General features: G+C 44.9%; 7 protein-coding genes, 1 long non-coding RNA gene and 1 pseudogene across 10 annotated transcripts; 5 read left to right on the forward strand and 4 right to left on the reverse strand.

Annotated features, from left to right (window-relative positions):
* The first annotated feature begins 42,112 nt into the window (after positions 1-42,112).
* Positions 42,113-46,304, forward strand: LOC127311695 (sucrose:sucrose 1-fructosyltransferase). Its single transcript, XM_051342152.2, has 4 exons — positions 42,113-42,570; positions 42,774-42,782; positions 43,192-44,030; positions 45,219-46,304. The coding sequence occupies exons 1-4, from the start codon at positions 42,159-42,161 to the stop codon at positions 45,903-45,905; spliced, it is 1,947 nt and encodes a 648-aa protein (XP_051198112.1). The 5' UTR covers positions 42,113-42,158; the 3' UTR covers positions 45,906-46,304.
* A 2,534-nt stretch (positions 46,305-48,838) lies between these two features.
* On the reverse strand, positions 48,839-53,015 carry LOC127311694 (uncharacterized). Of its 2 annotated transcripts, none has more exons than XR_011749302.1 (4): positions 52,737-53,015; positions 51,132-52,373; positions 50,210-50,268; positions 48,839-49,134 (listed from the first exon to the last, which is right to left on the reverse strand). It is a non-coding gene; the product is annotated as an uncharacterized lncRNA (long non-coding RNA). The 2 variants fall into 2 exon arrangements; XR_011749303.1 differs by having other exon boundaries at positions 49,182-50,268.
* A 4,416-nt stretch (positions 53,016-57,431) lies between these two features.
* LOC127311693 (glutathione S-transferase T2) lies at positions 57,432-59,775 on the forward strand. The gene is made up of 3 exons (XM_051342151.2): positions 57,432-57,664; positions 58,286-58,763; positions 59,043-59,775. Exons 2-3 carry the CDS (start codon positions 58,290-58,292, stop codon positions 59,613-59,615), a joined length of 1,047 nt encoding a protein of 348 aa, XP_051198111.1. The 5' UTR covers positions 57,432-57,664; positions 58,286-58,289; the 3' UTR covers positions 59,616-59,775.
* Positions 59,699-61,372, reverse strand: LOC127311692 (uncharacterized). Its single transcript, XM_051342150.1, has 2 exons — positions 60,814-61,372; positions 59,699-60,740 (listed from the first exon to the last, which is right to left on the reverse strand). The coding sequence occupies exons 1-2, from the start codon at positions 61,062-61,064 to the stop codon at positions 59,699-59,701; spliced, it is 1,293 nt and encodes a 430-aa protein (XP_051198110.1). The 5' UTR covers positions 61,065-61,372.
* An 18,023-nt stretch (positions 61,373-79,395) lies between these two features.
* Positions 79,396-82,590, reverse strand: LOC127311691 (uncharacterized). Its single transcript, XM_051342149.1, has 3 exons — positions 81,742-82,590; positions 81,049-81,324; positions 79,396-79,872 (listed from the first exon to the last, which is right to left on the reverse strand). The coding sequence occupies exons 1-3, from the start codon at positions 82,471-82,473 to the stop codon at positions 79,663-79,665; spliced, it is 1,218 nt and encodes a 405-aa protein (XP_051198109.1). The 5' UTR covers positions 82,474-82,590; the 3' UTR covers positions 79,396-79,662.
* Positions 82,591-87,747: 5,157 nt separating this feature from the next.
* LOC127311690 (DExH-box ATP-dependent RNA helicase DExH9) lies at positions 87,748-95,861 on the forward strand. Its single transcript, XM_051342147.1, has 13 exons — positions 87,748-88,119; positions 88,285-88,485; positions 88,578-88,796; positions 89,017-89,355; positions 89,454-89,669; positions 90,228-90,478; positions 90,853-90,976; positions 92,766-93,042; positions 93,648-93,793; positions 93,901-94,050; positions 94,123-94,358; positions 94,824-95,088; positions 95,187-95,861. Exons 1-13 carry the CDS (start codon positions 87,823-87,825, stop codon positions 95,463-95,465), a joined length of 3,000 nt encoding a protein of 999 aa, XP_051198107.1. The 5' UTR covers positions 87,748-87,822; the 3' UTR covers positions 95,466-95,861.
* A 5,132-nt stretch (positions 95,862-100,993) lies between these two features.
* LOC127311688 (uncharacterized) lies at positions 100,994-106,161 on the reverse strand. 2 transcript variants are annotated; one of them, XM_051342145.2, is made up of 12 exons: positions 105,912-106,161; positions 104,290-104,439; positions 104,126-104,207; positions 103,951-104,027; positions 103,695-103,798; positions 103,475-103,586; positions 103,255-103,371; positions 103,001-103,159; positions 102,789-102,867; positions 102,593-102,684; positions 101,330-101,473; positions 100,994-101,200 (listed from the first exon to the last, which is right to left on the reverse strand). In XM_051342145.2, the coding sequence occupies exons 1-12, from the start codon at positions 106,080-106,082 to the stop codon at positions 101,186-101,188; spliced, it is 1,302 nt and encodes a 433-aa protein (XP_051198105.1). In that variant the 5' UTR covers positions 106,083-106,161; the 3' UTR covers positions 100,994-101,185. The 2 variants fall into 2 exon arrangements, with proteins under 2 accessions (XP_051198105.1, XP_051198106.1); XM_051342146.2 differs by having other exon boundaries at positions 104,302-104,439; positions 105,912-106,159.
* A 13,627-nt stretch (positions 106,162-119,788) lies between these two features.
* Positions 119,789-121,521, forward strand: LOC127311687 (F-box protein At5g18160). Its single transcript, XM_051342144.2, has 2 exons — positions 119,789-119,889; positions 120,088-121,521. Exon 2 carries the CDS (start codon positions 120,117-120,119, stop codon positions 121,272-121,274), a length of 1,158 nt encoding a protein of 385 aa, XP_051198104.1. The 5' UTR covers positions 119,789-119,889; positions 120,088-120,116; the 3' UTR covers positions 121,275-121,521.
* Positions 121,522-126,317: 4,796 nt separating this feature from the next.
* On the forward strand, positions 126,318-127,435 carry LOC127316316 (NADPH HC-toxin reductase 1-like; annotated as a pseudogene).
* Positions 127,436-144,179: the final 16,744 nt, after the last annotated feature.

Consider the following 144,179-nt stretch of genomic DNA (forward strand, 5'->3'; position numbering starts at 1 on the left):
GATTCATCTGATGTAATCGGTGTTGTGTTTGTTGGGATCCGATGGATGATACATTATGATTAGTCTATCTATAAAGTTTGTGAAGTTATTGTTGCTGCAATCTTGTTATGCTTAATGCTTGTCACTAGGGCCCGAGTGGCATGATCTTAGATTTAAGCTCTATACTTATTGCTTAGATTGTATCTACAAGTTGTATGCACATGTCTATGTCCGGAACCAAAGGCCCCAAAGTGACAGAAATTGGGACAACTGGAGGGGAAGGCGTAGGTATGAGGATCACATGTTTTCACGGAGTGTTAATGCTTTGCTCCGGTACTCTATTAAAAGGAGTACCTTAATATCCAGTAGATTCCCTTGAGGCCCGGCTGCCACCGGCTGGTAGGACAAAAGATGTTGTACAAGTTTCTCATTGCGAGCACGTATGATTATATATGGAAAACATGCCTACATAATTAATAATCTTGATGTTCTGTCTTAATGCTTTGAATCCTATCAATTGCCCAACTGTAATTTGTTCACCCAACACTTGTCACTTATTGGAGAGTTACCACTAGTGTAGATCGCTAGGAACCCCGGTCCATCTCTCATCATCATATACTTGTTCTATATGTCATTGGAAGTAGTATCAACTATTTTCCGGTGCCATTGCCTATGTGTTACTGTTACCGCTGATGTGTTACTTTTACTATTGCTCTCATATTACTGTTGCTTTCACATCACCCCTGTTACTAGTGCTTTTCCAGGTGCAGCTGAATTGACAACTCAGTTGTTAAGGCTTATAAGTATTCTTTACCTCCCCTTGGGTCGAATCAATAAATTTGGGTTTTACTTCCCTCGAAGACTGCTGCGATCCCCTATACTTGTGGGTTATCACTCCAAGAGGGAGTATTTATGCTCGATAGTGGGTTCATGCCTCCATTAAATCTGGGACAGTGACAGAAAGTTCTAAGGTTGTGGATGTGATGTTGCCACTAGGGATAAAACATCAATGCTATGTCTAAGGATGTATTTGTTGATTACATTACGCACCATACTTAATGCAATTGTTTGTTGTTTGCAACTTAATACTGGAGGGGGTTCGGATGATAACCTGAAGGTGGACTTTTTAGGCATAGATGCATGCTGGATAGCGGTCTATGTACTTTGTCGTAATGCCCAATTGAATCTCACACTACTCATCATAACATGTATGTGCATTGTCATGCTATCTTTATTTGTCAATTGCCCATCTGTAATTTGTTCACCCAACATGCTATTTCTTATGGGAGAGACACCACTAGTGAACTGTGGACTCCGGTCCATTCTTTTACATCGAATACAATCTACTGCAATACTCGTTCTACTGTTTTCTGCAAACATCATCATCTACACTATACATCTAATCCTTTGTAACAGCAAGCCGGTGAGATTGACAACCTCACTGTTAAGTTGGGGCAAAGTATCTTGGTTGTGTTGTGAAGGTTCCACGTTGGCGCCTGATACGTCTCCAACGTATCGATAATTTCTTATGTTCCATGTTTGTTTTATGACAATACCTACATGTTTTATACATACTTTACGTCATATTTATGCATTTTCTGGCACTAACCTATTAACAAGATGCCGAAGAGCCAGTTGCTGTTTTCTGCTGTTTTTGGTTTCAGAAATCCTAGTAAGGAAATATTCTCGGAATTGGACGAAATCAACGCCCAGGATCTTATTTTTCCACGAAGCTTCCAGAAGTCCGGAGGAGATACGAAGTGGGGCGACGAGGCGCCCACACAACAGGGCGGCGCGGCCCAGGTGCTGGCCGCGCGGCCCTGGCATGTGGGGCCCTCGTGGCGCCCCCTGACCTACCCTTCCGCCTACTTAAGCCTTCGTCAATAATAGTTCCAGTACCGAGAGCCACGATACGGAAAACCTTCCAGAGACGCCGCCGCCAATCCCACCTCGGGGGATTCAGGAGATCGCCTCCGGCACCCTACCGGAGAGGGGAATCATCTCCCGGAGGACTCTTCACCGCCATGGTCGCCTCCGGAGTGATGTGTGAGTAGTTCACCCCTGGACTATTGGTCCATAGCAGTAGCTAGATGGTTGTCTTCTCCTAATTGTGCTATCATTGTTGGATCTTGTGAGCTGCCTAACATGATCAAGATCATCTATTTGTAATGCTACATGTTGCATTTGTTGGGATCCGATAAATATGGAATGCTATGTTATGTTGATTATCAATCTATCATCTATGTGTTGTTTATGATCTTGCATGCTCTCCGTTATTAGTAGAGGCTCTGGCCAAGTCGTTACTTGTAACTCCAAGAGGGAGTATTTATGCTCGATAGTGGGTTCATGCCTCCATTAAATCTGGGATAGTGACAGAAAGTTCTAAGGTTGTGGATGTGCTGTTGCCACTAGGGATAAAACATCAATGCTATGTCTAAGGATGTATTTGTTGATTACATTACGCACCATACTTAATGCAATTGTTTGTTGTTTGCAACTTAATACTGGAGGGGGTTCGGATGATAACCTGAAGGTGGACTTTTTAGGCATAGATGCATGCTGGATAGCGGTCTATGTACTTTGTCGTAATGCCCAATTGAATTTCACAGTACTCATCATAACATGTATGTGCATGGTCATGCCCTCTTTATTTGTCAATTGCCCAACTGTAATTTGTTCACCCAACATGCTATTTATCTTATGGGAGAGACACCACTAGTGAACTGTGGACCCCGGTCCATTCTTTTACATCGAATACAATCTACTGCAATACTTGTTCTACTGTTTTCTGCAAACATCATCATCCACACTATACATATAATCCTTTGTTACAGCAAGCCGGTGAGATTGACAACCTCACTGTCACGTTGGGGCAAAGTAATTTGGTTGTGTTGTGCAGGTTCCACGTTGGCACCGGAATCCCTGGTGTTGCGACGCACTACACTCCGCCGCCATCAACTTTCAACGTGCTTCTTAGCTCCTACTGGTTCGATAAACCTTGGTTTCTTACTGAGGGAAAACTTGCTGCTGTACGCATCACACCTTCCTCTTGGGGTTCCCAACGGACGCGTGTTGTACGCGTATCAAGCACTTTTTCTGGCGCCGTTGCCGGGGAACGAAGAAAAGTTACACCACTAAGATTTTCAACTCCCACGTCAACAGCTCTTTTTCTGGCGTCGTTGCCGGGGAGATCAAGACACGCTGCAAGGGGAGTCTCCACTTCCAATCTCTTTACTTTGTTTTTGTCTTGCTTTACTTTATTTACTTCTTTGTTTGCTGCATTATATCAAAATACAAAAAAAATAGTTGCTAGCTTTACTTTATTTACTATCTTGTTTGCAATCTCCATATTAAAAACACAAAAAAAATTAGTTACTTGCATTTACTTTACTTATTTCATCATGCTTCCTCCTAAGTTTACTCTTAAAGATATACCGGTAGGACAAGGGTCTATAATTGGAAGAGATAATATAGAAGAATTTTTCACCCATGTTAGCATGAATGAAGATCTTGAAGATATACCCCTGGCAAAAACTGTCCCTACCTATGAAAGTGCCTCTGCCTATTTGGTACACATGATAGAAACTAGATTTATTAGTCTCAACCCCATGATAAAACACATGTTTCTTACACTTTCTGATATGGAGAGGGGAGAAAAGAGAGATTTTGTTTTAAAAGTCCTTGTTCGAGAATTTGAGGATATAGCTAAAGAAGCTAGAAAAGTTTTTATTAAGCATAAGAGGCTTGGTTTGTTCACCGATTGAAAAAGAACACTTGAAAAGATGGACATGGATAGAATAAGGTATACTAATAATGTTAATGATGGTGGGGAGATTAAAGCACCAATACCTTGCAAGCTCCTAGGAATGCATGAAGCTCTAGAAGATAATTATGCTTGGCTTGTTCCCGAAAATTTGTTTGATGAGAATAGCAAGCCCAAGACTAATGAAAAGGGAGCCTCTGAAACTTACATAGATAAGATACAATGCATAGTTGAGAAAACTCTGAACCCCGCTGTTGATGCTTCATCTCTTGATAACACCTGATACACACTTTCTGCGCCTAGCTGAAAGGCGTTAAAGAAAAGCGCTTATGGGAGACAACCCATGATTTTACTACAGTATTTTTGTTTTATATTTGAGTCTTGGAAGTTGTTACTACTGTAGCAACCTCTCCTTATCTTAATTTTGCTGCATTGTTGTGCCAAGTAAAGTCTTTGATAGTAAGGTTCATACTAGATTTGGATTGCTGCGCAGAAACAGATTTCTTGCTGTCACGAATTTGAGCAGTAGTCTCTCAGAAAAATCTGCCAATTTACGTGAGTAATCCTCAGATATGTACGCAACTTTCATTCAATTTGAGCATTTTCATTTGAGCAAGTCTGGTGCACCTAAAAAATCCGTCTTTACGGATTGTTCTGTTTTGACAGATTCTGCCTTTTATTTCGCATTGCCTGTTTTGCTATGCTTGATGGATTTCTTTATTCCATTAACTTTCAGTAGCTTTGTGCAATGCCCAGAAGTGTTAAGAATGATTATGTCACCTCTGAACATGTGAATTTTGATTATGCACTAACCCTCTAATGAGTTGTTTTGAGTTTGGTGTGGAGGAAGTTTTCAAGGATCAAGAGAGGAGGATGATACAATATGATCAAGGAGAGTGAAAGCTCTAAGCTTGGAGATGCCCCCGTGGTTCATCCCTACATATTTCAAGAAGACTCGAGCATCTAAGCTTGGGGATGCCTTGGGCATCCCCTTCTTCATCGACAACATTATCAGGTTCCTCTAGTGAAACTATATTTTTATTCCATCACATCTTATGTGCTTTACTTGGAGCGTCTGTATGTTTTTGTTTTGTTTTGTTTGAATAAAGATGGATCCTAGCATTCATTGTGTGGGAGATACATGCTCCGATGTTGCATATGGACAAATATGTCCTTAGCTTTACTCATAATGTTCATGGCGAAGGTTGAAACTGCTTCGTTAATTGTTATATGGTTGGAAACGGGAAGTGCTACATGTGGTAATTGGTATAATGTCTTGGATAATTTGATACTTGGCAATTGTTGTGCTCATGTTTAAGCTCTTGCATCATATACTTTGCACCTATTAGTGAAGAAATACATAGAGCTTGCTAAAATTTGGTTTGCATGATTGGTCTCTCTAAGGTCTGGATATTTTCTAGTAAGGGTCAAACAACAAGGAAGACGGTGTAGAGTCTTATAATGCTTGCCATATGTTTTTATGTGAGTTTTGCTGTACCGGTTCATACTTGTGTTTGCTTCAAACAACCTTGCTAGCCTAAGCCTTGTATTGAGAGGGATTACTTCTCGTGCATCCAAAATCCTTGAGCCAAAAACTATGCCACTTGTGTCCACCATACCTACCTACTACATGGTATTTCTCTGCCATTCCAAAGTAAATTGCTTGAGTGCTACCTTTAAAATTCCATTCTTTGTCTTTGCAATATATAGCTCATGGGAAAAATAGCTTAAAAACTATTGTGGTATTGAATATGTACTTATGTATCTTATTTCTTATTAAGTTGCTTGTTGTGCGATAACCATGTTCCTGGGGACGCCATCAACTACCCTTTGTTGAATATCATGTGAGTTGCTATGCATGTTCATCTTGTCTGAAGTAAGGGTGATTTATCATCAGTTGAATGGTTTGAGTATGCATATTGTTAGAGAAGAACATTGGGCCGCTAACTAAAGCCATGAACCATGGTGGAAGTTTCAGTTTTGGACAACAATCCTCAATCTCTTATGAGAATATTATCTGTTGTTGAATGCTTATGCATTAAAGAGGAGTCCATTATCTGTTGTCTATGTTGTCCCGGTATGGATGTCTAAGTTGAGAATAATCAAAAGCGAGAAATCCAATGCGAGCTTTCTCCTTAGACCTTTGTACATGCGGCATAGAGGTACCCCTTTGTGATACTTGGTTAAAACATATGTATTGCGATGATAATCCATGTAAATCCGAGCTAATTAGGACAAGGTGCGGGAACTATTGGTAATCTATGCATGAGGCTTGCAACTTGTAGGATATAATTTACATAATGCATATGCTTTATTACTACCATTGACAAAATTGTTTCTTGTTTTCAAAATAAAAGCTCTAGCACAAATATAGCAATCAATGCTTCCCTCTGCGAAGGGCCTTTCTTCTACTTTTATGTTGAGTCAGTTTACCTACTTCCTTCTATCTCAAGAAGCAAACACTTGTGTTAACTGTGCATTGATTCCTACATACTCGCATATTGCACCTATTATATTACTTTATGTTGACAATATCCATGAGATATACTTGTTACAAGTTGAAAGCAACCGCTGAAACTTAATCTTCCTTTGTGTTGCTTCAATGCCTTTACTTTGAATTTATTGCTTTATGAGTTAATTCTTATGAAAGACTTATTGATGCTTGTCTTGAAAGTACTATTCATGAAAAGTCTTTGCTATATGATTCAGTTGTTTAACCATTGTCTTTACCATTGCTTCGAATCGTTGTATTCATTACATGTGCTTACAATAGTATTGATCAAGATTATGATAGCATGTCACTTCAGAAATTATCTTTGTTATCGTTTACCTACTCGGGACGAGCAGGAACTAAGCTTGGGGATGCTGATACGTCTCCAACGTATCAATAATTTCTTATGTTCCATGCTTGTTTTATGACAATACCTACATGTTTTATACATACTTTATGTCATATTTATGTATTTTCCGGCACTAACCTATTAACAAGATGCCGAAGAGCCAGTTGCTGTTTTCTGCTGTTTTTGGTTTCAGAAATCCTAGTAAGGAAATATTCTCGCAATTGGACGAAATCAACGCCCAGGATCTTATTTTTCCACGAAGCTTCCAGAAGTCCGGAGGAGATACGAAGTGGGGCGACGAGGCGCCCACACAACAGGGCGGCGCGGCCCTGGCGTGTGGGGCCCTCGTGGTGCCCCCTGACCTACCCTTCCGCCTACTTAAGCCTTCGTCGATAATAATTCCAGTACCGAGAGCCACGATACGGAAAACCTTCCAGAGACGCCGCCGCCGCCAATCCCATCTCGGGGGATTCAGGAGATCGCCTCCGGCACCCTGCCGGAGAGGGAATCATCTCCCGGAGGACTCTTCACCGCCATGGTCGCCTCCGGAGTGATGTGTGAGTAGTTCACCCCTGGACTATGGGTCCGTATCAGTAGCTGGATGGTCGTCTTCTCCTAATTGTGCTATCATTGTTGGATCTTGTGAGCTGCCTAACATGATCAAGATCATCTATTTGTAATGCTACATGTTGCGTTTGTTGGGATCCGATGAATAATGAATGCTATGTTATGTTGATTATCAATCTATCATCTATGTGTTGTTTATGATCTTGCAAGCTCTCCGTTATTAGTAGAGGCTCTGGCCAAGTCGTTACTTGTAACTCCAAGAGGGAGTATTTATGCTCGATAGTGGGTTCGTGCCTCCATTAAATCTAGGACAGTGACAGAAAGTTCTAAGGTTGTGGATGTGCTATTGCCACTAGGGATAAAACATCAATGCTATGTCTAAGGATGTATTTGTTGATTACATTACGCACCATACTTAATGCAATTGTCTGTTGTTTGCAACTTAATACTGGAGGGGGTTCGGATGATAACCTGAAGGTGGACTTTTTAGGCATAGATGCATGCTGGATAGCGGTCTATGTACTTTGTCGTAATGCCCAATTGAATTTCACACTACTCATCATAACATGTATGTGCATGGTCATGCCCTCTTTATTTGTCAATTGCCCAACTGTAATTTGTTCACCCAACATGCTATTTATCTTATGGGAGAGACACCACTAGTGAACTGTGGACCCCGGTCCATTCTTTTACATCGAATACAATCTACTGCAATACTTGTTCTACTATTTTCTGCAAACATCATCATCCACACTATACATCTAATCCTTTGTTACAGCAAGCCGGTGAGATTGACAACCTCACTGTCATGTTGGGGCAAAGTAATTTGGTTGTGTTGTGCAGGTTCCACGTTGGCGCCGGAATCCCTGGTGTTGCGCCGCACTACACTCCGCCGCCATCAACCTTCAACGTGCTTCTTGGCTCCTACTAGTTCGATAAACCTTGGTTTCTTACTGAGGGAAAACTTGCTGTTGTACGCATCACACCTTCCTCTTGGGGTTCCCAACGGACGCGTGATGTACGCGTATCAGCGCCGGAATCCCTGGTGTTGCGCTGCACTACACTCCGCCGCCATCAACCTTCAACGTGCTTCTTGACTCCTACTAGTTCGATAACCTTGGTTTCTTACTGAGGGAAAAACTTGCCGCTGTACGCATCATACCTTCCTCTTGGGGTTCCCAACGGACGTGTGCTTTACCGTCACAAGCAGCACCCACTTCTTTTCCTTGTCAGAATATACTGGCTTGGGCTCGGGCTCTCTTCTCGCTTGGCATTCGGCCCTCCATTTCTCATGGTGAGCAGCTGTGGCCGCGTCGATTTCCTCGGCACTACGTTCCCAAGGCCTCGTGGGGAGAGGCTTCAGTGATGGCTCCGGTACCTTTGTGGTCTTAGGTACATAAGGATCCGGGTTAATAGTCCAGGACTGCTTCTGCTTCTTCGCTGAAGGTGGATTGGGGGGCGGCGTCTGCTTACCCACCCGGGGCGGACTGGGGGCGGCGGCTGCTTACCCGCCGGAGGTGAATTGGGGGGGAGCGTCGGCTGACGTGAAGGAGGTGTAGGTGAAGCACCACCACCACCACCACCGCCACCGCCACCACCACCACCACCGTAGGGGGTGGACTTGTTGGCCTTGGCGCCTCGCCTGGAAACTTGATAAACTTCTTTTGCCATAGAATGAACTGGCGCTTGACATCTCCAACTCTTCTCTCCCCTTCAGGTGTAGCAATGTCAATCTCCAGGTCCTCAAACCCTTGTACTATGTCCTCCACCGTGACACGAGCATAGCCATCTTGAATAGGCTTGTTGTGGTGGAGTGCTCCAGGTTCACATGGTAAAGCACTGCTGATGGCTACCTTCATGGACATGTTCCCCATTGGATAATACAGATGACATTCTTTCATCTCCTTTACATCGTCAACGGGGTAGCGAGGAGGCTCCGGTGCAGTAATTTTGATCGCCGGAGGCTCCGGTGTAGTAATTTCAATCGTCGGTGCATGTGCATTAGCACCAGCCGGTGGGGGCTCCGTGGAAGCCACGCTGCTTCTCCGCTGCTGGCTTCCGACATCCGGTGGATGATCTTCATGTGTCCGAGCTGCCTCTCTTTCTTGTACTAGACCATCCAGGGTTTTCTTCATCTCATTGAATTCCGATGCCAACCGCGCCACAACATCTTTTTCTCGATCCGCCTTTCCCTTACGGCTTCTGTAACTGTAGGGGTCATTTTCCTGGGAAAACCCGTCTTTCCATGGAATGACGCCTTTGCCTCGTACACGTCCTCCGTGTTCAGGATTCCCAAGGGCTTTTGTCAGCGCGTCATTCTCTCTGTTGAACTTGATCTTCCCCACTTGAGCATCCCTCATTGCTTCAATAAGGGCTTGTGTGGGTTTAAACTTTGTGTCTCGGTGGGTACACTCCCCTGTCACTGGGTCTAGCGTTCCCCCATGCCCGTACCACCAGCTTTTGGCCCTAGGGTCCCATCCCTCTGTACCTAGAGGGATTCCTCGCGCCCTTAGGTCATCCTCCATCTTCTGCCACTTAGGCTCCGAAAGGCGGTATCCTCCTGGCCCCATAATATGATTGTACTGCTTCTTAGCCGCATTTGCCTTATTTTTATCCGATATGGCCTTGAATTCCTCTGATTTCTTTTGCCTCACAAATGCGGCCAATCATCTTTCAGCTTCTCATACTGCCCGCTGAAATCCGAAGTCTTCCCCTTCTCGACATATTGAGCCGCTAAATTTTTCTTGTATGTCCAGAATGATGTGGCCATCTTCTGAAGAGCTAACTCTTTGACCAGCCTCCTCCTCTTACGTCCCTCCGAATCGTCGTTACCGAATTCATCTTTTTTGTTGTATTCCGGAGGTAGAACGAAATGCTCCATAAGCGTTCTCCAGCATTCCTTTTTCTTTCTCTTGCTGACGAAACAGGAACCAACACGTGCCTTCACTGGCTCATGCGATTCCTGGACGGTGATCGGGACGCTGTCTCTAACAACGACTCCGCATTGGTTGATGAACTTGGTGTACGCCTCTTCGGGCTCCAGCGGCTTGCCGGTTGGACTGATAACATCAATGGTATATATTACTCCTTGTTTTAGCTTCTTGGTTTTGCCACGCTTTGTCTTCACCGATTTTTTCGACGATCCGCTGGCCGAGGGCTAAAATAAAGAGAGTCGAGTTAATACACATATTTATTGAAATCGGTAAATTTGTATCACCAGAGGCTCTGTCAACACCCGGATTTTTAAGTCCAGATGCCTGTTATGCCATACATCGCAATCCCAGGAATAGTGTTGTTGCGAGATATAACAGTTGAATATCATAAGTCATCATTCATTACATACCATAGTCGTCTTACAAATAGAGATCACATGATCCAATATTACACAAATAGTTGATCTATTGATCAACGGACACAAAGTTCATAGTTTCATAGCGGAAGCGTAAGTAGAAGGGACTCTCTAGTCCACAGGCCAACGTCTGACGTCAGAAGATGCCCTAGTTGTCGTAGGCGTCCTGCTGGTCGTCCTCTTGATAGTTCTGCTCCTCTTCATAGTCTGGCCATTTGAATAGCCAGGGACACAGCCGTGAGTACTTTAAAGTACTCGCAAACTAATACTAATGTAAGTGCTAACAATTCTAGTAAGGGGTGCTAAGCTCTAGTTTATTTTGCGTAAAACCAATTTTAGTTCACAAACATTTTAGTAAACAACTCTTCATGTGCTAACTAACTCAAGTGGGAACATTGGTGTCATTCCCACAACTCCGTTGTGATTCAAAGTCAAATGTCACCTTTCAAGTTCAAATTCACAAGTCACCATTCACCATTCGTAGTTTTAGAAAAGTTCTGATGACGGAACAGTATGGCCTTCCCAACTGTCCATGACCGCGGACGCGGCTATTCGAATAGGTTTAACTCTGCAGAGGTTGTACACTTGTGCCACAACAATTGCAATAGCTCGTCAGGGGTAACTGGCCCTGATTTATCGTACACAGTACGCGAACTACCAATCCTAACCTTTCATTTACATATTCTAGTATAGGCACCTCTCCCCATGAGCTTGGCCTCCCAGTGAAGACAGACAGTCAGCCTGGGAACTGCACAGGGCTTGGGCCGGACATTCACCTCATTTCACGTCATTTCATATCACTTCACCAGTATGGAGGCAGCCTCGGCATAACCCCTATGACGCTTGTTCAGAGGGAACCCATACTAAAATACATAAGTTTCCAGCTAAGCCTTACCCAGATTCAGGTATTGTGGGGGTACTTATAAAATTGGAATGGTATCGCATCCGAACCCAACCATCAGTGTTTTTGTAAAATTCACCAAGTCATTCACCAGTCATATTCACCTTCAAAATCTCTCAATAGAATGACTCATCATTCCAAGGTTTTCAAAGTCATTTCAATTCACAAGTTCCCAAATGGAGTAGTCACTTTTAATATTGAGCACTAGCATCTAGTTATGCGGGGGCTAAGTATCTTGGAGCTTGCTAGGCTAAGTGTGATGATCTTGTACTACTCTATAACTAAACCAAGTGAATCATAAATCAAAAAGTACTTTGATAAAACAAAAGTAAATAAAGCCTGTAAGGTAAAACTGGGAAATAGGATCATAAGCATAAAGTAAAGGTAATGCCTTGCTCATAGTGAGCTTTGCACTTTGCAAGAGTATTATCTTGCATTGGTGTTTGCTTGCAACATTATAACTTGCAATAGTCTAGCTTGCATTGATAATAGCTTGCCTTGGTTGGTGATGTGATCAAAGTTTTCTTGCTCTTCCTCTTGGTAGAAGACCTCTTCTTCCTGGTATTCTCCGGTACTAGCGTCTATAAACGAATACGAGGATACAATCACCAAACAACACTTAAGTAACCTAAATTAGCCTTAATGGCTCACTCCAAATGACCTAGCATCATTACTTAACATTGCTACTTAGAATCAATCTAGGGTTTCTTACTTAGTGTTAGAGGATAAATTCTTTCGTTATATATGTAAATGATAGTTTCCATATAGTTTTTGAGAAATAATTTCCTCTCATTGAATCTTCTTAAGATTTAATTTCCTCAAACAATTCTACATGAAATCATGTTGACATAAGTCAACCATTCATCATCATCATTTGAGGAATTGATTTAAATGAGGTAGAATACCTCATACCATTTAATAATGCCTATTATGATTTAAATTCACCAAGCATTTCATTTGAGAGTATTGGACCAGGGGTCAATACTTCATATGAAAGTATATGGGACAAGATTTAAATGAAGTGAACACTTCATAGAATTTACATAATAGTTTTGGACAATATTAACTAACTAGAATAGCCATATAGCCCTTTAATTAATCTAGGCCATGATCATGTACAGAACCCATATCATATTTTTACATAGTCAATTAGAGTTTGTTAAATGTGAATTATTGCAATTGGATTCACTTCAAAATTCAAAGTGGTTGATTTTTAAGATTTATTTGAAGTCACAAAACTCCCTGCCTTGTTATTTATGTTACATTAATTCTACACAAGATCTTGAAGTGAGACCAGTGGGAAAATGTAGATAATTTCATAGGCTTTCCAGAGATATGTAGTTTGCTAAATTTGGTGCAGTAGTTTGAAAGTTATTAAATTTTGAAGTGGGCATCAGTATTTGAAATTTGCTGAATCAAATTAATTGAATTTAGCTAAATGGGCTAGGCGGGAAAAGAAGTGGGCCGAAAGATTTAAAATGCCAGGGGGGCCAGCCCAATAACATTTCGGCCAGCTGACAGAAGGGGGCCCGCGCGTCAGTCTCTCTTTAACCCGAAACGGTACCTGTGAACGCGAGCCGCTGGATCAGATGGAGATCGGACGGTGGGGCTTCGTCGTCACCGTCGGGGGAGAAGGGGCTGCTGCTCCGGCGAGGTAGGGGGTCGGCGGTGCGACGGAGGTTCCCGCGGGGCTCTGCTGGGTGCGAGGCGACGTTGTCGAGGACGGGACGTCGACTGGTACCGGTGGCGGAGTCAGAGGTGGTCTAATTTGATGGCGGTGAGGAGCTACTGTGGCGGTGGTCGGCGGTGAAATTGGGGCTACTCCGGCGGAATTGGGAAGGGGGAGGTGGTCGAGGAGATCAAGGAGGAGGAGGGGAGGCGACTGGTGTGAATGAATTGGCCGCGGGTGTCCTCCTTTTATAGGCGCTCGAGGTGGTGCGGGTGCCCGTGGGAGGTCGTCGACGGCGTGGCGTCTCCGGTGCTCGAAGGGGCAATCTAGGGGGCGCGTCATGTAGGCGACGTCTAGGCGAAGCTAACGCCAGTGATGGCGAGGTGGGGGACGGCCAGTTGAGCGCGTGCGACGTCCATGTCTGGTGACATAGTTGTGGGTGAACGGCGAGGTGGTCGACGGCGGCGGTCCTCGCGCGAGCAACGGAGCGTGTCTGGCGGGTTGGCGTTGCGGCGGCGATGCTCAGCAGGCAGGAATGGGGTCTGGGGGAGGCTTCGTTCGTCGTGGCGACAGGTGGCCGTGGCGCGCTCTGGTGCGCGCTCACGCCGTGATCGGCATGGCCTCGGCCGCTCTGGGCGCGCGAATTCCGGCTAGCCTCGGCGTCCTCTCCGACCAGGGTTTGTATAGGCTAAAATAGGGAGGTGAGGTGGAGCTAAATGGCAGCAGGGCCATGGCTTGGAGAGGAAGGAGAGAGTGGAGGAGCATGCATGTGCCCATGGCCGGCATGGCCATGGCTATGCCATGTGTGCCCTCCCTCTTAGGGTCTCTAGGGTTAGTGTTGGAGGAGAGGGGACCGGGGGACAGGGTAGAGTAGTTAGGGACATTAGGGTTGAGGGTAGAGTCACTATTCCAAATAGTGGCAAATACTTACATATTGGTAATTTACAAGTTTGCCCAAATTGGGTTGAGTTCATATGGTTATAAAATTTGAAAGTGATGAATTGTGTTGAGTGGTAAATGATCAGAGACCACTATGTGTGGTGGTGGCATTTTAAAATTCAAAGAATAGCAAAATTTGATAAGGTGAGATTGTTGTTCATATTAAAAAGTCTCAACTTTGCATGAGCATAGTTTTTGATCCAAGATGAATTTGGCATGGTGGTATTTACCAAAGTTGTTCACCTTGATGTGCTCTTGGATGACATGCAAAGAATTGGGAAAGTTTAGTTTGAAAAACTTGAAATAGAGAGGCTCAAAGTAGTGACCAGAATATAAATGGCAGTTTTGACCATTATTGTATGTGAGCCAATTTTGAGTTTGAATTTGATTTGAATTGTGTTTCTTTGATTCCAAAAGTTGTAATAAGTTTTTAGTGACATTATTCAACTAATGGTGAAGATCAAAATGGTCTAGGGTCAAAATTTATAAATATGGCATAAGCCATATGTGAGGGTTTTGTGATTTCCTAACTTTTATTCTTTTATTTCTCTTTGCTTCATTTTGACAAAAGTGAGGTTTATTTGGTGTTAGATTGAGTTAGGTGAAAGGTTAAAACCATTTTGAGGCAATGGAAGTGGCTAGGTCAAGATTTTATAATTTGGCTAAGTGTGTATGTGAGTGAAAAATGGAATTATCTCACTATTTGATTTCTCTCCATTTGGTTTGACTTTTCTTGACTCTAATGTGATTCTTATTAGTTTAGAAACATTTTCAAACCATTGAAACCATTTCAAATGGTCTTGCTCAAAGATTTGTAAAATTGGCCATAACACATGAGAGGTGACATGTCAATTTTTCTTATTCTTGTAATGTGCTCCCCTTGCCTCACTTGGGCAAGGTTGAGGGTCAATTTAGGGTTAGATTAGGTTTAGAGATGGTTTCACACCATTTGGTCAGAGTAGAAGTGCATAGAACAAGAATTGGTGAAAATGGCTATGTGTCACATATGCCTCTATGCATATGTGGCATTTGATTTTTAATTTGACTAGGCTTGACCCAATTGATGTTGTTGAGTGTTGAAATGGTATATAGGAGTGATCCCACCATTCACTACAAGTCTTAGGGTCAAGATCCTCAATTTCACAAATTTGATATTTTGCTCTCATATGCCTCTATGGCATTATTACTTTCTTTTTAAAATCTTTTGTTTCACTTTGGATTGGGTTTGAGAAGTACTAGATAAGGTTTATGAAGGTTTTCCAATCTTCTAAATAGAGTAGAAAGGCCTAGGGTAAAGTTTTACAAAAATAGCCAAAGGCACATATGCCTCTATGCATATGTTTGATTTTATTTTGTTTCACACTTGAATTGGTTGGTAAGTGCTTTGTTGAGTGTGTTGAGGTATTTCAATTCATCTACTCAAGGTAGACAAGGCAAAGCTCATCATTTTCAACAAGTATCCCTAGGCTTGCATATGCCTTTTTCTTAAATAAGATCCTTTCTTTTTATTTTATTTTTCACAAAGATTGATGACAAGAGGGATGAGGTTTAGGGTTTAGTAAGTTTTGCAAGGGTTCACCACCATTTTAGTAAAGTAAGAAAAGTAGAGTTCAAAACCTCCATATTAGGGCTATAGGCCCACATATGTATTTTTCTTCTATTTTGGTTTCTCAAAATAGATCCAAAGGATTTTTGAGAAGGTTAGGGTTTAGGGTTTTTCTTATTTTGATTTCTTTCTCTTTTAATTTCATTTGGTTTGTGATCTTCACTTGATCACTTTAGGGTTTTAGGTTTTATCACATAAGCATAATAACACTCATCATGGCAAAAACACAAGTAATAGGTAGGAGCACTAGGCATAGCACCCTATATAAGAAAAGTTTTTGTTGGTTCTCATTTTTGGAAAAAGGAAATTTATTTTCTCTTTGTTTTGAAATTTGGGGTGTTACAAACCCTTCCCCCTTAAACAAATCTCGTCCCGAGATTTTAAGGAAAGTTAGGTTCCTAAGAGAGATTGGGCGATATGATTTAGCAGGGAACATACTTGGCATGTTCTGAGGTGCTTCTTGAGCTTCGGTGGCCGTCATGTTGTAGTAGCGGCCGTTGTTGTTCGGGTTCTTTCTTGCGGCAAAGCGGCGTTGGTTCTGAGCAGGTGCAGCGGTGTTGCCGGCGAGCTTGGCGAGCCTCTTGGGACACTCGTTGGAGTAGTGCCCCACTACACCACACTCATAACAAGTGATGGTGGCCTTGTCCTTGTTGGCGACGGGGATGGCGTTGTTTCCAGTCCTAGGGCCATTATTGTTGTTGTTGTGGTTGTTCCCGTTGCGGTTGTTGTTGCTGGTGTGATTGGTGTTGTTGTTGTTGCCTACGGGCTTCGGGGGTCCTCCGTGGTTGTTGGTGTAGTTTGGGCGGTAGCTCTGAGCAGAGGGCTTGTTGTACTTTGGAGTATATCCTCCAGATGAGTTGTTGCGGTACTTCTGGGTATTGCTGGACCCATGCTGATTCATCATCCGGCGCTTGCGGTTCTCATTGGCTTGGTGAAGCTTCCCTTCCATCTGGATGGCGGAGTCCACCAGAGCTTCTAGGTCAGCAAAGGGAATGTTGACCAGTACAGTTTGCATCTTGTCGTGGAGTCCGTTCAGAAATCTTTCTTTCCTCTTCTCATTGGTATCGGTCTCGTCCGGGGCGTACCTTGACAGAGTAAGAAATCTGTCGCGGTATTCTACCACGGACATCCTGCCTTGTTTGAGTTCGCGGAACTCGTCTCTCATCATCTTGATCAGTCCTTGGGGCACATGGTACTTGCTAAACTTGAGCTTGAAATCCTCCCAAGTCATGAACTGACCTCCGTTCATGGCACGGGTGCTTGTCCACCATACGTGGGCTGGTTCGGCAAGATAGTGGGTTGCAAACAAGTCCTTCTCATGGGCTTCCACTCCAGCTACTTCCAAGTTATTTTCCATCGTCTGGAGCCAGTCATCGGCATCGAGGGGCTCTTCGGTCTTGTTGAAGATAGGTGGGTAGGTGTTCTGAAAGTTCTTCAGTTTTGACCCAGGGTGGTCGTGGTTTCCATGGCCTTGGTTGGCGATGTTCTGCAAGGCGGTGATGTTGGCTTGGCGTTCAGCTATTTCGTTTTCCCTGTCGGCAAGCAGGGTTTGCAGCAGTTGCATCATTGCGTCGTTGGTGCGACTGGGAGGGGCCATCTGAGGATATAGAGGATCATGAGATAAGAGGGAAATTTCTATGGTTTGTTTGAATTAAAGTTCATGAAGTTCAAAACTTGAAAATTTGAGTAGTGTTGAGGGGGTATAACCAACAACACTTTTTCATTCATACCAAACATCACACATTGCAAATCTAACACACCGTTGGTTTGAAGAACCATTCATTCGCTCTACGATACAAGGGGATCCTGATACAACTCACACCTACTTAAGTGCTGGGGTGATACTACTCTTCCGGGTGGATTCTTCGTCTTCACGGGTGATGTGCTTGGCGAGAGGCGAGGGCGTTGTCCAAATCCCTGCGAGTTTTGTACAGCCTGAAGTCCTGGTGTGCTACATAGGGGTTCATCTCCGTGTGTGGGGGCATGGTCATCGATCGTCCCATGGAGTCATGTATTGGGTAGTAGATGAAGTGAGTGTTCTTGATCTTGTCCTCATTTTGTCCACACAGACGGGAAATTGCTTCTTGCATCGCTCTGACTAGTCCCTCCTTCCAAGTGTTTCCCGTTACAGAAATCCAGATGGTTTCCCATACCGGGGCTCCAAGCTTTCTTCGTAGATCAGTAGAAACTTCCCACCGAGGTGTTTCTCCGGAGTGGTTGTTGAGGGGTATTCCGAAGAACTCGGGATACGGGTGTCCTAGATATTCCACTAGTTGCTTCAAATCCTTCTCGAACCTTAGGTCGCCTCCGTGACCAAACTGATAGAACTCCCATTGGTACTCCATCTATGAACAAAGAGGGGGAGTAAATTAGAGAAGTATTCCAGTGTGCAAAATTTTATGTAGGAATGGCAAGGAAAAGTAGGGCATGAATTCCTCCTTTTGAAAAAGATCTCAAGGATAAGAGTGAGAATAAGTTTTTCGCAAATATTCACTTCTTTGGTTTTGAAACTAAGTTTTGCAGACGTCCATTCTAACTAGGGTCCCCTAAGGTCAAACAATGGCTCTGATACCAACTTGTCAACACCCGGATTTTTAAGTCCAGATGCCTGTTATGCCATACATCGTAATCCCAGGAATAGTGTTGTTGCGAGACATAACAGTTGAATATCATAAGTCATCATTCATTACATACCATAGTCGTCTTACAAATAGAGATCACATGATCCAATATTACACAAATAGTTGATCTATTGATCAACGGACACAAAGTTCATAGTTTCATAGCGGAAGCGTAAGTAGAAGGGACTCTCTAGTCCACAGGACAACGTCTGACGTCAGAAGATGCCCTAGTTGTCGTAGGCGTCCTGCTGGTCGTCCTCTTGATAGTTCTGCTCCTCTTCATAGTCTGGCCATTTGAATAGCCAGGGACACAGCCGTGAGTACTTTAAAGTACTCGCAAACTAATACTAATGTAAGTGCTAACAATTCTAGTAAGGGGTGCTAAGCTCTAGTTTATTTTGTGTAAAGCCAATTTTAGTTCACAAACATTTTAGTAAACAACTCTTCATGTGCTAACTAACTCAAGTGGGAACATTGGTGTCATTCCCACAACTCCGTTGTGATTCAAAGTCAAATGTCACCTTTCAAGTTCAAATTCACAAGTCACCATTCACCATTCGTAGTTTTAGAAAAGTTCTAATGAAGGAACAGTATGGCCTTCCCAACTGTCCATGACCGCGGACGCGGCTATTCGAATAGGTTTAACTCTGCAGAGGTTGTACACTTGTGCCACAACAATTGCAATAGCTCGTCAGGGGTAACTGGCCCTGATTTATCGTACGCAGTACGCGAACTACCAATCCTAACCTTTCATTTACATATTCTAGTATAGGCACCTCTCCCCATGAGCTTGGCCTCCCAGTGAAGACAGACAGTCAGCCTGGGAACTGCACAGGGCTTGGGCCGGACATTCACCTCATTTCACGTCATTTCATATCACTTCACCAGTACGGAGGCAGCCTCGGCATAACCCCTATGACGCTTGTTCAGAGGGAACCCATACTAAAATACATAAGTTTCCACCTAAGCCTTACCCAGATTCAGGTATTGTGGGGGTACTTATAAAATTGGAATGGCATCGCATCCGAACCCAACCATCAGTGTTTTTGTAAAATTCACCAAGTCATTCACCAGTCATATTCACCTTCAAAATCTCTCAATAGAATGACTCATCATTCCAAGGTTTTCAAAGTCATTTCAATTCACAAGTTCCCAAATGGAGTAGTCACTTTTAATATTGAGCACTAGCATCTAGTTATGCGGGGGGCTAAGTATCTTGGAGCTTGCTAGGCTAAGTGTGATGATCTTGTACTACTCTATAACTAAACCAAGTGAATCATAAATCAAAAAGTACTTTGATAAAACAAAAGTAAATAAAGCCTGTAAGGTAAAACTGGGAAATAGGATCATAAGCATAAAGTAAATAGGGTAATGCCTTGCTCATAGTGAGCTTTGCACTTTGCAAGAGTATTATCTTGCATTGGTGTTTGCTTGCAACATTATAATTTGCAATAGTCTAGCTTGCATTGATAATAGCTTGCCTTGGTTGGTGATGTGATCAAAGTTTTCTTGCTCTTCCTCTTGGTAGAAGACCTCTTCTTCCTGGTATTCTCCGGTACTAGCGTCTATAAACGAATACGAGGATACAATCACCAAACAACACTTAAGTAACCTAAATTAGCCTTAATGGCTCACTCCAAATGACCTAGCATCATTACTTAACATTGCTACTTAGAATCAATCTAGGGTTTCTTACTTAGTGTTAGAGGATAAATTCTTTCGTTATATATGTAAATGATAGTTTCCATATAGTTTTTGAGAAATAATTTCCTCTCATTGAATCTTCTTAAGATTTAATTTCCTCAAACAATTCTACATGAAATCATGTTGACATAAGTCAACCATTCATCATCATCATTTGAGGAATTGATTTAAATGAGGTAGAATACCTCATACCATTTAATAATGCCTATTATGATTTAAATTCACCAAGCATTTCATTTGAGAGTATTGGACCAGGGGTCAATACTTCATATGAAAGTATTTGGGACAAGATTTAAATGAAGTGAACACTTCATAGAATTTACATAATAGTTTTGGACAATATTAACTAACTAGAATAGCCATATAGCCCTTTAATTAATCTAGGCCATGATCATGTACAGAACCCATATCATATTTTTACATAGTCAATTAGAGTTTGTTAAATGTGAATTATTGCAATTGGATTCACTACAAAATTCAAAGTGGTTGATTTTTAAGATTTATTTGAAGTCACAAAACTCCCTGCCTTGTTATTTATGTTACATTAATTCTACACAAGATCTTGAAGTGAGACCAGTGGGAAAATGTAGATAATTTCATAGGCTTTCCAAAGATATGTAGTTTGCTAAATTTGGTGCAGTAGTTTCAAAGTTATTAAATTTTGAAGTGGGCATCAGTATTTGAAATTTGCTGAATCAAATTAATTGAATTTAGCTAAATGGGCTAGGCGGGAAAAGAAGTGGGCCGAAAGATTTAAAATGCCAGGGGGGCAGCCCAATAACGTTTCGGCAAGCTGACAGAAGGGGGCCCACGCGTCAGTCTCTCTTTAACCCGAAACGGTACCTGTGAACGCGAGCCGCTGGATCAGATGGAGATCGGACGGTGGGGCTTCGTCGTCACCGTCGGGGGAGAAGGGGCTGCTGCTCCGGCGAGGTAGGTGGTCGGCGGCGCGACGGAGGTTCCCGCGGGGCTCTGCTGGGTGCGAGGCGACGTTGTCGAGGACGGGACATCGACTGGTACCGGTGGCGGAGTCAGAGGTGGTCTAATTTGATGGCGGTGAGGAGCTACTGTGGCGGTGGTCGGCGGTGAAATTGGGGCTACTCCGGTGGAATTGGGAAGGGGGAGGTGGTCGAGGAGATCAAGGAGGAGGAGGGGAGGCGACTGGTGTGAATGAATTGGCCGCGGGTGTCCTCCTTTTATAGGCGCTCGAGGTGGTGTGGGTGCCCGTGGGAGGTCATCGACGGCGTGGCGTCTCCGGTGCTCGAAGGGGCAATCTAGGGGGCGCGTCGTGTAGGCGACGTCTAGGCGAAGCTAACGCGCGTGATGGCGAGGTGGGGGACGGCCAGTTGAGCGCGGGCGACGACCATGTCTGGCGACATAGTTGCGGGTGAACGGCGAGGTGGTCGACGGCGGTGGTCCTCGCGCGAGCAACGGAGCGTGTCTGGCGGGTTGGCGTTGCGGCGGCAATGCTCAGCAGGCAGGAGTGGGGTCTGGGGGAGGCTTCGTTCGTCGTGGCGACAGGTGGCCGTGGCGCGCTCTGGTGCGTGCTCACGCCGTGATCGGCATGGCCTGGGCCGCTCTGGGCGCGCGAATTCCGGCTAGCCTCGGCGTCCTCTCCGACCAGGGTTTGTATAGGCTAAAATAGGGAGGTGAGGTGGAGCTAAATGGCAGTAGGGCCATGGCTTGGAGAGGAAGGAGAGAGTGGAGGAGCATGCATGTGCCCATGGCCGGCATGGCCATGGCTATGCCATGTGTGCCCTCCCTCTTAGGGTCTCTAGGGTTAGTGTTGGAGGAGAGGGGACCGGGGGACAGGGTAGAGTAGTTAGGGACATTAGGGTTGAGGGTAGAGTCACTATTCCAAATAGTGGCAAATAGTTACATATTGGTAATTTACAAGTTTGCCCAAATTGGGTTGAGTTCATATGGTTATAAAATTTGAAAGTGATGAATTGTGTTGAGTGGTAAATGATCAGAGACCACTATGTGTGGTGGTGGCATTTTAAAATTCAAAGAATAGCAAAATTTGATAAGGTGAGATTGTTGTTCATATTAAAAAGTCTCAACTTTGCATGAGCATAGTTTTTGATCCAAGATGAATTTGGCATGGTTGTCTTTACCAAAGTTGTTCACCTTGATGTGCTCTTGGATGACATGCAAAGAATTGGGAAAGTTTAGTTTGAAAAACTTGAAATAGAGAGGCTCAAAGTAGTGACCAGAATATAAATGGCAGTTTTGACCATTATTGTATGTGAGCCAATTTTGAGTTTGAATTTGATTTGAATTGTGTTTCTTTGATTCCAAAAGTTGTAATAAGTGTTTAGTGACATTATTCAACTAATGGTGAAGATCAAAATGGTCTAGGGTCAAAATTTATAAATATGGCATAAGCCATATGTGAGGGTTTTATGATTTTCTAACTTTTATTCTTTTATTTCTCTTTGCTTCATTTTGACAAAAGTGAGGTTTATTTGGTGTTAGATTGAGTTAGGTGAAAGGTTCAAAACATTTTGAGGCAATGGAAGTGGCTAGGTCAAGATTTTATAATTTGGCTAAGTGTGTATGTGAGTGAAAAATGGAATTATCTCACTATTTGATTTCTCTCCATTTGGTTTGACTTTTCTTGACTCTAATGTGATTATTATTAGTTTAGAAACATTTTCAAACCATTGAAACCATTTCAAATGGTCTTGCTCAAAGATTTGTAAAATTGGCCATAACACATGAGAGGTGACATGTCAATTTTTCTTATTCTTGTAATGTGCTCCCCTTGCCTCACTTGGGCAAGGTTGAGGGTCAATTTAGGGTTAGATTAGGTTTAGAGATGGTTTCACACCATTTGGTCAGAGTAGAAGTGCATAGAACAAGAATTGGTGAAAATGGCTATGTGTCACATATGCCTCTATGCATATGTGGCATTTGATTTTTAATTTGACTAGGCTTGACCCAATTGATGTTGTTGAGTGTTGAAATGGTATATAGGAGTGATCCCACCATTCACTACAAGTCTTAGGGTCAAGATCCTCAATTTCGCAAATTTGATATTTTGCTCTCATATGCCTCTATGGCATTATTACTTTCTTTTTAAAATCTTTTGTTTCACTTTGGATTGGGTTTGAGAAGTACTAGATAAGGTTTATGAAGGTTTTCCAATCTTCTAAATAGAGTAGAAAGGCCTAGGGTAAAGTTTTACAAAAATAGCCATAGGCACATATGCCTCTATGCATATGTTTGAATTTATTTTGTTTCACACTTGAATTGGTTGGTAAGTGCTTTGTTGAGTGTGTTGAGGTATTTCAATTCATCTACTCAAGGTAGACAAGGCAAAGCTCATCATTTTCAACAAGTATCCCTAGGCTTGCATATGCCTTTTTCTTAAATAAGATCCTTTCTTTTTATTTTATTTTTCACAAAGATTGATGACAAGAGGGATGAGGTTTAGGGTTTAGTAAGTTTTGCAAGGGTTCACCACCATTTTAGTAAAGTAAGAAAAGTAGAGTTCAAAACCTCCATATTAGGGCTATAGGCCCACATATGTATTTTTCTTCTATTTTGGTTTCTCAAAATAGATCCAAAGGATTTTTGAGAAGGTTAGGGTTTAGGGTTTTTCTTATTTTGATTTCTTTCTCTTTTAATTTCATTTGGTTTGTGATCTTCACTTGATCACTTTAGGGTTTTAGGTTTTATCACAGAAGCATAATAACACTCATCATGGCAAAAACACAAGTAATAGGTAGGAGCACTAAGCATAGCACCCTATATAAGAAAAGTTTTTGTTGGTTCTCATTTTTGGAAAAAGGAAATTTATTTTCTCTTTGTTTTGAAATTTGGGGTGTTACAGGCTCAATGTATATATATACCTCGCCGGAGGTGGTGATTGCTAATTGCTTATCAACATCGCCGGAGGTGTTTGTCGACGGTTGACCTCCATCAACAGTGCCCATTCCTTCGTCATCACCTCGCTGACGACCTTCATCTTCACGGTCGTCAAGGTTCAGATAAGAAGAGATATCCTCTTCTTCATCTTCAACGGCCGGCACTTAAAGAATGTCGCCGTTTATGATGCCGAAAAGATGTGCCTCAGCTTCCGGATTATAGTTATCCCTAATCGGGTTGGCTCTATCGTCTGCCATATGTGTCACTCCTGAAAACATGTAGTAATTAAAAATTGATTATATTAAGTAAAGAAGGTGGCGATGGCGAAAGGGGGGCAGCCTGGTGAAAGGGCGGTGGCGCCGGTGGTGAAAGGGCGCGGTGGCGGTGGCGGTGGCGAAAGGACAACACACATAACCCTCGCCGCCCCCTCTCGATCCCAAAAAAAAACACCGCGCGTATATGGAGGGGGCGACGAGGGGCTCGCTGCCCCCTCCGTATACACGCGGTGGTTAAGTCAAATTTGTTAAGTCAAGCCTCCGTATACGCGCGGCGATTTGTGTTAAGTTAAAACAAAAAAACAAAATAATTCTTGTTAATTAAGATAATTTTTTTGTTAAGTTAAAATTTTGTTAAGTCTAAATTTTGTTAAGTAAAATTTTTGTTAAGTAAATTTTTTGTTAAGTAAATTTTTTGTTAAGTTAAAATTTTGTTAAGTCAAAATTTTGTTAAGTCAAGATTTTGTTAAGTCAAAATTTTGTTAAGTATACAAAATTTTGTTAAGTATACAAAATTTTAGTTACAAATTTTTGTTAAGTATACAAAATTTTGTTAAGTATATATACAAAATTTTAGTTACAAAATTTGTTAAGTATACAAATTTTGTTAAGTATACAAATTTAGTTACAAAATTTTGTTAAGTATACAAAATTTTAGTTTCAAATTTGATTAACTGAAAAAAAGGCCTCCTCTCCCTCGATCTCTCTCTCTTCTCCCCTCTCTCTGTTTCCCTCCCCGGCCGGCCGGCATCCTCTCTCGATCTGCATGCGACGACGGCGCGCGCGGCCGGCGAGGAGACAGCGGCGGCGCGCGCGGCGCGGCGAGGAGCAGGGCGGGGCGGCACGTACTCCGGCCGCGACGGGGCTTCGCGGCGACGGTGTCGATCGAAGCGTGCGTGCGGCGGCGGTCGGCGAGAGGAGGAGGGCGGCGCGCGGTCGGCGAGAGAGCGCGGGGCGACGGCGTCGAGACGCGGCAGCGGTCGGCGAGAGAGGGTACGGCGGCGGTCGGCGAGAGAGGCAGCTGCCGGCGTCGCGCGTCTATGTAACTTGGGCGGATTGGGAAGAATGGCGCGCCCGTTTGCGCTCCCGTGAAATTTATAGCGACGGGCCTTTAGTCGCGGTTGGTGTGGCCAACCGCGACTAAAGGGTACCCTTTAATCGCGGTTGGCCACACCAACCGCGACTAAAGGTTTTTTCGCCCGAATCGAGCGGTTCCCGCGGAAATACCCTTTAGTCGCGGTTGGCGAGGCCAACCGCGACTAAAGGTCATTTTTAAAATTCTTTTCCATTTCAAAATATGAAAAATTCAAATAATATATCAAAAAAAGTCAGAAAAATAAAACTAATTCAATTCAAAATGTTAAAAATACAAATAATATATCAAAAAATTCAGAAAAATAAAACTAATTCATTTAAAATTCTTAAAAATACAAATAATATATCAAAAATTCAGAAAAATAAAACTAATTCATTTCAAAATCTTAAAAATAAAAATAATATATCAAAAAATTCAGAAAAATAAAACTAATTCATTTCAAAATCTTAAAGATACAAATATTATATCAAAAAATTCAGAAAAAATAAAACTAATTCATTCCAAAATCTTAAAAATACAAATAATATATCAAAAAATTCAGAAAAATAAAACTAATTCATTTCAAAATCTTAAAAATACAAATAATATATCAAAAAATTCAGAAAATTCCAATTTCTTCCCTCATCTGTCTTCCCACCCCCGCTTCCCACAAGTTCTTCCCGACCGTCTCTGTCTTCCCTTGCCCCTCTTCCCGCCAGTTCTTTCCCGCCTCTGTCTTTCACGGGCTTGCAGGAAAATTTTCCCGAGGAGCAACTTCCGAAGATGTCGTAGGGCGTGTGCACCGATAACATCTTCGAGAAGTTGCGCCACGAGAGATTTTCTAACCCTTTACCGAACACTGTTAGAGGAGATGGAGTCTTTCACGGGCTTGCAGGAAAATTTTCCCGAGGAGCAACTTCCGAAGATGTCGTAGGGCGTGTGCACCGACGACATCTTCGAGAAGCTGCGCCACGGGATATTTTCCAACCCTTTACCCAACACTGTTAGAGGAGATGGAGTCTTTCACGGGCTTGCAGGAAAATTTTCCCGAGGAGCAACTTCCGAAGAAGCCGTAGGGCGTGTGCATCGACGACATCTTCGAGAAGTTGCGCCACGGGAGATTTTCCAACCCTTTACTCCATCCATGGGGATGAAACTCTCCCTACCTGCTAGGTTGGCTTGCTGGTCTACTTGTCAAGGTGTATTGATGCTCCTTTTATAGGCACGGCGCCGCTGCTGCTTTGTCTTGTTCCTCCGACAGGGCGTCGTGCGCTACATGCTTTATCTCATCGAGCAGTGCGTCCACCCACGCGTCCTTATCCTGCCGACAGCTTTAGTCACGGTTGCACCATCCAGTCGGGACTAAAGCTTACCCAAACGTCCTTATCCCACCAACAATTTTGTTAGATGACACAAAAACCACATTTAGTCCCGGTTGCACCCACCAGCTGGGACTAAAGGTTAGATGACCAGCTCTGGATTCCTCCTCTTCTTCCCGCCATTTCTTCCATGTCTTCCCGCCTCTTTCTTCCCGCCACTTTCTTCCCGCCTCCTGTCTTCCCGCTCCCATTTTCCCGCCATTTCTCACTACATATATGTAGCCCGGCTTGGCCAGCATTATCACATCTCTACAATCTCTCATCACTCTCTCATGGCTTCCACCGCACCCACTCTAACCTACCAGCAGGTGGAGGAGCTTTGCGCCTCGAACTACCCTTGCCCACCGGGCTACCGCATCCCCGCCGGGTGGAGCCTAAGCGCAGGAGGCGTGCCGGTCCCTCCCGTCCCTCAAGGTACTGCGCGCCGGGCGGCCATCACGAACCACTACTACCTCGATCTCACGCCGGAGCAGCGGATGAATCCCCGCTGGCATCCCGATAACCAGCATACTTGGGACGCCTTCTTCATCAATCGGCGTGACAGGGCGCTCGCCAGGTATGAGGAGGACGGTCTGCCTCCTGGGAACTTCCACGAGGCCGGCCGTCAGCTATGGTGGTACGGCCGGACTCTACAGAGCGTCATGGACTACATCACGGCCGGCGATATCCCCCGCCTGTGCTACCCTCAGTTCGAGCCACGAGAGCCGCCCGACGACAGCGACGACGACAGCAGCGACGACAACGAAGGCAACTTAGAAGGCGACGACTACCAGTACAACGGCGGCAACTATGAAGACTACGAGTCTGCATATTATACGCCTAGGCAGGAGTATGACTAAGTCACTCCAAATTTCATGTATCATCAGTGGTATTTATGGCATGGCCAATCAATTTCGGCAATGCTAGATCCACCAAATCCCATGCAATTACGGCTCCTTTAGTCCATTTCCCATTATACGCCTAGGCAGGAGTATGACTTAGTCACTCCAAATTTCATGTATCATCAGTGGTATCTCGAATCAATCGAATCATTCAAAAATGGACACCAAACACATCACAGATAATATAATTCACATGATCCATTCAACAAAGTTTGGTACAATAAATTATTACACATCATTTCTTCCCTTGTGTCCCTACTTGCTTACGATTGGGCCGTATCCATGGAGCATCCTCATCATTTAACTTAATGCTTGGGTCGGTGTTCACTTTGAAGGGCGGAATTTCACCAAACATATTATAATCTTCTGACATGTCTGTCTTTCCCTCCACTCCCACGATATTTCTTTTCCCTGAAAGAACAATGTGGCGCTTTAGATCATGGCATGATGTACTGATCGTTTTCTTATCTTTCCGTTTCCTCGGTTTGCTACTCATGTCCTTCACATAGAAAACCTGAGCAACATCTTTCGCTAGGACGAATGGTTCGTCAAGGTAACCAAGATCGTTGAAATCCACCATTGTCATTCCGTATTGCTGGTCCACCTTTACCCCACCTCCTGTTAGCTTGAACCATTTGCACCGGAACAAAGGGACCTTAAAGGAGGGTCCATAGTCAAGTTCCCATATCTCCTCTATGTAACCATAATATGTGACCTTTTGCCCATTCTCGGTTGCTGCATCAAAGCGGACACCACTGTTTTGGTTGGTGCTCATTTTATCTTGGGCGATCGTGTAAAATGTATTCCCATTTATCTCGTACCCTTGGAAAGTTTTTATAGTCGAAGATGGTGTCTTGGCCAACATGTACAGCTGATCTACCACATCATCGTCATTCATTAAATGTTTTCTCAACCAACTGCCGAAAGTCTCCATGTGGGCCTTCGTAATCCAGGATTCAGGCTTCCCCGGGTTGTCCTCGCGTAAAATATTCTTGTGTTTCTCAAAGTACGGAGCCACCAAGCTGGAATTGGTCAAGCGTGTGGTGTGCTTCAGTCATAGAATGGCCGTCCATACATATCGTTGATTTCCTGCCGATCGTGCCTTTTCCACTTAGTCTCCCTCGTCTTTGCGATCGAGGAAGACCAATCGGCTTAAGGTCAGGAACAAAGTCAACACAAAACTCAATTACCTCCTCATTTCCATAGCCCTTGGCAATGCTTCCTTCTGGCCTAGCACGGTTACGAACATATTTCTTTAATACTCCCATGAACCTCTCAAAGGGGAACATATTGTGTAGAAATAGAGGACCGAGGATGGAAATCTCTTCGACTAGGTGAACCAGGAGGTGCGTCATAATATTGAAGAAGGATGGCGGGAACATCAACTCGAAACTGACAAGACATTGGACCACATCGTTCTGTAGCCGTGGTAGATCTTTTGGATTGATTACCTTCTGAGAGATTGCATTGAGGAATGCACATAGCTTCACCATGGCTACTCGAACATTTTCCGGTAGGAGCCCTGATGGCGTGTATTTCACACGTTCGTTGGGCAACCCCAAGAGGAAGGTATGATGCGCACAGCAGCAAGTTTTCCCTCAGAAAGAAACCAAGGTTTATCGAACCAAGAGGAGCCAAGAAGCACGTTGAAGGTTGATGGCGGCGGGATGTAGTGCGGCGCAACACCAGAGATTCCGGCGCCAACGTGGAACCTGCACAACACAACCAAAGTACTTTGCCCCAACGAAACAGTGAGGTTGTCAATCTCACCGGCTTGCTGTAACAAAGGATTAACCGTATTGTGTGGAAGATGATTGTTTGCAGAAAACAGTAGAACGATGTGCAGATGATTGTATTTCAGTAAAGAGAATTGGACCGGGGTCCACAGTTCACTAGAGGTGTCTCTCCCATAAGACGAACAGCATGTTGGGTGAACAAATTACAGTTGGGCAATTGACAAATAAAGAGAGCATGACCATGCACATACATATCATGATGAGTATAGTGAGATTTAATTGGGCATTACGACAAAGTACATAGACCGTCATCCAACTGCATCTATGCCTAAAAAGTCCACCTTCAGGTTATCATCCGAACCCCCTCCAGTATTAAGTTGCTAACAACAGACAATTGCATTAAGTATTGCGCGTAATGTAACTAGTGACTACATCCTTGAACATAGCACTAATGTTTTATCCCTAGTGGCAACAGCACATCCATAACCTTAGTGGTTCTTGTCACTCCTCCAGATTCACAGAGGCATGAACCCACTATCGAGCATAAATACTCCCTCTTGGAGTTACTAGCATCAACTTGGCCAGAGCATCTACTAATAACGGAGAGCATGCAAGATCATAAACAACACATAAGCATAGCTTTGATAATCAACATAACAAGTATTCTCTATTCATCGGATCCCAACAAACGCAACATATAGGATTACAGATAGATGATCTTGATCATGTTAGGCAGCTCACAAGATCCAACAATGATAGCACAATGGGGAGAAGACAACCATCTAGCTACTGCTATGGACCCATAGTCCAGGGGTAGACTACTCACACATCACACCGGAGGCGACCATGGTGGCGTAGAGTCCTCCGGGAGATGATTCCCCTCTCGGCGGGTGCCGGAGGCGATCTCTGGATCCCCGAGATGGGATCGGTGGCGGCGTCTCTGGAAGGTTTTCCGTATCGTGGTTCTCGATGCGGGGTTTCTTCACGGAGACTTTTTATAGGCGAAAGGGCAGGTCAAGAGGCGGCACGGGGCCCCACACCACAGGGCCGCGCGGCCAAAGGGGGGCCGCGCCGCCCTAGGGTGTGGCCCCTCCGTGGCCCCTCTTCGTCTCTCCTTCGGACTTACGGAAGCTTCGTGAGAAAATAGGCCCCTGGGCTTTGATTTCGTCCAATTCCGAGAATATTTCCTTACTAGGATTTCTGAAACCAAAAACAGCAGAAACAAAGCAATCGGCACTTCGGCATCTTGTTAATAGGTTAGTTCCAGAAAATGCACGAATATGACATAAAGTGTGCATAAAACATGTAGATAACATCAATAATGTGGCATGGAACATAAGAAATTATCGATACGTCGGAGACATATCAGCATCCCCAAGCTTAGTTCTGCTCGTCCCGAGCAGGTAAAACGATAACACAGATAATTTACGGAGTGACATGCCATCATAATCTTGATCATACTATTTGTAAAGCATATGTAGTGAATGCAGCGATCAAAACAATGTATATGACATGAGTAAACAAGTGAATCATAAAGCAAAGACTTTTCATGAATAGCACTTCAAGACAAGCATCAATAAGTCTTGCATAAAAGTTAACTCATAAAGCAATAATTCAAAGTAAAGGTATTGAAGCAACACAAAAGAAGATTAAGTTTCAGCGGTTGCTTTCAACTTGTAACATGTATATCTCATGGATATTGTCAACATAGAGTAATATAATAAGTGCAATAAGCAAGTATGTAGGAATCAATGCATAGTTCACACAAGTGTTTGCTTCTTGAGGTGGAGAGAAATAGGTGAACTGACTCAACATTGAAAGTAAAAGAATGGTCCTCCATAGAGGAAAAGCATCGATTGCTATATTTGTGCTAGAGCTTTGATTTTGAAAACATGAAACAATTTTGTCAACGGTAGTAATAAAGCGTATGTATCATGTAAATTATATCTTACAAGTTGCAAGCCCCATGCATAGTATACTAATAGTGCCCGCACCTTGTCCTAATTAGCTTGGACTACCGGATCATCACAATGCATTGTTTTTACCAAGTGTCACAAAGGGGTACCTCTATGCACTTTGTACAAAGGTCTAAGGAGAAAGCTCGCATTGGATTTCTCGCTATTGATTATTCTTCAACTTAGACATCCATACCGGGACAATATAGACAACAGATAATGGACTCCTCTTTTATGCATAAGCATATAACAACAATTAATAATTTTCTCATTTGAGATTTGAGGATTGTTGTCCAAAACTGAAACTTCCACCATGGAACATGGCTTTAGTTAGCGGCCCAATGTTCTTCTCTAACATATGCATGCTTAACCCTATGGTGGTAGATCTCTCTTACTTCAGACAAGACGAACATGCATAGCAACTCACACGATATTCAACAAAGAGTAGTTGATGGCGTCCCCAGTAAACATGGTTATCGCACAACAAGCAACTTAATAAGAGATAAAGTGCATAATTACATATTCAATACCACAATAGTTTAAAGCTATTTGTCCCATGAGCTATATATTGCAAAGGTGAATGATGGAATTTTAAAGGTAGCACTCAAGCAATTTACTTTGGAATGGCGGAAAATACCATGTAGTAGGTAGGTATGGTGGACACAAATGGCATAGTGGTTGGCTCAAGTATTTTGGATGCATGAGAAGTATTCCCTCTCGATACAAGGTTTAGGCTAGCAAGGCTTATTTGAAACAAACACAAGGATGAACCGGTGCAGCAAAACTCACATAAAAGACATATTGAAAACATTATAAGACTCTACACCGTCTTCCTTGTTGTTCAAACTCAATACTAGAAATTATCTAGACCTTAGAGAAACCAAATATGCAAACCAAATTTTAGCATGCTCTATGTATTTCTTCATTAATGGGTGCAAAGTATATGATGCAAGAGCTTAATCATGAGCACAACAATTGCCAAGTATCACATTACCCAAGACATTTATAGCAATTACTACATGTATCATTTTCCAATTCCAACCATATAACAATTTAACGAAGGAGAAACTTCGCCATGAATACTATGAGTAGAAACCAAGGACATACTTGTCCATATGCTACAGCGGAGCGTGTCTCTCTCCCATAAAGTGAATGCTAGGATCCATTTTATTCAAACAAAACAAAAAACAAAAACAAACCGACGCTCCAAGAAAAAGCACATAAGATGTGATGGAATAAAAATATAGTTTCAGGGGAGGAACCTGATAATGTTGTCGATGAAGAAGGGGATGCCTTGGGCATCCCCAAGCTTAGACGCTTGAGTCTTCTTGATATATGCAGGGGTGAACCACCGGGTGCATCCCCAAGCTTAGAGCTTTCACTCTCCTTGATCATGTTGCATCATACTCCTCTCTTGATCCTTGAAAACTTCCTCCACACCAAACTCGAAACAACTCATTAGAGGGTTAGTGCACATTATAAATTGACATATTCAGAGGTGACACAATCATTCTTAACACTTCTGGACATTGCATAATGCTATTGGACATTAATGGATCAAAGAAATTCATCCAACATAGCGAAAGAGGCAATGCGAAATAAAAGGCAGAATCTGTCAAAACAGAACAGTTCGTATTGACGAATTTTAAAATGGCACCAGACTTGCTCAAATGAAAATGCTCAAATTGAATGAAAGTTGCGTACATATCTGAGGATCATGCACGTAAATTGGCTTAATTTTCTGAGTTACCTACAGGGAGGTGGACCCAGATTCGTGACAGCAAAGAAATCTGGAACTGTGCAGTAATCCAAATCTAGTACTTACTTTTCTATCAACGGCTTAACTTGGCACAACAAAACACAAAACTAAGATAAGGAGAGGTTGCTACAGTAGTAAACAACTTCCAAGACACAAAATAAAAACAAAGTACTGTAGCAAAATAACACATGGGTTATCTCCCAAGAAGTTCTTTCTTTATAGCCATTAAGATGGGCTCAGCAGTTTTAATGATGCACTCGCAAGAAATAGTATTTGAAGCAAAAAGAGAGCATCAAGAAGCAAATCCAAAACACATTTAAGTCTAACATGCTTCCTATGAAAAGGAACCTTGTACACAATTAAATTCATGAAGAGCAAAATGACAAGATCAGGAAGATAAAACAAGTGTAGCTTCAAAAATTTCAGCACATAGAGAGGCATTTTAGTAACATGAAAATTTCTACAACCATATTTTCCTCTCTCATAATAATTTTCAGAGGCATCATGAACAAACTCAACAATATAAGTATCACATAAAGCATTCTTATTCACATGCATAAAAGTATCATTACTCTCCACATAAGCATAATCAATTTTATTAGTTGTAGTGGGAGCAAATTCAACAAAGTAGCTATCATTATTATTCTCATTATCAAATATAGGAGGCATACTGTAATAATAATCAAATTTATCCTCCATAACAGGCGGTACTAAAAGACCAATATCATTATCATAAATAGGAGGCAAAGTATCATCAAAGTAAATTTTCTCCTCAATGCTTGGGGGAATAAAAAGATCATGAAAACCAGCTTCCCCAAGCTTAGAACTTTCCATATTATTATCAACAATGGTGTTCAAAGCGTTCATACTAATATTACTACCAGCATGCAAATAAGATCCCATAGGTTTTTTAATTTTCGCATCAAACAATCCATGTTTTAAATCAGGAAATAGAATAAGAAGATCATTCTTGTCCATTATGCCAAACTAGTGTAATAAAAACATGCATGATATTATAAAGTAAAAAAGTAACTAATTTTTTTGTGTTTTTGATTTAGTGCAGCAAACAAAGTAGTAAATAAAACTAAGCAAGACAAAAACAAAGTAAAGAGATTGAGAAGTGGAGACTCCCCTTGCAGCGTGTCTTGATCTCCCCGGCAACGGCGCCAGAAAATATGCTTGATGGCGTGTATTTCACACGTTCGTTGGGCAACCCCAAGAGGAAGGTATGATGCGCACAGCAGCAAGTTTTCCCTCAGAAAGAAACCAAGGTTTATCGAACCAGGAGGAGCCAAGAAGCACGTTGAAGGTTGATGGCGGCGGGATGTAGTGCGGCGCAACACCAGAGATTCCGGCGCCAACGTGGAACCTGCACAACACAACCAAAGTACTTTGCCCCAACGAAACAGTGAGGTTGTCAATCTCACCGGCTTGCTGTAACAAAGGATTAACCGTATTGTGTGGAAGATGATTGTTTGCAGAAAACAGTAGAAACAGTATTACGATGTAGATTGTATTTCGATGAAGAATTGGACCGGGGTCCACAGTTCACTAGAGGTGTCTCTCCCATAAGACGAACAGCATGTTGGGTGAACAAATTACAGTTGGGCAATTGACAAATAAAGAGAGCATGACCATGCACATACATATCATGATGAGTATAGTGAGATTTAATTGGGCATTACGACAAAGTACATAGACCGTCATCCAACTGCATCTATGCCTAAAAAGTCCACCTTCAGGTTATCATCCGAACCCCCTCCAGTATTAAGTTGCTAACAACAGACAATTGCATTAAGTATTGCGCGTAATGTAACTAGTGACTACATCCTTGAACATAGCACTAATGTTTTATCCCTAGTGGCAACAGCACATCCATAACCTTAGTGGTTCTTGTCACTCCTCCAGTTCACGAGAGGCATGAACCCACTATCGAGCATAAATACTCCCTCTTGGAGTTACTAGCATCAACTTGGCCAGAGCATCTACTAATAACGGAGAGCATGCAAGATCATAAACAACACATAAGCATAGCTTTGATAATCAACATAACAAGTATTCTCTATTCATCGGATCCCAACAAACGCAACATATAGAATTACAGATAGATGATCTTGATCATGTTAGGCAGCTCACAAGATCCGACAATGATAGCACAATGGGGAGAAGACAACCATCTAGCTACTGCTATGGACCCATAGTCCAGGGGTAGACTACTCACACATCACACCGGAGGCGACCATGGCGGCGTAGAGTCCTCCGGGAGATGATTCCCCTCTCCGGCAGGGTGCCGGAGGCGATCTCCTGGATCCCCCAAGATGGGATCGGCGGCGGCGGCGTCTCTGGAAGGTTTTCCGTATCGTGGTTCTCGGTACTGGGGGTTTCGTCACGGAGACTTTTATAGGCGAAAGGGCAGGTCAAGAGGCGGCACGGGGCCCCACACCACGGGCCGCGCGGCCAAGGGGGGGGTCGCGCCGCCCTAGGGTGTGGCCCCTCCGTGGCCCCTCTTCGTCTCTCCTTCGGACTTCTGGAAGCTTCGTGAGAAAATAGGCCCCTGGGCTTTGATTTCGTCCAATTCCGAGAATATTTCCTTACTAGGATTTCTGAAACCAAAAACAGCAGAAAATAGCAACTGGCACTTCGGCATCTTGTTAATAGGTTAGTTCCAGAAAATGCACGAATATGACATAAAGTGTGCATAAAACATGTAGATAACATCAATAATGTGGCATGGAACATAAGAAATTATCGATACGTCGGAGACGTATCAAGCCCCCTCAAAGCAATCGGAAGCAATTGCGTCATAATCACGTGGCAGTCGTGAGACTTCAGGTTTTGGAACTTTTTGTCCGCCATGTTTATTATTCCCTTTATATTCGACGAGAATCCAGACGGGACCTTCGTACTGCTCAGGCATTCAAAAAAGATGACCTTCTCTTCTTTGGTCAGAGCGTAGCTGGCACGACCTTGAAACCATTCCGGATGCCGGTCATTAGGGTCTTTCAAACGTTGTTGGTCCTGCCGTGCTTCCTTTGTATCATTTGTCTTCCCATACACGCCCAAGAAGCTTAGGAGGTTCACGCAAATATTCTTCGTAACATGCATCACGTCGATTGCAGAGCGGACATCTAGGACTTTCCAGTATTCTAGCTCCCAGAATATAGATTTCTTCTTCCACATGGGTGCGTGCCCGTCAACTCCCTACGAAACTGATTGTCCGCTAGGACCCTTTCCAAAGATGACTTTCAAATCCTTGACCATATCAAATACCTCAGCACCAGTACGTTCTGCAGGCTTCGGCCGGTGATCTGCCTTGCCGTTGTAATGCTTGCCTTTCTTTCTTACTGGATGAATTTTCGGAAGAAATCGACGATGCCCAAGGTACATGTTCTTCTTACAATTTGGCAAATATACACTTTCAGTCTCATGTAAGCAGTGCGTGCATGCATTGTATCCCTTATTTGACAGTCCTAAAAGGTTACTAAGAGCAGGCCAATCGTTGATGGTTACGAAAAGCAACGCTCGTAGGTCAAATTCCTCTTCGTTGTGCTCATCCCACACACGTACACCAGGTCTGCCCCACAACTGTAAAAGTTCATCAACTAATGGCCTTAGTTACACATCGATGTGGTTGCCGGGTTGCTTCGGACCTTGGATGAGCACTGGCATCTAATGAACTTCCGCTTCATGCACAACCAAGGAGGAAGGTTGTAGATGCATAGAGTCACGGGCCAGGTGCTATGGCTGGAGCTCTGCTCGCCAAAAAGATTCATGCCATCTGTACTTAGACCAAATCTTATGTTCCTTGCGTCAGCTGCAAAATCTTTGAACTCTCTGTCGATCTTTCTTCATTGCGTTCTATCTGCGGGGTGTCTCAACTCCCCGTCCGACTTACGGTCCTCTTTGTGCCATCGCAACAACTTGGCATGCTCTTTGTTCCTAAACAGATGTTTCAACCGTGGTATTATAGGAGCATACCACATCACCTTGGCGGGAACCCTCTTCCTGGGTTTCTGGCCCTCAACATCGTCACCAGGGTCATCGCCTCTGATCTTATAACGCAATGCAGTGCATACCGGGCATTCATTCAAATTCTCATATTCACCACGGTATAGGATGCAGTCGTTGATGCATGCATGTATCTTCAGAACCTCTAAACCTAGAGGGCAGACAACCTTCTTTGCTTCGTACGTAATGGCGGGCAACTCGTTATTCTTTGGAAACATATTCTTCAACATTTTCAGCAAGTTTTCAAATCCTGAGTCACCTACACCTTCATGTGCCTTCCATTTCAGCAAATCCAGTGTGCAGCCCAGCTTTTTCAGACCATTATCGCATCCAGGGTACAGCGACTTTTTGTGATCCTCTAACATGCGATCCAAATTCTCCCTCTCCTTTTCAGTTCCGCAGCTTCTCCGTGCATCGGCAATGGTCCGACCAAGATCATCAACGGACTCATCACGTGCCTCTTCTTCACCTTCCCCTTCACCTTCCCCTTCACCTTCCCCACCTTCAGCATCCTCCATGAAAGTATCACCGAAATGATCAAGATAGTTGTCATCGATGAAATCATCCCCTTCTTCATCTTCTTCCATTATAACCCCTCTTTCTCCATGCTTGGTCCAACAATTATAGCTTGGCATGAAACCCTGCCGAAGCAGGTGCATGTGAACATCTCTTGAGGAAGAGTAACCCTTCTGATTCTTACAGGCAACACATGGACAGATAACAAAACCCCTCTGCTTGTTCGCATTAGCCACTACGAGGAAATCTTTCAAACCCGTAGTGAACTCGTCGGAGAGTCGGTTACCGTACATCCATTGCCGATTCATCTGCATTATTATAATATAAAATATATAATTAACCATCATGCATTTGTTAAACTAACTAGCTACAAACAATAGAAATTAAACAATGAACTACACACATGCATATTTTATCAGTGACACGTGAAAGGTTCAAGTTGCTAACCGCGATCGAGGAGGAAAAAATAAATGAGGAAGCTCAAGTGTGGCTCCGACACTTCATACCATGTTTGTTTCATGCTCTTGGGGCATTTCATCAAACACCTTGTGTGCATAAGAGGAACCAAAAGCAAACCTACACCCCCTTGTGAAGTTTGTGAAGAGAAGTGGCACCAAATGGCTAAGTGTGGCTGCTGGATGGGTATATATAGGGGAGGGGCTTTAGTCGCGGTTGGCCTGGTAAACCGTGACTAAAGGTGCCCGAAGGCCTTTAGTCGCGGTTGGCCTGGCCAACCGCGACTAAAGCCCCTCACGTGCACCAGCTGGCCACTGAGCGCCCTGGGCCCAGGTCTTTGGTTGCGGTTCGCCTCCCGAACCGCGACTAAATGTCCCATTAATCACGGTTCGAAATATTTAGGGACTAATGGAGCTGGATAGAAGACCCTTTTTCTACCAGTGCTAACATCCAAGTTTCAGAAGCATCGCTCCATGCACGTCCGATCGGTGCACATTATCCAAAGTTTTTTTTTTTTTTGAAAGGAATCACCCAAGTTTCAGAAGCATCCATCCATGCATGTAGCTAGCACATGCGTCCACCCCAACTATACATGTTGGTGTCATCTTCCTCTGTACACACTTATTTATGCAAGTAGTAGCTACCACCGTCATCCATCTACATCTCGTACATGCCAGCTCCTATACAAGCAATCTCCTACTACCTCCTCCCAAGACTTAAGTACTATATTTTTTCAGAAAGTCAAACTATGTTAAATTTGACCAAATTTTTATCAAAAATCATAACATGAAAAGTACAAAATCAATATCATTAGATAGATAATGAAATATATTTTCATATGGTATCTACAATATATCATATTTATTCATAGATTCTTCTAAAAGTTTGATCAAACTTCACTTCGTTTGACTTTTCAAAAAAAAATAGACCTTATACCTTGAAATGGAGGTAGTATTATCTACGGAGTACTCCATAATTGGTCGATCATCCTCATATTAATCCTACATGTCTGATGCATGTCACAATACTATACACCACCGTCATCTCTACGCCGATTCAGCATCTGCCAATTGTTATTTGTTAATCCATCTCATGGGTCGGCCGGAGACATCCATTAATGATCCACATGTGGTCTGATTAGGCTAGTCATAGTGCTAGTATCATAGCTAGTATCATGCATCCTAGCCCACCAAAAATGCTGATGTGACAGGTAATTATAGATGAGAGAGGAGATTAGAGTATCATAGGTAGATACTGTATCATAGCGCACATCACGAGAAAAGTTAGTATCAAATAAATCTTGTACACAAATTTGTATTGGGATTCTACAAATCAATTAATATAGCTAAACTATGATATTAGTCTATGATACTATGCATTATGGATCTAGTATCATAGAAAAGTATCATATACATGATACTACTATATGATACTACCCACTATGGCCAGCCACTTGTGTCTAGAGCATCAAAATCAACGACAACTAATATGAAATCGAGGGAGTAACTATACACACAATGTTGGTGGGCCACACTTACCATTGACCGAAGGAAAGCGACAAAACAACTTGCCTGTTGGAGGAAGGGGATGATGACCAATCCGATGTGGCAACACCTGGCAGCCAGTGTACCCGGCATATGCTGAGCTCGCTGATTGATTGTGTTGCTTCATCTCCTCTCGGCTCTCTTTTCCATCTACTGGCCGTGCTCCTTCTTATCAACTGTAGCTGCATTATTTTATCTGGATCTACCAGCATTATTGGACTACTTAATTGTGGATTGAATCTTGACAGTTTGGTTCCGGTTGGACAGTTGGTGGTCGTCATGTACTATTAGAGGATGGATAACCTGGAAGCAACTGATGGGCTCCACATTCTATCTATTCGTGTACTAATATAAGCCCCCTGTACGAATCCAGATGGTGTAGCAACAACAATTTTTCCCCAAAACAAAAACACGTGATCCACGAGATGGCTGACCTGACAATTTCAATCCCTTGATCGGTTCTTATTATCTTGGTGTTCCATGTTATCGGGCCTATTCAGCATCTGCGACTTCGCTAAAACATGAGATACACGCCTGATTACCCCTATGTAAAACTGTTGGTGCGCCATCGATAATCCACCCGGATAAAAGCAACAAACCAAATTACCTGTCCAACGTGGCACCACCTGGCAGCCAGTATGTCTAGCAGATACTGAGCTCACCGGTTGTGTTGCTTCCTCTTCTTTGCCCTCTATCTAGTTCTTGTGCTGCATTATTTCCTCTACTGTGTAGTTATTTGCATTATTTTTCTGTGGATATGTATGTCAGCATTATTTATTGTGCGTGCGTGTGTTCATAGGGATGAATGTATATGTATATGTATGAACGTCTACGTCTGTACAGTATTTCGCAAAAAAAGTTTTATTCAGGTTAGTGGTCAGCATGGATTAGGTGCTAGATAATCCTGAAGAAACTGGTGGCATGATTTTGTGGGCTCGGATTTTACATTCATTATTATAGTAATTTAAATCCGTTAAATGATCCAAATATAGTGGTAGAAACATTTTTCAAGCTAGGGGAGAACATGTGATACTCGATAATGTACAATAATTATAACCATTTGATTTTTTGGATTTATTTTAACAAGGTCGATTGTAACATATCCGGCGTGCAATATCCAATAGCAGAGAAGGCAACAATATAGATGTTTTATTAGCAATGTCTATAAAATTTAATCTGATGGGTCGATTTTAGTCATCTTAGTGTTATGTGTTATCATGTGGAGTGGGGGGCTTCATATAGGAAATTCCTCGTCGCGCACAAACAGACATATATGTTACACCCATGTGTATATTTCAATTAAAGAAAGTTGTCTCCAAACTTTTTGGGATGCAGCTTCGTAAAGTGAAAAAGGTGATAAAATTGACTCTCTTTCACTTATTCACTTACAGTTACATCCTTTTTCCATCTGTGGGGTTCCGAACCTACAAACCATAGTTTCTAGCTAGAAAGCTAACAAATAAAAAGAGAGTGTTGTTGACATTCTTGGTACTGAGCTACCAACAAATGTGTGATCTTTAATGAATGAAGTTGGACATAAACTCTTTGATAAGAAATCTTATACAAGGCGACAAAAATTCATCGAAATCAATTCACGAATTCCTCGACCAATTCACTCATGGTGGTATCTTCTCTGACATCAAGGGTTCTCTTGACTCTCGAGCCATGACTTCTATACTCTCAAGCGGCAACAGCCGGTGAAATGGCATCGGTCTACAATGGAGGTGTGGCGTGTGGATAGATACCACTAGACCATCATCATTGGCTCAGCAAGAAGGGCTCAAGGTGGGTCATCATTGAAAGGAAAACTTATTTTGTGGGAGGTAAAACCATGTCGGGGTCCAGGAAGAAGGAAATGCAAAGACTAATTCAGCCATAGTAGAATATATATACAAGTATGTGACATGATAGAGGATAAGAAGCCAGCTGTGACTTCTTTTGCAAGCAAATTCCAGGAGCATATAATGATGTAAAAATGGACCACCATCCACTTATTCACGTATGGTTGTCTGTTCTCCGGCCTATATGGTTTCTTCGAACCACTAAGCCTTAGATTTTTAGTTGGCAATCAGACAGACAAAACAAATATTGTTGACATTCTTCTATTTCAAGCGAGATACAAACACATTTGTGCTTTTTATTAAATGTAGTCCTCTATGGTAAACACAAAGACAGAAAAGGCGCCGCAAGAACCCCGTAAAAAAGAGGTCATTGTGGGGTACGTATTCTTCATCTTCTATGTTTTTTTCTCGCAGCACAGATTTTATATTCTCGAACGGTGGCCAACTGGCAAGTTGGAATTGGCCCACAATGATGATGCATGTCAAGAGACTACTAGGTCATCGTCAAGATGATCGTGTGGAGGGGCAATTTTTTTCAAGTCCGGGAAGAGAAGGGAAAAGGAATGGAGTAACAAGGCATATAAAAAAGATTATGTGCACACGGTCACAGGAATAGGGAAGGGAAGGATAGAGAATAGAAAGTGCCTAGAAATGGATAGCAACTATATATCCAAAAAAGAAATCAACCGGGCGAGCGATAAGAGAGGATCCACCGATCTCGTAGGGTCAATGTCCATTTCACCCTCGCTGACCGTCCGGCCCCACACTCCAGCCTCCCACACCTACGCACGCGCTTGCATCCCGCTCCTTGTTTCCATTTTTGCTCCCCGCGCAACTATAAATCCCGCTCGTTCGCTCGCTCGGGAAGCCACATCCATCCACCCATCAGAATCTGCTCCATTTGTTTTGGAATTCGCCGACGATGGAGTCTCGGTCCATTCCCGGCGCGTACGCGTACGAGCCGCTGCCCCACTCCTCCGACGACGCCCATGGCCACGACGACCGCCGGAGCGCCGGCGGCGTGAGGTGGCGCGCGTGCGCGGCCGTTCTTGCGGCGTCTGCCCTGGTTGTGTTCGTGGTCGCCAGCACGCTCGCCGGGTCAAGGGTGGACCGCGTGGCCGTGGACGTGGCTGCCATGCCGCCGCTGTCGGAGACGGCGAGGAGCCGCGGGAGGGACGCGGGCGTGTCGGAGAAGACGTCCGGCGCGGCGGACGAGATGGGGTTCCTCGGCGCCGGCTCCGGCGCCGACGCCGACGGGTTCCCGTGGAGCAACGCCATGCTGCAGTGGCAGCGCACGGGTTTCCATTTCCAGCCCGAGATGAACTGGATGAACGGTACGTACGATCCATCCATTTACTCCTTTCCTTTTCCCGTCCGATTCAGGCTCAGATGTATCTTGCTTTCATATCTATCTATACATCTCTCGCGCGTGGTTGATTTGATCGACATGAGCTGACGCTGTTGCCATTGCTTTCTTTCCTGTTTGCTCGCTGGTGCGGCCGGCGGCGTACCTTCTCCGGCGACGACATGCATGCAGATCCCAACGGTTAGTACCGATTAACCGATCCCTATCCATGGAATATTCTTGTTCAATTGTCGCTTGCCCGATCGCCGCCTGTCTCGCGCCCGCCCGGAAGGGAACCATATCTGTATCTATTTTGACCACGCGCCATTGGTTGCCGGAAAACTGAAACCGGTGTAGATGGATAAAGAGATCGAGATTACCTCGGTCCTGTTTCTCATTGGTACACACGATTAATCACGTCCCCACTGCAATAATGTGCCAGCCTAACCACAAATGATTATTATCCTTTTTATCTTGCCATTAACGTACGCATACATATCCACCTAATCACCGATCCACCTTCCTTAACTGACTCTAGTTTGAGTATAACTAACCCTTCTTTTCTTCCATCCATGGCCTGGATCGATCTAATCTTGAATTGTCCATGCAGGTCCGGTTTATTACCGTGGATGGTACCACCTCTTCTACCAGTACAACCCCGAGGGGGCGGTGTGGGGCAACATCGCGTGGGGCCACGCCGTGTCCCGGGACCTGGTCCACTGGCGCCACCTCCCGCTCGCCATGGTGCCTGACCAATGGTACGACATCAACGGTGTCTGGACGGGCTCCGCCACCGTGTTCCCCGACGGGACCCTCAACATGCTCTACACGGGGTCCACCAACGCCTCCGTGCAGGTCCAGTGCCTCGCCGTGCCTGAGGACCCCAACGACTCCCTCCTCCGCAACTGGACCAAGCACGAAGCCAACCCCGTGCTCCTCCCGCCACCCGGGATCGGTGACAAGGACTTCCGTGACCCGACCACCGCCTGGTTCGATGAGTCCGACCAGACGTGGCGCACCGTCATCGGGTCCAAGGACAACAACGGCCATGCCGGCATCGCCATGGTGTACAAGACCAAGGACTTCCTCAACTACGAGCTCATCCCGGGGTACTTGCATCGCGTTGACGGCACCGGCATGTGGGAGTGCATCGACTTCTACCCTGTCGGTGGCAAGAACGGCAGCGAGGAGCTGTACGTGATCAAGGAGAGCAGCGACGACGACCGACATGACTGGTACACGCTAGGGAAATACGACGCGGCAGCCAACACGTTCACGGCCGTGGACCCAGAGAACGACCTAGGGATTGGGCTGAGGTACGACTGGGGCAAGTTCTACGCATCCAAGACCTTCTACGACCCGGCCAAGAAGCGGCGCGTGCTCTGGGGGTGGATCGGCGAGACTGACTCCGAGCGCGCCGACGTCGCCAAGGGATGGGCATCCCTAATGGTATGCGTCCATCGCTTTTCCCTTTGCTGCTTTGCATCTTAGTTTCATTATGCATATGCTAGTTAGATCTCATACGTCCTGCCATGGATCGGACCTTCAACCTGCTTAATCGAAATCTTAATGCAAGCATGCATATAGATGCTGACGGATCGGCCCGCCGACAAATGCGTAGGCAGAGAACTGTTAATCGCATTGTCAATGGGATGAGAATGGATTTATGTCTGCTAATTGGTCGTGGGGATTGGCGACGTTGTCACGCATCGATTAAGTGGTACACAAGTCGCGGTCATGCCGTTTCACGTTTCTTTCCTGTTTAACCACCTAGCTACCTACCTATAGGTCGCATGTCGCCAGCTATATCGCTGTTGAGAAGATTGACATCTTCAGATTAAGATGACAACTGGGATTGAAAACGTGCATGCATGTTCCGTGTGATCTTTAGTTAATCCCAACTCATGCACCTAAGATGTACCAGTTTTTTTGAACAAGAAGATGTACCAGTTGACCAGACTGCAAACCAATACCCTTCTCAAAGCTATTAGTATAATGCATGTAGCCCTTTTTGATGATCCTCTCCTGTGGTAGGTTGGATACTTTTCAATTGAAAGGCCAGCTGAATTTCAGGAGTACTTTTTCTCTGACCAGTTCCATACTCTCCCTTGCATCTTCCAAACGTTGGTCAACGGGTGTAAGCCAAGTGTCATTTTTCGACGAGTAATACGTAGTAGCAACTAAAACTATATCCAGCCAACTGTCATGCATGTGTCCTAGCTAGACACCACATGTGCACGCCACGTCGATCCCACGTGGAACCATGTGGATGCCTAAATAAATGTATCGATGGCTTCTTGTGCTAACCGTTATGATTGGCAACGGTATCTTAATTTGTCTGCTCCCAGCTAACCACCAAATTTCAACTTTCTCCTCCCTTCCTGTCTGGAATCAAGGATCTGCATCGTACTATATTATGTATTTGCTTGGTCGTACCAACGATGGATCCGACTAATCGCTCTTAATTATCGAGTTTGAACATTCTTAGTTTTGTGAATATGTGACACCAATTTGTTCCGTTCATCTACTTTTCTTTTCCAAGATGTTGATGTGCATGAATGCATGATCGATCATTGGACCTACCTCTGCTTGAATTATTTTTAACTAAGAAAGGGATTGGTTGATGTGTGCTTGCAGTCGATCCCGAGGACGGTGGAGCTCGACGAGAAGACCCGGACCAACCTCATCCAGTGGCCGGTGGAGGAGCTCGAGACCCTCCGCATCAACTCCACCGACCTCAGTGGAGTCACCATCGACCACGGTAGCATCTACCCACTTGCGCTCCACCGTGCCACACAACTCGACATCGAGGCTTCCTTCCGCCTGGACTCCGCCACCATTGCCGCCCTCAACGAGGCTGACGTTGGCTACAACTGCAGCACCAGCGGCGGCTCTGCCAACCGTGGCGCACTCGGCCCCTTTGGCCTCCTCGTCCTTGCCGACGGTAAGGCGGAGCAGACGGCGGTGTACTTCTATGTGGCCAAGGGCCTTGATGGGGGCCTCCAGACCCACTTCTGCCACGACGAGTCACGGTCTACACTGGCCAAGGATGTCGTGAAGCGAGTGGTGGGATACACCGTGCCTATCCTCGATGGTGAGGCATTCTCCGTGAGGGTGCTCGTGGACCACTCAATCGTGGAGAGCTTCGCCATGGGCGGAAGGTCCACAGCGACGTCGAGGGTGTACCCGACGGAGGCTATCTACGGCGCTGCAGGTGCATATCTTTTCAACAATGCCACCAGCGGCACTGTCACCGTCGAGAAGCTCGTGGTGCATGAGATGGACTCTTCCTACAACCAGATCTTCATGGCTGACGACTTGTAGTCATCGTCGTCCATGGATAGCGTGCGCGGATGGTGAGGATGATCACCTACTACATATACATACATACTATTGATCGATCGATCGCCGGATCGGTCGGTGGCGGCTTCCTCTTCTCTTGGATTCAGAAGGAGATGGAGTACTAGCTACTCTATACCATGTTGTTGTTTTGTTGGTTTTTTGGGTTTTGGGTTTTTGACGAGATGGATGAATTAGCTATAGATGGACGATTGTGTCCTATTTCTCTCCTGCCTTCCGAGTGTAACTATACATATATTGGCAGGATCGATGATATCTCTACTGTATGACAGTGATGATTAATTATTTTGATGATATTGATCAATCAATTGTAAATGAAATTATTGGGGAAAGATTTATGAAATTGGATTATGTACGATAAAACTTCTGTGCTAGAGACCTGGAGTCCATTATCATCATTGTAATGGAACAAATTAGTTCAAGCAATCAATCAATCGTAAATGAATCTATCTGTGAAGTGTTTCCGAATCTGTAGTATATATGCATGATTAGATATCTGAATTGTTGATATAGCTCTGTACAATTGCTCTTTTCCTAACGGTCTTTCAGCTGGAGTCCATTACCACCAAGTAACCGAACAAAAAAGTTCAACTGCAAGCATCCTATGAAAGTTGAGAAGAGAATGCATGGAAAAACCAATCATGAATGCGTGGTCGAGCTAACCGGATCATGCATGGGTTTACAATTGTGTAATGCATCCAGCCCACTTTCGACCCGTGCCTCTTTCGAAGAGCCTAAATTGGTTCGCATGGATAACATGCAATGTAATGCTGCATAAATACATGGATCTAGCTGAGCCTAAATATCGATTCCATCCTGGGATCGACAAGCTATCACAGAACTGCAAGCAAGCTCTAGGAGTGAGCACATGACAGTTAGGTCAGCTCGATGGGACTGCGATCAAGTCACTGGCAGCCGTTCCTTCATCGATGTGACAAACACATGTCTCGTGGATCATGGAGGAACGATGTCGCGCCGCGTCTAGATGTCGTAGTTTTGATCCATCCCATTTAGAACACAAATGCAAAGAAAAAAAAAAGACACTTGGGACACTTGAGGAGTATACCAATCAAGGATCCCGAGAGCTGTACGCATTCAGATCAACACTTTGGGAATTCATAGGAGCATAGCGCTAGGTACTCCAAATTTTCATACTAAGTAACTCTTGCCGTGGTTAAATTTAAATTAAAACCATGACAAGAATTATAAAATGCAGAGAGTAGAAGATACATCGTTTGCTGACACATAAAAGAAGATTGTAGACGGTCTCACTTTCTTTTTGGGCTCAGCGAAGGAATGACGAATGCAATCTGAGCTTTGGTATGTATGTACAGTTCGGCCCATTCGAAGAATTAGCAGCGACCAGGCCATTCAGATTCAATCTGTTTCTTTGGAACCCCTCAAAAAAAATCTGTTTCTTTGGCCCGACTCCCACTGCACGGTCATCATCTCTCTGTCAATGCCAGATATTGCAGCCAGCATCTAAAAAAACATTACACCCAGTCTCCCTCAAAAAGGAAGATATTGTAGCCAGTGAAGTCAGGTAACAGCAAAACCTAATCGTAAAGGAAAACAACACAGCTATGCAAAGAAAGAGATGGTAACAAGCTAAATCAGCAAGAACTAATATGGAACGGAGGGGTTACATGTCAATGGCCAATTAAGTTAAAAATAAATTGAACTCGCCTATTTCTCGATTGACCTAAAACAAGCTTTAACTTAATACTCGGTTTCAAAAAAAATCTCGGTCACCATGAAATTCATGTGTAATTAAAAAACAAAAGATATATACCATTGCACACCTTTGTGCAAGTCACACACACATATGCAATTCTCATGGAATCGCGATAGAAATCTAGCAGTTCTAGAGTCGACCTAGAACTAACCTAATTTTTGGTAGACCTAGAACTAGCAAAAGGAAAAAAAATTACCTTCCCTGTTATATATATGTTGATTGCATTGTGGTCAATTGTGGAGCTTTCAGGAATCTTCAAAAGGAAAAAAAAAATCTTAACAAGACTGATAGGTTAGATTTTGTTAGCGTCTTTATCAAAACACTTAGAGTAGTTGTTGACATGTGCTACAACTATAGGAGCACCTACCTGTTTATTTATACTAGCTGAGACTGGCGCTGCGGCACGCCGCGCCTAAATGTACCCATGAGCTGAAGAACACAGAAACGTTGTGTTGCAAGCTACTATGGCGACGTGAAGATGTGCTAGAGACCAGTTGTCAGAGTATAAACAAACAGTTACTTTAGACGTGTATGTGTGTGATCTGGTAATATGAAGATAACACACTGCAGGTGACATCATATCCAACTACCTTGACTGGACTGAAATATGCCTTTTTAGGTGAAAAAGAACTTTATATATCAAAAGACACATGATTACAATCGTTTGTGACAATATCTATGACCGTTGCCAGGACAGACCCCACGATCACCATGTCCTCATGATTTCTAACTTGGCTGAGATATCTGCTGCTTTATTCCTCTCTCACGATCTTGTTAATTTTGCACCTCAGAAAGATGTACATCATAACATCAAGAGATATATGTGATGTCCCTACAGTTGAGATAGAGGACGATCACCAGATTCAGCGGATTTTGGAACTTGGAAGTGGGATGAGAGGAGCAAGGGAACGAGATACAGAGAAACAAGGGGATGAGATTCAGAGTTCTTTTACTTTTCCTTCCACATCCTTACAACTGTTTCCCTCTTGTCTCTTATAGACATACACGTTTACAGGACTCTCAGGTCCACACAATACTAGTCTAACAACACTCCACACCCTCTTCCACCTTAGTCTCTGACAGCTGGGCCACGGATAGCTCACCAGCTCAGCCAACTGGCATCTCATGGTCCACCGACTCTGGAGAAGGTGTGACAATATAGTTCCTTCATGACCTGCAGCACACCAAGGGGCTTGGTTATTTGTGCGACTGAGCCCATTAGCGACAACATCACAATCAGTTTCCAAAATGATCTGTTCATGGAAACTCGGGCAGACTTTTGATGCCCAACAGTATGGCAGTTGCTTCTGTTTCTACAACATCAAACCAGTTATCTATGTTGTAACTGGCAGACAACACTAAGAGCCGTATTCAGTCATGCCAATGACTCCTCGCCCAGTCTTCTCAATGTAGGAGTCGTCCACATTCACCTTCACCCAGCCGTCAGGTGGCAAGGACCTTACCGATCCACATTCACCTTCACCCAGCCGTCAAGTGCCAAGGACCTTACCGATGAGCACACGGACAAAGAGTTAGAGACAATAAGGCGCATAGGTCTTTAACCTTTGTTGTCCATGGTCGAGAGGGGCTGAGCTCCAAACTCCCCTAGATGGCTTTGGATGACAATAACCGAGCTCTTATAATGGTACAACATAGGACTAAAAAAATACTTTGATAGAATTTGAATATGCCATTGAGCTAACATGAAAACAAAGAAAAACAGGAGAAACAAAAGTGATGGAACAATAATCGGTAGCAATTGCAACCGGTGTTACAATAATTTCAACACTGATTCAACATGGTAACTTTTCGGCTGATTCTAAGGAGACTAAAGTTGAAATAAACATGTATCCAAATTATGTTACTAATTCGTACCGAAACATATGCATGGTGAGATTTGGTTGTACCCGAGGACACCAATAGATGACTATGCATCAAGACTAAGCTATCATCAACGATTGTTTAAGGCTCTTTCTTTTGTATGCTTATCATAGATCAGTATATTGTTCTCCTTTATCTAAAAGCTATAGTTAAACTGCATATTTTTTGTGATCGAGAAAATTGGGAAACGGAGGTTAGAAGTACAGTGGATGCAAAGATATATAGAACAACTGGTTATGGCAAGAAGGGCTGCCAGATATCTTCAAGCATAGAAACTTCAAACATTATGTATTTTTCATATGAAAGAAATACTTGGGTAGAACCATCGATTTCTCTGATATGCATGTAGCGACATAAAGTTGTTTATACATGTAGAATTGATCTATCTTATATGTACTACTTCGTTCTTGTTATAAAAAAAACATCTGATGGCCAACTTTAGGACAAAAATGTGGATATGCAATTTAGTGGATGTCAACTGTTTAATTGCCACCATAGTACTGCAATAAGGCGATTTAAACAAAACATTATCAATGATTTTATCTCAAGCCAAGCTATGAATTGGCATAGATAGAATTTGACAATAGTAATACATTTGTCCTATTCTTGTAGGCACCTAGAAGAGCTAAAATTTGTAACATAGAACAAATACCTGAGTGATCTTGATCTAAATTCACCACCCAGAAAAAGAAACACACATTGTGTGATCATCTGAAGCTTGTTTTAGAAATGTAAGTATTAACAACCGACTTATAATCCTAAAAAATTGCAGTGACTACCCATTTCAGGGGACTTGAAAATGAGAATTTGGTAAGCTTATGTGTGCATCCTACTCTTTGAGTGGTGTTCTTCTAGCTTGTCCTGCGCACATTTCAATTGTTCATCTAGCTGAGTAAAATCGTTACTTTATGGTGAAACCAACAAAGTCAGCAGAACACACGGTTACATATTGGTAAAGTCAAACTGACAAATCTAACCCGTTGGAGAGAAAAAACGAGGGAAATAAGAGCTAGCATTATCAGCTGATACGGGGCCTCCAACAACATTCTTATATAATCAGACATATATGAATAATATAATCTAATTGCCCTTTCAAATGCTAATGTGAGCTAAAAGGCAGGTTTCAAATATCATTAAATTTTTTTATTTCTAGCATGGTGCGTCTATGCTCATATGTGCATGATAAAAAATGTATTAAGCCACTGTTTAATTTATTGCTTGTTAGACCAAAACATAAAATTCTTTTTAACTACAGGCTCAGGATATATTGGACTGTATTTCTAGTAAAACAGGTCTAATCAGAGTGGCATGAAACACATCTCTCTCGTTGAGATCATTAACATAATATGAACAAAATACATATGTATCCTTTTCTTGGAAGCTAGCATCAATACTTCCTAGCTGAATTATGTAACTTGCATGCACATCAGTTCTCTGAGTGTATAAAGTTATATACAACACAGTGGTATATAGTGATACAATAACGAATCACATAATAAGGGGTTTCTAAAATAAATAGAGGGTAATTCATTCGGAAGAACATGTATTTAATTTTCTAATGGCCAAACACTGACCATTTAGCACAGATTTCTGTCCAGGTCTTGGAGCTTCCGTAGAGCGGTATGTTGCGGCTGAATGTATTTTATACATTGAACAGTAAAAAAAGCATATGTCCTCTAGTAATTCAAGTAAGGAAGATCTAAGAACACATGCTGATGTTGAAAGAGCCTCTGGGCTGCTTGCAAATTACGTGGCCAGGTGTTTCAAAGTTTTCAGCTTGGTAAGCAAGCACAATGGAACTGGACAAAGGAGTGAAACCAAGATAGTCTATAAGTGAGAAGAATATCTTACATATTAATTAGTTTGTTAATGTACTAACTAAGGAGTGTCTAGAAATTAGAGGATACCTTGAGGAAAAAATAAAGATATGAGACATCTAAACAATGGTCCAATGAATGCCCCTAACTTTGGCTTATATGAACTTCCTGTTTCCATTCACAATCGCCAGGTATCGATTTACATTTCCTTTCAAGCATACGATGCTTAGCTACCTTGTACCCATTGCGCCCAGATGCTTCAACCACTATGCGATTAAATGAACACTTCTTCAGAAAATCGTGATGAAAAAAGGTATCCCAAGTAAATGTATGCGCATAATTAATAAAATGATCATTTGAGTAGTTACTAAAAAGGTTGAATAATATAATTTGGTAAGTTCACTAAAATGTACCTTTTTACTTTGAGGTACACCAAATATATTCCGTTTGATTGCCTTGGTACTAAGAGGGAGTGCGAACTCAACAGGAGATGTCTTCCACCACTTGCAACTTTTCGTCAGTAAATGACTTGCTCTGAAGCTCCTGAACAAACTGTCCACATAATTGTTAAGTTAATGAGCATGTTGCAACAGAAGGGAGAAGATCAAACATAAAAAGAGACAACATAATATGTACTTCAGAGTTCAGAGCTATCAAAAGGTTCAATGGAAGCCCCATATCTATCTGCAGATAAATGTCTGAGTTCACAGTTTCGGTGGGTCAGGATATCAGAAGCGAAGGGGGCATTCAGAGGCAGCAAACAACATACATAACTCAATATGTTGAGTTCATATCTTTTCTTGCAGAAATCTACCCTTCTGGTATGAAACACAAGGTATTATGCTACCAAAAGATCAGACAACCAAGCACATTTTATTAGTTATGGCAAGAAAGTGAGTTAGGGAAGAAGTAAATCTCTGTATTTTTTTTATCATTTATGGCTCTTCTTGGATTATTGCTCCCAGGTCAGCAGCAACTTCGGAGTACAAACACTCACAGCTGAAACCAACATTAAACAAAAGAAAATTTCAGAACAAAACCGTAATCCTCACCTGCTCCCTGTGTTGTTCGATCTAGATCCAGAGGTCCAGAGAGAGAGAGAGAGAGAGAGAGAGAGAGTACGTGGGAGTAAGAAGTACCAGCGGGCGGCCGAGCTCCCACCGTAAACTATGGAGACGAATTCCCCTGTTTTTTCTCTGGCGGGGGTGGATTAGAGTCAGTTTTGCAAGGGGGCGAGGAGGAGGAAAGGAGGTGAGCAGCAGCGGCCGTGGCGGCGCACCGGCCGTTGGTAGTAGAGGAGCAGTGTGCGAGGAAGCACAATGGACAGAAGAGTTAGGCTAGGGCATGGAGAAGAAGACTCACCATAGGGACAACAATGCATCGGGGTGGTAGATGCATCCGGAAAGGAGCACCTGCCGGAGTTCACTCCTCCCATATTCGCGCCGGTGCGTCACCCTCCGTGTTGCCATCCTCCTTCCATGGGAAGAAAAAGGCGCCAAGCTCCTTCTCCGCACCGCCGGCCGCCCGCTAGCTAGGGAAGGGAGGGCGAAGCCTGGGGAAGGGTTGTGGGCGGCGACCGATGAGGGATGGCAGAGGTGGAGGCTCGGAGAGGTAGGGCGAACAAATTAGCAGTTGGCTCCGAACCAGATGCAGTGTTGAGCGGCGGAGCTTTGGATCGTTCGTTTCTGTAAAAGTGGGCACCGCTTTGACCAAACCAACACTACAACCACACATCGAATGCACCAAAGCAGCCCAGAAACGAAGCAGCTCGAAGAAAATGTACTAAGGAGCACCGAAAATCACCACCATGTTAATTCCTAAATCCCCTCAAAATTCTAAGAAAAAAGAGATTGGTTGCACTTTAATATAGTAGTTATTAGACGTGATATATTCCATGACAGCAAATTAACTGACATGGCCTTGCGGCGACATCAAAGAGAAAACAATGTGTGCTCATGCTTGCCATGTAGGGAGGAAAGTGGAGTGGAAAGTTTCCGATTTTTCCGCGGAAAAATGAAAAAAAATGAAAAAATGAAAATGGAAATGGAAATGGAAACATTTTGATGGAAATCGAAACCTGTTTCCGACTAAAATGAAATTTCTGCTTTAGGTTTGATGTGTATGCACAAATCCCATTACATGGCCTTGTCAAGTAATCCCTTCATACATTTGAGGAGGTTTTCCACTGTTCAACCTATTCTAGATCCTGGTAAATTGAGCAACACATTAGAATTAGGAAACAAGTTTGTTGATTCGCTTGAATGCTTGATTTTTTTTGCATGATTCAAGGGTTTTCTTGGTTCCGGCAAATATCTGCATTGCTCCATTTCTGCACCGTATCTGGTATGTATCTGTTTCCGAGAATGTATGCTTCCGTCTTTGTTTCCGGGTGTCTGTATTCATTTTGCCCCCGGAAAAAAAAATATGAAAACAAATATGGAACCACTTAGTTCCGTCTGTATCCGCTCCGTTTTCATCCCTATTGTCATGGCAGAGACTTGCTACTCCAATATGAATGTTTTCCTTTCAGACATTCACACGATCTTAGAAATACATAATGTATATGCTTATTTTTAGGTTTACTTGTACTATTGTTGAGGAATATAAATAAATCCATGGAATTTTCAAAAAAATGTAAATAATTAAAATCTAAACCACATCCTTGTCAGGTTTTACTCCCTCCACGCACCCTCACATAAGGAAATGCCCTGAAATTCCCATAAAATATATAGTAGCAATATATAGTACTCTCTCTGTTCCAAATAAGGCTTATATTTTTTTTAAAGGTCAAGCTAAGTAAAATTTAATCAGACTTTTAGAGAAACCTATCAACAACTATGATATTCTATAGATGCCATATGAAAATATTTCATGGTGTATCTAACTGTATTAGTTTTGTATTTTGCATGTTAATATTTTTTATTAATCACACTTTATCTAGTTTTTTTTTTTTTTTTTTTTTTTGAACTGAACTTTATCTAGTTTGTCATTTTAAAAATAATATTTGCTTTATTCGTTGGAACGGAGGTAGTATGATTTTCATACTAAAAGGCATCGATCCCTTCGAGATAACTTCAATCAAACAACTGCAAATGACAAGGTCGACTATAGCTGGGCACTAGAGCACTACTATGGATCAAGGACATTTGTGGGTGTACAATATTCAATATACTTTTCGCAGATTGAGCTGGTGTTTATGACGTTGGTGTGTGTACACTCTTTCCCTCTCTGTCGGGTGGCATGTATACCGCTCTCTATAAATCTATCATCCCAGCGCTTCATCTGACCAAAGACATTTATAAAGAAGAAGACGAAGAAGAAGTAATGGGGAAGAGCCGCGGCAGCATCGCCTTCTTCACAACCTACCGGCCGACAGTGCCGCTGGACATCTTCTCGTGCGCTGTCACTCTGCCGTCGCCTGCCCAGCACGACGACGATCTGCTCCTCACCGACGGTGTCTCCTACGACGACGATCACCGGCGATTGGTGGCGGAGATACCTGAGTCCTTGATTGCTTCTTCATCTTTTTAGGCAGGGTGTTTTTTGTAAGATTGTAGGTCCTTTCTTCAAATAGTAGGTTCTTTGTGCGAGTGATGCATAAGGGCTTCTATGTAAATTGTACCCGCCACGTGCAGTTCTAATGGAGTTGGTTCGGGGTCGTTCTAGACCCTTTCCTTTGTTCAAAAAAAAGTATATTAGTAACTTATTGGTAGTACAATTTTGTGTTTTGACATTCTTGAAGCCAAAATTTATCAAAAAGGGTTAAGTAACAGGTGAAAGTATGCACAAAGGTTTCAACCAAATGTTCCTACATTTCAAATAATGGAAACCATGATAAAAATAAACCATTGTTGCAAGGAATTCTCCAATGTTGTATATGTGCTAATTCATTTTTATCCATGTAGATGAGGGGTACCAACAGCATATTCTCCACGGCGTGGAGTCAAAACCAAGACGGGGGGAGAAGGTGCACAAGAACCTCTACATCATGGAGGACGCTGAAGTTGGGGAGTTCAGTGAAGGCACGGTGAGTCGGCTGACCAATGGTCCGTGGACCGACACTCACTGCAGCTGGTCGCCCAGGGGTGACTGGATCGTCTTCTCCTCCTCCCGCGACAAGGCCGCCGGTGCGCCGGAGAAGGACATCCTGGACCCCGGCTTCTTCGCCGTGTACCTGGTGAAGGCCAGCGACCCCACGGTGGTGGTGCGGGTGATGCAGAGCTCGGATACCATCGTGGGGCATGTGAACCACCCGATGTTCGAGGGCTGCTCCGGTGCTCCCCCCTAAATGAGTTAAAGGATCATAGTGGGGCTTTTTTCGTGTGTTGGGTCGGCCGAAACCCATATCCAGTCCATGTATACCCGTCTGTATTGATACAGTATGTGTATGTCACGTAAGAAAAAGAAGAGATCACATGAGCAAGATTTGTATATGAAATTTCTATTTTAGCACACACAGGTGACCATATATACGTACAGAAACGAGATACAAGACAACGCGGGCCATACGAGCCTATACAGGATTGTACGGAGGGTGAACCTACACTAAAATTACAATCGTGCCCCCGCTTTTGAATATATATGGAAAGATCTCCACCGTTGTTCTGTTTGACGCGCTCAGAATTTTCTCAGGGGAGGAGCACCGGAGCAGAAGTGCCGATGTTCAGCCCAGACATGAGGAGCATCGTTGTGGCTGCCGACCTCACCGCCGTCTCCACGGAGCCCATCTCGATGCCGCAATTCCTGCACTCGGTGAGGCCCTATGTGTTAGCAAATAAACCGCGATTTATGTTTGTCGCGTGTGTGCGCGAGTTTCTGCTCGTGTAGTTCATGTACGTAGCATGCAATATATACTGACGTTTAGAGCTGATTGACCGAGGCTGTTTAGAGCTGTTAGAGCAGCCGCGTTAGACGCGTATGTGCGCGTCATGCGCACCGGCCGGATCGCAGCGGCAGAGTGGAGGAAGTGGAGTTCGTGCTCCCTAGCGGTAGCCCCTGGTTAGCTATAAAACCCCATGTATGTGTGTGCTTCTAAGTACTGGTTTTGAGCCAGCTGAAAAGAGAAAAGGATTCGGGCGTTGGTGGGCTCACGGCGGCGTTCGTCGCCGGCCGGAAAATCTCTTCTGTCACTGTTGTTCTTCTTCCACCTCTGAGAGAGAGAGAGGGAGAGGGGGTGCAGCCTCGGGCTGCACCAACACTATGGTGATATCTTCTCCATCGACCTTCGGGACCCGGACGACATGAGCAAGAACGAGGGCATCAAGGAATTACATCGCATCACGCACAGTCGCTATGAGTACGCCACACCAGAGTGGACCAGCAGGTTCGCCAGCGATGACCCTAATGGCACCCAGTGGAACAGCATGCTCGCCGGAAGGACCAACCTCGCTTTTGGGGCGGCGTGTCCGCGGTAAGTGGAAGTTGCTTTCAGTGACGAACGAGAGGGCTGTCACAAACACATCTCGGCATGATCCATATATTTCTTTAAGTATATATCTTGTGCTAAAACAATATGCTTCCAAGCATATATTTGTAACATCTTTTCCCCTGCATGTTGATACTTGTCTTTGTAATAATATATTGACCCAGAGTAGAATTTTATTTCATCAAATAACTTATTGGTTTGATGACATCATCCTACTATTTGTAACAATGAATATTTTTTCCTTGCAAAAAATGTTGTACTGGATAAACATTTTTTTTACCTCATGGGCATTTCTTTGTGCTAGATAAAAAAAATAGTACATCATGAATAATATATTTTTGCACTGCGTGAATAATTTAATTTTCTAAGTTGCAACCCAGTTGACCTGCAATCCCATTTTTCTTTCACAAGCTTATTTTTCAAACCGACCTTTAACTGACACTGGAAATTTTGATATACATGACAGTGGCAAATCCAAGTTAGCCTTGATCCATGGAAACTCTGTCGGTTCACGTCCTTCAACTTCACCATCCATGAGCAGGCGAGCAGCCGGTGTTCTTCTTCAGAATAATGGTCCTAGAGACCTTAGAGCATCCCTAGTGGTCTCTCTAAAGGTCCATCCAAACATATTTAGAGGGTCATGAGGCTAAAAAACGTTCCCAGTGGTCTCTCTACCCCATCCTCTAAATTTAGAAGCGCTGCCATATCCTCGCTCCATCCTCCAAATATAGAGGAGGAAGCCACGACCATCGAAAGCAAAATTGCTGCTCGCGCTCTTCTTCCCGCGCGCATCTGGAGAGCAGAAAAGGAGGCGGGAGCGTCTCCCGCGAAATCGCCGTCGCCGTCGCTCCACTCCGCCGGCCAGGTACGACTTTTTTTCCCGGGGGATTGCAGCGGCGCTGGGCGGGGGCTCTGGGCGGCGGCGCTGGCCGCGGCGGTCGAAATCGAGGGAGGGTTGGGGCGCTGGCGGCGGCGGCCGCGGCGGTCGAAATCGAGCTTCGACGGCGGCCGAAATCGAGGGAGGGTTGGGGTGCTGGGCGGGCGGCGGCGCTTGGCGGGCGGCGGCGCTGGCCGGCGGCGGCGCTGGCGGCGGCGGCGGCGCTGGGCGGGCGGCAGCGCTGGACGGGCGGCGGCGCTGGGCTGGGCGGGCGGCGCTGCGGACGCGGTCTGGCTCGTCCTCCATTCGCGCGTGTGGACGAATCGCGCGCTGGGCGGACGCGGCCTGGGGCGTCTCTGGTTTTTGAGGCCTGCTAGTTCTATCGTCTCTGTACCAAAATATGGTCTGCTAGTTCTATACTATGTACTAGTTTTTGTACCAATTTTTTTGGATAAACACACATGATTGAATTGCCTGTACTGAAATATGTTTTGCTAATAGCGTCTGTGCTATTTCCTTTAGAAATTGCTGTTTGCATAAATATTGTTGGCTTTGGAGGCTGTTGTTTGTAGACTAAATTGTTGAATGAATTTTGACATGTTTTGCTAGATAAATGGATAACTCACAGACGGATGACATTGGGTTTTTAGACATGTTGAATGGGGGATCAGGTGAAGTGAATTGGAGTGGCACACAATATTCTAGCCCAATCAGTGAACAAGAGAAGATGCCAACTCCGGATGTTTCTGTTGTTTCTGCATCTGCATTTGCAAAATCAAAACAAAAGAAGGCAAAAGCACCGTCGACGAAAGGGAAAAATTGGTCTAGCGATGAAGACAAGGTGTTGATAGCGGCATGGGGAAACACTAGTTTGGATGCGGTGACCGGGACAGATCAAAACTCAAGTTGTTATTGGAATAGGATTTTAGATTACTACAACTTGCATAAGGACCCGTCATGGCCCGAGCGTAATTATAATGCAGTCAATTGCCGTTTCACTGTTATTTCAGCGGCCACAAGCAAGTTTTGTGGATGTCTTCAGCAGATATTAAACCTGAATGAAAGCGGAAGGACTCTCAACCAGAAGGTAACGCTACATTTCTGTTTGCAACAAGTTCTAATTCGCTTTTAGTTTTATCTATGTGTGGCCAATCTGATGTGTGGCCAATCTGATCTGTGGCTTTCTGTTGAAATGTTTTCTGACATTTTTCGTATATTCTAATAATTCAATTTGTGACGGTAAAGTCTGTGTACTGAATTACTAATGCAACACTGCACTATGCATACTGAATTCAGAGTACACTAGGGCCTGGGTCCTTCTGTGCAATCTGATCTGTGGCTAACACTACAGTTGTTGTTTTTGTAGCAAACAGATGCTGAACTCATGTACATGTCTTTGGATCCTGAAAAGAAGCCATTCAAACTAATGCATTGCTATGTAGAGTTTGAGAAGTACCCAAAGTGGGCGACACGTACAGTTCCTCAGAAAAAACAAAAGAAAACCTCCGATGCAAGTCCAGGTTCAACCTCCAATGATGAAGATTTTGTGGTATGCACAGATGCTTTAGAAAACGAGAAAAGACCTCGTGGTACCAAGTATGCGAAAGAACAAAGAGATAAAGCCTCCGATGGTAGTGCTGTCAAGTTGTCATTGGAAACCGTATGGGCACAGAAGTTAGAGAAAGATGATATCAAAGAGGCGGCAAAGAGTGCTCGCTATGCACTAGCATTTGAGTTGCAAAAAAAGCAGATTGAATTGAAAGAGAGGGAGGATGCAAGGCAAGAGAGGGAGGATGCACGGCAAGAGAGGGAGGATGCACGAAAACAGTTTGAATTGGAAGAGAAAATCATGCTCACGGACACTAGTGGTATGAATGCTGCACAACAGCAATTCTACAAAGGCAAGCAGGATGAGATCATCGCTCGCCGACACCACTAGTTTATGTATGATAGCTTCCTACTACATTAGCTGTGTCAACTACTAGTTTATGTATGATAGCTTCCTACTACATTATTATTACATCACTCGTGTCCAAACTTTTGCCAAAGGTGCTCAACTATATCATCTTGAAGCTGAAAATGATCATGTTGGTTTCTAATCTGTTGATGCATCTGAATGAAAGCACTCAGCTCTTCTGCGTGAGTGCGAGATACTGTGACTCTTTCTCCCATTGCCTCATAACTGTAATTTTGGCGACCAGTGTGCCGCTCCTCTTCAACTATCATATTGTGCATTATGACACAAGCTTTCATGACATCGCCGATTTCTTTACGCTTCCATCCTTTCGCAGGTCCTCGAACAATGGCAAAACGGGCTTGGAGAACTCCAAAGGCGCGTTCCACATCCTTTCTAGCCGCCTCTTGCCTTTTAGCAAATAATTTCTTCTTTCTGGTTGATGGAGCTGGTATGGTTTTCACAAGTGTTGCCCACTTTGGATATATACCATCTGCAAGGTAATACCCCATTGTGTATTGATGACCATTGATGGTATAATTCACTTCTGGAGCTTTACCCTCTGCTAGCTTTGCAAAGACATGAGAACGGTCAAGAACATTTATATCATTGTTTGACCCTGGTAAACCGAAGAATGCATGCCAAATCCAAAGATCCTTTGAAGCAACTGCCTCCAAGATCATTGTGGGCTCTTTTACATGGCCTTTAAACATGCCATGCCATTTTTTTGGGCAATTTTTCCAGCCCCAGTGCATGCAATCTATACTCCCTAACATACCAGGAAATCCTCTTTCCTCCCCTACTGCAAGTAATCTTGCAATATCATCTTCATTTGGAGACCTCAGGTATTCGTCCCCAAAGATTTCACAAATTTTGATCACAAACTTCTTGCAAGCCTCTAGATTAGTAGCTTCTGCCGACCGGATGTACTCATCGGCACCATCAGCTGCTATTCCATAACTTAGCATCCGCATTGCTGCAGTCATCTTTTGCAACGGATGCAACCCAAGAAGTCCACAAGCACTTCTTTTTTGCGTAAAATAACCATCATAATCATGTTCAAGTATACTATCGGATATGCGCTTAAACAAAGTACTGGACATCCTAAACCTGTGCATAAAGAAGTAAATGAGATAGGGAGGTGAAAATAGAAAAAACTGAGAGTAATGGAGTAATTGCGAACCTTCGCCGAAAAAAGTGTTCGGGATAGCGAGGATTTTCTCTGAAGTAGTCATTCCAGAGGAGAACAAATCCGGCATCTCTTGCTCGGTCAATTGTCTGACGCCCATGCTTGGAACCGCCATGGCATCGAGCATTCCTCTTCTCTTCCTCCTCACGCTCTCCAAATGCTGCAAGAATGAGTTCGTCGTCATCAGATGAAGACGACGACGAATTCATGAGCATATCCAATGAGGAAAATTCTCCATTCATCATTTTTCGGTGTTGGACAGAGGAATTCAAAAGAGAGATGAGAGAAGGAAAAGCGAGGAGTGTTGGATGAGAGGTGGGAGGGGTGGTATATATGGACCTGGAAATATAGCCATTGGAAATATAGCCGTTGGAAATATAGCCGTTTGAAATATAGCCGTTTGAAATATTACTAAACTATATGAGAGAGAATTTAGATGTCCTAGATATAGAGGAACCACTGAAAAACTGAGATCATCTAAAAAGGAATCTTTATAGATGACCATCTATATGGAGATATAGAGGACCACATTTAGAGGAACCACTAGAGATGCTCTTACCAAGGTATGGACGTGAGGCGTTAGAAATTGGAAGCAAATCCATCCCTGGTGCCATGATCACCTCAGCATGGGTTGGACCAACATCGTTACGGAAGTTCCCGCCTTGAGAGGTCTTCCCCTTGGCCTCTTGGCATAGCCGCCCTCTGTAGCATCTTTGGAACATCCCTTGCCAAGGTTGTACACGGGTGCAACTATCATCATCAAGCTTGGAGCACTTCAAAGAAGAAGTGAATTAGAGGATGCACAAAGATGTAAAACCTCATATAGAGACACACGAAGCAAAAGATGTGCTTAAGACAATCATCGGTGGAGTTGGGAGCCACGTACATACTGTTATCACCAGAATTTGACCAAGTTGGAGGTGGGCCACGATCAAGATAAGCCTGAAGGTTATTTTTGGAGAGAGCACGAAGATCGGCCTTTTATATCAAGTTGGGCTTAATTGCCCGTGTATCTGTAAAATATTAGATCGCATCTTAGTTTAGAAGTTAGAATCTTACTCGTGCACGGTTTGGTGCACGCCCACATTAGAAAGTCCCCTGGACTATAAATATGTATCTAGGGTTTATGGAATAAACAACTCACGTTCAACCCAAAACAAACCAATCTCGGCGCATCGCCAACTCCTTCATCTCGAGGGTTTCAATCAGGTAAGCGACATGCTGCCTAGATCGCATCTTGCGATCTAGGCAGCACAAGCTCCACGTTGTTCATGCGTTGCTCGTACTGAAGCGTCTTTGATGGCGAGCAACGTAGTTATCATAGATGTGTTAGGGTTAGCATAGCTCTTCGTATAACATGCTTACGTAGTGCAGCCCTTGCATGTCTAGCCGCCCTCACGCCTATCTCAGGCGTGGGGGCGGCACCCTGCTTGTTCATCATCTAGTAGATCTGATCCGTTACGATTGCTCCTTGCTCTGCAAGGATTAGTTTAATATCTGCAATAGTTAGGCCTTACAAAGGGGTGGAGGATCCAGCGGCACGTAGGGTGGCGTTCGCAAGTCCTAAACAGGATGTTCCGAGGATCAACGTCATGTTGGTTTTTAGGCCTTGTTTAGGATCGGCTTATGAGCACCGTGCGTGGCCGCGAGGCCCAACCTGGAGTAGGATGATCCGATTATGCGGTGAAAACCCTAAATCGTCGTAGATCTCATTAGCTATATTTTGATCAAGCAGGATCACCAAGTATTCGTGCACCCCGTACGGATCATGGGTGAATCGGCTCTTTGAGCCGATTCACGAGATAACTTGAGAGCCGATCGAGGCTCGTATTTAATGTTTACGTGTATGCCATGCGGGGAACTAAGCGAGGCATCCCCATCACCTTCCTGACCAGGTATAGGTCAGGTGGCACGCCCTTGCACTTCGCATCGCCGCGTGTGACCAGAAGAGCATTGCGGGCCGTCGCTCGGAGGGGTCTCAGCCAGCCGCAGCTCTAGGCTCTTCCCGGCTCTACCGTGTTGCCAGGCCGCTGCCCGCCGGTGGGTTTTGGCAGGCAACACATTCTGGCACGCCCGGTGGGACAATCGTCTACATCAACCACATCGCCATCTACATCTGAGATGGCGGCGGACGGCACGCCAGTCACCTACGAGGAGCTGCCTGACGAGCTCAAGAAGAGATACGACGAGATCAAGGTCACCCTCGAAGCCGACCTCATCGGCTCTTTCCAGAGAACCCGTTCCCATGGCATCAGATGGAAGGGATTCTCACCGCAAGGTGCACTCGATGGGATAGATCTCTCTGCCCCGTCGGAGGAACGCACCAGGGGCCTACGGCAGGAGATCAACTACTTGGTGGCTCACTCGCTACACCGCCACTCTGAAAACCTGGTCAACGTGTTGGAGCGTCTCGCTCTGCACGTGATCCAGGAGATCATGAGCCACCAGTACTCGCCGTCAGGACCAGCTCTTGGGACGCATCAAGGAGAGTTGCCGCTCCAGTCCGTCCACCGCTGCCATATGCGTTGGCGGCACCACAAAGTGCCGGCTACACCGGCATTCGTCGTCTACAAGATTGGTGGTGACCCTAGTGACTACCAGTTCTTGACTGAGGCGCCTAAGGAGATCCCTCAAGGATACGCGTGCACGTATGTGCCAGATTGTGGCAACTGCGTACTCTCAAACCAGGCCACAACATCAGGGACTCCGGCGAAAACAGGAGAAACGTCAGCGACAGAGCTTGAAAAGCAGACGTGGCTAACTAAGTACGCCACCCCGACGAAACTCCCGAGCCCAGCTCCTGCAGTTGGCTCAGAGCTGGAAAAGCAAGCATGGCTGGCTAAGTACGCCACCCCGGCGAACCTTCGAGTGCAACTTCGGCCGGCACGGCGGATCAGATCGGTACCATCTTGAGAGACCAGTTCGGCATGGTGCCGAAAAGAAGGGCAATCGGCTATTCCAAGCCGTACCCTGACGAGTACGAGATGATCCCGCTGCCACCTAAATATCGGCTCCCTGACTTCTCCAAATTCAGTGGATCAGATGGCTCCAGCTCCATCGAGCACGTCGGCCGATATTTGGCGCAACTAGGACCGGCTTCAGTGTCGGATCAGCTACGTGTGAGGCTCTTTTCACAGTCCCTCACAGGATCGGCTTTCGGATGGTACACCTCTCTGCCAGCAAACTCCATCCAGTCTTGGAAGCAATTGGAAGAACAATTCCATACGCAATACCATTCAGAAGCTTCCGAGTCTAGCATTGCCGATCTAGCACAACTACGTCAGAAGCGCGGAGAAACGGTGACAGAGTACATCCAGCGCTTCAGGAATCTTAGGAACCGATGTTATTCGGTTCGTATAACTGAAAAGGAAGCGATCGAGTTGGCGATAGCTGGCCTTGCAACACAGCTCAAGGACATGGCCTCCCAAGCGTATTATCCCTCGATGGCGCACATGGTTCAGAAATTATCAGCATATGAACAACGCCACCGGACACTGTGCAGGACAAGTTCAAGCGTGCGATAGTCATGGTCGATACAGAGGAGGATGAGGTGCTGCGGGAGACCAAGAAGTAGCGATGGCTGAGTGGACTCGGGGAGGAGCCCCCGTGTCCTGCAAATGGGTAAAGCCACCAGGGCCGCCCAGGGGATTTGATTTTGACGTGACCAAGACTGAACAAATCTTCGACCTCCTGCTCAAGGAGAAACAGTTGACGATTCCTGAAGGTCTCAAGTTCCCCACGGCGCAAGAGCTAAACGGAAAGCCGTACTGCAAATTCCACAACTCGCTCTCCCATGCCACCAACGATCGCGAGGTGTGGCGTCGGCACATCCAAGCGGCGATAGAGAAGGGGCGTTTAATTTTCAACCAAGATGCGCCATGAAGGTCGACACCCAACCCTTCCCCGCCGTTAACATGGTAGAAGTCATCTACCCTGAGGGTTGCCAGCCAGGTCCCACGTTCAGCATCAACATGGTAGGACCTGGGAACCACTCTGGCAAAGATGGAGATGAGGGCAGCTGCTCTCATAGCAAGGATACAGAGGAGGCCGCTCCACGCGATCGGCTCCATCATGATGGCAAGCGCTACGTCACAGAGGGAGAAGTGAAGAACATAAGATATCAACGACCTCTCTCTGATCACCTCCTCAACAAATATGTAAGTCAGTATGACCAACGCCGACGGTCCAACTATGATGATGAAGGAGATCGTCTGGCTAGAGAAGCCAGAAGACATCGTCGGCAGGATCGCGATGAGGAGGAGCACGAGCGCCGTGCCACGGACAAGTCAAGGGAGCAGGATGACAACGCCAGACACTGGGACTGCCCTTTCTTCAGACACTGCTGGGATTCAGGAATGAGCCGATTGCCCACAATCGGCAATTGCCCAGAATGCACCCAGAAGAAGGAGGCAGCCAACGTGTCCGTGTTCAAGCGCTTAGGGCCTCTCCCGCCCACGAGCAAACGTCTTTGAGTCACCTCGTTGGGCAGATCTTGAGGATTCCGAAGACGAGGGACTAGGAAAAGAAGAAGACAGGTACCACCGTCCAAGGTGGTGCCCTGACGGACTCAGCCGTTCACAAAAACGCAGGGTTCAGCGGTTGCGCGGCTTGGAGGAAGCCGAAAGTTTATACTTGCACACGCTAAGGAAGGCACGGCCTGATCTGGCTGCAAAGGTTCAGCGAGCCCTGGATGAAGAGGGTCGTCCACGGAGAATGGAGTGGCGCCCCAAACAAAGGAGAGCCGATGATGAAACATCGGCTGGCACGAACATGGTGTTCATCCTCCCTTCAGAGTTCAGTGCTCCAGGGTTAGATGAGACATCCGTGGCACAACTTGACTGCGGCCCACGGCCGGTTATCTTTGAGAAGCCACGAGAAAGGAGCTACGGACATCTGAAGGCCCCTGTACTTGCGAGGATATATCGATGGGAGGCCTATAAATAAGATGTTGGTGGACACCGGAGCGGCGATTAACATCATGCCGTACTCTATGCTACGTCGGTGGGACGCTCTAGCTCGGATCTAATCAAGACCAACGTAACTTTGAGCGATTTCAACGGCCAAGCGTCTGAGGCACAAGGAGTTCTGAACGTGGATCTGACCGTAGGAAGGAAAACTATCCCTACAACGTTCTTCATCGTCGATAGCACAAGCAGTTATGCTTTGTCTTCTTTGGGAAGAGATTGGATCCACGCCAACTGCTGTATTCCCTCCACGATGCACCAATGCATAATACAATGGGATGGAGATGAGGTAGAGGTCGTCCAGGCCGATGACTCAGCCGAAATTTCAACGGCTGGCATGAACGCATGGGAAGCAAAGAAAGCCAAGAACCCCTTTCAGGCATCAACTTGGACGACTGCGAGCGCATCGATGTGACAAAGGGAAGGGTTAAGTTGGTTTTATCCACTGGCCTGACCATATAGTTGAAGCGAAGCGATGTGCAACTTGGCGAGGCTGATCCTTGTGATCGGCCCCAAAGGTCTATGAAGGGACATTACAGAACCTTCAGTCAGCGCTCCAATCATTGTGGAGGCCGATCCCAGTAATCGGCCAAAATTATCCTCATCACGTGTTCTGCTTGTGTTCACCCTCGACCCTATCAGGAGCCGACGTGCGAGTTACAGAGCCGATATCTGCCATTCTTTGACAGCTTCGGCTCGGGGGGCACCTAAACAGGGGAACCAGATGCAGGGGTACATGTGCAGGGGTACATGTTGTGCAATGAAATACTGGGGGCCGATAGGAAAAAATCGGCCGGTAAAAAAAAAAAAAAACAGCCGATGCAAGGGCATCGACTTTAGAATTGAGAAACAGCCGATGCGCAGCCATCGACTCTAGTGGAATCATGCGATGCTTATCGAGTCTCCACCAAATCCAGGCCAACGGTGGTGCCTTCTGTTGCTTCGAGGGAATAAAACAATGAGAATTTCTTCAGCGATTTCGAGCCGATCCGGGTTTCTGAACCTTTCCTCTGGGGCTAGTTTAGCTAAAACGGAAGGTTATCGGCTGTCTGAGGAAGGAAGAGGATCGGCTTTGGCGCATTCTCTCTGACGTTCTCGCCTCGAGTAAGGCTCGGGGGGCAGCAGGCTCGAGTAAGGCTCGGGGGGCAGCAGGCCTAGTGGATACTTTGTTTAAAGAGCCGATGGGGATACCATCGGCTGGTCCTTCATTACAACCTTCTTCACAATGATGGGTACTGAAAAGGATTATTGGGTTTGGTTGGAAAAGTTTAAAGGTTTTCCTGAAGATCCTGCATTTTCTACCAGATTCAGAAAATCATCGGCTGAAGAAGAGAAGGGTGAATCTCAAAGGACCGATGCGGTGCGATCGGCTCATCACGCATTGGCAAAGAGGGAATCGGCTCAATTAAACTCAGAAGGAATCGGCAAAATCAAAATTGGGGAAAAGTTCTTCATTGATTAGATGAGATTTCTTACATAAAGAGCTGATTGCTCTCAAAAGGGAAATACTTGGGGATCCATTGCCCCATCTACTACTACTGGCCCTATTCTAGAGGCCCTATCTATGGGCCGTCACTGCCCTCGTCGTCGCCGTCGTCGCCACTATCGGCGCTGCTCCCGGCGGGCTCGTCGTCGCTCCAATGGCCGCCGACCGGGCCCTCGTTGTCTTCATCTTCTTCATCAGCGTCGTCCTCGTCGCTGTCGAAGTCGCTGAGATTGCCCGGCCAAGGGCAGAACCGCTTGGCCGGTGGCTCGTCGGAGGGGCTCTCGTCTCCGTCCTCCTCCTCCTCTTCCTGCTCCTCTTCCCCGGAAGAGGTGAAGTCGCAGGAGAAGCTGTCATCGTCACTCTCCTCCTCCGTTTCCCCAACGGCGAGGAAGCGGAGGTCGCTCTCCCCGTCCGTCGAGGATTCGTCGCCCTCGGACCAGATGGAGAAGTCGTGGTCTGACTCCTCCCCGGCCGCAATGGCGCGGCGGGTGTTCGCCGCGTGGACCTCTGCCGGGCTGTACTCCGGCGTCGGCTCACGGGATATGGAAGACTGGCTGGAAAGATCCGATGGGGCAGAGGAGGAGGAAGACATGGTGGCAGGAGGGCTTTTGGAGTGCTAATGCGGAGGAGATGCAGAGGAGAACTGTTCATGGCGGTTAAATAAAAGGGGGATATAGTGGAAATTCAATGCCACAGCAGTTTCCGAGGAAGTGGTGCCTAAAAAAAAAAAAAACAAACTGCCAGATCACGCGGAGAAGTTGAGAAGGCAGGACATCATGATGAAGGATACTGCAGCAGTTCTGCCACGACATGACCCGACGGAGTGATTTTGGAATTACCAATTCCAAAACCAGGGGGGCATGTGTTATCACCAGAATTTGACCAAGTTGGAGGTGGGCCACGATCAAGATAAGCCTGAAGGTTATTTTTGGAGAGAGCACGAAGATCGGCCTTTTATATCAAGTTGGGCTTAATTGCCCGTGTATCTGTAAAATATTAGATCGCATCTTAGTTTAGAAGTTAGAATCTTACTCGTGCACGGTTTGGTGCACGCCCACATTAGAAAGTCCCCTGGACTATAAATATGTATCTAGGGTTTATGGAATAAACAACTCACGTTCAACCCAAAACAAACCAATCTCGGCGCATCGCCAACTCCTTCATCTCGAGGGTTTCAATCAGGTAAGCGACATGCTGCCTAGATCGCATCTTGCGATCTAGGCAGCACAAGCTCCACGTTGTTCATGCGTTGCTCGTACTGAAGCGTCTTTGATGGCGAGCAACGTAGTTATCATAGATGTGTTAGGGTTAGCATAGCTCTTCGTATAACATGCTTACGTAGTGCAGCCCTTGCATGTCTAGCCGCCCTCACGCCTATCTCAGGCGTGGGGGCGGCACCCTGCTTGTTCATCATCTAGTAGATCTGATCCGTTACGATTGCTCCTTGCTCTGCAAGGATTAGTTTAATATCTGCAATAGTTAGGCCTTACAAAGGGGTGGAGGATCCAGCGGCACGTAGGGTGGCGTTCGCAAGTCCTAAACAGGATGTTCCGAAGATCAACGTCATGTTGGTTTTTAGGCCTTGTTTAGGATCGGCTTATGAGCACCGTGCGTGGCCGCGAGGCCCAACCTGGAGTAGGATGATCCGATTATGCGGTGAAAACCCTAAATCGTCGTAGATCTCATTAGCTATATTTTGATCAAGCAGGATCACCAAGTATTCGTGCACCCCGTACGGATCATGGGTGAATCGGCTCTTTGAGACAGTACACGGACAGTCTGATGATGGCTCCATCAATTCCCTCTTCCCTTTTTTTCCCTTCTCTTATTTGGGATCCACATGTCTACATGCAAGGTACCAACAGCTGGTCATCAATCAGCTGTTACGTACAACTGAACCTTAATTTGCATTGAGCGGTGCAGGTAAAAAAAAAGTAGCATGTAATTTTACTGTAAATATGTAGATCAGAATAGTGTAATCATGCTTTCAACATAGTAAATAGTGGTGGGTGTTGCTGCTAGATAGTCAAGACATGCTGCTTTTGCATGTCTAAACTCTGAACAAGCCCCGTCAGTCACCGCACCTGGGGCTGTAGGATCTAAATTAAATTCAAATTCAACTCATTCTCATCATTCATTTCTGCCTGACAGAGAACAATTGGAGATGGTGACTCAACAGTGCCACTGCATATATTTGGCTCCTACAAACCGAATATGATTGCTTAAATAAGGCAGCAGGCTATTTTCTTTATTTTGAAAAAGAATAAGGAAATAGGCTAGGCGGGTTGCGAGATTTGGTTAGCCTAACTTTTTGAACGAGGAAAAATCGGAGGGGCTCTAGTGAAACACACCTCTCTCTGCCTATTTGTCCCTCTTCAACTTTTGAGGATTTGAGCTAACAATTTGCCTCTCTGCCTGCCTCTCTCTCTCTCTCTCTCTCTCTCTCTCTCTCTCTCTCTCTCTCTCTCTCACTCCTTCCCCTTCTCCCTCTCTAATGACTTTCTTGTGTTTTTATATAACTCTTGTTTGTGCCATCTAGAAACAGCTATGTATTCATATGGTTCACATGCAATCAACCTTGTTTATCTTTCCTGTAATTCCCTTGTACATTTGCAGTGATAACCATTAGATTTGGCTTTGCATATGCAGCACCAGCTAGAGCTGTCCTATGCTGCCCTGTTATGTCCTGTGCGGATGCTGCTGGGAACATATCGGTTAGCGGGAGGATGATGGGAAGACATCGGTGTAGAGCAGCGGGAGGATGCTTTGGTCGAACCTGCAATGGCCAGCCAAGCACAATCTGAGGAATCATAGGTACACACTCTAGCTCTTTCTGATTCTTAAGTCATATGCTATTCAGACAACAACATTATTTTTAAAATAATGTACAGTACTATATTCTGCAAAACTATATAATATTTTTCTGTTACATATGAACTTAGTCCTTCTCAACTAAATAACCAAACCTCATGAATAGATATGAGAGCAATGTGCTATAGCTTATTTAGGTCATTCCAGAGAAAAGGTACCCCCTCTGATCCATAATAAGTGTTGCGATTTTAGTTAAAATGTCCTCAACTTTGAACTAAACTTCCAACTCTTATTATGGATTGGAGCAAGTATTACAACAGCAATGAAATAATTAATCTGAGCTTATGTTTGTAAAAATACTGCCATAGCAATCAAAGCAGAACAGAGAAATCCTGGCCCTATATATTCATAAGTTTGCTCAATCTCAGAATACTTCATGTGAACCTCATCTATATCCCTGGTGTGTATCATCGCTCTACTGTTTTCACCGGCTCAGCATTGTAAACTTGGATGGTGAAAAATGTTTGCATCAAATATACAATATAGATATATGTTTAAGTACCTATATTTTTATTTAAGATCATTTTACTGCAGAAACTCCCATTGAGAGTGAAACATACTGCAGAAACAATTTTAAGCAGACCAACTACTAACCTCTTTATTGTCTCTAATAACTGTTGGGGAATTAGATAATCAATTCTGATGATTCTTTGGTTGGATTTACGCCTACTGATGCCTGGTACTCACACGTAAAGACACCCAAAACTATCGTTCATTCCATATATCATGCGCCAAGTGATTGTTTCGGAACCTGTTAGAAGAGCAACAAACATGATTGAGTAAATCACATATTTGGATTATGAAGCAAATTGAAATCTGAGACCCAATGTATAAAAAATGCACTGCTTAATTTCTCTAATCACAAAATATAATTCAAATGGCACCAACGGCTGGAATTTTTGATATTCTAACAACATATATGCACGGAAGTACATGATAACAAACAGAAGTTTCCAACTTTACAGTAGTTTAATCAAACCAGTATGAATACAGGTGCACTTGTAGCTTATAATATGAATACAAAAGGGATCACAAGATGGTTAAGACACATCGCATGCACATAGAAGCAGAAAAATGAGAATTATGATTTGGCAAACAGCATAGACTGATATCAGCAGATGAACTATTACTGAAAAAAGCTCAAATCAGGTGGAGATTTTGAATGGCCGAACTGGACATTACCATTTCCTGCGCTCTATTTTTTTTAGAGGTGACCTAAAATAATTCTTGAGCCAAAAAATGTGTGTCAATTTCTTTTTTGAAATCCATGTAGTGTAACATGTAGCTAACATAAGCCTTATTTTACTAATACTTCATCAACCAAAAGTTTTTATTTGAATGGATAGCAACTCTGAATGAGATGCACAGAAGCAAAGGTAAAGGTTCTGAAGGTAAACAGCTTTGAAACATATTATCAAAGAAAATACCAAAAATGCTAAGAGATACAGTACCATAGCGGCTAGCTATTGTAATACATGGATAGCAAAAACAGAACAATAAAAAAATCCAGTGCCTTCGGACATTTTGTAACTAAAGAGGTGGAAAGGATATTATATTATATATATACTTAAGCTAGAAGCACGATCATCAATTTACGAAATTGGGAGTTCCTGTTTGCACATTTACACATCCTCGATGCAAGTACAACAAAAGATCCATGTTGAATTTTTTTAAGAAATAACGAGAAAAAAATGAGACCGTGATCATTGAAATTACAACTCAATACCCAATAATGTTCAAACATAGCAAACGAGGCCAAATGGAAGGAAAATACCCATTGTGGAAATGAAGATGATCCACTGGAGGTTGGAGTGCCCTTCTCGAGGCCGACGACGGCAGCAACAGTGCTGCAAACACCACAATATCACAATCATTCAAAACTTTATTGATCATGAGCAAAAAAACGGCTCATTTGCTCATAAGCCTCTGAAATTAGAAGATGCTGGTGAAATTTGAATGAAACTATTGGATCCAAAGTTCATATATATAGCATCATGGCATTATGGAACACTTGGTGTAGGTACAAATAAGTGTCATTTGTCAAATAAAAGAGCAAATAATCTAAGGAACATGGATTTTTTTAGGAAGCAGCTGAGTCCAACAACAAGAGAAGAATTATTGCAACACCTATTGAGGGCCGCTCACGAAATAGAACTACAGATAATCGGAAGCAACCAACTTCTATCATATATGACATGGCCGATTCATGCTCCTCCCGGATACCTAGCACTGACCAGAACACACACAGTCCTTTATCCTGCAACGTAGCAACCCAATGATAGAACCACGAACAAAGCTTTCATCAAATCTGTATCTTTTTAACAATGCAAACCTACTTCACAATCACGGACAATTTACACCAAGGAATACCAGCCCGGCCACATCCTACTCCACAATCATCACCAAACTACACCCTGTAAGTGGACATACTACTCAGACAAGAACCAAACGAAAGAAGTAACTGATGACGGATGGATGAAACAGACACCTCTTACCACGAGCAGACTTAGATAGCAAACCAAGACAAGAACCTTCAATCAGCCGCGTCCACTCGACACAGCAATCTCTAGGAAGGCAATGACCTGTGAGTAAGAAACAGGAAACAAGAAGAATTCACGTCACTTATCAGCCCAGAAACGGGAAAATCGATCAAAAGGGCAGCGACAGAACACCAGCAACCCGAAAGAATAATCCAAATCGGAAAAGACTCGAACTTAAAAAAATCCAAAAGGTAAAGGACAAGAGGAGAAGCAGCAAGGGGCCAAATTACAGTCAAAAAGAACACGGGAGCATCCAGAGAAAGAAACGACCCACGAGCAAAAACAATCTCTCGCAGACCCCAAAGAAAAGCGAGCGGATTAGAACAAAATCCCACCGGTCAAACAAATGTTGATGGTAACCGAACCCAAATTCGAGGCAAAATAAAAGGACGGGAGATCCAGCCAAAGGAACGAACGAGAGGGGAAAAATCTCTTGGAAATCCCAAATAAAATAAAGCGGATTACTGGAACGTAGAGAGGGGTTGATTTGGATCACTGGAACTCGGGGAAGATGGCGATGGTGATGGGGATCTCAGCCGCCCGTCGCCGCTCGCCCCCAAGGATGGCGCGGCTACCGGTCGGCCATGGCGCCAGCAGGAGGCGGCGCTCGCCGACGCTGCTCCCAGCCGGACATGGCGACGAATGGACGAGGCGCTCGAGCCGAAGGTCGGTGCTTCTACCAGCCGGCGATGGAGACGACGGGAGGCGGCGCTCGCGCCCAAGGCCGGCTCTGCTCCCGGCCGACCATGGTGGCGATGGGAAGAGAGAGAGGCGGCCCAAGGCCCTCCACCGCGGCCGCCCCGATTGCTCGTTGGTTGTCCACGCGGCTGCCGCTGGCTTGCCGGAGATGGAGTGGAGGGAGATGGGGAGGAGCAGCACGGGAGGAGATTGGAGGCTGGCGGCTAGGGTTTCCTCCCTGGGATCCTCTTTTTGTCTCACGTTAGCATCATGGGCTCTCTTTCTCTAAGCTGTGACTACCCACGGTGACTGATGAGCGGACCCGGACGAAGGTGGGTCCCGAGTGCAGCTGCAGGCGGGTAGACCATGGCCATTGCATGGCTTTACCTAGTGGGTTCTGCCCAGGAATCAACGGCTGAGATTGGCTGATGGATTGATCCAACGACCCAGAAGCTGAAAGCGCTGTGAGGCCCCCTATGGGGGGCATCAATTATACCTTTAGATGTTGGTCCATCCTTCTCAACAACCAAGCCCGTGGAGATCTACGCCATCTCCAATGCGTCAGGGCCATCGGCTAGCCGGAAGGTGCAACAAGTCACCAATGGAGGCTTCAAGGGTACGTTTGGTTTGCAGCCGGAGCTAACCTGACCAAATAATTGGCATGCCCGTGACCCTAGGCTGCTGCTTGGTTTGGCTCCAAAAAATTGGCTAGCCAGCTCCGATCTATGGGTGCTAGTTCACTTTTCCGCCAAATCGTGGGCAAAACGAGGGTGGCCGAATCCAGCGCCAAAAAATTGGCAAGGCCAAAATTGGTAAGGTGAACTGGGGCTAGAACCAAACGCACCCCAACAACGCATTTCTGGTCCAGCAACGCACAGGGAGCCAAGTTCATGTTCCTCCGGTCCATGAGAGACGGCGGCCAGGACAAGTTCCACGAGAACGGAGAACCTGTACGCCATGGAGGGCGGAGAGTTTGGCCACAGCACGGTGATACGGCACACTAGCTAGCTGGCCGTGGACCGACACCCACTGCTAGTTGGTCACCCAAGGGCGACTGGATCGTCCTCTCCATGCGTGCCTTCCAGCTTCTTTGTCGTGTACGTGGTGAGGGCCAGCGACCCCACGGGCCACGGTGTTATTGGTTCGGGTGGTGCAGAGCTCAGCTACCCCTCGCCGGGCACGACGGCACGTGAACCAACCCACGATCAACCAAGGCATGAGGAACATCGTCTTCACCTCCAACCTCGCCAACGTCTCCAACGAGCCTATCTCAATGCTCGCCTTCTTGCACTTTGTCAGACCTTATGGTGATATCTTCTCCGTCGACCTCGCCAAGAACAAGGGCATCTAGGAGTTCCACCACGTCACCCACAGCTACGAGTACTCCACGACATGGACCAAGTTAGCCACCAACACGCCTGGCCATGGGCAGCCTGGCCCAAAAAACTCGGGCCTGGGCCTGGAAAAGTTGGCCCGATGGTCAGGCCGGGCCTGGGTAGCCCGAAAAACGCATTTAACACTATGGCCCGGCCGCCTGACGGGCTTCATGGGTATTTGGTTGGGCCGGACTTGGGCCTGATGTTTTACCGCAGGGCTTTCCTCGGCCGGCCCGACACATGGCCAGGTATAGCCACCAACGACCCTAACAACCTTTGGCATCCACTCTCTGCTTTGAGATTAGTGCGGCTTTTTAAATTTGTATAATATAAAATTAATGTTTGGGCCGGGGCTAGGAACTTGGGATAAGATGCGGTAATCATTTCTTTTTACAAAAGCTGCTATGTAAATGTTTAACGCGATGACGTAAATAGGCGCTGAGCGACGGTTTGCGTCTACCCTGATCGAAAATGGCCCTGTTCCAGCGAAGCGATGCAAAGTGACCGGGCTATCCGTGATGACGCAAACCTTGCCCAAATATGCGTCAGGTTTGCGTCTCCGCGGACGCTCCGCGGTCGCGCCGATTGTACGCCGAAACTTATGTAGGACCCATGCGTTAGTGGCAGGAAAATTTATAGGTAAGTTTTTTGCACAAAGCACTAATCATCCATTGAAAGACCAATTTTTTCCTACTTGTGTACCCAATTTAAATATAAAATATCCATAAAATAGAACCGTTGCCTGCGCCCACGCCCCGCTCTAGACTAGGTGACCTATCGCACCCCGCTCTAAATTCCAGCTATGTCGACGACAGCGAAGTTGATCTCAGCGGTGCGGCGAAAGACGGCCCACCAACTAGGACTACAAATTCAATGTTGGAAACAAGACAAGGAGATCAACTCTAGAAATATATAATCTTCTCTATTCCAACTTATTATACATCAAACCTAGAGGGATGAGAGTCCTACATTATTTATTAGAGAAGCAATGACAAACCTTGAGATAAACCATGGATATACATCCAAGTATTCAAATCATCACCTTTAAGAGGAACCCTAGGATATTATTCAAGACATTCCCTAGAGTGAGATAACCATTTATGTTAAATATAGATATTGATGAGCACATGAATCCCTATGGAGCCTAACCTTAAGTTAGTATTAAAGTCCTTCCCTCTAGGTTTAAATTTGGTCGAATTTCATTCAAAACATTGTAATATATAACAATTATGAATGAATTAGAGTGTTTTTGGTTAAATTTAAATTTCTTCAAGTCTTGTTAGGGTGACGCGACTAGAAACAGGCGCGTTCCAAAAGCAACAACACGCGGCGGCATTCTCCAAACGCTCGATCCGACGCTATTTCTGTGTGGGTTTTGGGGGAGGCTGCTGTAAATGCTCTAAATTAGCATTTCAAAGTGGTGATTTTATGTTATATTACTCTTTGTAGATTGAAGGAACTGGGCACTAGGCTAGCCTTTTTTTGAACAGAAAAGGCCCCAAGGGCCTGGAAGCTTCATTAGTCGGTGGGAACAATTACAAGGAGGACCTTGGCTTTGAGAACAATAGCGCAAGAGTCGAAAGATTTTACAAAAAGGAACCCAGACAGATAAAAAAGAAAGCAATCGGGTCCTTCTTCTCCACCGCGTCGGCTGGATCTTGGGCCATGGTCACTGGTGGCGACGTCGGGGACTACGCCACTTGGTTCGTCACCAGGATGGATTACCACGCCAAGATCGAAGGTCTTCCCCTTCAGCTCTTCGGCCTGGAGGAAGTAGATAATCCCCGGAGCAGGATCCTCCGAGGTGCGGAGAGGCCCCCTTGGCCAAGAATAGCGGCGGCGGACGACGCCGGCGCTTGAGATCTGCCGCCTGAGGAAAGCTTCCAACATGGTGAGCACCGCACGCTCACCCATGTGCCTCTCGTCTCCAGATCGACAAGCACTGGGTCTTCCCCCCTCCTGTCTGTCTCCACGACCACAAGGAGGAGGAAGAACAACCCAAGAACTCAGCATACCTAGAGCCAGAGAGAAGAACCTGGATCTCCGTTCCGCCGGGGAGAGCACCCAGCAAAGCTTCTCCACCTCGCCTCCACGGCCGGCCAGAAGAAGCTCCACCACGTGCCGCAGAAAGCCTCGCCCCTCCCCCTCGCCTCCATGGCCGGCCAGGGGGGGCTCCGCTTCGTAGCTCCTCAACATGAACAGCAGCTCCGCGACAACTACTTTATTATCGGAGACGGTGGCTCTCTCCTCGCTCGTATGCTCCGACCACCGGAGACATAGCTGCAAGAAAAAGAACCCTAATCCCCAGATCTTGCCGCCTAGATCTGAGGCACAGCTCCAAGACGCCACTAGGGGACCAAAACTAGAAGAGGGACCTACATATCTACAGCCGGCGCTAACTCCTCTCCATCTCCAGCCGGCTAATCCGGCGGAGAGGAGGAAGGAGCAGCCCGGGGAAGAGGAGAGAAGGGGCAGCTACTGTAGCGGCTTGAGAGCCGGATGAGGGGGAAATACTAGGCCAGCCTCGTCTCAGACTTGGGCACATGGTACTGGGCTGGGGATTAATTAGCGTGGTGGGTCTAAAGGAAAGTTAGCAGTATGGAGAGCATGAGCATGTACAGAGTTTGTACGTCAATCGTCGTTTGTGGAGCAATTCCGGGAGCCAAATAGGATCCATGAACACAGCTCTACCTGGGCTGTAATCACAGCCAAGTATTTCTGTAAGTGAGACAAGAGGCTGCACAGAATAATTTGGCCCTTAATTTCCTATAGTTTAATAAAGTGTGTTATGTGTTCAATATTATTCACACATTCCATCACTTGTCTGTAAGATGTAATACAGTAATTTATTTTAAAACAAAACATAATAGGCACATCCATTACTGAACTTCCATGTAACTCAAACATGAGGGCAGCAGCCAGCAGAAAACCTGATAAAGCACCACAAATTCATCTACTTGCAGTTCAAACAACAGCATACAAGAAGTCCAAAGCAAAGGACACAGATCATACATGCTACAAGTGCGACGACAACAACCACAACAATGGTTCACAACAAGTCCAATACTTCTCAGAGATACTAGAAAATAACAAGGAGATCGTACTTCTCACGAGGCACGGCACTACAAGCTCCATCGATCGGCTGTGGTACCCAGCGACAACGATGTGCATGGTGGACCGAATGGTCCACATTACTTGCCCTTGCCCGTATTGATGACTTTGACTGTGTTGTTCACAGCAGCTGACTTCTCATTCGGGATGGCTCCACCCTGCGGAAGATCAAACTTTCGGCGGCTAAACGACCTCTCCTTACCGGGTGGCTGTGGGTCCACAATCTCCAGCATCCCCTCGAGTTCCTCCAGCATAGATTTCTTTGCCGTCCTCACCATGAAGTCAGGTCCCTGGATGGAAAGAGGTTAAGAGAGTAAGAGATCAATGGACAAGTAATAAGATTACTGAAAAGTAACAGGAGGATAGGAAGCAGCCGATAAAGGACAATTATGCCAAGCAACATTAATTTTGCTGGTTATTTTGAGTTCAGAAAAGAACAGATACAAAGAAAACAGTTGGCCAATAGGTATGCACATGAGAGAAACTGAGTGAGCATAATTTCAGTTCACAATCTATCATAAGCTGACATAAATGGTTCAATTCCTGAGATCTTTGTAAAAGACCGCCCCTGCACTTGACACACCATTACGAGGGAAACCAATCAATAGGAAAAATAACATGGACACAAGATTGAATCCGAGCCGTTTTTATCAATTAAAGACTCGTTGAACCATAAACCTCTCTCAAGTCCTACTGGAGACATGCAACATTGCAGAATGTAAGAATACCATCAACCTTGGACCTAATGAATCACTCAAACATTACTGAAGTCAGATAAAATTTATCTACATACCTAAGGAGTGTTCTGTAGCCATTTTAACATATTTATAGAAAATAATTGATCGACATGTGCTAACAGGAAATAACTAGTTGGTCTACTGAAGAGAGCACACACAAATGCAGATTCATAAAAGAACAGATGCTCAATCGCATTTTAATCATTCTAGTGTACAACTTCAAGCCGGCCTGAAGGTGGCTACTACCGGTGGATCGTCGACGTGATCTACAACGCGCGCGGTAAGATGTACCGAGTATTCCAGTCCGACATGGACCAAATTCCCTGCTCACCGCCAAGGGCAGTGCCACCTTCAGGCCGGCGTGCCCCTACATGTACCCCGACGGAGGAGAGGGGTGGCACATGGCCGGACACCACACCATCCCACGGCCAATGAGATGCTGCTAGTTCTTCAATGAGTACTCTTCTTCAATTCTAGTTGGGCTAGATGCCAATCGGATCCATGACCAGCTAGTTCTTCAATGAGTACTCTTCTTCAATTCTACTTGGGCTAGATGCCAATCGGATCCATGACCACGGTTCTATCTGGGCTGTAATCACACCCAAGTATTTCTCTAGGTCAGGCATGAGGCTGCACAGAACAATTGGCCCATTAATTTCACAGATGGATAAATTGTGTTTTATGTTTAGTATTATACATGCATTCCAACTTGTCAGTAAGATGTACTGTAATACAATAATATATTTTAAAACAAAACATAATAGGCACATCCATTATTGAACTTCCATGGAACTCAAACATGAGGCCAGCAGCTAGCAGAAAACCTGATAAAGCACCACAAACTCATCTACTTGCAGTTCAAACAACATCATACAACAAGTCCAAAGCAAAGGACACGGATCATACATGCTACAAGTGCGACGACAACAACCACAACAATGGTTCACAACAAGTCCAATACTTCTCAGAGATACTAGAAAAAAAAACAAGGAGATCGTACTTCACGAGGCACTACAAGCTCCATCGATCGGCTGTGGTACCCAGCGACAACGATGTGCATGGTGGACCTAGTGGTCCACATTACTTGCCCTTGCCCGTGTTGATGACTTTGACTGTGTTGTTCACGGCAGCCGACTTCTCGTTCGGGATCGCTCCACCCTGTGGAAGATCAAACTTTCGGCGGCTAAACGATCTCTCCTTACCGGGTGGCTGTGGGTCCACAATCTCCAGCATCCCCTCGAGTTCCTCCAGCATAGATTTCTTTGCCGTCCTCACCATGAAGTCAGGTCCCTGGATGGAAAGAGGTTAAGAGAGTAAGATCAATGGACAAGTAATAAGATTACTGAAAAGTAACAGGAGGATAGGAAGCAGCCGATAAAGGACAATTATGCCAAGCAACATTAATTTTGCTGGTTATTTTGAGTTCAGAAAAGAACAGATACAAAGAAAACAGTTGGCCAATAGGTATGCACATGAGCGAAACTGAGTGAGCATAATTTCAGTTCACAATCTATCATAAGCTGACATAAATGTTTCAATTCCAGAGATCTTTGTAAAAGACCGCCCCTGCACTTGACGCACCATTACCAGGGAAACCAATCAATAGGAAAAATAACATGGACACAAGATTGAATCCGGGCCGTTTTTATCAACTAAAGACTTGTTGAACCATAAACCTCACTTAAGTCCTACTGGAGACATGCAACATTGCAGAATGTAAGAATACTATCACCCTTGGACCTAATGATCACTGAGGATACTACCAAGAAGTGAGATCAAACATTACTGAAGCCAGATAAAATTTATCTACATACATAAGGAGTGTTCTGTAGCCATTTTAGCATATTTATAGAAAATAATTGCGCAATATGTGCTACCAGGAACTAAGTAGTTGGTTCACTGAAGAGAGCACACACAAATGCAGATTCAGAAAAGAACAGATGGTCAAGAGCATTTCAATCATTCTAGTGTACACCTTGATTTTTTAAACTGATAATGTATCGCTAACCGAGTGTGCTAATAAGAGGTGGGATCCAACATAATAGATGTGAAATCAAATTTATCTACATGCCTGTGGAGTATTTTTCAGCTAGTCTCAAATATGTAACAATAAGATCCTAGTTCAGTGCAATATGTGCTAACAGGAATACATACTTTGCTTCGCTCAAGACATGCACATTTATAAAAAGAGGAGATGCTCAGTAGCATGTTAATCTTTCAAGTCTGCTTTAATTCTTTTTGCACTGGTCATGTGTTCAGAAGCTAAGCGCACTACTAGAAAAATCATGCTTATGTACAGAACCCCAATATATCATCCTCAAACGAGTAAATACAACAACTGAATTTCAAATGCACAGCACAGGCATCATAATGATTGATACACCTTCCGGGGTGTATTCTCGAAAAATAAATGACAAACATGTCCTTCACAAAAAAAAAGGCCAAGCATGTCATGAAAGAGCTCACCTCAAGAGCATCTACAGTGAGGAGCAGGACAATAATCTTCTCAGAGAACCTCTGGCGCTCCTCGTGGTCATGGCTGCAGCGGCGCCTGTAATTGAGGTTATAGAACAAGGACCTGAGCTCCTTGAGCTTGGCCTTGGCGACGGCGAGGTCGCGCAGGCAGCGCAGCACCTGGGAGCGGTGGGCGAGGTGCGCCCTGTAGTTCATCTGGATGAGCAGCGCGGCGTCCTGCGGCGACAGCTCCTTGGCCTTGCCCTTATCATTGCCCATAGCAAAAGCCTTGATCAGAAAGGGAAAATAACAGGTGGTCAGTAAGAGTGTAATTTATAAGCCCTAGCACATTGTAAGGAAGCAGGGCGAAGTTCTTGGCTCGCTGACATCGCAAACATAGCACGAAGTGCAGTCAGTACTGACATAGATCTAGGCAATATTGCATTGCAAGGAAGCAGGATGAAAAGCTTTTGTCTAGCAGAAGATATCGTAGGGGGGCACAATGTGCAGTCTGTGCTAGCAACACAGATCTAGACAGCAGAAACCACCACATACATCCTCTAAAGATTCAGTCTTTCTGCCGAATCCAGCCGGAAGTATGCAGGAGTGCCATGGATCTCTCGAAAATCTAATGATTCGTTCAGATCGGGGCGTAGAAGAACCTGAAACCCCATCGCTAGTAGGCATCAAGAAACCGTCGCTCACCTTCCTGATGGCGTCGCATCCGGCGGTGTTGTCCTCGGGGATCTCCTCGATCCGGACGCATTTGGTCGTCTTCTTCTTGTCCTTCTTGTCCTCCTTGGCGGCGGGCCCCTTGATCTCCTTCTTCTTCCTCTCCGGATTGCGCTCCAGCTCATCCTCCTCCTCGTCGTCTGACCCGCTGAAGTCCTCCTCCCAGGAGTACGCATGTGACCAAGGCTGGAGACATCCTTTGCCCTTGATCTCGGCGCCCCACTTGGTCTTGGCCTTCCCGGCGGCCTTGGACTTGGTCTCCCACCGCCACTTGCGGTCGAAGCCGTCGTCGTTGGGGGAGGCGAGCTCGGCCTCCCACTTGAGCGCGCGGTGGCCGGTGCGCGGCTTCTCCTCGGCGGTCCACTTGACCTTGCGGCCGCCCGGGGAGGTGGCGGCGTAGGTGTACTTGCGGCGCGCGGGCTGCGGCGCGCGGGCGGCGAGGGCAGCGAGCTCGAGGGCGGCGACGCGGTCGGTGAGGTCGTGCAGGAGGGAGGCGTGGGGCGAGGGCAAGGGGGAGAAGAAGGGGTCGACGGTGTGGTGGGGCGGGAGGAAGAGGTCGAGGTCGAGGGTGTCGAGGTCGTGGTGGGGGAAGGCGAATGGGGAAGGGAGGAAGGGGCAGGAGGAGGAGGAGGATGGTGGTGGCGGGGGGAAGGGGAAGAAGGGGTCGTCGAGGAGGCGGAGGAGGTGGCGGTGGGAGGAGCCCATGGCGGACGGCGGACGGCGGCGACGGAGGTGTCAGTGGCTGGGTGATGGTGGTGGAAGGGGAAGCTGGTGCTGATCTGAGGAGAGTGACACGGAATGGATTAGTAGGACTGACTGGGCCGAAAGCACACAGTTTATATTCACTGACGTGTTGGCCTTTTCCCACTGAATTTTCAACGACACATATACATGGGGGTGGGGCGCACGACGATGGGATCTCTGCCGCCTTTTGGATGCTTTCGCCGCGCCGCACACCATCCGGAGCCGTGTCACGTGATCCCCGCTCACATCAGATCTTCGTGTCTCTCTGACAAACTGACAAGCCAAGGGTCCGCTTCATTTTCATAATTCCTATCAAAACATAGGAACAAGAAAATTCTAGAATTATAATGTCAAGTCAAGTTAAATCCTAGTACATGATTAAAAATCCCTTGTATAGGAAAAATAGTGCAATGCAATTATATACTAGGAAAAATCCCTATGCGTTCCTAAGGTTTCGATCCTTCGATTCAAATGATGCATATAGGAGAAATTTGCGAAGATGAAAATCCTACAAAATTTATGTAGGAGTCTTTTGAATCAAACAAGCCCTAATATGGTTTTGCATTTTGAGCACTACAAGTCGCGTCATATGAAAAGTGGCTTTGCTACTTCTTAGTTTTTTTGAACGACATTACCGTAGGGGAATCCCCTTTCTCAGTTGGCACCGTTTGATTGTGTTGTAATTCTTGCATATGAGTTGCTAATTAGGTTGCAATTGGGATTTTTTAGTTCCAAGTAGGAACGCAACCGAGAAAAATGCTTTGAATCTTAGATTTGGTTCGTGGTTTGTGTTAGTCATGAATTGCAACTTCGATTGCAAGTGGGATGTGATGATAGTATCTTGCTGAAAACTAAGTTAGTTCACAATCAACTGAGAACTATTCTCACCCTAAAAAACACTGGTGCCTTTGGTAAAACGGAACTACCAATATGTAAGAAAAGAAGCATGTTCGCCCCTATCAAAACGGGTGGTGATTTTTTCCTTTTGAACTTGGACAAAGTTCTACTTCGATGATTAAGACACTTTGATTTGTGATGATTTACATGGTGGTCTCCGATGTCCCTCTTATGTGGCCTTTTTCATTATCACCTTTCCCACGAAAAGTAAAAAAGTACGATCCCTTGTTGAAACACCGGTTCACCCGATATCGAGTTGTGGTGCAGACAAATGAAGCTTGTGGAGCCTTTTTCTATAAAAAAAAATCATAAATGCATATGATATTGGTGTATATTTTGATGATGCATGTTATCATGTAGTTCTTGTTTTCCGGTGCTAATATTCGCAGGCCCTTTGTTTTGTCATGTTAGTTTAGTTGGTGTGATAGTCAGAAATTTTAAATGGAGATGAGCTACATGTAGCTCTTTAAATTTAAAACTTTGGCAATCATATTTACATGATTTAAAATTTTCTGAATTGTTTTCTTGGATATAGCTAATAATGTATATACTACAAATGTGCAAAATTTCAATACAAACTATTTTATATTCTAGTCTATAGAAAAATAACAAATGCGTGAATCTAAGTATAGTGAATAGTGCATATTTCAGAACTAAATATGTCGCATTATGCTATTGTGTAGCTTCGATTATAAAATAGTTCATATTAAGATTTTTGCACATTTCTATACATCATTGGTTACATCCAGGGCTTCTGAAACATGTAAGAGCATCTATAGCAGATACCCCATTCGGCGGCACCACATAACATGGATGGGTACCCCATCCGGCGGCACCACATAACATGGATGGGGTACCCCATTCGGCGGTACCACATCGGTACCACATAACATGGATGGGGTAAACCGCATCAGGATTTTTGGATGCTAAAAACGACGCCGTAGAACAGATCCCGCATAGCAATAACATAAAATGAAATATGTTTTTTTACGATTTAGAGATGTTGTATCTGCTCTGCCGAATCGTCCCCGAGATGCAAAACATGATTTTGTTGTTTTATGTAATCTCAGCCTTTACACTCAAATACAGATCACAACATAGAAAAATATATCTAATTTATTGTTCAAATCACACAGTACAAGAACATCCAAATTACAATACTTGTTCAAATAAAATAATTAAACAAATGAATGGTCCAATGAGGAGAACACCATAGTTTTACACATTCAGAATGAAATGAAAAAAAAAATTAACGGCCAAGCAATTCCCAATGATGTTTGACAAGATCCTCTCGCAACTGGATATGCTTGTCACTGCCCTCAATCTACTTGTATGTCTCGAGAAATGCTTTGATTCGATTAGGATTTCTAACAGGCTTCACACGGCTGCTAACACTATCAAATTTAAATGGGAGACCCATATCTCTCTCATCCTCAATGATCATATTATGCATGATCACGAAAGCAGCGATGATATTATGAAGGATCTTCTTATCCCAAAAGTTGGTTGGCCCTCGAACAATAGCAAATCTAGCTTGCAAAACACCGAAGGCTCTCTCTATGTTCTTGTGAGCTGCTTCTTGCATTTTTCAAAGTGAGCTTCATCATGCTATGGGGTTTGAGTATGGGTTTCACAAATATGGTTCATTTTGGATAGATCCCATCTATCTATATAATATCCCATGTTATATTCATGCCCGTTGACTGTGAAGTTACACGCCGACGCTTCACCCTTGACAAACTTGCCAAAAAAATGTGATCTTTTGCAGAACATTGATGTCGTTTAAAGACCCTGAAAGGCCAAAGAAAGCATGCCAAATCCAGAGATCCTCCGAGGCCCTGCTTCAAGCACAATAGTTGGACCACGATGATGATTGTGCCATGCTGTCAGGAAATTCTTACACGTCCACTGCATATAGTCGATGCTGCCAAGCATCCCTGGCCAACCCCTCGCCTCATTGATATCCATTAGGCTCTTGGTGTCCTCCTCATTCGAAGCTCGGAGATACTTTTCTCCGAACACACAAATCATTGTCTTCGCAAAAGATGCGAACGGATTTGATTGACATATCTTCACCAATTCGAAGATACTCGTCTGTGTAATCGGTGGCTATTCCGTAGGCCAAAATCCACATCGCCGCCGAGATTTTCTGGTAGGGGTTAAACTTGATGAGGCTGGTGGCATATCTTCGGCAAGTGAAATAATGACATCTCTCCTTGCATGCCTTCACTATATTTTGACGAACAACCTTCGCATCATCCGAAACCGTCTACGGAAGAGATGCGCAGGATAGGTAGGTACCTCGGCGAAGTAGTCCCGCATCAGCATATCCGGGGCCATCACGGGATGCAGAGGCGGTCGACTGTTGATCATCACCTCTTCCTCTTCCGATTCTCCTCGTTGTGCAGGTTCTACAACGCCACCAGCAGCAGCATGTCTTCGATCTCGTCGTCGTCAGATTCCCAATCGGAATCATCCGAGGAGGATGAATCTACGTAGGCATCGGTGGACGCGCTCCGCGATGAAATCCACGGTTCGCTCCACGAACTCATCCTAGTGCACGAATCGACCCGGGGATTCAAAAAATTGTAAATCAAAATCGAACCTTAGAGCTTGTGGATGAACTCGGGCAGGGGGCGACGCAGAGGCGATGTTGGCGGGCTCCAGCGTAGGGACGACGTAGATGAACTCGGGTAGAGGGACGATGCAGACCAGCGGAGGCGTCGCGGGCGGCGGCGGGTGTTGGCGTTGGCGGTGGTGTGGGCAGCGTCAAGCATTGGCGGAGGTGGCGCGGACGAACTCGGGCGGAGGCGATGGTGGCGGTGACGCATACGAGGCCGTCGCCTGGCTAGATCTAGGGATGGAGCGGTGGCGGCGCGAGGGGTTCCGAGCTAAATGTTCAGCGCGCTCTTGATTCTTTACGCGATGGAAAAACACCATAAGCCGCTGATCCGAATATATCTAGCTTTTGGCGCCGCAACGTGGGTTTGCTGCAAATAAGTTTTGGGACCGAACTTTTTTTCAGGATCTGCACGGAACTCGATCTACTCGGGACTTGATCTACGCCTACGCCCGATACTACATATATACTGGCGGTTATTTTCCGGTTTCAGCCCAGATATGTGCTAGAGATGCTCCAAGTAGTGCATAGTGTACAAGCCACATTCTTATCCTTCCCCGTCTCTCTCCTGCTACAGTATCTGAGAGTCCTCCCGTGCTTCCCGGGCCGATCTGAAGCCAAACTCGCCGGCGTCGCCGGTCGAGGGAGGCGGAGGAGAGGTGCCGGAGTTCCCTCTGTAGATAGTAGGTGTAGGTTTAGTTTTTCTCTAGTTTTAGCTTTATGCTGGTTGGGTGCTATGCCCGGATGTGAAGCTCGAGATTGGGGGAGAATCTCAGCTCTGGGGTTGGTCTTCGCCGTCTTCAAGCTCCTCTGGTTGGAGCTGTCGATGGTGACGACGGCCTCTGCATCCTTAATAAAGCTCCTGGTTCCTGGTTGCTTCGAGGTGGAGGGAGGTGATGCTGTGAAGCTACTTTTGGCCGGCCGTGGCGGCGAGGAGAAGCGGCTATACAGCAGCTGCATCCCTGCACGGAGATTGGTGTATGGTTTGGCTGGCCCCGTTCTGACCTGCCGTGGAAGCGAGGGGACGAGGCGGTGCTCGACCTGCTCGCCATCTCTTTCGAGGCGCTGCTCTTGGCGCTGTCACCATCGACGAGGAGGCCTCACCCATTCTTCTTTCCTCTTGGCCGGCCATGGAGGCGAGGGAGAGGAAAACGGAGCTGGCGCGGCTGCTGATGTTGGTTGGTGGCACCGAGGGTCTCTGGAGTCTGCGCCCTCTGCAGCAGCCCCCAAGCGACGGCGAAGGTGCGCCGTTGCTATCTTCGGCCACAGGGGTGGCCCTGCTGCGCTCGGCCTGCATGGCCTGAGCTTGTTCTTCCTCCTTCTGTGGAGGATCTTCCTGGATCTCGGCGTGGCGGAGAACGCCGCTGCTCCACCAAGTGGTCTCGTCCCCGGTGGGTGCAGAGGTGGCCGCGCTGCGAGGTCAACGTTCGTCGGCGGTGAAGCTAGACCTGATTGCTTTTGGCGATCTTTCTTTTGGTGCTGTATGTCAAATTTAGGGACCTATGTGCTATTTCTGTTTTCCTTTGGGGTCATCTCTGTAAACGTACGCACCACCGTTGTTTAATGCAGACTCTAGGTCCTTCAGGGAAAAAGTAGTGCATAGTTCATATGTACATCATCCGCTTTCCCTTCATGAAAACGCCTATCTCGTAGGTCGTGACTGACAGGTGGGGCCCAGCTTCAGTGCTTGTCCTGTTTTACGAACCAACCGAGCTCCTCTCTCGCGCGCGACCAACCAGTGAGTCAATCCCCTCCTTAAACCCTAGCCTCGCCGCCGCCGCCGCCGCCACGCCATGGAGACACTCAAGCGGAAGGCGCCGGACTCCCCCACCACCGACGCGGGCTCCCCTCTCAAGGCGCCGCGGGCCGACTCCGCCACGCCGGCGCCCGCCGCCCCTGCCGCCCCATCCGAGCGCGTCGCCTGCGTGCACGACGTTTCCTACCCCGAAGGCTACGACGCGTCCACCTCCGGCTCTCGCATCGTCGCCGGCGGCGGCGAGGGCGCGGCCCCGGCCAAGACCTTCCCCTTCCCGCTCGACCCTTTCCAGTCCGAGGCCATCCGGTGCCTCGACAACGGCGAGTCCGTCATGGTAAATGCTGCTAATTACGCTATCCGTAGTCTAGCTATTCAAGCAATTCCAGTGTTAAATTTGGCAGTTTTACTTGCCCTCTCTGTTGGACTGGGCCAATTTCTCTCACTGTCAAGCTGCACGCAATTTAGCGCTCTCTGCCTTTCATGCGTATTCATTCACCAGGTCTCAGCGCACACGTCGGCGGGGAAGACGGTGGTGGCGCTGTACGCGATAGCCATGTCGCTGCGCAACCAGCAGCGCGTCATCTACACGTCGCCGATCAAGGCCCTCAGCAACCAGAAGTACAGGGAGTTCAAGGAAGAGTTCTCCGACGTCGGCCTCATGACCGGAGACGTCACGATCGAGCCGAACGCCTCTTGCTTGGTACTAGATTGATCACCAGCTTCGTCCGAATTCACTCTTTGCATATATCTTTGTTCTGTTTGGTACTTAGAGGAGCGTGCTGGGGAATGTAGGTCATGACCACGGAGATTTGGCGCAGCATGCAGTACAAGGGGTCGGAGGTCATGCGAGAGGTCGCTTGGGTTATCTTCGACGAGGTGCATTACATGCGTGACAGGGAGAGAGGAGTGGTGTGGGAGGAGAGTATTGTCATGGCTCCCAAGAACTCGCGCTTTGTGTTCCTCTCCGCAACTGTACCTAATGCCAAGGAGTTTGCTGATTGGGTAGCTAAGGTTGGTCTACATTTCCCTCCCTTTTTCTGTTATTACCTTGCCTTTGGTAGTTCATAAGGACTTGTAATAAAGTTTTATGCTCAATAAATTAACACAAGTAGTATCATTATGTGAGACACATAAATATCTAGTTTCTGTAAGGCATTCAATGGCATACATGGTCAAGCATACCTTCATCGTATGTGCATCCTGAATAATGAAGTGTGGTTTTGTTTCTCAGGTACATAAGCAACCTTGTCATATAGTATACACCGACTACCGACCTACACCTCTCCAGCACTATGTGTTTCCTGCTGGAGGTGATGGCTTGTACCTGGTAGTTGATGAGAATGGCAAGTTCAGAGAGGACAGTTTTCAGAAATCTCTGAATGTTCTTGCTCCTGCTAGTGGCGGTGACAAGAAGAGGGACAACGGGAAGCGACAAAAGGGCGTCATGGCAGGGAAACCTCATGAGGACAGCGACATATTCAAGATGGTGAAAATGATAATTCAGCGTCAATATGACCCTGTGATTCTTTTCAGCTTTAGCAAAAAAGAATGTGAATTTCTTGCTATGCAGGTAATTTTTGTTTCTAGATTGATAGTCGATTCACAAGATACAAGTGTTTTGGGGCTCAAGGAATTAAATGTCTTTGTTGATTTTGACTTGCCTTGTAGATGGCCAAGATGGACTTGAATGGGGAAGATGAGAAAGTGAACATTGAAACCATATTCTGGAGTGCTATGGATTTGCTTTCAGATGATGACAAAAAGCTTCCCCAGGTTTCAAATATGCTTCCCTTATTGAAACGCGGCATTGGAGTGCATCATTCTGGTCTGTTGCCCATTCTAAAGGAAGTGATTGAGATACTTTTTCAAGAGGGCCTCATCAAGGTTAGCAAATTTTACCAATCACATGGTTTATTGCGCTGCTGCTATTACCTTGCCTCAAAACTAGCATATTGTTGAAAGTGTGGCAGTGTACCAATAGTTAGCATATTGTTGGAATTTATGTGTGGAATAACAATATTAGCAAATATTTTACAGTGCTATTTCTGTGGAGTATAGATTTTCCCTTCCTTGCTTGAAGCTAAAACTGAGTGCCTTAAATGTGAGGTTATAGCTCTTGGTTTCAGACCATAGGAACAGATGATGGATTTAGGTCCTTAGGATAGTTGCTGTTGTATTATAGTTTTGTAGTGAACAAGAAGCATCAAAATGTGTATGCTAGATTTTTTTTATAACCGTAGGCTTCTGTGAACAATAGCACTGTAAAATTTGAATAGAAAGAAAGTGAGAGTTTTAGATTTGTTTTCATGTAATTATTGTATTTATTCCGTGACATGGATTGCTTATTTGGAACTAGTTTTTTATTTTATTTTATCTGTAATATATGTGTAACATTGCAGTTGACTTCTAATTTCTTGCTAACACTTAATTCTGGTGTTGTAGTGTCTGTTTGCCACAGAAACGTTCAGTATTGGATTGAACATGCCTGCAAAGACTGTTGTGTTTACCAATGTACGAAAATTTGACGGAGATCGATTTAGATGGTTGTCAAGTGGAGAGTACATCCAAATGAGTGGCCGTGCTGGTCGTCGAGGTATTGATCAGCGTGGTATCTGCATATTGATGGTAGATGAGAAAATGGAACCCTCAACTGCCAAAATGATGCTGAAAGGAGGTGCTGATAGTTTGAACAGGTCTGTATCATGTACTCTTTCTCCTACTTTCATCTACAGAACTATGGTATACATAGATCATGGCTGAATATTTTGAATGGAAAGACCATCTGGACCAGGACTGAGACTGGGGTTCGCCTTCCCAGTCTGATGAGTGACTTAGTTTATGCTATGCTTAAAAGTTAAAATGGTGGTGGCCATATCTATAGTGAAAACTAGATAATGCCCTATGTGCATGCTATGACAGTTCTTTGCATCTTGGAATCCTGAGTTAACATTGCTTCACTTCTCAATTACTGTTTCTATATTTCTATATTTTTATGTTTTCTTGAGTTATTTAAATGCACATTTTTATTCTATTTAGCTGGCTCTCACATTATTATCTTCTTGATTAGTGCCTTCCATTTGAGCTACAACATGTTGTTAAATCAAATGCGCTCTGAGGATGGCGATCCAGAAAAGCTTCTTCGGCATTCATTCTACCAATTTCAAGCAGATCGAGCTCTCCCTGATCTTGAGGTTTGATGAGATGAAATTGTCTGTGTATTTTATTTGAAGAAACTCTTAGCATTTGCTTTCTGTCTCTTCTTTGTTCATCGGTGATCGTTTTAGCTAATCCTTGTCCTGGAAAACATCTCTTTTAGCTTTGGGTATACATGCGTGTTCTTTGAATCCCATCTCTTCTCTTGTAAGTCTGCTCTACACTAAAAAAGTAATACAATTATTTTGGTTTCTTACTGTCCGTAGATCATGTGTGCACTCAGGAATGTAAGAAACACAGTTTAGGTAGCATTCTGAAGAATCTTCCAAACATGCCCATATCATGCATGTTTTTTTCGAGAAAATGCAAAAAAAAATGCGTTTCATTTTATGAACAGGAAAACATCAGGGTACAACCTCCACAAAGGAGGGACACACACAACACGCATGCACACACACACACACGACTGTCCTCGCCAAGTGACTATAACTTGGTAAGGAGGTGCCCTCGACTACAGACCTCAGTGACATTAGGCATCGACTAGCGTTGCCTCCAGCCAAGAATGGCGAGGCGTCGAGACTCGGAGCAAGAGGGCAGCGACCGCTGTTGCCAGATGCCTCCAGGGACGATTATGCCTCCAGTACTGCCCAGGCTAACGTACCTCGCACCCATGTGTGCATAGAGTCAGCAGGTGAAAGGCAGGGCTCGTCTGTAACTGGTGTAGCACTTGCCGAGGAAGTGCCGGCGCTGGCCTATGTTGCGCCCCCGTTTGTCCGCGCCCTGTGTAGCAGTATACGCCAGAGCGACGCATCGCCAACCTCTAGCTGCTGCATCAGGTACTCCAATTGCAGCTAAAGCAGTACCTTCAAGAGGGGAATATCGCTGAGATGCTGCCGCTGTCTGATCCGGCAGTTCGGACCTGGGGTTTCCCCCGGTGCTCGAGGAGGAAGTCCGATCAGGGTCATGCCAACGCCTCCAAGGAGGTAACAATGCCCTTGATGCAGGGCAGATCGGAGATGGTGAAGTAGGTTATTTGGCCCTGACCCATGAACAGGGACCTCGAAGACCGTTGATGCAGGGCAGATCGGAGATGGTGAAGTAGGTTATTGAAGAAGACCATCACGCAAGGGGAGGGGGGGCCTAGGAATGTTGTTGTTGCAGGAGGGGGGCACCGGCCAGCTCTCCAGCAGGCTGGCCACCGCGGGCTGCAGGCCGAGCAGGCGAGAATCCACCTGCACCGGCCGCCACGGACTATGTCCGCCGCTGCGCTGACCTGCAGCAAGTCAAAAACACACTGCTGCAGCAGAAAGGACCTGTGTCCTGGAGGTCCTGGGTTCAAATCAGCCTCTTTGCATAAAAAAAGCAAGGGGCTCCCTACAATTCCCTTTCCCAGACCCCCCTCCCCCCCCCCAGCGTCTTACTGTTTCCATGAAAATAAAAAAAAGAAAGAAGAGAGGAAAGAGGTCCTTTCTACTCCAGTAGTGTGTTTTTGACTTGCCTTTACCCATGCATGATATGGTTGCATGTTTGGAAGATTCTTCAGAATGCTACCTAAACTGTGTTTCTTGTGTTCCTGAGTGCTTCCCACATGCATACTTGCAGTGACTTCTGTTTTACGGGTGTCCAGATGTCCCTAGCCAGCATGTATATACCAGTTAGTATAGCAGTTTGTGTTGATAAACTGGCTGTTATAAGTTATCAATTACCATAGCAGTGCCTTTTGGTTGCCATCAAAAGAACTATTAACAACATAAAAAAACCCTGCTACTAAAGCATTACATCCTGGAAGGAACTTCTCCTGACATTCTCTGTTTATGTTTTCTGCAGAAGCAAGTGGGGGAACTGGAAAAAGAGAGAAGTTCCATGATTATTGAAAATGAGGAGAATGTGAAGGATTATTATGATCTCTTACAGCAGTACAAATCTTTAAAGATGGATGTCCGTGATATTGTACTTTCGCCAAAATATGTTCTGCCTTTCTTGCAATCTGGAAGGCTTGTTCGTGTTCAATACAGTACAGATGACAAACCCACCTTCTCTATTGACGAAAATGTCACATGGGGAATTATAATAAACTTTGAAAAGGTGAAAACCAATGGTGAAGGTACATATACTCCTCTTTGTTAGTTTTTTCTCTTCTGTTCACCGGGTTCGCATAAGTTGTTTGGCAGTGGTGGTATTCCGTAATAGTTGTTGTTGAAACACTTCTGGATGGATCTTCCATCGAATATTAGTCTCAAGTAGAAGATATGCAAACTCACAAACCACTGCAACAAAATTGTCATACTTTGTGATCAGTTAGTTGTACATATTTTTCATATGGCCTTACACATGTGAATTAGCTTTGTTCAACTGTGAGAGATACTGTTACCGTTGGCACTACTGTCTAGATGTACTAGCTGCAGCCAAGTGCATAAGTAAAGCCAAGTAATGACTGTAAAACCTTGTCTCTTCGGAGTTAGATTGATCCAAAGCTAAATAGATTATTTATCTATTTTCTGACAAGTCTGTCTATGGGAGCTTAATGTCGGTTTGTTTCACATGAACTATAAGGCGGCCATGTTGTTTTTATCCCACCCTGTCTTGGTTTAATTCCTGAAGACGCTAGGTTACTTATGATTCTGATGCTGGTACATTTAAGAGGGAGGAAATACTGGAAGCTGTTTGTAGCTACTTGTCTCTGCTGACTTCTGGTTTTCCTTCTTACAGACAGGAGGCCTGAGGATTATGATTACACTGTTGACATCCTCACCAGATGTTCTGTAAACAAGGACATAAGTGGAAAGAAGATTATGAAGATTATACCTCTCAAATCCCGTGGAGAACCGGTTGTTATTTCGTTGCCACTTTCTCAGGTTATTTACATTTCCCATTCACCAGTTAACTTATTATCTTCTAACCTTTATCAGATCACAATGTTGTTGGTTTTCTTTTCTAATCCAGAATTGAACTGAATAAGCAGATCGATGGACTAAGTAGCGTTCGAATGTACATACCTAAGGATCTTTTGCCTGTAGAAGCTCGAGAAAACACCTTGCGGAAAGTTGAAGAAGTGCTTTCAAGGTTTTCTAAAGATGGGGTTCCTCTATTGGATCCAGAAGAAGATATGGAAGTAAGAATATCTAATGCATGTCATATTGTGAGGTTTCCTCTTATTTCCCTCTAATAATTTTGTTCCGTTTAGGTGAAATCAAGCTCCTATCGGAAAGCTGCCAGAAGAATAGAAGCTCTTGAGAGCTTATTGGAGAAGCATGATGACATCCGTAGTGCTCCCCATATCCAACAGAAGCTGAAGGTGTTTCATGCTAAGCAAGAAATAGCATCCAAAATAAAGTCCATAAAGAAAACAATACGTGCTTCGACTGCTCTAGCTTTCAAGGATGAGCTGAAGGCCCGAAAACGTGTTCTTCGTAGGCTGGGGTAATGCATCACACGACGTTTGTTCTTTGGCGTGCTTGCTTCGTAGAAATAGTGTTCGTTTTGTAGAAATTTGCAACGTGAATACAAAATATGAGTGAACTAGGCAATATAACATTCTCATGTTTGAGACAAAAATCATTTGCTTTTCTGCACTTCAGTGTTGAATTCTTGTGAGGTATTTATTTATTGCGAAAATATTTTCATGAGAAATTTATGAGCTTTTCTGGTTGGGCACCTAATGAAAGCAAACACAGAACTCAACTAATTTGCTAAATTGAATGGTCGTTGACTTCAATGCTATGCCGGCATCATTCATTGAAAATGTAGATACATAAATTTTAAATTGGTTGTATTACGATTATATGAAAGATCATGTTGATTTTTTTTTGAATTTAAAGAATTTGTCTGTTTGTCAATCTCCATTTTCTTAGGTTTCATTCTTATCGGGTTTCTTGTTTCTTTCAGATACATCACCAGTGAGGATGTAGTTGAAGTGAAGGGCAAAGTGGCATGTGAGATCAGCTCAGCTGATGAACTGACATTGACTGAGCTTATGTTCAGTGGTACTTTGAAGGATGCTACTGTTGAGCAGATGGTGGCTCTGCTTTCTTGCTTTGTTTGGCAGGAAAAACTTCAGGACGCCCCAAAGCCGAGGGAGGAGCTCGACTTACTCTTCTACCAGTTGCAGGAAACCGCGCGAAGGGTTGCAAACCTCCAGCTCGAATGCAAGGTACCAAATTTCCTACTAAACGACCATCTGAATTGTTGATGCTATAGAATTGCAGCCCAGTGCTGAAACCTGTGTTGTTTTGGCCTTGGTAATGGCAGATCCAGATCGACGTGGAATCTTTTGTGAACTCCTTCCGCCCTGATGTGATGGAAGCTGTGTATTCGTGGGCCAGAGGGTCCAAGTTCCACCAGATCATGGAGATGACCCAGGTGTTCGAAGGCAGCCTGATCAGGGCCATCAGGCGGCTGGAGGAGGTCCTGCAGCAGCTGATCCTGGCATCCCAGTCGATCGGTGAGACCCAGCTTGAAGCGAAACTCGAGGAGGCGGTCAGCAAGATCAAGAGAGACATTGTGTTTGCAGCCTCCTTGTACTTGTAACACCTCCTGCTGGTGATATGGATGGTTTGGTTTTGCTTCATAACAAAGAGCTCATGCCACCCCTTGCTGCTGGCGATACGAGTGGTTTGGTTTGGCTTCATCAGAAGAGCTCATGCGCATCGAAACTCGGGGAAGGTTATCATTGCCTGCTCTTGTTCTTGACATGGTGGAGCTGCCTTTGCCTGGTGTGCTATCATGCTGGATAAAATTTTGTCGGTTTGGAGGTTGTAGAACTAACTTATAATGAAATCGATTAGGGTTGGTCCAAGGGTGTACCGTGTACCTGTTTCATTTTTCCTGTACACAGAAACTACATATGTACTGTACTTGACATCTTATTTGTGAAGAATGAGTATCCGATATACATTGTTATAATGCATACCTCGATTTCACTCAGATTTTTGCTTGTCACTAGTCATCTGTTTGTGAAACCTGCTGACAAAGGCTGTTATACGTCCAATGGCCAACTGCAGCTAGTGTGAATCTAATTCCCTCTTATCTCTCCACCACATCTGATGAAGCGATATGTACATAAGCAAGAGTTTTCACTTCATCTCTAGTATAAAATTCTCTATTCACATGCTTATTAGTAAACTTTTAAAAAAAAAATCTTGTTTCTCTCCAGCATGTTTTATAAACACTTTTTTCTCTAGGAGGATCAATTTCAGCACCAATGGTATGTAATAAAAGTCTACCAAATATGATAGGATGAAAGTGGACAAGCAAGTACTACAAAATTAGAAGTATACTTAATCTTTCCTACATGTACTTTGGCATTTCTAACAATACCAACAAGAGAAATTTATTCCTTATTAGCTAATTGGATAGTCATACATATTTGTTCCATTTGTATTTGATCAAAATCATGCATGATTCCTAAATATAATGAATATGGTATTGCATTTATGCTCGCTCTCAAATCACAAAGACCATGATAACAACTAATCCCAATAGCAACAAATATAAAAGGTTTCCCAGATATAGTGGCTTTACCTTTACCAACTTCAGTTGAATCTTCACAAAAATAAATTTCACATGGTTCTTGCTCATTTAATTCTGTAAGTGCAGATACTTGATGAAAAACCTCAACTTTCTCATATCGGGTACAATATCTCTGTGTGCTTCTATTGACAATAGTTATAAGAAAATTGTTTTTTTATTATAGCAGGGAATGGAGTATCTTCAACATAAGGCTTAGGATCTTTAGGTGAGACAACAAGAACCTTCTTATCAATCATAGGCACCAAAAATCATAGCTTTAACATGCTCAACGTATTCAGTAAATCCTTCTTTTGGAAGAGATACATGAGACACAGAATCTTTAGCAATTTCAATCAAAACAAGAGAATCAAGACCAAACGTATTACCAATTCAACAAATAAAGGGGAAGAATATAAATTATCCACACAAGTATACTCATGTTCCAAAAAAGATTTGTTACCTTCTTCTAAATCCCAATTATCGGTGTTTTCAGAAATTTTGTCCAATAAACTCCAAGCTTCATCAACACTTTTATAGTAAAACTTCCTCAAGAAAAATCATCCAAGAAATTCTTATGGCACTGCGGAAAACTCAGATATAAATTAACCGATAGAATGCTTATAGATAAACTATGATAGGGGTTCTTGCGTAGGAGATCTTTCAACCCCCAAGCTTGAGCAATACTCTCTCCAGGATGAGGCCAAAAAATATATATGTGACAATGATCACCATAATATTTGAGAGGTGTATGATATTTTATATAGAAAACCTTCTTCAAAAGCTCCCAATTTACACGGTCCGTGTGCGGAAGAGAATGATACCGATAAGAGATAAATAAAACAGTTTGCTCTTTACTTCTTGAGAAATACCATAAAGTTTAAATAATGAAAATATTTTTTCAATCATTTGTAAATGGTCCAATGGGGTCTTACTTCCATCACCTAAAAAGGAATCACTCCTAATATCTTTTATAGCATCAACTGTGATTTGATAATTATTCCCCGAATCTGAAGGTTTAGTAGAAATACTTTTAAACAATGAACATAAATTACTCTCTCTATCTCGGTTCACAGGGCTCAAATCGTTTTGCATTAGAACTAAGATGTTTTTTCATTGGACGCTAAAAACTCTCTCAAGCGATGCATGCATTTAAAGTAACCCCTCTAATTAATCCTCAATCATCTCCCACTCTCGTGTTATTGGAGGCAAATGTATGGGTCAGTGGTGTTTTCCATCCACATGCAGCTAGCCCGCAGGCAAACTTGTTTCGATTCCCACCCCAACCACATGAATCAAGTTGTTTCTAGTGAGCTAAAAAAAGGAGAAAGGGAAAATGGAGTGTAATTAGAGGGGGTTACTTCTCCTAATTAATTGCATGCAGGTCTTACAAGAGAGCTAATGTGGGATAAATATTTTTTTAAATTGAGCCCTGTGAACCAGGACATAGAGAGTAAAAGAGAGGCACCAACAAATTTAGTGCCCATAATGAATAAAACAAAAACAAAAAAATAAAGATAGCTTGTATGTTTTTTTCCTTACCAAACCAACTCACCAATAGTGCTACGCTCTGAGATAGCGGAGCCAGAAAAGTACCTTGATAATCCTCAAGTGTAGGGGATCAGTTGTAGTACCTTTCGAATAGAAAATGTTGTCGAACACACGAGGAGCTGAAGATCTTGATTAGCAAACTCAACAAGTAAACAATAAAAGATGCCAATATTTGTATTTTCTAGATTATGGTTTGCGGGAAAGTAAATGAGAGGTAAAGTAAATTACTAGTAAAGTTTGAATTGCTAGTGATGACGTGAATGCTCTTCTCAGATAAAGCCCAATCCTCTATTTAGCAAGATGATGATTGGCGTGTTATTATATATATGTGTGTTCTTATATATATGAGACAAGCGTCTCGAGGGCGACACCGATTTTATGGCATAAGGATATTTAGAAAAGCATGGTAAATATCTTGTCAAGTTTTATTCTCGTGGAACGGGGCCTAAAATAGGTGGATCCATAAGCATGAGAACACACACCTCTAATGATGCTATCCATACTCCATTATGTTAAGGTGCAACCCTATAAGCCCATTTAGGTAAAGTAACATACAGTCCACGCCCGATGTTACCGGCATATAACCACATAAAAGTACAAGACTTGACCAAATATTCATAGCATACTTGATGAGTGCATTTTTGGAGTGTTTTTACTCCATTATTTCATATAGATATCCTTGTGTAGCAATAGGATTTTTGTATTTCACTGCGCTTTCGAGCACCTTTTATGCTTGTTTCATCAGGATCTCAAAATATTAAGGCAATGATGAAATATCAACAAAACTTATCATTTTATGGTATTTTGATGTGATAAAAGTCATCTAAGCACTTAACCACGCGTCTGGGCCAAAGGAGGATGCGAGGAGGAACTCCAGAGAGTTTAGCGGACATCGGTACGGGGGACTCCGTCCGTACCGTCTGCCCGGCCGCAACACTAGGAGCTCCACCTCGTCAAATAATTTCACCTCGCGCAGATGGATCAAAGATCAGCATACACATCTGCCAGAAAACACCGAAAAACCACCTCTGAGATATATCTGGAGAAGGAACTTGGGAGAAGACATCATCCATGATGCTACACGGATCATTGGAGGACAAGGCATCACCCCTTCATCATCAACAACTACATCTTCATCTTCATCACCATCACCAATCCCATTCTTATTCAACCATAGTTGTGATCTCAATTGCTATTGTAGATTCATATTTGAATTCATGACGTTAACTTTATTCCATCCATAATGTTATGATGATGTTCTTGATTGCTTCCATGTGTGAGTAGTTCCATTTGTTCTTGGGGAGATGGAGAAACCCTAGCATTACTATGAGATGAATGAAAGATGATCTATGGTTTTAGTGTAATGTTATTCCAAGTATATTTCTCATGTGTGGGCTTTATTTAGCTTCCGAATGTTATTACTTATGGTTGGGCTTGTCATAGAGAAGTTTTTTGTGGGGTGACCACGAAATCAAATATTTAAACTTGACCCATTATGATTGGAATCATGTAGTTATGTGTTTGACATGTTATGGGTTGAGTGTTAGCAGAACCATGTATCATGGGTAACGTTTTCAACGCACGCACCATCGGTTGATATCATGTCATTTGGTTGTGGCGGTTAGCGGTGTGAAATAAGTTGGATGTAATCAAGTCTTTTCGAGTATGCATATGTGTCATAGGGAGCATTGGGCCGCCAAACTAAGTTATTATACGCATCATGGTATAAATTTACAGCATGAGCATAAACGTTTTAAATAAAAAACTACGTAAATTGTAAATAAAAAATAAACACCGAGAGTTTCATTTGTCTGTTTGTCTTGTCATCTAAGTATGGATAGCCCCTCACAAAGGGACTCCTCATAGAAAGGGGCAAAAGGTGCATCAACGCCACCTCGCATGGAACTGTATACATATGATGACGAATCTCTTGTGGTCCTAAAGTTAAGTAGCATATGGACTTAGCAATTGTGGTCAACGGACATGAGACATTTAACTTGTAACAGGTTAAGCATATGAGCCATATTTTCTTTCACTTTAACTTGCAGGTTGATCTTTTTGTCTTCAGGTTACATGTAACGCTGAAATGACCGGGAGAATTTATTAGATCCTTTGTATCAGGAAGTGCATCGTGAAAGATTAGGCCAAATCATCATCTTTCATATAAGCTGAACTTATCAGGTTTTTTTTTAATGAAAGAAGTATTGGAGACCCAATTGCGAGTTTTATAACAATAAAAGCAGAAGTTCGTGTCGGGACTTGAAGCTGTACGTGTGGCTTGGATGTATATCTACTCCTCGACTTCAAGAACATAGGCTGCAAGCCAAAACTCCCACATGAATTAAACATCGATTTCACTAGTTCTAGTTCGAATGAGGCACCAAGTATAATGATCATAAGTGGCATAAAAATTATCACCCCAAAGAACCTACAATATCCTCTAAAAAATTGTCCGATTCTCGCTCGGGCTTTGTATCCTTCCATTGTGGTAGAGGTGAGACAATGACCTACTTTATTGACCTATAGTATATCGGATTTGGCAATGTAACACTAAAAGGCCTCTAATTAGTCGCCAATCATCACTTCACCTAGCTGAGTGAGCATTTGAGAGCCTACTAAGCAAGCGACATCGGTATGAATAGTCTGATGCTGGTTGTCTACAGTTTATTAATATCCTATATTCATTAGTATCTAAAAGTAATGCATGAATGGTATTGATGGTGTACGATTCTAAGGTACTGATAATGTAAGTGGTGGATGGACAACACGTGTCAATAGTTTTACCCTCTAGTACAAGCGCATTATCACATGATTCGGCCGTTTTATTTTAACAATATATCTGCTTGTGGTCACAAGAGAGTAGTTGAAAGTACATCTAGGATCCCTAAATGTGCATGCCGAGAACATGTAGCTTTTTACAACTAGCGATGTTTGGAACAAGCGGTATTGACACTGTTAGAGTGTTAGCAGGGGCATAGCCAGGGATGAGAGTTCAGGGATAAGCTCCACATTGAGCAATAATTTTTGGTGAGATAATATAAATTTGGTTGGGTACAAGTGAAATTGGCGCTAACTTTGCACCCTGATACAGCCACACAAAAAATAAAAATAAAAATTTGTAGCATGATACAATGCTTCCTTAGATCTCATACATAAGCGATGTCTTGGCACCGGGGAGATCAACGAGCTGTTTAGATGAGTTTCACCTGTTGGAGAAAACAAACAAATAAGATAGCAAACAATAACAACATCAAAAGGCATAAATAAGTATGTAGTGAAATTTGGAATAATATAACAAATCAATTGATATCGAACAGAATCGAGAGGTGCCTTACAAGGCTATTATTTGGTTCCCTCCAGTAGAACCCCTGCAATATGATTGGAGCGACGTTGCATGCCACTAGAACAAAAAACAATAGAGCATGCTTTCCAATCCACTCCATTGGGAAAACCAGCCTCTTGTAACCGTACACGTCCACCTGAAAAATATTGAGTACATAATGGACCGAATTAACCGCTGTTGGCACTGCATGATCGACAAATGAACTAAGTAAAATAAGAAATTTTGAAGAAAAAACGGAAAACAGAAATCTACAAGAAAGTCTAATAAAAAATAAACTGTAAATCCAAAAGTGTGACGAATGGTTGAAAGAACGTATTTCTTATTATTTTTCTTGATTTATTGTATATCTGTTTATTTTAATTTAATGTTACTTTTGTAATTTTTTTCTATAAAATTATCGAAATGTTTCTGATATTTCTAAACTTGTGGGTTGTTTTTCTTTTTCTATTAAAGTTTAATTGCAGACAATGCTTATTCGTGCCACACATTTGAAAATAGTTGTGGCTTGGACAGTTTCAAAATACCATTAGACCTTATTTGGTACTAGAGCTTTTATGGGGATTAATAATGCTAACAATCCCACATAGCATCATCCAATCCCCTCAAATCCCATAAAACCCCAATTCTAAATCCACTAAGGCCTCGTTTACTTCTCTCGTATTTTCACTCTCAGGAAGTTAGGGGATGAGAGGGGATTTGATGTTCTCCCAATCTCTACCATCCCCGCAAAAACTCTTCCCCAAAAATACACTAGTATGGGGGAGAGTTTTTAGTCTAGGCAAAAGTGAGGGGATATGTGGGGATATCTCGGGATTATCTCGTCCAAACCTGGAGAAGAAAACGGGCCACTTGGGATTTTTTGGGATTCAGGATAATCCCCGCCAATCCTCTAAAATACATAGAAGTAAACAATGCCCTAAGTAGGGGCAGTGTATAGGGAAAATACACTAGAATTTGTGAAAAATGGAAAAGATGTGAGTATAAAACTAGCCCAATACACTAAAACCAAACATGCTTTTAAAAAGCAAGTGAGGTTTTGTGGTTTGGTGGGAATTATTTCCACTAATCGCAAAACTCTAGTACCAAACAAACAAAGCCTATGGGTCATGTTTTCGTTTTGATGATATATTGAGTCTAGTTGCGGGGTGAATATATACTAGACTCTAGGTGTGGCTTGCGGGATGATAGTTGGTTTGTTTTTCATTAAACACCCAATTCCAAATATTTAAACTCCAAAAAAGATGTAGCTACGAACCAGCAAATAGATCCCTGCTAAGAAGAGTCCAGCTGTACCAGCGGTGACGCAGGTGTAGCTCAGGCTGTACAGTGACTTGTTCATACGCAACCCTGCATGCATGCCAATCGGAGACACCTCGTGTTAATCATGCTGATCGCAAATGATGACAAGCTAATTACTACTAAATTAACCCACGAACTAAATAACTAAGTACCGAAGAAGTCGAGGGAGAACCCGAGAGCTAGTAAGCTAAACCCCGGGATGGACCACCACACCATTCTCTCATCGTGCTCCTGCGTGCTCATGAAGACAATCGCATAATAGGTACAGATTTCACTAGCTAGCTACTCTTTCTAAGGACAACTTCATGCATGGCATCTTAAGGACATATTCTGGTTTGGAAGGAGGAGGGATACGGATACGTACCTTGCAGTGGACGATGACGTGCCCGAACTGGAGCCCCACCAAGCACGTCACGGTTGCCATCAAGGAGCTAAGGAGGCCCTCGGGGTCGAAGGGGGCTTGGCACCACGGCGGCGCGTCGGACGGCAATGGCCCGTTGCGAGGAGAGTCGATGCTGCACCGCTGCACGCACGCACCATACAATATAATGGGGATTTGAGGTTTAGTGAGGATAAAACTCTAGTACCGATCGAACAAGGCTTTAACTGAATATATACCGCCATTTTCAGATAGAACGGGCGTGTATAGAGATGCTGGATTCCAAGAACACTCCGGTCGATCATGCCAACGGCGTTGCAACCTGGCCCTGTAGAACTTCTCACACCACATTGCACCTGCAATCAATCCAATAAAAAACAACAACCATTTCTTAAGAAAAAAATCATGCCGCATAGCACACCAACTGACAAAGAAGTTTCAGCACAGAGAAGAGCCTACCACAAAATGTTTCACGGTAGAGTCAGGAGACATGACGTCGTACTCCCAGTCAGGCACGTACAAACCGTACAAGATCACCGTGTACGTGACCGTGAGGACCAAACCAACAAGCCTTTAGCACAGGAATCAAAGGAAATATGTGAATAATAACCAGATCTATTAACTAGCAAGCTAATAATAAGTTAAATAACAGTAACAGATCGAAGTGTGCTATGCTCACAGCTGATGCCGGTTTTTTCTGACTATTGTGCAGCTGGAGCCCCCGCCGCCCCCCTTTAGCCAGATTTCGCATAGTGCCACCGCTAGGTATGCCATCGCAGTTCTCTGCGTCAAGTGACATATAGTATTCCGTACATATCAAATAAACTGATACTTATCGTGCACAACCATCATTTTTCTTAGAACTCGCGTGAGAGGTGTATAGGTCCATGATGGCATACTGAGAAACTATGTTTTGCATTGGCTGTGATAGATACCTGCAACACGCCCATCGATCTTATCTTGCGAATATCAACCCCGTAAGTAAGATCATGTATACTGTGGAAGAAGCCACCTTGAAAACCAGAAATTCAAGGATCATGCCAATATATATTCGCAAGTTGGGGTGTCTTCTCATGGGGATGGCCGGCTAAAGGCTACTAGTATATTTACCTTGAAGCAGGAGGCCCAGAAGAAAAAGTTTTGCAGCCCGGAGCACTGCCTTCTTGGTAGCCAACACTCTGTTTGGCACCCTCTGCACAAAGCATGGTTTAGCAACTAATGCTAGACATAATGGAACCCAGTACTGTGGCTATTATGGATTGATGATCTTGTACTATGAGTAATACTTTGTAGGCCAAGGCCAAAGAGACCCCCACGATGAAGAGGAAGAAGGGGAACACGAAATCCGCCAACGTGGCGCCATCCCACGGAGAATGGCTTATCTTCGGGACGAGGCCACCAATATCGTCCACAATCATCATCAGCTGTAAGGTTTTAATATTTCATTAAGTTACTTAACTTTGTGGAGGTTCAAACAAGTTTAAGGCATACGGTTTTCTGTCAATGTAGCAGCATGTATAGAGCATACACAAGTTTCAAGCAAGTTCCAACCAGTGTCTCACATGGATATTAAGATTTCAATGTTGAAGCAAGAGCATTGTAAATAACCATATGAAAGTATATATATCATGATTCATGAACATTTACAATGTGTAACAAGTGGATCATGAACATTCCGAATTTTGTTTCTAGCCTCATCAGCCAAAGGCCGTTAGTCATTACAACAACTCCAGTGTGGGCCAGATCTCTAACTCGGTTGACCTCTAGCTCAGATCAATTTGAGCTTGTTTTCTTTTATATGAATTGAATTACCATGCATATTAAAATTCTAATTAATTTTAAGTGGGATGGTTGATTGCTTTTTTTTTCGAAATGAAGGATAAACCCTCGGCTTATGCATCATCTGATGCACCCGTCTGTGTAGTATTTACTACCAGAAAATTAATTATATATAGAAAAATCAAGCATCGATACATGCACTTCTGCTCCGGTGCTCCTCCTCTAGAAAAATTATGGGCGCTTTAAACACAACGGTGGAGATCTCCCATACATGTTAGTAAGCGGGTGCACGATCGTAATTTCAGTGTAGGTCCACCGTCCGTACAACTCTGTATGGGCCCATATGGCCCCTGTTGTGTTGTACCTCATTTTTGTACATATCTACAGTCATGTGCGTGTGCCAAATAAGAAAGGTCCTATAAAGATCTTGCTCACGTGACCTCTTTTCTTTTTCTTGTGCGACATACACATACTGTATCAATACAAACATGTATACAAGGGCTGGATATGGGTTTCGGCGAACCCAACACACGAAAAAAACTAACTATGACCCTTCAACTTCATTTAGGGGGAATACCGGAGCAGCCCTCCGATACATGATAAACTTCGCTTTATACTCTTACATGAAAAAACGGGCACCACTAGAAGAGGTCCGCGCAGCAAGTGGATTTTATTTTGGTGTTTACGTCATGAATTGCGTGGCCATGCACGAAGCTAATAGGCTTATGTGCTTTTTGTGACCCATGCTTGATTACAAAACGCAGATAGCTGAGAACCAACCTGAGGTTGGGTGGTTAGGAGGGTGGTTGTACCCCCAGCCCACCAGAGTTCAAACCCCAGGTTTGACATCTGTGTGTCTCATAAAGGCGGAATATTCTTTTAGTGGGAGGCGACGTTCCCGTCGATAGCGAGGCGCCTGTGGTGACTTCGTCAATTTCAAGATACAATCCGCCGACTCGGTCTTCCGGAGGTGCTCATAGGGGTAGGGTGTGCGTGTGTGCGTTCATAGGGGTGAGTGTATGCGCGTGTATGTGAGCGCCTGCGTTTGTATTGTGTTTCTCAAAAAAAAAAAAAAACAAAACGCAGATAGCTAGAAAAGATAGAAGTTTTTGCTGACCGTTACAGTTATGCCCCTGAAGACGTCTAGCGAGACGAGGCGATGCTGCCTCAGTGACACCACCCGGAGAATCGTCGCTGTTCCGCCGATGTTGCCTGCCTCAACGTCGGAATAGTGGTTGTCGTCTCCCTCCGGGGACTCCGTGGTGTCGACGATCTTCACCGCTGCCATACTAGCTGCTACTCTGAGCTCCCACTGTTCCTCTCGCTGCAAATTTATACTGGAGCGCGTCTAGCGCCTTTCTGCTGCCTCTCATCAGCAAAACCGCATATATTTTTGCTAAACTGTATATATTCTTATAAGATCGAGCAAGCATCCATGCAGATGGTAGTTGGATCTCTCACCCAACCTGTACTGGGGGTAAAGCCTGCTATATGTATATTTAGATAATATGGTTAAGTTTTTAAACAAAGGATAAATGAAGCGTTCTCAACGATTTCGGTCGACCAACTCCCTTTACAATGTGGCAAGTGGTCACTGCGTATTAAAAGAACAAGTTGGAAGCGAAACCAAGTCCCAACGTTCTAGTTCAGTTCAAAGAACCGAGCAGACCCTTTGGAACATTCCATACACGCGTGTAAAATGCTTTTGCTCTCACCATTGGCTTCACATAGTTAGCATATCCTTGCAAGTGGAAAGGCTGAATGTCTGATACCTATGTATACATATACAAGAAGAATCACGGTGATAGTTGTCGTGATAGCAAACAAGGAATGGTATTTAACATATCCATGCAAGTGCCTAACATTAGGTCACCGGGAGAAGGATCAGGTATTTAACAGGGGAAACGAACTTGGGTGTGCTGTGACACCAACACTGACCCCAACCAAAAGTGTCCGACGGCTAGTAAACTTTGGCCTTTGCTTGCTTGGGCGGTAGAAGCCAACCGTATGGCCCTAAGTACCTCTTGCTTTTGCAGCTTTACATGGAAACAGGTAGGGTAAAACAACACATGAACTCATCGTCTACGCAATGAGCTTATGTTAGTTTCGCGGCTAACCGGGGGAGGCTGGAATCGATCGTGGCTACCTGTAGCATGCTGGATGTTTGTTAATGGGAGAAGTTCTACACATTACTTTTTAATTAGCTGGTGGCTCTGGCCTTTTGGGTGATGGAAGAGGTGTTTAACGGGCTAATCATCGTCACTTTACTTTCCTAACAGAGATGCCAAGTTCCTACGAAACACTAGGAACAGAGAGTGGCTAGCTTCTCGTAATCTGTCTCAAAAATACGAGCTGTGAGGCAACATGTTCCCATCTTGGTGAATGCTACCAGCCGCCCTTGGACCGCCGCCCCTCACCCGCCGCTGCTGCCGGCCCCAGCCCCGGTCACAGCCCCGGCTCCGGCCCCGGCCCAGGCAGCGGTGGCGGCGCCCCTTCCATCGAACGATGAGGGGAAGAAGAGGGTTTCCGTGGCCGCGTTCCATGAGGTGATGAAGCGCCGATGGAGGAAGCCAAGCGGCACGGCTACTTGGCCGGGCCTGATGCTCTCCGTCGGTAGCCATGTAGAATTCGGTGGAGCAGTGGCGGCCTCCGCCCCCGGTGACGGTTCGGCAGTGGTACGAATGATCCACGCCGCTGTCCTCTTCCCTAGTGATCCGGCAGGAGGGACTATCGGCGTAGGGGCTGCTGGTCTTGCTTTGTTTTTTGTGGCGGTCCTCGGGTTTCTCGCAAGCGAAGATGAAAATCTACCGGATGTCAGTTTGCCTTGATCTGGCTGGAGAGATGAGTTCCGGAAAGCTCCGCCGGTGAATGGAACAGTGCATTTTTTGCTTGGAGTTTGCTGGATCGGGTGCCATGTTTTTATTCCGACCGTTTGGTTCCGGAGGAAGCAACACGAAGCTCTATTATGTGTTGACACCAGATGACTTTTTTGTCCATGATGAAGTCAGAAGAAGGAATATCATGAAGGACGGATTGGTGGACTGGCTAAAGGAGGTTCGAGTCTTCATGATGCCGAGGGATTTGCTTGGCATTCCGGACTTCGCAGCAGTGGTATGCATGTGGGGGCACTAGCATGGGTGAAGTTCAGAGTCTTACCTCTCAGGGTGAAAACCCAAGGTCTGGCCTTAATCGGTTATGCCTGGAAATGACCTTGTTGGAGGCATTGTTTTGAGAGTGGGGACTATCTTCGGGGTGAAAACCTAAGACCTTTAGTCGGGGGACGACGGCGCTGGTGCATTGTTCCCTTCTTGGAGGCGGCACTTTTGGAGAGTCTATATTTCAGGTGTTGTCACGGTGGTGGTTGTATTGCTATTGCTAGGTCTGGAATGCTGTAGCGGGCCTCCTTCGCCTCCGCCTGCCAGTCTGGGCCTCGCGATGGTCGCCGTCCTCGAAGCCTGGCGCTATGACTTCCGCGCCCCCTGCTCCTTGATAACCCACAAGTATAGGGGATCGCAACAGTCTTCGAGGGAAGTAAAACCCAAATTTATTGATTCGACCCAAGGGGAGGTAAAGAATACCTATAAGCCTTAACAACTGAGTTGTCAATTCAGCTGCACCTGGAAAAGCACTAGTAACAGGGGTGATGTGAAAGCAGCAGTAATATGGGAGCAAAGAGTAACAGAACACAGCAGCAAGATGCATAATATGAGAGCAATGGCACCAGAAAATAGTTGATACTACTTCCAATGACATGTAGAACGAGTATATGATGATGAAAGATGGACCGGGGTTCCCAGCTATCTACACTAGTGGTAACTCTCCAATAACAAGTGTTGGGTGAACAAATTACAGTTGGGCAATTGATAAGATTGAAATAGCATTAAGACAGAACATCAAGATTATTAATCATGTAGGCATGTTTTCCATATATAGTCATACGTGCTCGCAATGAGAAACTTGTACAACATCTTTTGTCCTACCAGCCGGTGGCAGCCGGGCCTCTAGGGAATCTACTGGAAATTAAGGTACTCCTTTTAATAGAGCACCGGAGCAAAGCATTAACACTCCGTGAAAACATGTGATCCTCATATCTAAGCCTTCCCCTCTAGTTGTCCCAATTTCTGTCACTTTGGGGCCTTTGGTTCCGGACATAGACATGTGCATACAACTTGTAGATACAATCTAAGCAATAAGTATAGAGCTTAAATCTAAGATCATGCCACTCGGGCCCTAGTGACAAGCATTAAACACAACAAGATTGCAGCAACAATAACTTCACAAACTTTATAGATAGACTAATCATAATGTAACAATCCATCGGATCCCAACAAACACAACACCGATTACATCAGATGAATCTTAATCATGTAAGGCAGCTCATGAGATCATTGTATTGAAGTACATGGGGGAGAGAGTACCAACTAGCTACAGCTAGAACCCGTAGTCCATGGGGGAACTACTCACGGAGCATGATGGAGGCGGTGGCGTCGATGGAGATGGCTTCCGGGGGCACTTCCCCGTCCCGGCAGGGTGCCGGAACAGAGACTTCTGTCCCCCGAATTGGAGTTTCGCGATGGTGGTGGCGCCCCTGTAGTCTTTCTGGAGTTTCGTCAATCGGTATCGAAGATTTAGGTCACCAGGGCTTAAATAGGCGAAGAGTCGGAGTCGGAGGGGCCACGGGGCCTCCTCACAGTAGGGGGGCGCGCCCCCCTCCTGGGCCGCGCCGCCACCACGTGTGGGGCCCCCAGGGCACCCCTCTGGTCCCCCTCTGACTTTCTGGAAGGTTCCGGGAAAAATAAGATGTTGAGTCTTCGTTTCGTCGAATTCCGAGAATATTGCCCGAACAGCCTTTCTGGAACAAAAAACAACAGAAAACAGCAACTAGCCCTTCGGCATCTCGTTAATAGGTTAGTTCCGGAAAATGCATAAAAACATTATAAAGTGCAAGCAAAACATGTAAGTATTGTCATAAAATAAGCATGAAACATCAGAAATTATAGGTACGTTGGAGACGTATCAGCATCCCCAAGCTTAGTTCCTGCTCGCCCTCGAGTAGGTAAACGATAAAAAGAGTAATTTCTGTAGTGACATGCTACTTACATAATCTTGATCATCCTATTATAAAGCATATGAGATGAATGAAGTGACTCAAGGCAATGATCTATAGTTGCTAACAAATAGATAACATATAGCAAAACTTTTCATGAATAGTACTTTCAAGACAAGCATCAAAAGTCTTGCATAAGAGTTAACTCATAAAGCAATAAATTCAAAGTAAAGGCATTGAAGCAACACAAAGGAAGATTTAAGTTTCAGCAATTGCTTTCAACTTCCAACATGCATATCTCATGGATAATTGTCAACACAAAGTAATATAACAAATGCAATAAGCAAGTATGTAAGAATCAATGCACAGTTGACACAAGTGTTTGCTTCTAAGATGGAAGGAAGTAGGTAAACTGACTCAACATAAAGTAAAAGAATGGCCCTTCGCAAAGGGAAGCAGGGATTAAATCATGTGCTAGAGCTTTTTAAGTTTTGAAATCATATAGAGAGTATAAAAGTAAAGTTTTGAGAGGTGTTTGTTGTTGTCAACGAATGATAGTGGGCACTCTAACTACCTCATCAACCAGACTTTCAAGAGCGGCTCCCATCAAGGACGTTATCTCTACCAGCAAGGTAGATCATCCCTCTTCTCTTTTGTTTACACATGTACTTTAGTTTTATTTATGGATGACACTCCTCCCAACCTTTTGCTTACACAAGCCATGGCTAACCGAATCCTCGGGTGCCTTCCAACATTCACATACCATGAAGGAGTGTCTATTTGCAAAATTAAGTTGCTTACTGATAGATCAGGGCAAAACACGTGAAGAGAATTATTAATGCAAGTTAATTAATTGGGGCTGGGAACTCCATTGCCAGCTCTTTTTGCAAAATTATTGGATAAGCGGATGAAGCCACTAGTCCATTGGTGAGAGTCTGTCAAGAGTAAATGACAAGGTTGAAAGATAAAACACCACATACTTCCTCATGAGCTATAAAACATCAACACAAATTGAGAAGCATTTTGAAGGTTTAAAGGTAGCACATGAAGTATTTACTTGGAATGGCAGGAAATACCACATAGTAGGTAGATATGGTGGACACAAATGGCATAGGTTTTGTCTCAAGGTTTTGGATGCACGAGAAGCATTCCCTCTCAGTACAAGGCTTTGGCTAGCAAGGTTGTTTGAAGCAAACACAAGTATGAACCGGTACAACAAAACTTACATAAGAACATATTGCAAGCATTATAAAACTCTACACTGTCTTCCTTGTTGCTCAAACACTTTTACCAGAAAATATCTAGACCTTAGAGAGACCAATCATGCAAACCAGTTTCAACAAGCTCTACGGTATTTCTCCACTAATAGGTTTAAACTACATGATGCAAGAGAAACATGATCTTCTTGAGAGCTCAAAACTATTGCCAAGTATCAAATTATCCAAGACAATATGAGGCATTTTCTGTTTCCAACCAAATAGCAATAAATGCAATAGCTTCTAACTTTTGTCATTGAACATTAAAAGTAAAACGAAGAACACAAGTGTTCATATGAAAAAGCGGAGCGTGTATCTCTCCCACACAAGGATTGCTAGGATCCGAATTTATTCAAACATAAACAAAAATAAAAATACACGGACGCTCCAAGTAAAGCACATAAGCTGTGACCGAATAAAAATATAGTTTCAATAGAAGAAACCTGATAAGTTGATGAAGAAGGGGATGCCTTGGGCATCCCCAAGCTTAGACGCTTGAGTCTTCTTGAAATATGCAGGGATGAACCACGGGGGCATCCCCAAGCTTAGGCTTTTCGCTCTTCTTGATCATATATCATCCTCCTCTCTTGACCCTTGAAAACTTCTTTCACACCAAACTTCTCATAAACTTCATTAGAGGGGTTAGTACTCAAAAAAACTTTAATCCACTTTAGCCCTGTAGTGACACATTGCAAGTACCCAATAAAACATTAGCTACAGCTCTCCACGTCTAGAAAGCCTCACTTAAAGTCCACAAGAGACAATGCAAAAAACAGAGACATAATCTGTCAAAACAGAACATCCAGTAAACACGAATTTTTAAGAGGTACTTCCGTTGCTCAAATCAGAAAACTCAAAACTAATGAAAGTTGCGTACATATCTGAGGAACACTCACGTAAATTGGCAGATTTTTCTGAGTTACCTACAGAGAATCATACCCAGATTCGTGACAGCAAGAAATCTGTTTGTGCGCAGTAATCCAAATCTAGCATCAACCTTCTATTAGAGACTTCACTTGGCACAACATTGCAATAAAATAAGGATAAGGAGAGGTTGCTACAGTAGTAACAACTTCCAAAACACAACAAAACAGTAGCGTAATAAAGACATGGGTTATCTCCCAAGAAGTGCTTTCTTTATAGCCATTAAGATGAGCTCAGCTGTTTTAATGATGCACTCGCAAGAAATAAGAGTTGAAGCAAAAGAGAGCATCAAGAAGCAAATTCAAAACACATTTAAGTCTAACCCACTTCCTATGCATAGGGATCTTGTACATAAATAAATTCATGAAGGACAAAGTGACAAGCATAAGAAGATAAAACAAGAGTAACTTCAAAATTTTCAGCGTATAGAGAGGTGTTTTAGTACCATGCAAATTTCTACAACCATATTTTCCTCTCTCATAATAATTTTCAGTAGCTTCACGAACAAACTCAACAACATAACTATCACATAAAGCATGCTTTTCATGATCCATAAACACATAATTTTTATCAAGCTCAAAAATAGTAGGATTAAAAATTTCTAAACCACTTTTATCAATAATATGACAAGATGATTGATCAGTCTCAAAAGATATGGGACTCCTAGATAAAGTAAAGAACTCTCCAATCTCATTTTCATTAGTAGTACAATTAATATTATCAAGTAACATAGGACCATCATCTAGAGATTTATCATAAGCATTTGCCAAGCAAAACTCTTTAGTACCATGCATTTCGACATCAGGCACAAACAAAGCATTATCATAAGATTTATCAAAATAGCATGGATTATCATAGATAACAGGAGCATAATTATTCTCACAAGTTTTACTCATAGGGAATATTTCAAGAGAATCCACAGGAACATAACATTCATCCTCCTTTGGTAAGCATGGAGAACAATCAAATAGTGTAAGAGATAAAGAGTTACTCTCATTAGAAGGTTGACATGGGTAGCTAATCCATTCTTCCTCCTTTTGTTCATCACTCTCCTCTTCTTTTTCATCCAATGCGCTTTCAGGTTCATCAATTTCCTCCTCTTTTTCATGCAATGCGCTTTCAGGTTCATCAATTTCTTCTTCCACTGGTTCCTGCAAATTGTGAGTGCATTCTTGTGCATTAATGAGTCTCTCTTTATAATCAATGATATAATGATTATTACTGTAACTATCTATGCAAAAATTAAGGATAGAAGAAACATAATCTTTAAGATCCTTACAAACAACACAAGTTTCATAATTTTTAGATATGAAGGATTCAATCTCAGAAGCTCCCATAAATAAGACAAATTGTTCTACCTCTTCGAACCCAAAATGAATATAGTTATTCCAATTATAGTTCTTAATTAAAACTTCTTCACTAAAGCCACATTGAAATTTAAGATGTTTAGTATCCTGTTTAGAGCAACAGTTTATATCATGGTGTTTAAGCAAAATTTTAGCAATTGTATTCAATTTTTCTATCACAACACTCATAACTTTTCCCGTTCTTGATTCTCTGTAATTATTATATAATTCAATAAGCTCCAAATAGGTTGTAGGTTCTCCCATAATAGCAGTTTTTAATTTTTAGGTTTTTCAAATTTTTATGGATTTTTGGGTATATGAGGAAAGTAAAACAAAACAAAAACAAAAGTAAACTAAGCAAAATAATACTAGACAGAAATAAACTAAGCACAAATAAACTAGACAAAAGTAAACTAGCAAAACAAAATAAAATAAAAACAGAGAGAGAGGTAGAGTGTACTCCCCAGGTGAACTTATGAGTAGAGCTATGCCTCCCCGACAATGGCGCCAGAAAATAGTCTTGATAACCCACAAGTATAGGGGATCGCAAAAGTCTTCGAGGGAAGTAAAACCCAAATTTATTGATTCGACACAAGGGGAGGTAAAGAATACCTATAAGCCTTAACAACTGAGTTGTCAATTCAGCTGCACCTGGAAAAGCACTAGTAACATGGGTGATGTGAAAGCAGCAGTAATATGGGAGCAGTAGTAACAGTAACACAGTAGCAGTAGCAGTAATATGAGAGCAATAGCACCAGAAAATAGTTGATACTACTTCCAATGACATGTAGAACGAGTATATGATGATGAAAGATGGACCGGGGTTCCCAGCTATCTACACTAGTGGTAACTCTCCAATAACAAGTGTTGGGTGAACAAATTACAGTTGGGCAATTGATAAGATTGAAATAGCATTAAGACAGAACATCAAGATTATTAATCATGTAGGCATATTTTCCATATATAGTCATACGTGCTCGCAATGAGAAACTTGTACAACATCTTTTGTCCTACCAGCCGGTGGCAGCCGGGCCTCTAGGGAATCTACTGGAAATTAAGGTACTCCTTTTAATAGAGCACCGGAGCAAAGCATTAACACTCCGTGAAAACATGTGATCCTCATATCTAAGCCTTCCCCTCTAGTTGTCCCAATTTCTGTCACTTTGGGGCCTTTGGTTCCGGACATAGACATGTGCATACAACTTGTAGATACAATCTAAGCAATAAGTATAGAGCTTAAATCTAAGATCATGCCACTCGGGCCCTAGTGACAAGCATTAAACACAACAAGATTGCAGCAACAATAACTTCACAAACTTTATAGATAGACTAATCATAATGTAACAATCCATCGGATCCCAACAAACACAACACCGATTACTTCAGATGAATCTCAATCATGTAAGGCAGCTCATGAGATCATTGTATTGAAGTACATGGGGGAGAGAGTACCAACTAGCTACAGCTAGAACCCGTAGTCCATGGGGGAACTACTCACGGAGCATGATGGAGGCGGTGGCGTCGATGGAGATGGCTTCCGGGGGCACTTCCCCGTCCCGGCAGGGTGCCGGAACAGAGACTTCTGTCCCCCGAATTGGAGTTTCGCGATGATGGCGGCGCCCCTGGAGTCTTTCTGGACTTTCGTCAATCGGTATCGAAGATTTAGGTCACCAGAGCTTAAATAGGCGAAGAGTCGGAGTCGGAGGGGCCACGGGGCCTCCTCACAGTAGGGGGCGCGCCCCCCTCCTGGGCCGCACCGCCACCACGTGTGGGGCCCCCAGGGCACCCCTCTGGTCCCCCTCTGACTTTCTGGAAGGTTCCGAGAAAAATAAGATGTTGGGTCTTCGTTTCGTCGAATTCCGAGAATATTGCCCGAACAGCCTTTCTGGAGCCAAAATCAACAGAAAACGACAACTGGCCCTTCGGCATCTCGTTAATAGGTTAGTTCCGGAAAATGCATAAAAACATTATAAAATGCAAGCAAAACATGTAAGTATTGTCATAAAACAAGCATGGAACATCAGAAATTATAGGTACGTTGGAGACGTATCACTCCTCTTCATCCGCCGCCGCCAGGTGCCCTTCCGCCCTCCCCGTTCAGGCCGATGGTCTTCTCCTCCGAGCAGAGGCTGCTCCTCTCCTGCTCCCGAAGCCCTCCCGTTGCAGCGGTGAACACACAGCTGTCGGGGCTTCCCTGTGCTTCGCCCCATGAGCCCCTACTGCTGACGCGCGCCCGCGTGAAGAGGAGTGCTGGCAGCAAGTGGGTACAGGTCGTCGCTCTGGCCGAGCCTTGCCGTCGCCATCTCCGTGGGGGGAAGCTCTGGAGCGGAGCCTCGCCTTCAAGAGGTGGGCTCGCGGGCGGTGCTTCCGCTGCCTTGATCGTGGCCACCATGTCGGCACCTATCAGGAACCCTTCGTTGCATTCGTTGCCGTCGTCCGGGTCATCGGGAGCGCAACTGCCGCCATCGCTCTCAGTCGGCCGCTCTCCTACCTCGTGAAGCTGCTCTCCTACTGTTGGTTCTCCTCACCCTACCAGGCTCGGAGCTGGGCCGAGGTTGTGCGCCATTCGCCGCCATGTGCATCGGTGCTGCCATCTTTCCCACCTAGAGTTGGTGGGGATGCCTCTGACAATGCTGACTCCGACTTGCAGGCCCAATTTGCTTCTCTGCGAATGGAGCTCCTCCAGCTTGTTGTGGACCACATCGAGGAGGTTACTAGGCCGCTGCGGGATGAGGCTGCTGGAATCAAGTTGTGGTTAGGGCGCGCTGTCGGAAGCTCAGAGCATGCGGAAGAGGCTTCCACCTATGGTGTTGGGCGTGCCCCTGTCCGCGTTTCAGATGCCAGGTCGAGGGACGATGAGCTCTTGGAGTCCTTCGGCCCTTGCTCGCATGTCCGCCGCCGTCCCTGCGACTCGTCTCCTCTTGGCTTCGACGCCTTTCTCCTGCCTCTTCAATGTTGCTCCGGTCTTGCTCCTCTTCTACCGGATGCAGTTGATGACAAGGGTGCTTCCCCTGAGGGTCTTCAGAGCCCAATCTCTGATGACATCGAGGCCTTTGGGAGCTCTTTGTTGAAGCTCTTGTATCTCTTTCGGTTGAGCAATCGAGGCTTGAGGCGTCTGCATTTGAACATGTTGAGGTGGTTGATGTGTTGGCTGCTCCCTTGGTGCCTTTTGTTGAAGATCCTGAGGTGGCCGATTCCACCAAGCTTTGCGATTTTTTGGCCAATTTGGTTTCGAAAAAGCTGGCACTCATGTCGCCCTTATGTGAGCCTTTGGAGGAGATCCCTGCTCCTAGTGTCGTTGTTTCTGAAACAGTTCATGCGGAGGACATGCAAGTTGATCCTAGGGATCCCGCTGCCGACAAGCTAATGTCTTCTTGTCATCAGTTTTTCGGCCTGCGCCTCCACATATCCTTGCTTCGCCGCGTGTGTTTTGGGCATCTTGAAAGAGAACGCTGAGTTCGATGACAACGCCCTTGGTGCCTTCACTGACAAGTTTAAGACCCCTTTGTCGCATCGCTCCATCGCGGTGCTTGGCTCCCTTGTGAAGAATGTGGAGAAGGTGAAAAAGCCCAAGGGCAACAAGGTCGACGCCAAGAAGAAGGCGGTTGAGATTACATGATGGATGCGGTTCATGCAACCTTCGTGTCGAATTGTCGAATAGGTAGCACTTTGTCGTTGACAGGTTGTTCGATCTTGTTGTGTTGTTGTTTTAGACTTTGCGAGTAGTCCGCATGTCGGAGGTACTCAAGTTTGTATGATTTTCGATCCGGTTTTACTTATAAACTGGATCATTTTCCTTTCTTCTTAAATGAATAGCATGTTTGCTCCAAAAAAATAATTTATTTGATACTGAGAATTTGCATGGATGTAGAATATGTGCCTCCTGAGTATCATGGGTCATTCGAAAGTTGATATCAGAGCGTTTGCGCCGAGTATTTATGGAATTTGCATGTTTATACCATTTTTGTCAGAATGCCCTTGACAGGTTAGTACAGCTTAGCTTAGCTTATGTGTTGCTGGAAAAGCACAATAAATCATGGGACATCTGAGAACTCGACCGCCCTGCCAAATTTTGTATCTTGCAGCCTACCAGTGTGTCTGTACTCTCCATTGCGCGGCTGTTTTACCTGCTCTCATTTGAATTTCAGATTGTTATAATATGAAACAAACAGATTTAGTTTTATATCGGGGACACCCATTACTTCTGAAGTAAATCTAGACTGATATCTACCTTGGCTTACTACTCGCTTTGTTTACTCAGAATATGATAGCGGCTTCTTTTAACTTGCTGGCTACTGTTCCACCCCTTTTTATATCCTTACATCTTGATGAAGAGAGAGAATGCCAGATACCAAGTATCAGGTGAAAATGCTCCCGGTCTGTTTCCTTTTATAAGAAGTTTTGACAGGCTTAATTGGCCCGCCAAAACGTCTTATAGAAAGGAGCGGAGGGAGTAGTAGATTTAATGAAAAATAGGATGTAAACGTTTCTATAATTCTCAACTGATTTGTCTTTTTTTTTTTTTTTTTTGAACGAGTCGGAAGGGGGGGAACCCCTACCTAAATTTTATTAAAGGAGCTAAGGCAGCTCAAAACATTACACGAACCGAAGAACAAGAGGGGAAAGCCGGAAAAAAGGGAAAAGACTAGAGATATGTACAGAGGAACATAGAGAGGGGAAGAGATTAAAAATGCCACTCTGAACACCAGAGAAGAAGTGCATCTCTCTCATCCTTCCTGGCCCTATGTGACCAAAGCTTGCAAGTTTCCATGCATTGTTTGGCAGTAGTGTGAAGTGGGACTTCTATGTCATCAAACACTTTCCTGTTTCTAGACAGCCAAATGGTCCACATGGAGGCTGTAATGACAAGGTCCCAACCTTTCTTCTTTTGGTCTGGACATTTGTCCCTGGCTTTGTCGTAAACATCGGGTAAAACAGAGATATAAGTTTACAACGTTACTTGGGAGATATTTGACACTGAAAGTATGAATGGCTGTAGAATATCTGCTTCCCGAGTACCACAAATCCTTTGAGAGACAATTTAGAAACCTTTGCACTGAGTGAACGCCCTGGCAAGCTTGCAGCCAATAAGCAATCCATGGCCAGAATTCTAATGTCAGAACATTGCTTAGCTGTTCATCTGGTAATAATGTTTGAATTCCAGCTAGTTATAATCTGCACCCAAAAATATATAGTAGTGTAGCCTGGACACCATGCATGGCCAGTAGATGAGATAAATCTGGAGTGATACGAGCCTACTAGCTAGGGTTTACTCAGAATATGGTACGGAGAAGCTTAATTATTCTTTTTAACTTGCTGGTCTCACCTAGCTTTTGCATTACATGTAACATGAGCATTGACTGCAATGTGAGTTTGTAACTTGTGAATATTATAGAGCACAAGTGTTGTCTTGGGACTGAATTTCAGAGTAGCCACAGTTCCAGTAGATTTTCAGCGATCACATCTTTTTTTTTTTAAAGTTCAGCGATCACATCTTTAGTTATGTATTGTAACACACAGTAGAATGCCTGTTTGAAGGAGGCAGTTTCACTTCCTAATAAAGTTGCAGCTGGATTACATCACAAAGACCAAACGGAGGATCGAAGAAAATCTCAGAATCGAACACCATGCACACATATTTTACATGCCCTTGAACATTACAATTTTTGTTTTAATTTGAACAAAGGCTTGATGGCTGGAGGAGCTTCGCTGCAAGAAGCCATCATCATGTCATGACCAAGCGAGATCAGCCGCGCCGAGATGCTTCTTCTTGGCCTCGGCCTCGTCGGTGGCCTCAACCTGCTCCTTGGCCACACCTCCGCCACCTCCTGCTTGCTCCTCCCCATCGCCTCCCCGCACCACGTACGCCCAACACGCTAGCTAGCCTTCATGTGCCTACACGCCTAAGGCGCGCGCGACACCCCTCAGTGCCTTGTCTGCCGCCGGCAACTCCTTCTTCCTTCCGCCGCTCTCCATCTCGCCACCTTATTCATATTCATATTTTAAATAAAAGGTTGTGTGCATCAACCGATGCAGAGGCCGGGGCTACCCCTATTCCGAAAAAAAAATCTCGCCGTCTTATGTCGATGTTTGGTAGCTTCTCCTGGTGGTGTGAGAAGAGAAAGGAGAGACGGGAAGAAGATAGAAGCTTGTGTGCTGTGTACAGCGTCCCGACCTGTTGATCGGTGCTTTTTTTTTTGTTCCAGTAGCACACAACACGTAGCCCTAGAGAGATGCTCTGCTGGCCTAAATGGGCTTCCATCGTGGGCAGGCCACGCCGCTTGAGGGCGAAGCGGCGTTGGACTCGTGATGTTGCACTAGGGTGGATCGCCACCGTCCAATCTGAAACATCTGAAACGACGGTTGTTGATCCAACACCGACGTTATTGCTCCCCTGGTTCTTCATCCGTCGACGGCCACGCTCCACAATCCTCACGACTAATAACTAACCGTTCCCCTCCCCTGGATCTCGCCAGAGTCCTCGCGTGGAGTACCGACGACGACTCGTCTTCCCCCACGCCGGTGAGCAACAAACGCGCGCGTCGTCGATCCGTCTTCTATTTTTCTCTTGCTATCTTTCCATGTTCCTCTTAATTTGCTTGCGGCCGATCGACACTCAGCCCCCGTCTGCTTTTCTCTCTTGGCTTGGAAATTACATATCTTCTTCCGACATCCCCTCCTGTGTACCAGTACTAATTAACGCCTGCTGTTTGGTTTTAGGTGGGACGACGGAGCACCAGCGGTGATTGATGATGCCGGTCGACGGGAGGAGAGGCGCCGACACCGGGCTGGACGACCTGCCCGAGGATCTCGTCACCGACAAGATACTCATGCTGCTGCCGCCCAAGGACGTAGGCCGCTGCCGTGCCGTCCGGGCGTCGTGGCGCAGCGCCACCTCCACGCCCGAGTTCATGTTCGCCCACCACCGCCGCCAGCCGTCGTTCCCCATGGTCAAGTTTGCAGTCAGGCTCGGTACCTTCCGAGCATCCCGCCGCGGCAGAGCATCCTACCATCCGCATCTCCCCCCGGGTCACCACGTCAAGCTCCACGCCTCCGGCGATGGCTTCCTCATCGTGTCCGTGTCGTGCCGGTTCTACATCTGCAACCCGACACTCCACCAGCTTGCTCCCCTGCCACAGCCTGAATTTCACCACAGAAACACCATACTCGGCCTCTACAGGCACGATGCGACCGGGGAGTACAGGGTGCTCTGGTATTCACTGGTTGATGGGGGATGCGACGTCGACGGAAAAATGCTACATGTCATAACAGTAGGACACAGCCAATCCAGGAAAATTCGGGCAGCCTCGTCGCCTTTGGAAGAAAAAGCATTACTTGAGGCGCTGCCAGGAGATAGTTACTCCGCATATAATCCACCGGTCCGCCACCGTGGCAACCTGCACTGGATGTCATCGGGTGAGATCATTGTCTTCGACACCGCTACCGAGTTGTTCCGGCGTATGCGAGCCGCCACCAACTCGTACAGCTTGTTCGACGTGCAGGGAAAGCTTGGTTTGTACACCCCGGACAAGCGCTACACCTATATGGATGTTTGGGTGATAGAGGACTACGAGGCCGAAATGTGGGAGTTCAAGTACCGGATTGACATGTCATCAATAGAGGCATGTAACTCTCTTCATCTAACCTGTCCCAAACAGGAAAAGAGAAAGAGAACGTCAGTCAGAGTTAATCCAATGTCGAGAATGATCCATGAGATATCTATGCTCAACGAGCATGAGCTGTTGTTCGGCTATAACGATAACCACATGTTGCGCTGCAACATTGATGGCAAGCTCTTAGGCAGGGCCAACATGGCAAAGAGAATATATAATTTAGAGCTTACTCGCCATCGCCTCAAAGAGTGCATTATCCCAATTCCGTCGAGCAAGATGCAAGAAGAAGGATGAGAAGTTTCCACTCTCCACCGAGCATGTATGGAAGGTTCAGGATTGCTGCTTTCTTTTGTCCTTGGAATATCTACTTATCTATCCTATGTGAGCCATGCCTCTTGTGCTTAGCTCTTGCTATTTATTAGTAGTGCTACTAGAACATGCTACTTTGCATTGTCGCGGTTGCATTTCATGCTATCATGCTGCGGTGCTTATTATGATGTGTTGAACATTATGTTTTAATGATCACAAACATAAACATGTAGTATCAGCTCTATTATAATTTTCTCATGTTCTTTCCCAGCCCCAAATTTATGTTCGGGTATGCATTCTAACGAAACACGAATGGCGGTAATGGTTTCAACGTCGGTTTCCCCAATTGGTTGATGAACACCCGTAATACCACTCGTGCTATTTTCGATGGTCGTGGTAGCACTCCATGCTATCATGATGTGGTGCTTATTATGATGTCTTGAGTAAGTTTTAATGTTCAGAATTATGAACATGTAGTATCGGTGCTATTATAACTTTCTAATGTTCTTGCCCAACCCCAGTGTTCAATTTGCATTTTTATGAAGCACGAGCATCACTAAGGGTGTTCGGCGACGGTTTCCCCGAACCATTGATGAACACCGGTAATGCCACTCGTGCCGTGTGGCTCATGCTTTTTTTGCACCGTAAATGGTTGATAGTTTAGTATGTTATACCATGTGGCTCCTGCTCTTTTGCACCCTTATATTTATGTGCTAACTTTGTGTTGCTGTTTGTATTTGGCATTACTTCCAAAATGTAGTAACTCAATTAGAACTTTTTTTTTCTGTTTGTTGTTACTTCAATAACGGCCATATTTTTTTGCGAAAAGTAATGGCCATATTGAGATTTTGGGAAAATGATTTGGTTCTTCCTTTGGAGGATGAACTTCTTTTGTTTTGTAAATGGAAGCCTTTTGCCGTTCAATGTGCTACAACAACAAAACATTTTGTTTGGATAAATTAATACTATACTGGGGTCTTGTCAAGGTCTTTGTTTCGTGTTGTTCTTCGTGTCAAGGAAATGTTGCTTTTCGAGTACAAATGTTTCAGGAAATCCTCTTTTGGGTCCAGTTAAATGGGTTTTTGTCTGGTTCTTGGTTCATCTCTATCTAGAATAAGATTCATAATGGTGATAGTCCGACCAATTTATGACTAACCAATAGTATTTTCATGTTGCTAATGCCTTGACCTGCCATTTTAGTGATGTTTATCTGGACAAAGAGTTGGATTTTTGCCTAATCTTTTTCATGTGGATTGAGCCCTCATTTCGAAATCCAGAAAGTTTCCTTGTGTTTCTCTGGGCATTAAATCATGGGCTAGCTTTGCAATATATGTTTCGCTTTGATGTTTCAGCTGGCAGGTGCTCTTCCATATATATTTGAATTGATCACCCATTGGTTCCTTCTTCATCGAAGCATTGTACATATTCATAGATGAATAATTCTTTCCCCCGAGAATAAGTCCACTGATCCGGATTCTCATTTAAGTTAATAGTATACATTATATGTTGCAGCTGGTTGAAATGATTGTAGCCTGCGCATTTAATTATGGGTCGCTGGCTTTGCAAAATATATATTGTGGAAGCAGTTCAGCTTCCAACTTTATTTTAGGAATATAATCACAGTGCAGGCTGGTGTATTCTCTTCTGCTAGCTTTTGTCAGCACCAACTGGATGATCTATAGTCTTTTCTACTGAAGGACACTGCTTGACTGTACAAGTAGCACTAAAATTTCCCTAGTGATGAGCAAGTTACTACTACTAATAGAATAACTATGGATTATCTATGCTATTATAACTTCTGTACTGTTTGTGTCCAGCATTTACTTTCAATTTGCGTTTTTGTTTTGTTTTGCGTTGTTAAGAAGCATGAATGGCATTGTTAAGACGAGTTATTGAGTCTTGGTCATGCTCTTCGAGTGCATGCTTTTGACAAAGATATGGCATTTTGAGTTTTGGGAATTGTTAGTTTTGGATCTTTGCCGGTCAGTATGTTATGCTACCTAGCTGTTCCTGCTCTTTCGTGTTGAGATGTTTTGGTCAGTGTGCTAGTGTATTCTCTGTGCCCATTTTTCTCTGGGCATTTAATCATGAGCACCCAATTAGCCTTCATTAGTCATTCTTGAAAGGGAAAATTTGCTAAGAGACACCGTTATTGTTTGACCTTTGCCGAAACACTGCACATCGTTGGATTGTGTCTTTACTCAGTACCATTACAATTCCGTGACATGTTTGCCAAAACACACCGTCAAACCCAAAATGGGAAGTTTGATTTTTTTTTTGCTTAGGATGACCATCTAGTCCGGTTTAGAACAGGTTGTTTTCTTAGTTAAACTTTTAGACCCTGGTCGTTTGTACGTATCAAGCTAGAACCGTTTTTCTGGCCTCTGTTAGTTCTGTACGTACGTATACTCTTCAGGCACCCAGGCCCTGTGGCCATCCATGGCCGCCGGGAGATTGTGCTCCAGAGTGGTGCTGCTCATGATTGCGGCCGGGGGCGTCCGTGAGAACGGCTGAGGGCGCCGGTCAATGGCTCGGACCACTCTTGGCCGGGCGGCGTGACACCTTGTGTTGCTGCGGTCGATCGCCAATGGGGCGGACACGGAACGGGGACGATGCAGCCAGAGGTTGGGGACGAGGTACGCGCGCTCGCCGGCGGTGAGAAACGGAATAACAGCGGCTGATGAGATGGAGGATGACGGTTCCCGCTAGGGCTCGTCGTTAATCTGATCGATGCAGCCCTTCGTCCCCTTTATCGCTAGGTGTACAGGAGAAATTTTGGGTTTCTGTTTTCTAGATTAGATGGAAAACCAGTTTTGTTCTAGGTAATCTAGTAATTTTAAGATAAACAAAAATAATTATTTCTGTTTTTAGCGTGTGGTGTGTTTTGGAAAACGTACCGAAAATAATAATGGTACTGGGCAAAGACACAATCCAGCGATGTGTTTTGGCAAAAACCGGAAAATAACAATATCCCATGGCAAATTTTCCCGTTTTCTTAATTGATTATCCAAAATCACGTCTTCTAAAACAACAGTAGATAAGACTCGGATAGGATTGATACACCAAGGACGCAGCAAGCTGTGACTTCACAGGTGAAACAATGCATCTTACACCCAAGATGGCACAAGTTCATATTTACACCCAAGATGAAAGAGTTAGAGCGTTGTTTCAAGAAGGGAAAATTTAGAAGACGTGATTTTGGATGATCAATTAAGAAAACAGGCGTCATCGGCATAATGGGAATTTTTGTGCAAACCCTAACATTTTCGCTTGTTAACCAAGGAATATTTTGAGATACTGTTCGCCAAGGACTAGTTAGGCAATGAGTCAATTGGATTGTTGTCTTTTCTAGAAAGACAAACAACGACATTTCACGAATATGTTGCAGAGTTATTCGAAACACACACCTCAAGCTATGATCTAGCAAGCATGGAAATTGCTCAATAGAAATAATATAGAGAGTGGATTTTGTACACTAGTAGAAAAACCCATTTAGTACCGGTTTCAGATGACCTTTAATACCGGTTTTAGTACCGTTCATTACGAACTGGTCTAAAGGTGCTTTCACGTGGGCACGGAGGAGCTCGCGGGGCTGGAGACCTTTGGTACCGGTTCGTAACCCGAACCGGTACTAAAGGGCACCGGTGCCATTTTTATATCAAATTTTTTTAATCTATTTTTCACTCCCTCCTTTTATCTATTTTTCCGAATTATTTTGCACTTCCTCTTTTTATCTATTTTTTCAGAATTTCTAATATTTTAGTTATTTGACAAGTTTAGTCTCTAACTACACTTATCTCTAATCAAATTACTTACTCGTGGTCAAACGTCCCGCTCGGTCACTCATCCTTCCACTACTCCAGCACTAGCACGCTTAATTTCCGAGAGCCTTCCATCTCACTTCCAAGTGCTTCGCGCGCATGTTATTGATAATAGTATCATATCAATCCTATTAACATGTTGGTCACGATATCACACTTCTTTATTGTTTGAATTTCACATGATTATTTTAATAAACAAATGTAAAGATGTAAAAATAATATTGAATAAATAAATAAACAATAAATTTTTAATTATTTTTTACTTTGTAAATATATTTTAGTTTTTATTTTTTTTGCAAAATCTAAAACTTTAAAATTTGTAAATCTAAAAATTTACTAACTTTTATGGTTAAGTAATAGTAATCTTTATGCAGGAAAGAATTATTCAGTTAAATTAAAAAAAAAATATAATCCTGAATTTCTGGCGAAAACTAAAATGTTCATGCTTTCATATTTCCATTTGGAATTTTGAGAATCTAAAAATTGGCTAACCGGGTAATCCCAGGTAGAATTGGATGTAACTTTTTCCCACGATCATTTTGATATATTATACGCTTTTTTCCGACATCGTATGCAAAAGTTAATGCCATTTTACCTTTTTCTAAACTTTTTTATGCAAAAAAGATGAAATTCAAATTTGTTAATTTCACTGAATAGTAGGTTGCATAACATACAAGAATCAGAAAACATTTTATTTTGTGAATTTTCTATCATATTCTTTTATATTTTACAAAACAAAAAAATGCGATCCAGGGGGGTGGAGGTGCGTGGGTAGCAGGAAACCTTTAGTGCCGGTTCGTGTCACGAACCGGTACTAAAGGTTTTCCGGCTGACGCCAACCCTTTTGCACCTGTTCGTGACATGAACCAGTACTAAAGGTCCCGCACGAACTGGTACTAAAGGTTGTCGGCGTCCTAGACATTGAAACCGGTATTAATGCAACTTTTAGTACCGGTTCGTAAGGAAACCGGTACAAAAGGCCTAGACGAAAGCCTAGTTTTCTACTAGTGGTAAAAATATCTATTTTTGTCACCCAGATGGTCCACAAGAGGGCTAGGATGACTGTGTTGCGCGCTTCCAGGTGCATGGGAGGTAAGTCTTCTGAGAGTGCGTCGAGTAGGGCCGAAACATCGGTGTCCGCATGGGGACGACTTGAGGGGGAGATGGCACTCCAAAGAGGACAGAGGCGAGGGCAGCCGACAAACAAATGCAAGGTCTCCTCTACGACGCCGCCAGCTTCGCGCCGGCCATCGCCGGATGCCAGTTCGTCTTCCTCGTCGCCACGCCGTTGGCGCACGAGGCCGCCGCGTCTAAGGTAAGTGAAACTGAAACTCAAAACCACGCGCTCTAATTTGTCATTTGTAGCATGGATAGTTTCCATTAATCTGCAGTAAAACCAGTTCATGATATGTTCGCTGTCCGAGCATGCTGATCACCAACTTGAGAGATTGATTTCTGGTCTGTTCCAAAGGGGAATAGCATATATGGTGTTGTTCACAAATATACAGTTTCAGGACAGAACTCAAGAGTTGAGTACTCAACTACTCATGCTGTATTGTTGATACTCAGTGTTACTATCTTTTGCTGTCAGTACAAGACTGCGGCGGAAGCAGCCGCGGATGCGGTCCGAGTGATCCTCCGGCTATGCGAGGAATCCAAGACAGTGAAACGCGTCATTCACACCGTATCCGTATCGGCCGCCTCGCCGTTGACAGAGTCCTCAAGCGCCACCGCAGCGGTGTACAAAGATTTCATCTGTGAATCCTGCTGGACTGCGCCTGACGTCGATTACCCTCTCCGTAACCCTCACTTCGATGCGAGTGCTCTCCTTCTTCATATTGAAACATGGACACCTGATCTGAACTTCAGATGCAAAAATGGCAATCTTGCTCTTTACAAATTCATGCCAAATTATCCTCGAAGTGACAATGTTGGGTTTGGGTGGTCTGCAGAATTACATAGAGTCAAAGCTCCTGTTCGAGAAGCAGCTCCTGGCCTACAACCACGGCGAGAGCGCGGCTTTCGAGGTTGTCACACTGCCATGCGGCCTCGTCGCGGGAGGCACTGTCCTCAGTCACGTGCCCAAGACGGTAGAGAGCGCAGTGGCGCCGGTTATCGGGCGCGAGCCTTACTTCACGCTCCCCAGGATCTGTGAGGGTGCAATCGGAGAGAGACAAGCTGGGCGAGCTGGGTTTTAGGTACAAGTACAAGATAGAGCAGATACTAGACGAAAGCATCGGCTGCGCGGTGAGGGTGGGCGCCCTGGCGCATCCAGGCTCGTGCAGCAGAAGTGATGAACTCCGGCTGTGTGGAGTGCACAAGTGATCATAGTGATGTCCTGCACTTCACAGACATACAAAGTAGTACATGTGTTAAGGGAAGGAAGCCGATGTTGAAATATTGGGTTCACATATAGTATATAGTGGCCCACATTACATTTTAGATTTTCATATAAATCTCAAGCCCATATTGTGGCAGCCCATGTAAGTTTGAGCCTAAGTTGGTACCAACTCACTAGGGAGTGGTAAGAGGTGAGAAGTTTAGTCTCACGTGAAAAGTTGGAAGGAAGTTAGATCACCTTATAAGGTGGGTTGTTCTACGACCAGCATGTTTGGCAATTGATGGGAAGAGGAATGGGACTTAAGATGAGGGGGTTGGTGGAGGGATTAGATATGAGACTTTGCTATTTAGTCCCAATCCTTCGTTTGACAATGGTGGGAATTCACGTTGAGAAATTTGCATGAACCGTTTTTGAGAAGGAGGATCGGCCGAACTGGGTGCCGCTCGCCATTGATATGGCACGCCTGATGCACGTCAATTGGATGCCGTGCGGGAACTGGCGGGACGTTCACCTGCTTGGTGGTGGCTGGCGGCTCAACCCACCGTCGGGTGCCTGTCCTGCCCATGCCTCGGCACAAGCCAGAGCGGACCATGGAGATCCAGTGCAGGCGGCAGTACCTGCCGCCAAACCTCCGTGCCAACCCCACCTACTCTATCACTCTGATCGATGGCTCACTTGGCGCCGGATCGAGACAAATAGGAGGAGGATCGCGGGATTCCTCGGCGACCGGGACTACCCGTATGGTCATTTTTGTGGATATGCTAACTAGGTACACCGCGGACAGACCCTTATCTCCAGTAAGCCAGGGTGGCCCAAAGATGGTGGTGAGGCATATGGCTCAACTGGGCGGCCTAGTTGCCAGAAACTAAAGAAGGAACGATCGGGTCCGGAGACAAGCTGCCGGATCCAGCCCATGATGAAGGTCAGTTGGATCCGAGATGCGCACGACAAGGAATCTCCTGTGTAGTTTAGGCTTTGTCGTATCCGGTAAGATCTCTACCTTGTAACCCATGATCCGAAGCCTTTATAAGCCAGATCCTGGGAGCCCTTGAGGCAAGACACAACTCATTGTAGTCGCACACCTGTTGCATTATAGTGAATTATAGCAACACGTAGGATATCGCCGCCGTTGCGAGGTCTGGAGCTAGGTGACTCCTCGTCCCATGGCTCTCCCTCTCTCTCCCCTCTGCGAGGCTCCCCTCATCGGAGACTCGTAAAATAGCAACGAAAATTGGCGCCCACCGTGGGGGCAGCGATGCCGGGAGGCCGAATCCAGGTGGGATCCGCCATCCCAGGCATCGGTGACACCGCCTCCATCAGGCACGTCCTCTCTACGCCGGCAACATCCCCATCGTCCCCAATGAGGAGTGTTGGGTTCCGGCAAAGGAGAACGCCATCCACTGTTCCGTCATCCCCATTGGCGGAATTCACATCTTCATTAGCGAAACTAATTGCTCTGCTAGATTTGCCGGATCAAACCCCACATGGACCATCGTTGAGTAGGATGTGTTTGCGGAAGATCAATCTAGGCAGGCTCGACCGTTGGCCAGATCCACCACAGGTTGGAAATTTCCAAAGCCCACCCAAACCACCCCTTTGGTGAACATGATGGTGGAAGACCAATGCATATCCGCCCAACCTTCGCCGAAATTTCAGAAGCAAATGTGTCACTTCGTCTACCACGTGGAAACCACGTTCGGAATCGCTCTCGAGGGGAACGCAGGATCCAAAGTGTCCATCTTAGAGGCATTCGAGCTCGATCTCGATGATGTTTCACCGATGAATTTGGAGAAATATGATGATGATGAGCTGGCACCAGCTGACCAACCTCCAACCGCCCAACAGGATTTCGCGACCGGAACCACCAACCTGTTGCGGTAACCCAGCATACCACTTGGGCAAATCGTTGACAGATGCATGTAAAATGCATGCATTAACTTTGTAGTTTATGTTATTAAAATACTTATTATATTACAATTTTATTATATTTATTGAGACTAACCTATTAATAGTCGCAAAAGTGCAAAAAATTCTTGTTTTCTACTTTTGCTGTGTAGGAAATAGGCAAATATAGTCATTCCTGAAATTTGTTCCCACGATACTTTTTTTGAAGATTGCCCCGATAGGCCCTGAATACAGCGTGAAATGCAACAGTGCCAATTGAAAAAGTTGTGGGGAATTTTATTATCTTGCTTTTAGACATAAATTTCATACCAATCGGAGTTTGGATGCTCCCTTGGTTGCTATATTACTTAAGGGTACAGATGCAGTTTTGGATCCTGAAAATATGTGACGTGATTGACTCAAACTCCTTACATATTTGAAGATTTCGTCCAAGAGAAGATTTGATGGACTCATAAAGGACAGATGGGAGTCCTGAGAAGGTTCTATAGGTGCCCACAAGCCCCTAGATATAAGGGGTGTCCATCATATGGTCAAGATTACACCTCCATCGGTATATATTGAGAGAGATCTTTAAATACATCAAAGAAGGTTCACAAGTCCCACTCCCTCCCTCCCGAGTAGCTCCCTCTCGGGTGACTCCGGAGGCCCCCTGCCTACCCAACCTTAAGTCCCCCTCCCTCACATCGCTCCTGTCCTGGCCGTCGTTGCTGCCACCGACGGTGATGGCGGCACCTACCCATCCAGAACGGCGGTGGGTATGAGAGGAGTCTCTCGGCCGCGTATCATGGGGGTTGGTGGGCCTCGGCGGAAGGCTTTGGGTGGCACGGCTAGTCATGGTCGGGGCCTAAGCGCTTCCACCGGAGCGGCGACGAGGAGGGGATGGTGCGCCGCTAGGCACCCGCCCGCACGGTGGTGCCCTAGGCCGCCTCGATCCGATCTTGGTCTTGGGCCAATATCTGGACCGGGTTGACCTAGGCAGGTGTGGTCCTGGTGTTTGTCCTTGCCACGCCGATGGGCTGCGCTGGTCCGCCCTCTCAGTCTTTCGATGTGGTTGGTATTTGACCACCGGCGAGGGGGCTGCTAGTCTTGGGAATAATGGTGGTGGTCCTCGGTTTCCTCTCGCGCCAAGTGAAGATCGGTCGAAAGCTTCTTCCCATCCGGCTGGCTAGATTGTCATGTTCCGGAAGGCTCTGCCGGCGAAATTCATTTGTGATCAATGCCTGAAGATTGCTGAATTTGGTGTATTCGGTCATGTGCACCAATGTTATAAAAATCTGAACAAAAAATCTAGATATACATATGGATATTATATGTCCACACACAACATTTCGCAAAAAAATGATATTTTTTGTGACTTGTGTAAAAAATGACAATTTCAGATCTAGCAAAATAGCCTTTTACGAGATGTTGTTTTGTCTTTTTTGCACAGTCCATAAAAAATTCCCTTTTCTCACAAATTTTTGTGTAAACATAGCATATCAAGATGTACACCTAGATATTTTTTCCAGAATTTTTTGATATTTAAAAAATTAATTTAAATACATTATTCATAATAGATGCATTTGCACCTATGAGTCAAAACACCATATCCTAGATGTAATTGGTATCTATAGTCTTAATCGGAAAAAAAAATTGAAAGAAAATTCTACTGGCATTCGCCCGTTTTCTCTGTAATCCCGGTTCGTTTGGGCCTTTAGTCCCGGTTTCCAAACCGGGACCAATTAGGAGGGACTAAAGATCCTCCCTTTTAGTCCCGGTTGTAAAACAAACCGGGACTAATGGTCCCGCCACGTGGGCTGCTGGCGTGCGTCGAGGAAAATAACCTTTAGTCCCAGTTTGTAACACGACCCGGGACTAAAGGTTATTTCGTTATTTTTTTTAATCCATTTGGTTATGTCCAATTATTTTTCGCTCCTCTTTTTTTTCTATTTTTTCAGAATTTCTAGTATTTCAGTTATTTAACTAGTTTAGTTTCTAACTACACTTAATCAATAGTCAAATTACTTACCTGTGGTCCAACTTCCCGCTCGGTCACCCATCCTCCCACTACTCCAGCACTAGCACGCTTAACTTCCAAGTTTCTTTCCCATCCCGCTTCCAAGTGCTTCGCGCACATGTTGTGATACTAGTATCATATCAATCCTATTAACATGTTGGTCGATGTCACACTTATTTATTATTCAAATTACAAATAATTATTTTAATAAACAAAACTAATGACGTAATAACATGTTGTGGTAATGGTATTATAATTATAATTTTTTTAATTTGTATTATAATAGTTTTTTAATTTATTATTTTTTAATATTTTTTTGCCAAATTGGAAAATTTGAAAATCTAAAAATTGGCTAACTTTATGGTTAAGTAATAGTAATCTTTATGCATGATGTAATTATTATTTTTAAAAATTTAAAAATATAAAATTCCGAATTTCTGGTAAAAACTAAAATCTTCCTGCTTTCATATTTTCATTTGGAATTTTGAGAATCTAAAAATTGGCTAACCGGGTAAACCCGGGTGAAATCGGATGTAACTTTTTCCCAGGATTTTTTTGATATATTATACGTTTTTTTTGGACGTCGTATGCAAAAGTTATTGCGGTTTTACCATTTTTCAGAACTTTTTTGCAAAAAAAATGAAAACTCAAATTTGTTAATTTTCCCTAATAGTAGGTTGCATAACATACAAGAATCTGAAAAGATTTTATTTTTTGAATTTTCTATCATTTTCTTTTATATTTTACAGTGTTAAAAAAGGCGATCCACGGGGTGGGGGTGTGGAGGTGCATAGGGAGGCAAAAACCCTTTAGTCCCCCTTCGTATTACGAATCGGGACTAAAGGTCTACCCTTTAGTCCCGGTTCGTAATACGAAGGGGGACTAAAGGGTCCAAACGAACCGGGACTAAAGGGTTTTCATGATGAACCGGGACCAATGCCCCCCATTGGTCCCGGTTTGGTTCAAAACGGGGACATTTGCTTGGGACGAAAGGCCTCTTTTCCACTAGTGTCGGCACGATCCTAAAATAAAATGTGCACGGCGTTCGTGTGTTATTGTTGTCCACAAGTCAAATTGTTCAACAAAAAAGCCTGCCGGCCCTGCCGATGGGTCTTTACACCCGGTTTGTATCACTAACCGGACAAACCGGGACCATTGCCCCCACTGGACCCGGTTTGATTCAAAACGGGGACATTTGCTTGGGACGAAAGGCCTCTTCTCCACTAGTGTTCACCTGGGCATTGAAAAAAAAAATGATGCCATACTTTTTTCTGTTTTTGATTAGGGTGTGTTTATATCCTAGTCGACTAAGATTTTCTAATTCTATTTGAAATGATGTTATATATCACAAGAAGATAATTTAAGGTAACATAGTTACATGTATCTAGTCTATCAGTAATAGATGGAAGAAAAGCTGAAGTGAAACAAGCCCAAGGGTCTGCGATAGTCGGTTGATTTTCGCCTTGATCTCCTCAGGGCTCTGTGAGTTTTTGTTGCTCACTGCAGAGCTCCTTCTCCGTCGGTATCAACGGCCGCACACTGCCCCTCTACACGCACAAAAAGCAGTTCAGCGTCTGATCCGTGGGGTGCGTCCACGCTATCGGCGTGTGGTCGTCCATGTTATGGACGTTGTGTGCCACGAATACTTAACTCGAAGAAATAAATTTTGCATAAAGCATATGTCAGGCATCAGAAACACCTAGTTGATCTTCTCCTTCTCCATCGGGGGCAGAAGCTGAGAGGCTCTTCAACCTCTCCACCAAGAGGCATTGGGATCGCCGACCTCCTCGCTCTCGGGTTCAACACCGTCGAGGGCAAGGTGTACCGCCGCCACCTCGCCCAGCCCCGCGAGCCGCTGCTGCGCTTGTGGGTCCGCTCGGTATCACTGGCCTGTATTGCTTTCATAATGGCATGTGTTGCTTTCATAACTATATTGCAACCACAGTGGCCTGTGTTGCAACCATAATGTTCTTTGTTGCAACCATAATGGCCTTTGTTGCTTTCATCATTATGTTGCGACCTTATGGTTGCAACAAGGGCCATTATGGTTGCAACGCAGGCCATTATGGTTGCAACATAGTTATGAAAGCAACACTTGCCATTATGAAAGCAACACAGGCCGGTGATACCGAGCGGACCCGCAAGCGCAGCAGCGGCTCGCGGGGCTGGGCGAGGTGGCGGCGGTACACCTTGCCCTCGACGGTGGTGAACCCGTGTTATCACCAGAATTTGACCAAGTCGGAAGTGGGCCGCGATCAAGGTGGGCTTAAAGATTATATACGGAAGAAATACGTGAATCGGCCTTATATGCAAAGTTGGGCTAGATTGCCCATATATCTGTAATATAGTAGATCGCATCTTAGATTAAGAGATAGAGTTTTATCCGTGCACGGTTAGGTGCACGTCTAAATTAGAAAGTCCCCTGGACTATAAATATGTATCTAGGGTTTATGGAATAAACATCAACCAACGTTCAACCAACAAATCAATCTCGGCGCATCGCCAACTCCTTCGTCTCGAGGGTTTCTACCGGTAAGCATCATGCTGCCTAGATCGCATCTTGCGATCTAGGCAGCAGAAGCTTTATGTTGTTCATGCGTTGCTCGTACTAAAGCCTTTTTGATGGCGAGCAACGTAGTTATCATAGATGTGTTAGGGTTAGCATAGTTCTTCGTATAACATGCTATCGTAGTGCGACCCTTGCATATCTAGCCGCCCTCACACCTATCTTAGGTGTGGGGGCGGCACCCCGCTTGATCATAATTTAGTAGATCCGATCCGTTACGGTTGCTCCATGTTCTACAAGGATTAGTTTAACATCTGCAATAGTTAGGCCTTACAAAGGGTTGGAGGATCCAGCGGCACGTAGGGTGTCGTTCGCTAGTCCTAGACAGGATGTTCCGGGGATCAACCTCGTGTTGGTTTTTAGGCCCTATCTAGGATCGGCTTACGATCACCGTGCGTGGCCGCGAGGCCCAATCGTGAGTAGGATGATCCGATTATGCGGTGAAAACCCCAGATCGTCGTAGATCGTTTTAGCTTTATCTTGATCAAGCAGGACCACCATATATTCGTGCACCTCGTACGAATCATGGTTGGATCGGCTCTTTGAGCCGATTCACAGGACAACCTAAGAGCCGATCGAGGCTCGTATTTAATGTTTACGTGTATGCCATGCAGGAAACTAAGCGCGGCATCTCCATCACCTTCCTGACCAGGTATAGGTCAGGTGGCACGCCCTTGCATTAGCATCGGACGTGTGTACCAGAGGCTTTGCAGGCCGTCGCTCGGAGGGACCAGGGCCAGCCGCAGCCCTAAGTTGTTCCCGGCTCTACTGTGTTGCCCGTCGCTGCCCGCCGGTGGGTTTTGACCGCAACACATTCTGGCACGCCCAGTGGGACCATCGTCTACATCAACCACATCGCCATCTACATCTGAGATGGCGGACGGCACGCCAGTCGCGTACGAGGATCTGACCGACGAGCTCAAGAAGAAGTATGACGAGGTCAAAGCCATCCTCGAAGCCGACCTCATCGGCTCATTTCACAGAACCCGTTCACATGGCATCAGGTGGAAGGGGTTCTCACCGGAAGGCGCGCTCGATGGAGTGGACCTATCCGTCCCATCAGAAGAACGTACCAGGGCCCTGCGCCAGGAGATTAGCGGCATGGTGACTTACTCGTTGCATCGCCATTCTGAGAGCCTGGTGAATACTTTGGAGCATGTCGCCGTTCGGATGATCAAGGAGGTCATGAAGTATCAGCACTCTCTATTAGAACCAGCTCTCGGGACCTACCAAGGAAAAGTGCCACTTCAGTCCCGTCCACCGTCGTCATTCGCATTGGCGGCACCAGAAGTGCCTAATTCACCGTCATGCGCCGTTGACAGGGTTAATGACACCTACCCTGGGAGGTGCCAGCCAAGATACTCGGTCAACATCAACATGGTAGAACAGGGGCACCTCCCTGATGAGAGTAGAGACGAGGGCAGCTGCTCTCATAGCGAAGATAAGGAAGAAGCTGCTCCACGCGATCGGCCCGACACTGCCAAAAGATCCTGGTGATGATCAAGATGGAAGCCGATTCTAGCGATCGGCCCTTATTATCCGTACCACCTGCTCTCCCAGTATGTGGCGTCGACCTCACAGGGGACGGAAAGCTAGGGTATGGGTTCACATCGGCTGATGAGCTAGAGGAAGTCGACATTGGTCCTGGGGATAAGCCGCGACCGACTTTTATCAGCAAGAAGTTAGATCCACAGCTCAGGGGACAGATGATAGCTCTGTTAAAGGAATACCCAGATTGCTTTGCATGGGATTACACGGAGATGCCTGGGTTGGACAGGAGCATCATTGAACATCGGCTCCCCCTTAAGAAAGGATTTCGGCCGTTCCAACAAAGAGCACGTCAGATGAGGGCCGAAATTCTGGAAGAAGTCAAGAAAGAGATCGAGAAGATGTTGGCCGCCGGGTTCATCAGGCCATGTAGGTATGCTGAGTGGATCTCCAGTATCGTTCCTGTAGAGAAGAAGGACGGCCGGTGGCGTGTGGCCATCGATTTCCGAGATCTCAATAGGGCCACTCCAAAGGACGAGTATCCGATGCCTGTGGCAGAAACGTTGATAAATGCCGCTGCTGGCCACAAGGTGTTGAGCTTCATGGATGGCAACGCCGGCTATAACCAGATCTTCATGGCTCCGGAAGATATTCACAAGACCGCATTCAGAGTGCCAGGGGCAGTAGGCTTGTTTGAATATGTGGTCATGACCTTTGGGTTAAAGAATGCTGGTGCAACGTACCAACGAGCCATGAATTATATATTTCATGATCTGATCGGTAAGTTGGTGGAGATCTATATCGACGACGTGGTAGTCAAATCTGTCTCCATGGAGGGACACTTGGATGATTTACGGCGCGTCCTAGACCGAACTCGGAAATTCGGACTGAGAATGAATCCGAAAAAGTGTGCCTTTGGCGTGACGGCTGGTCAATTCCTAGGTTTTCTGGTTCATGAACGGGGAATTGAGATCGGCCTGAAAAGTCAGGAGGCGGTGCGTACCATGCAGCCACCAACCACGAAAAAGGAGCTCCAACGTCTCATCGGCAAGATCAATTTCATCCGACGATTCATCTCTAATCTGTCAGGGCGAATCGAGCCGTTCATGGCGCTGGTGAAAACTAAATCTGACGACGAGTTTCACTGGGGGGCAGAACAGCAACAGGCGTTTGATGAGATTAAGCGGTATCTGACGACGCCGCCTGTGCTAGTTCCGCCCCAGCAAGACAGGCCGTTCTACATCTACTTATCGCATAGCTGACACATCCATCGCTTCGGTAGTGGTGCAACTCTACGAGGGCGTTGAAAAGGTCGTTTTCTACCTCAGCAGAAGGATGCTGGACGCAGAGACAAGATATCCTGAGGTCGAGAAACTTTGCCTCTGCCTGTTCTTTACCTGCACCAAGCTTCATCACATCCTTTTGACGGCAGAGATCATCGTCATATGCAAGTCAGATGTTGTCAAGCACATGTTGTCGGCCCCTGTTTTGAAAGGCGGACTTGGTAAGTGGATGTTTGCGTTGTCAGAGTTCGATCTCCGGTATCAGCCTGCAAAAGCAGTCAAGGGACAAGCGTTGGCCGATCTTATCGCTGAACGGATCAGTACCAATATAGCAGCACTATCTATACGTGCATGGGCTATGTTCTTCGATGGATCGGCTTGCGACGATGGTTGTGGCATCGGCATTCTGCTCGTGTCGCCTCGGGGGGCAGAATACTCCTTCTCCATCAGATTATCTACCCCTTGCACCAACAACGTAGCAGAATATGAGGCAATACGTAAGGGAATGGAGTTTCTACTGGAAGCCGGGGCGGAAGCAGTAGAGCTTTTTGGAGACTCTAAGTTGGTGATTAACCAGCTCACGGATGAATATAAGTGCGAGAGTGAATCGCTTTTCCCATATTGGATGGAATGCCGTGAGTTGATGACACAGTTTCGGTACATCAACTTTAATTGGGTCCCAAGATCCCAAAACACCGAGGCCAACAATCTCGCACAAATGGCGTCAGGCTACATAGATATAGCTGACGGGTCGGAAGTTCAGGTACAATTCCTGAAACAGGATGATTGGAGAGCCGAAATCCTTAATTACTTAAAAGATTCGCTCGGGGGCACCTAAACGGATAAGATACAAAGCCATGAAGTATGTCCTCATAGGAGACGACATGTTCTACAGACGTTGGAAGGGCTGCTACTCAAGTGCCTGGGACCAACCAGTCTAATCGGCTCTTACATGAGGTGCATGAAGGCGCTGTGGAACTCATCACTCGGCTCATAAGATGAAGTGGCTAATCAAAGCGATCGTGGTTTTATTGGCCCACCATGCTTGAAGATTGCTTCAATTATTACAAGGGGGTGCCAAGCGTGCCGGATGTTCGGGAAGATTCAGATGGTACCAAAGATCGGCGATGAACCCTATCATCAAGCCTTGGCCTTTTCGGGGGTGGGGCATGGATATGATCGGCAAAATCCATCCGGCATCGAGCAAAAAACATGAATGGATTTTGGTTATCACAGATTACTTCACCAAGTGGGTGGAAGCCGTCCCTATGAAAAAGGTGAAATCAGAAGATGTGATCAAGTTTGTGAAAGAACACGTCATTCATAGGTTCGGGATTCCCCAAACTATCACGACCGATGGAGGTTCGGTCTTTGTTTCTAAAGAATTCAGGAAGTTCTGCGATGACATGGGGATTAAACTGATCCGATCATCTCCGTACTATGCTCAAGCTAATGGGCAAGCTGAAGCGTCCAATCAGAGCCTAATCAAGCTGATCAAGAGGAAAATTGACGAGAACCCTAGGGATTGGCATGAGAAGTTATCAGAAGCGTTATGGGCCTACCGCATGTCGTGCCATGGAGCTATAAAGACTTCGCCGTACCAGCTTGTCTATGGACAGGAAGCCGTATTACCTTGGGAAATTACGGCTGGATCAAGACGTGTCACGTTTCAGAATGATCTAACAGCTGAAGAATATGCAGCCTTGATGAGTGACACTATTGAGGACGCAACAGAACTTAGGCTTTGGTCATTGGAGAAGATTAAGGAGAACAAAGCCAGGGTGGCTCGTGCCTACAATAAGAAGGTTAGACCAAAGGAGTTTCAAGTTGGTGATCTAGTATGGGAAGCTGTGTTGCCGTTAGGAACCAGGGACAAGGCATATGGCAAATGGTCTCCTAATTGGCACGGTCCATACAAAGTTGTCCAGGCCTTGAAGGGTAATGCATACATGTTGGAAGAGTTGGACGGCGAGAAGTTCCCAGTAGCTGTCAATGGTCAACACCTCAAGAAGTATTTCCCAAGCATGTGGGATGATGGGCAGTAAGATATGATATGGGGGCCGATTTTAATCGGCCAGTAAAAAAAATCACAGCCGACGCGCAGACATCGACTTGAGAAAACATACGGAGATAACAGTATGCAAAACAGCCGATGCACGGGCATCGACTTCAGAATAACAAAGCCGGTACGCTGATATCGACTCTAGAGGAATAAGCTCAAGTTAGCAAGTTAACGGAATCGGTTCAGGCCAGAAATCATGATGTGTGAGACGAATCTCCTAGTGGGTTGCTGGGGAGTTCAATCCGATGGTTTGGACGAGAATTAGGCCTATTGAGGCCTGTTGGACTGCGTGTTTAAGCAACAGCTTGGCCTCAGATCGGAATGCGAGCCGATGTTCTGCTATCGGCTCTCTGTACGACAGCTCCATTCGACGATCGGCAAAGTTGACAAGGAAGCAAAATTAATGGAGGGATATTTTCTTCATTAATAGAGGGATTTCTTACAAAGAAAGAGCCGATTGCTCAGGGAAGAGGAGGGCAAAAGCCGACTACTACTACTGATCCCTAATCTAGGGGCCGTTGCTGCCCTCGTCGTCGCTGCCTCCGGCGCAGCTGCTGAGAGGCTCCTCATCAGAGCTTCCCTAGCCTTCTACGGGAGCCTCATCTTCCTCATCGTCGTCATCGCTGTCGTCGTCCCACCAGGTGCGGAGGCGCTTAGCTGGTGGGTAACCTTCGAGGGAGTCGTCGTCGTCGTCCTCCTCCTCCGCCTCTTCCTCGGAGGAGGTGAAATCGTCCCAGGAGAAGCGGTCGTCCTCGCTCTCCGCCTCTTCTTCCCCTTCGACGAGGGATTGAAGGTCGCCCTCTCCGTCGGTCAGGGATTTGTCATCCTCAGACCAGATGGAGGAATCGTGTTCCTCCTTGTCCCACGTCGTTGGGGCGAGAATGTCGTGCGCCGCCAACGAGCCCCACTCCGGCGTCGGCTCACGGGATGAGGAGGAGTCAGAAAAGACCGACGAGGTGGAAGAGGAAGACATGGCTATGGGAGATTGGGGGTTTTTTTGGGTGCCGATGGCCAGAACAGAGCAAGGTGGTGAAGTGGCAAACTGCTCAGAGCGGTTAAATAAAGAGGCTATAGTAGAAATTCAATGCTACAGCAGTTTCCGAGGAGGCGGTGCCCAAAGACAACGGTCAGATCACGCGGAATAGTTGAGAAGACAGGGCATCATGATGAAGAATGCTGCGACGGTTCTGCTCTGCCACGACATGACCCGACGAAGAGAAAACAGAGTGATTTTGGAATTATCAATTCCAAAACCAGGGGGGCATGTGTTATCACCAGAATTTGATCAAGTCGGAAGTGGGCCGCGATCAAGGTGGGCTTAAAGATTATATACGGAAGAAATACGTGAATCGGCCTTATATGCAAAGTTGGGCTAGATTGCCCATATATCTGTAATATAGTAGATCGCATCTTAGATTAAGAGATAGAGTTTTATCCGTGCACGGTTAGGTGCACGCCTAAATTAGAAAGTCCCCTGGACTATAAATATGTATCTAGGGTTTATGGAATAAACAACAACCAACGTTCAACCAACAAATCAATCTCGGCGCATCGCCAACTCCTTCGTCTCGAGGGTTTCTACCGGTAAGCATCATGCTGCCTAGATCGCATCTTGCGATCTAGGCAGCAGAAGCTTTATGTTGTTCATGCGTTGCTCGTACTGAAGCCTTTTTGATGGCGAGCAACGTAGTTATCATAGATGTGTTAGGGTTAGCATAGTTCTTCGTATAACATGCTATCGTAGTGCGACCCTTGCATATCTAGCCACCCTCACACCTATCTTAGGTGTGGGGGCGGCACCCCGCTTGATCATAATTTAGTAGATCCGATCCGTTACGGTTGCTCCTTGTTCTACAAGGATTAGTTTAACATCTGCAATAGTTAGGCCTTACAAAGGGTTGGAGGATCCAGCGGCACGTAGGGTGTCGTTCGCTAGTCCTAGACAGGATGTTCCGGGGATCAACCTCGTGTTGGTTTTTAGGCCCTATCTAGGATCGGCTTACGATCACCGTGCGTGGCCGCGAGGCCCAATCGTGAGTAGGATGATCCGATTATGCGGTGAAAACCCCAGATCGTCGTAGATCGTTTTAGCTTTATCTTGATCAAGCAGGACCACCATATATTCGTGCACCTCGTACGAATCATGGTTGGATTGGCTCTTTGAGCCGATTCACAGGACAACCTGAGAGCCGATCGAGGCTCGTATTTAATGTTTACGTGTATGCCATGTAGGAAACTAAGCGCGGCATCTCCATCACCTTCCTGACCAGGTATAGGTCAGGTGGCACGCCCTTGCATTAGCATCGGACGTGTGTACCAGAGGCTTTGCGGGCCGTCGCTCGGAGGGACCAGGGCCAGCCGCAGCCCTAAGTTGTTCCCGGCTCTACTGTGTTGCCCGTCGCTGCCCGCCGGTGGGTTTTGACCGCAACAACCCGAGAGCGAGGAGGTGGGCGATCCCAATGCCTCTTGGTGGAGAGGTTGAAGAGCCTATCAGCTTCTGCCCCCGGTGATACCGAGCGGACCCGCAAGCGCAGCAGGGCTCGCGGGGCTGGGCGAGGTGGCGGCGGTACACCTTGCCCTAGAAGGTGGTGAACCCGAGAGAGAGGAGGTGGGAGATCCCAATGCCTCTTGGTGGAGAGGTTGAAGAGCCTATCAGCTTATGCCCCCGGTGATACCGAGCGGACCCGCAACCGCAGCAGCGGCTCGCGGGGCTGGGCGAGGTGGCGGCGGTACACCTTGCCCTCGACGGTGGTGAACCTGAGAGCAAGGAGGTGGGCGATCCCACTGCCTCCATGTATGCCAAAATTGGGGTCATTTGGACATGGTCGAAAAAATCACTTTTTTAAGGACAGACCGTTTGGTCTCACTCAAACCAACTTTTCTAACAACGTGATTTTTTCGACCAGCTCTAAATCACCTCAAATTTCCTACACATGACCTTATAGACAGACAGAGATAGATTGTGAAGTTTTTACATTTTTTTTGAATTTTTTTTTATAATGCTCGGTTGAATTTCAGATGAAAACCTCGGAATTTAGCATAAAGTGACACTCTAAACTTCAAATTTTGGGAACATTTCCACATATTTCTATTTGTTACATGTATATCATCATGTATGCCAAAATTGGGATCATTTGGACATGGTCGAAAAAATCACTTTTTTTAAGGACAGACCGTTTGGTCTCACTCAAACCAGCTTTTCTAACAACGTGATTTTTTCGACCACCTCTAAATCACCTCAAATTTCCTACACATGACCTTATAGACAGACATAGATAGATTGTGAAGTTTTTACATTTTTTGAATTTTTTTATTTTTATAATGCCCGGTTGAATTTTAGATGAAAACCTCGGAATTTAGCATAAAGTGACACTGTAAACTTCAAATTTTGGGAACATTTCCACATATTTCTATTTGTTACATGTATGTCATCATGTATGCCAAAATTGGGGTCATTTGGACATGGTCGAAAAAATCACTTTTTTTAAGGACACACCGTTTGGTCTCACTCAAACCAGCTTTTCTAACAACGTGATTTTTTCGACGACCTCTAAATCACCTCAAATTTCCTACACATGACCTTATAGACAAACATAGATAGATTGTGAAGTTTTTACATTTTTTGAATTTTTTTATTTTTATAATGCCCGGTTGAATGTCAGATGAAAACCTCGGAATTTAGCATAAAGTGACACTCTAAACTTCAAAATTTGGGAAAATTTCAACATATTTCTATTTGTTACATGTATGTAATCATGTATACCAAAATTGGGGTCATTTGGACATGGTCGAAAAAATCACTTTTTTTAAGGACCGACCGTTTGGTCCTCAAACCAGCTTTTCTAACAATGTGATTTTTTCGACCACCTCTAAATCACCTCAAATTTCCAACACATGACCTTCTAGACAGACATACACTACAAGAAAAGTTCTGATAGACAACGTCTCAAAATCGTCCGCTAAGGGGTATTTTTCGTCGCCTATGGGCCTAACCCGACGATATGGGTTCTGTTGTCTAAAGTGCGTCAGGCAAAGTCCTACGACGATTTTTTCGGTCCGTCGCGCTTGGGCGCCCTTCCGCCACGGAAAATCGGACCGTTGCAGAAATGTTTCCGGGAGCCCGTTGACTGCTGACGTCATGCAAACTGACACGTGGTAGACGCCGTTAACTGGCAGTTAACGGCGTTAACCGGCTGAAACCCCGTGGTAGATGGTAGGCCCACACGAGGCCTGCCACGTCTTAAGAGGGCCAGCCCATTAAGTTTGCGGGCCGGGCCAGCTGACTTAGTTTGACCGGTCAACTATATAGCTGCGCTGGTCCATTAGTTACGTGGGCCGGGCCTAACCTCTAAGGTTGACTGGTCAAAACATTAATGGGCCGGCCCACTAAGCATGTGGGCCGGGCCGAATGCACTCATTTGACCGGTCAACAGGCAAAAGGGCCGGCCCACAAAACATGTGGGACCCACTTTCATGTTATCGGGCCGGCCCATTTACCAAGTGGGGTCCACCTTAAAGCAAGTGGGCCGGCCCAAGAAGTTATTGGGCCGGCCCAATTACCATGTGGGTCCCACTTTCCTGCTATCGGGCCGGCCCATTTAGTACGTGGGGTCCACATTAGATCAAATGGGCCGGCCCACCAAGCCGCGTCGGCCAAAGCACAGGTGGGTCCCACTTTCCTGTTAATGGGCCAGCCCATTTAGTATGTGGGGTCCACCATATAGCAAGTGGGCCAGCCCAACAAGATAGTGGGCCGGGCCATAAACACAGGTGGGTCCCACTTTCCAGTTAAAGGGCCGGCCCATTTAGTATGTGGGGTCCACCATATAGCAAGTGGGTCGGCCTAACAAGATAGTGGGCCGGGCCAAAAGCACAGGTGGGTCCCACTTTCCAGTTAAAGGGCCGGCCCATTTAGTATGTGGGGTTGTTGTCGTCAGAAACCCACCGGCGGGCAGCGACGGGCAACACCGTAGAGCCGGGAACAACCTAGAGCTGCGGCTGGCTGAGGTCCCTCCGAGCGACGGCCCGCAAAGCGTTCTGGTCACACGTCCGATGCTGATGCAGGGCGTGCCACCGACCTATACCCGGTCGAAGGTGATGGAGATGCCTCGCTTAGTTTCCTGCATGGCATACACGTAAACATTAAATACGAGCCTCGATCGGCTCTCAGGTTATCCTGTGAATCGGCTCAGGGAGCCGATCCACCCATGATTCGTACGAGGTGCACGAATATATGGTGGTCCTGCTTGATCAAGATAAAGCTAATGAGATCTACGACGATTTAGGGTTTTCACCGCATAATCGGATCATCCTACTCACGGTTGGGCCTCGCGGCCACGCACGGTGATCGTAAGCCGATCCTAAACAAGGCCTAAAAACCAACACAAGGTTGATCCACGGAACATCCTGTTTAGGGCCAGCGAACGAC

This window comes from Lolium perenne, chromosome 7 (assembly GCF_019359855.2).
Source record: "Lolium perenne isolate Kyuss_39 chromosome 7, Kyuss_2.0, whole genome shotgun sequence".
Classification (NCBI taxonomy): Eukaryota; Viridiplantae; Streptophyta; class Magnoliopsida; order Poales; family Poaceae; genus Lolium; species Lolium perenne.

Excerpts from the sequence above, each read along its gene's own strand:
- LOC127311687 (XM_051342144.2), top strand. The coding sequence starts at position 120,117 with ATGATGCCGGTCGACGGGAGGAGAGGCGCCGACACCGGGCTGGACGAC.
- LOC127311691 (XM_051342149.1), bottom strand. The coding sequence starts at position 82,473 with ATGGGCTCCTCCCACCGCCACCTCCTCCGCCTCCTCGACGACCCCTTC. Across the intron at positions 81,325-81,741 it reads GATGCGACGCCATCAGGAAG|GCTTTTGCTATGGGCAATGA; the intron begins GTGAGCGACGGT and ends TTTCTGATCAAG. Across the intron at positions 79,873-81,048 it reads TCACTGTAGATGCTCTTGAG|GGACCTGACTTCATGGTGAG; the intron begins GTGAGCTCTTTC and ends CTTTCCATCCAG.
- LOC127311693 (XM_051342151.2), top strand. The coding sequence starts at position 58,290 with ATGGATAACTCACAGACGGATGACATTGGGTTTTTAGACATGTTGAAT. Across the intron at positions 58,764-59,042 it reads GAAGGACTCTCAACCAGAAG|CAAACAGATGCTGAACTCAT; the intron begins GTAACGCTACAT and ends TTGTTTTTGTAG.
- LOC127311690 (XM_051342147.1), top strand. The coding sequence starts at position 87,823 with ATGGAGACACTCAAGCGGAAGGCGCCGGACTCCCCCACCACCGACGCG. Across the intron at positions 89,356-89,453 it reads GTGAATTTCTTGCTATGCAG|ATGGCCAAGATGGACTTGAA; the intron begins GTAATTTTTGTT and ends CTTGCCTTGTAG. Across the intron at positions 90,977-92,765 it reads GAGCTCTCCCTGATCTTGAG|AAGCAAGTGGGGGAACTGGA; the intron begins GTTTGATGAGAT and ends TGTTTTCTGCAG.
- LOC127311688 (XM_051342145.2), bottom strand. The coding sequence starts at position 106,082 with ATGGCAGCGGTGAAGATCGTCGACACCACGGAGTCCCCGGAGGGAGAC. Across the intron at positions 104,208-104,289 it reads CCTACAAAGTATTACTCATA|AGGGTGCCAAACAGAGTGTT; the intron begins GTACAAGATCAT and ends TGCTTTGTGCAG. Across the intron at positions 103,799-103,950 it reads GATCGATGGGCGTGTTGCAG|AGAACTGCGATGGCATACCT; the intron begins GTATCTATCACA and ends CACTTGACGCAG.
- LOC127311692 (XM_051342150.1), bottom strand. The coding sequence starts at position 61,064 with ATGATGAATGGAGAATTTTCCTCATTGGATATGCTCATGAATTCGTCG. Across the intron at positions 60,741-60,813 it reads GAACACTTTTTTCGGCGAAG|GTTTAGGATGTCCAGTACTT; the intron begins GTTCGCAATTAC and ends CTTTATGCACAG.
- LOC127311695 (XM_051342152.2), top strand. The coding sequence starts at position 42,159 with ATGGAGTCTCGGTCCATTCCCGGCGCGTACGCGTACGAGCCGCTGCCC. Across the intron at positions 44,031-45,218 it reads AGGGATGGGCATCCCTAATG|TCGATCCCGAGGACGGTGGA; the intron begins GTATGCGTCCAT and ends GTGTGCTTGCAG.